Source organism: Anomalospiza imberbis, chromosome 1 (assembly GCF_031753505.1).
Source record: "Anomalospiza imberbis isolate Cuckoo-Finch-1a 21T00152 chromosome 1, ASM3175350v1, whole genome shotgun sequence".
NCBI classification, from domain to species: domain Eukaryota; kingdom Metazoa; phylum Chordata; class Aves; order Passeriformes; family Viduidae; genus Anomalospiza; species Anomalospiza imberbis.
In genome coordinates this window covers 85,968,277-86,112,455 of record NC_089681.1, presented here as the reverse complement: position 1 = coordinate 86,112,455, position 144,179 = coordinate 85,968,277, and the positions used below count along the sequence as shown (strand labels likewise).

Here is a 144,179-nt window from a genome sequence, read left to right as displayed (position 1 = left end):
CTACCCATCTCTGTTTCTGACCTGCTATTGTGATGATTTTTTTCCTGAGTACGGGGAGCCATATAGTGTGGGATGATGCAATTTCTACCCTCATAGCCCTGCTTCCCAGACGGGAGAGCTGAGGACTTTGCTGGTGTGGTGGTAGCAGCTGTTTGTTGGCGATGCCTCACCAATGGCACTGGTAAAGAAAGAGGAGGCTTGGGGCGCTGCTCCTGGGCAAACACCCAGCTGTGCCTGGTTACAGAGGGAGATTTTTGGCTGTGAGAGCAGTGTTCACTGACACAACAGACATTTCATGTCTCCCCATAGGAATAGGCTGTGGTCCACATGGAATTTAATGTCTTTTAGAAGTCTTTATGAGAAGTGCAAAGCTGTGCTGTTTCAGGCTTTTTGAAAGTCAGGTCTTTTATTTGAAAAGGAACCTGCAAAGAACTAAAAAAGAATGAGGTTTGTGATCAGTTTTCGTGCTGTATAATGATCTATTTCTTTCTCTTGTTTTCCCCCTACCCTTTCTTTTCTCTTTTTTATTCCTCCCTGGAAAGGTTAGGAGTTTTCCTAGCTACTGTTCGACAGCTTGTTATTCAGACTGTAAACACTAAATTTCAGTACTTCCCATCACTGGAAGAATCAAGGCACTGAATCATTAACAAGGCAACACTTTGTGCCAAATGTTTGTTTGTGATTAATGGTAAACAGATATTTTTAAAAAGACAAAAAAAAAAAAAAAAAGGATTTAAACATCCTCTTTACTAAAATACTCACCCTGCAATTTTCTTCCACAAAAATGTTTGGACAACTCTATTCATACACATTTCTCTGTTTCTGTCAGAGTACTCCAAAGAATTTGTACCCTTCCTTTGTCACCACTCTGCTTGGATGCTTTCGTAGTGATGGGACGAGACATGTATGTGATGCCAGAGGTGAAGTTCCATGTCTTGTCCAAGTCTTACAAACAACTTATATGTACTGAGTGGAGAGATTCTCTTCCTCCTTGTCCTCCCTACTCCTGCTCTTGCTTTCGGCTGTGCAGTCTCACGCTGTATGCAGCTCCTAAAGCTTTTTACTGAAGCAACTTTGTCTCTATCCTGAAAGAAAACAAGACTGCTTCTTTCTGAGATAAATTGCTGCTGGATTTCTGGATTGTATCAATTCCCAGGAGCTCCTAACAAGCATCACAGCTGGTGGTAGGTACGCAAGACAATGTGTCTAGGAGTGGTGTAGGGACTGTGGGACTTCCATGTTTCAACAGTGGCAGAGAAATGTTGGACGGGCTCAGTCGTCTTGTGCTGGTTCTCCACCAAGATGGAGTCACTCGTCACTTGAGCCACAATAACTCACCATATGTGACCTTTGAGCCTGCCTCCAGAATCAAAGGTGGATGTGCTCACATAGAAATTCTCTCCTGAATGTTCATCTGGGATGAGAGTTCCCACTGTCTCTCAAGCCACATTTCACCAAAATGAGGGCAACCACTCCCTAGTGGACTTCAGGGGAGTCTCAGGGTAAAAAGAGGTGTGGATTTTATCCTTCTAGAAGTTTCTTTATAGTGATTGGTCCATGGTTAGCCTTGAGGTGATGCTAATCAGACGAATATTTGAAGAAGAGAGCTGCCCACATTGGAAGTTGAAAGTTGCATTAGTATATGCAAATTACAAAGGAGTGGAGACTTATAAAATACAATGACAGTGGATCAGCTCCCATTAGTTTTGCCAGGCTGTTAGCCCTTCATCTCCATGGCCCAGCAGTCCCATCTGTGTGTCTTCCAGTTCTCTAGGTACAGGCAAGCAAGGAAACTGAGGTATCTCCTGGGAAACAACACCTTTGTTAGGTTTCTTAGTTGCTGCTACACAAAAAGAAAAAAGCAGAAAGGACTTTAACAGGAAAATAGAGTGGTGCAACAGTCTGAACAGTGTGACCATTACGTTGTTAGATGGGCACTCTTGCCTTTAATAGGTTATCTTTTTCCATTAGAGGACTGTTTAAAGTTTTAAGTGGTGCACACGCTCATAAGGGCTTTTACTGCGTGGGTTCCCATTTTCATGTGGGTTTTGGATGTGTGGGAAAAGCTGATGCACTAAGATCTATTTCCAGTCTTCCCCTTGGGAACTATTGAGGGTCATTTCTTCTTTCTTACATGACTTTTAAGATGCTGACACCCACCCCCACTGCCCCTTCCCCCCCCCCCAAAAAAAAAAAAAAAAGAAAACCAAAACAAACAACAAAACAAAAAAACAACCAGAAATGGTTTCCTGGTTTGTTCCCAGTGGCAAATCTTATAGAGGAATACCAGGGCTAAAAAGGAGAAGCAGAACATAAATTCCAAATGGCTTGGATTCAACTAAACCCACAATCCTCAAAATCTATTTTGACATAAGTTTCAAATAAAGTTAAAGCTCTTGTAGTGTAAAGGAAAAAAAATATTTTTTTGATCATGATTTGGATTAAGACTTAAATAGTTGTGCTGATGTACAATATTTCTAGCAATATGACTGGTTTCCAGATGGGAGGTGGGGAACTATAATAATGAATTATGGGTCTGATGAAAGGTCATTCTTCTTCTGTCACAGAGAATTCAAATCAGTCACTGTATCTCCCTTGCTCTTTCTTCAAATTGGAATGCTGCATAATCAAAAAATGTATTTTCCCTTGTGTTTTGCTGATAAAATAATTTCTAATTTGCTTTGAAATTATAGGTATGAAGAGAAGCTTAGTTGTATAGAGGAAGTACTCGTCACTTTGAAGATCTCATTTGAAAGGCCAATTGAGAATGCCCTGAAATTAAAAATATTTCAGAGAAAAAAGGAGGGAATCACAGAGACACAAGAAAGAAAGGTAAGCATCTTGTCTATTGGACAAATTGCCTTCAGGTAAGAGAAATTATTTCCCCAGAGATAATTTGGTCCTAGAAGTCAAATTGTCACTAAACAAAAAGGCAAATCAAGAGCAGCAAATTGATTTTGCTTCCAGTGTCTTTCTTCTAATTATTCCCTAATTAAAAAGAGAAGAAGGATGTGATAAATCCAACTATTTCTTAGCTCACTGTTGTACTCATCCCTGAAGAACCTCTTCCCTATATGCATTTTATTGGTGAGGAGTGGAATGAAAGCCTCTAGGTTAAATTTTCAGAGATGAACACTTACATTCAGTTTAATTGGAAAAGCAATTGTTACAAATAGTGAATATCTACTGCCTATCTTTAGGGAAAGTTGTATGCTCAACCTCTATGAGAAAAGGGTCACATACAGAAAAATGAGGTGTAAGCCCTCAGGTCTCGTTTTGGACTGAGTGATCCATTCAAGCACATAGAGAAACTCGTGGTGGGGAGGGGAAACTAAAAGTTATATATAAAAAAAATTGAGGAGTTCATGTTGTTCTATTTGACAAATGTTTTTGTCTTTGGTGATCATCTGTTTCCTCTCCCAATATATGGATATGTAGAGACCACATGTTCCTGCTTTTTTAGTCTTGCACAACTTTCTTTGACCACTCCCAGCCACTCAAAGCATTTTGCAAAATACTTCCCTTTTGGCTTCTTGTTTGCCCATATCTGACGCCAGCATTTCTCACCCAGTTCCTTTTCTCTGTTCAACTCTTAAATGAACCTTTGCGCCCTGAGGATTTTTTTCTTTCCATGGAGAATGGATGACGGGTGCACAAAACACATTCAAGCAGTGCTTGCAGGTTTGGAAACAAGAAAAGAAAGGTGCCAGCAGTAGGTGAAAGCGCAAGGTTTGTGCTGTGTAATTTATGTTTAATGCTACAGCAGAATCTACTTTTTGTGCCTGGCTCTTCGAAGATATAACTTCTGTGACATGTTTTGCAGCTCCTCTTGTGCGTGAGAGTAAAGGACATTTTGATTCACTTGAGATCCCTGGAAATGTTAAAAAAAAGGGGAAGAAAATAGTACAAGAAAAGACACTTATTGAACTGCTGAGGTGATACAACCAGGTGTCTTTTCATGTGTATCCTTTATTTTTCTTTCTATCTCATCAAATTTAAACAGCCTAATCCTATGAAGGATTAAAGCTGTGATGTCTCCTTGCCATGTTTCTGTGTTCTGGGCTTTTCTCATGAGTTAACATTTAAGCTCTAATGAGCTTGGAGGTTTAGTGCAAGCACAGGCAGCAACTATTTACACATGAAATGGTTGAAGGTAGGGCCTTTTCCTTGGCAAAGGGATGTTATTCTTCTTTTCAGCCACAATGAAATCCCTTCAGTCAATCATATGGTCCCTTAAAGTACCTGGGAAATAGGATGTGTGATTTGGGTTCACTGAGACCTCATTTGCTCTTTCCGTGTGGGGATAAGTTGAGCTGATGCTGGAGTTAAAATGGACCAGGCATAGTGCTGTTCAGAGTACCAATTCTGCTCTGCAGAAGGAACCTCTGCACCTCTGTGTGGTGGCATGCAGAGCTCAAGGGTTACTTCTTTATGAATGCTGAGGGGCTGGCACATCTGAGGCCTGCTGCTACTCTTGCTGTCAAAAAATGGGTTTTGAGTTCAGTGTGGCAAAAACAGCTTGGAGAGAATAGGAGAGTTATACAGAAAACTAGCAGATTATTTGAGATGTAGAGAACATTATGCAGTGACGTACTTTGGGAGAGAGCAGAAGAAATTCGTGAAAATGGAATAACAACAAGGAGTGCTGCCTCCCCACGATGAGAAAAGAAAGTAAGAACAGCATTGGGTGGAAAAACAATTACATCTGTGTTTTCTGGAGATGCAAAGTTTGCTGCATGACCTGTTGCCTGATTTTACCCAGGCGAGGAAGCTGGCATCTTCCAGTGACATCAGGGTTGGGAAGCTTTATATTATAGCCTTCCTCTTAATACCTGATGGGCTTCATAGTATTTGTTTAGGTCTGGCATAGCTGGCAAAATAAATGTGCAATCTTTGTGTGGAAGATCTGGGACTTTTTTGGCAGCCATGCCAGACAGTGCATCTGATCTCTGGCCCACTGGTTATCCAGATCCTCCTTGGTTCAGCTGTGCTGGGTGCCTGTGTATGGAGCAGTCCTGATGCCCCGGGCTTGCAGCAGGGTGGTGACCATGGCTGTCTGCCTGCTGCCAAGGCCAATGCATCTCACCAGTGATTTGTATCCGAGTGGCTTCCAGGTACCTCATGCCAATAGGAGAAGAAGTCAAGGAATGTGTGTGTTTGTCTGTTGAAGGTTCATGTTTTCTATAAGCACCTTGGCCTCCATCCAAATCATACTGAAATCTGCAGCAATCTTTTGAGTCTGCAAAGATGGACCTGGCCTGTTTACAGTCAATAAAAAAAAACAACAAAGGCAAAATTCTGCATGAGTCTCCCTTGAACTCTAATACTTATTCCCATTTAGAATTTCATTCATTATGTCTCTTCTTGCAGCTATGATAATTTAGCCCATGGTTCCTGCATGGAGCCCTTTGTAATTCAATATTGATTTATTAGTTTCCTACTGTGACTAATACTTCAAAGAAAACATGCAGTGCCTTAACCCATCCTTTGTTCCACACTCTGTTGGGTTTATTCCCCTTGAGATTGTCCTGAGAGTAAAAGGCAGATAGTCATGAGGAGTCTGAACAGTTCTCCATAATGAGATACAGTTGATTACCTCCTGCTCTATATGTTACATGCTCACATAGGAGACTGCTGGAACTGAAATCCTGTCTACCTGCAAGTGCAGAGAACAGACCCTGGTATCTCATGGCCCTTTGTAGAAGCAACTTGCAAGAAGTGTCAGTGAGTTCTAACTGTAATGTACTCACATCTACTGTGGAAAGGACTGGCTCCTGAAACTGGCTTTCAAAGGTCTTTGTCACTCTGATCTGACCTTCCTAGTTACTTGCAAGCACAGTTTGACATTTGGATAATTAAGCACATAATTTATGACTGAAAAGGGAGAGCATTTTTTTCACTGGTATCTGACCCAAGATGTGGAGAGGTCCCACTAATAGGAGTCCTTATATTTCATTTCTGACTTCAGTAAACTCACCCTGAATGAGGTTATAAAGCTTACATTGATAAGTCTTGCTTCTGAGAGATATCTGCTATGGACAGTGCTTACTGGAGTGAAGTGGTGCTGCTGTAGTTGGTGTGGTTCAGGATAGTCTCACAGGGGTCCCTGCTATCCTTCCTTCTACGTGAAGAAAATGTTTATATTAAATATTCATGTGGGCGGAAATATTCTCTTTGTGGTTGGCTCTGTGGTTACACTATAGCAAGATAACCCATGCAGTTCCTGTGAAACCACGCATCTATCTAAAAGGCACAATATCCGCAGGGGTGAATAATTAGGATAGTCTGAACCTGAAATGGCTTGACAGGCCTTATTTTATTGGTCATGACATGACCACACAGCTGGGATGGAGAGGGGTGGGATCATATGAGGATGCAGTAGAAATACAACAGCACAAGCAATCACCTCTGTTGTAATGAGAAGTCAGGTTTCTGGAGAGAGCTTTCTACTTACAGAAAGCCACTTTTTGCTGTATTTCTTCTTTTTACATTCTCTGTAAGTTCAACAAGTGTACACATGCAAAGACAAAATCAGACCCTGCTGTTGCATTGTGGAGACAGAGAAAGCTTTCATGAACGATGAGCTGCCTTGCACACAGCTCAGCCCAGCAGCTGTGGCTGTGCATGCACTTACTATTCTGTGCTGGCACAGCAGTCCATAATTGCTGTCTGGTGCTTGGCTGTGAGTGACAAGGGCAGGACTTCTGTCTCTGAGCACCCTCAGTGGGTGCAAGGGGCTGGCAGCCCTTGTCCTGCTGGAACTGCATGTAGCGTGTTTAAAAAGGATATGTCTACATTACACTTGCCCAGAAAAAGCTTTCTTGCTTATGCTGGGTTGTTTTTTTTGGGTTTTTTTTTTTGGTTTTTTTTTTTTTTTTTGGTGTGTGTGTGTGTTGAACCTTCTTGATGTTACTTTAGATACAGTTGTAGTGCTCCCCCATTGTATAGGTGTGTCTCTGTTGGTGAAGGAGGGGATGAAGGACAAGAGATTGATCTAAACTGGTTGGATACAACCCCCATGGAACTTTGGAAATGTCTGAGTCCCATATTTAGCTATAGAGCTCTGGGTCTTGGGTGCTCTAACGCTGGCTACAGGAGAGATCCACAAGACCAGCCGTGTTGTGTGACTGTAGCTAATGCCTAACACAGAGTCCTCTCAGACTATCTCTATAATGTGCTGCAATCTGCTTGTGAAAAGCAAGTCAGAGGTAGTTCTTCTATTGGAAATGCTCCATGGAGCTTTTAATAGCAGGGCGTGCTTGGGTATGACTTTGTGCTTTTAAAAGCCTAGTTTTTCAAACGTCACATTTACTGAATGAAAGGTGTAGATGTGTTTGTACAGCCAGGCTGTGGGTGCCCACTCTGTGCCCTCAGCTTATCAGCGTTTTTCTCTCACCATTTAAAATACAGTAACTCTGTTTTACCTGAGACCCTATAAACTTCCTTCAAGGGCATCTAGGAAGATTCCCTGATTTTCTTCAGATTAATAACCCCCAGATATCCAATGTTCTGTTTTGGGATACAGCTTTAGGTTGCTGTTATTTTGCATGTTCCAGTGGTGCAACCAGTTCCTCTTTCTGCCTGTTACAGTGAGGATCCAGCCTTGTAACATTTGCCAGCACAGTGTCTGCTTTTTCACTAGGATCACTTCAAGTGAAGGGAAAAATGGGCTGGTTTTGGAGTATAGGGTGTTCTCTGCCACTCTAGTGGCAGGAAAATTCCTGCCTTTCATATGTGATTATTTTTAGTAACCGTTTTGAAATCTTCTCTGTCTTGACTTGTCGGTGCAGAAGGGTTCAAATGGAAAGAAAAGGTGATGAGAATGAACCTTCTTGGCAGTATCCATTAAAGCTATGGCCTGGCCTTCTTGCCGCTCTATGCTTTGATCTATGGTACCTGAGACTTTACTGACCTGCCAAACAAAGATGATCACGTCAGATGAGGATCAGGCTTCAGCTCTTCAAAGGGCCATTTGTTTTACAGGGACACTGAATGTCTAGGCTATTTTACAGCACGCTGGTGGGAAGAAAGCACAATAGTTGCTCTTTTTCTTTTTTTTTTTCTGTTTTTTTTTCATATCTTCGTTTTCTCATCACCCAAAAAACGTGCTACCAGCTGAATGGTATTGAATGGATTTTGGCCTCTAGAACTGAAAACAGTCTCTGTAACTGATGTTTTATTTTAAGACCACAGGAAACTATTTGTCACTATCCATTAATGAGCACTTGGCTAGCTGTTTGCTATCTTAAGAAAAATAGATGATGAAGCAGAAAACTCCACCATCCAGAGTCTATTGTTTTATCCCTCCATCAAACTAACACCAAACTAACTTTCTGCACAAAACCCCATTTTCATTATCTATGCTCACTAGTTTTTGCCATTCTCATTAAAATCTGCCAGAATAAGGAAGAATGAGCTAAATCCACTGTGAGTTCATTCTGTCTGGGAAGTGGGGGAGACTGTTGCTCCTCCCAATGGTGGTCAAGTCAAGGCTGGACCCTCTTCATCCAATGGGGGAAATAATTGCACTGGAACATCAGTAGGTACAGGATGGACTATTCCTCCCACTTTATGTGGGAAGAAGTGGTGGAGAAGACAAAGAAGCCAAGACACTGACCTATGTTCCCAGACTGAACACACAGGCTGCAGAGCAGCAATCTCATCCGCACCCAACAGGCATGTCTGGCTGCAACAGCTATGTAAATAATTTAGCAGTGAGATTTATGGGCTTTTTTCTCACTTAGGTGTCTTAGATTGCATTTAGTCACATTTACCAGGATAATTGCCCTGAACTTGGGTTCTGATGACATGGTAATGTATAAGAGAGGAGCTGACATCTTCAGGTCACTAATTAAAAGGGGAAAACATCTCTTTTTCTCTCAAAGGAAAGTGCAAAAGACTATTTTTCTCTTTTGAAATTTTTTTTTGGGCAAGTTTTCAAAGACACGATGGAATATCTGTCTACAGGTTAGATTGAATTCAATGCTGTTTGGCTGTAAAAGCTCATTGCTTTGCTGATTCTCACAGTAATCAAACCAATGTGTCAGACTTGATAGTTATACTCCGTACAGAAGCGGATAAGCCAATTGTTTTGTCAGGGGGGGAAATACAGCTATCACTTGCAGATAAACTATTTATTTTTAAAAATTGGAAAAAATTCACTTTTGTTTTCTGCTCTGAATATGAAGTATTTCTGTTTTCCACAGCCATTTTCTGACATGCAAATAGCAATTTATTTTTATGTGCGATAAATCCTTCCTGTGCGCTTTCCACTCTGTGAAACAGGGTTGGGGGAAATATGCCTTTTTCCATAAAAACACTAATGACTGAATTAAAGCATGACTCAAGTGGGCACTGTTCTAAGCAATAATATCAAAGTTGTCACAATTGTGTGTGGGATTTAATGTTCCTGGATGATACTTGCATTAAGTCTGCAGATCCATGAGTCAAGGCAACTGTTAAAATCTCTCCAAACCTTAGGTGGGGCCCAAATGACTTATTTTGAGGTGTTAATAGAGTCATTTGAAGACATAACAGAAAACTAACTTTAAAACAGGACCAGCTGGGAGCATAGGTCATGTGGGCTGTTGCCTTGGGCAGCAGCAGCCTGCCAAGGGCACAGCAGAATGGTCATGTCTTCATTGCTTGCTCTGCCTCTGCCAGTGCCTGGGGAAATCAGGTCTGCTGCTGGTGCCAGGGCAGGGATCAGAGTGAGTTTATGCAGACTGGGGCCAGCTGCTTTCAGCAGTCACTGCCCCTGCCTGGTGAGTTCCCTTCTGACAGCAGGAGCTGCCTGTCATGAGCTGCAGCACGATTTAAGGGCATGCTTTTCCCTGGTGAACATGCACTAACTGTGGTGGCTTTTTCAAATCCTGCAAGATTTGTACCCTGTGTGAGCAAGGGTAGAGTATCTGCTATGCCCCTGCTACTAATCTGTGGTGCAGCCTGGCTCCCCATCCTCCTCTGTTCTCTCAGCTGGATTTTGATTGGGTGCCTGGTGTTCCCATGATGGCAAGTGATGATGGAGTTTGGAGCTCTGACAGCTCTGCAGTGAACACAGGGTGGTTATATTTTCCAGAAGAGGATGTTGTTGAACATTTTTTGGGTACATTTCAAAGTAAAAGTAAAGTAAATTTTATTACTGTACATAGAATTTATGTCATGAGAAAAAAATCTTCATTAAAAGTTCAGGCCCCCAGAGACATGAGCCTGACGTTCTGGGGTCAGTGTTGCTTATGGCTGACAGGCTCATTTTAGCTTTGACCCTCTTTGTCCATGCAGATAATGATTATGAACTATTTGGCTCCCCTTTACAAAATGGTTATGTCTTCCATGGTATTCCACAACACTGGAACTGCACAGCAAGCTAGAGTTAGGGAAACCTCTGAATACAGAACCCTCTGCGCAACACAAACATCAGTTCAGAGTGGCTTTCTAAAAGACGTGTTCAACTTTCATAGTTTCATTTCATGACTTCTTTCTTCACTAAGGATTCTTAGTGAAGCAGAAGTATAGTCCCAGCATTGCACTCAGTAGAGAATTAAATGGTTTTCTGGGCAAAAAATGTTATGTTCCAGCTGGAAAGGAGTAATTTTCTGGTAACCCTCACCCAGTGCCTACACATGCTCTTCATGAAGTTGTGTTAGAAGCAATTTTGTATACTGCAGTATTGACTGGTTTCAGGAATAGAATGGAAAGTATTTCCTTTGAGAGTTTGAAAGCCAGAAATCCTTTCACAGTTGGCTGTAGGATGGATACCGTTACTTCTGAAAGCAGCAGCACAGGGCAGTGTGACTGGCTTGAAACAAACATCACAAGCAGTGCTTGCTTAGGTGGAGGTATTCTAAGCAATTCATTCCCCTTTCTTGCATATTCATAGAACTATTTGTCTGGGGGAATATGTTGACCATTTTTAACCCAGATTCCACTAAATAATGTTGTAACAGTCATCTAACACTGACAGAAAGTGGTGGCAGGGTACCAGAGACTGGCAAGTACACAGTTACAAGTTAACTTCTTCTTGTAATTATAAAAGGTAAAAGTTTCTCCTTTGTTGTTCTAAAAGCTAGCATTAAAGTCAGCATGGACCTCATCCATCTTATGCATCTGTTTTAACAGATATTTCTGTAGAGCTGGAAATTGCTAGTTCAGTGTGGCTGACCCAGAGAGCTCTCATCAGTCACCTGATGTGTGGCTGCTGAACTCATGCCTTCTTGAAACCTGTCTCAACAGCTCAGGAAGACACATCAGTGTAAACTGCTATCTGATTTTCTTCTGTGTAATAAACCATGTATGTAGTATAACATCAGCTAAGAGAAAAATCCAGGTCAGTGGAGCTCTGTGGCTGTTTGTGGTGAGATTTCAGAGGCAACTGCTTCCAGTCACTTGTTCCAGTCACTTGTATTTAAGTGCCTGATGTAAGATCTTGCTCAGTTTTCAACTGAAATAAAACTCTCTACTTTTGTGTATGACTGAGCACGACCAACAGGGGGATTAAAGGAAAAAAAGCGAGACTCTTTGGAAAATATATCTATGTAGAATATCTGAAACTTGGCAGAAATGTTTCCAGGCTTTCCAGCTACATGGTTAGCTCCATGTTCAGGACAAAAGCAGTATATCCCATTGTTACTGTATAAAATGTATGTGCATTTACTGGTATTTCAGTAGTGAGTGAGGCAGTATATGTTGTTATCTGTAAGCATTTTGGGTTTATCTCTGGACGTGCTCCAGCACTTCAATGTCTTTCTTGTAGTGAGGGCCCCAAAACTGAGCCCAGGGTTTGAGGCGCGGCCTCACCAGTGCTGAGTACAGAGGGATGATCACTGCTCTGGTCCTGCTGGGGACACTATATCCTGGTCCTTTCCTGGCCACACAGGTCAGGAAGCCAGGATTGGCCTTCTTGCTGACCTTCTTCTGTTAAGCAGCACCCCCAGGTCCTTTTCATTGGGCAGCTTTCCAGCCACTATTCCCCAAGCCTGCAACATGGCATGGGATTCTTGTGACCCACATGCAGGAATGGGAATTTCACCTTGTGGAACCTCATACAACTGACCCCTGCCCATCCACCCACTGAACTTGACCAATCCTAGGAGTGGACTAGATGGTTGTGGCATCAAAGCGGCTTCAGTACCTGATGGTGAACTTTAGGTCAAAGTGCTGGTTGAGAGGAAAATCAAGTCATTTTCAAAATGTATGTTCTTGCTAAATAGATTGCATTATTGCAGGGGTGGATACTCTAAGTAATCCTAAGGCAGTTGTTGCTGTTATCTAAGCCCTGGTACTGCCATGACATTGCCTTATGGCAGCAGGAGCAAACCACTGAATGATGAATATTTAATGGAAAAGTTGACGTATATCTACAGTGAATCATTTGCTACAGAATTGTAAATAAAACAGTGTTTTTAATTCACTGCCTAGGGCTGTTTAAGTATACCATGTATGAGTTATGTCCACAGGGAAAGGAGCTTAGGTTAGAATAGACCTGGCTGAAAATTTGCGGACATATAAATACATATTTTTATTTGATAGTGGTGGGAATTGCCTGAATCAGTTATCAGTATAGGTTTGTGTATGTTTATATGTCTTTTAAGACCAAATGCTAAATGTTTAGATGTGCCTGGTTTAAATTCAGTTGCCTGAACTCCCGGTTTGTCCCCCCATCCTTTTCCTCTGCTGTGTGTGCGTGTTTGCATTAAACCAGTCTCCGTGTAGGTGGTCACACTGTATTTTCTCTCTTAGGACTCGTCACCTTGGTCCAGGTGGATTGTGGTTTTTCATTTACTTTTATTCTTCTTCACATTACTTCATATACATCCTCTGAACCCTGCACTGAATACAGGCCTTGCTCAGGGGACTGGAAGTGCTCTGATCATAGTTTGTAAGCTGTTCATGGACACAAGTAGATTTCTGCTCACAGCGAGCTCTCCACTTATGTGAGGTGTCCTTGTACGTGAGCTACTGAGAAGCAGATGTTACAGCTGCTACTGCCTGATGTGCCCACTGATCTTTGATTCTGTATCTAAGATATGGAGGACCAAGATACTTGTTTTTTTATACTATTTTTTTTTCTCTCCTTGCATTCACATTAAAAGCACAGCTCACACTGGCCTTCAGTGGGAGGTGGGAATTCCTTTGTTATTCATGTACCAAATGTCCCAAATGGACACCTGGAAAATGAAACATGAGCACATTGAGGATGCTGGATTGGAAGGAGTTTTGGGCAACTCTGTGATGTAGAAGAGCTATGCCCAGAGATGGGTAAAATCTTTTTTTTTTTCAGAGTGGCACAGAATTGCCACTACTACAAGCCTAGCTTTTCAAGACAATTTAGGAAACTGCTCCATCTTTCTGTCAAATTTTGTTGGAATTACAGCTGTTCTCCAGGTCAGGTGTTTTGGCTACGCCCTCTTTGATGTTGACCATGGGCACTTTTGAGTATCAGCCTGTCTCTACACTGCTCAATTTTAGGGTGAGGATCTCTGGGCCTGAACAAGAGAAGTTTCTTCACAAAACCTGAAGCATTTCTATAACTTCCCTGTGGACTTCTGTTACAGCTTCAGAGGTCCCCATATACAGGACTTGGCACAGAGGTGTTTTTTTTTTTCCTTTCTGCTGCCACAATTTCCTAATGACCTAACAGGAAGGGATTTAGAGCAACAAGAGGGCCTCTTGCTTTATCCTATGAAGCTTCCAGATTTGTGTGAGTATGCAGGAAAGCAGTCCATGACACCTTTCATTTGGATAGGTTCCTTATCTCTAGGTTTATCATCAAAGGGATGCACCACACATCTCCCAACTTCTCTGATTGTAAGCCCTATCAGACGAGAGCCTGCTTTAACATGCCCCCTTTGTGTCCAAAGCTGAATGTATCCTGTACACTGAAGGAAGCTGGAAACTGTGGGAAAACACTGTGTAACTGAACATTGGATCCTGGAGCATACAATCCATGGGAAAGAATCAGGGTTTTCACAGGCATCTCCTGATTTTTTTGGGGGATAGAATTGACAACACTTTATTTCTTTGAACTGAGGATTATGGACCATGCTCTTGGCCTTTCAAAAGGAAGGGAACTAGCTTCTGCAGCTTGCCTGAAATGGGAGGTTTTTTTCAGATTTTGCTCTCTGTGGTTATGTGATTTCTTAAGACTCACTTTATTGAGCACCTTCTTTGACAAGTAGCCTCATATGTTCAAAGCAAAGTGCTACAAAATAGCACTAGTATGGAGATTAGAATCTAGCAAGACTGGCTGTAGAAAGTGCTGTAGAAAAACAGCAAGAAAATAAGTGTATGTGAGACCAGAAGGACATTTATCCTGCTAGCAAGTCTCAGATGTGCTCACTCAAACTTATTTTGACATACTCTGAGGACCCAGCCTAATGGCAGAGACATTAAACTTTGGCATTAAGGGAGTGGACTGTGTGAGTTGGCTGGAAGGGTACTCAAGAGGTTTTATTATTTTTGCTTATGGTATTTATATTAAAGCAGCTTCATTTTTTTCTAGGAATACATCTTATTTTGTTTCCTTTTGAGACTTCTCTGTTACAAGAAGTTGTTGATTTATAACTATGCAGAAGTAAGCAAACAGTAAATTTCTCAGAAGTGTTTCCATTCTGTTTTTCCAAATGTTGTAGGCATCTAAAAATCTCTTATTGTTCCATGTGACAGGAAAGCAGAGCAGAAGGTCAGCTTGGGGTTTTGGCAAACAGTGCATGTTCATGGGGCCAAAGAGTGAGAATAACTTGGTATCACAGCAGCCAAGGAATAGACACGATTTGTTAGAAGAAGAGGAAGCAGGAGAGACTCAAAAGTCCTCTAGCTTCTTACTTCAAAATAGTTTGGTGGGTGAGAAATTCTCTTAAAATCGAATCCTGCTCCTCTTTCATCAGAAAGGAGAATCCTGGTCTCCAGTGTTCTAGTTGAGTGCTTGGAACTAGTGTAAAACTGTAAGAGACTTGCTACCCCTGAGTCCCACTGACTTGGTGTGAAGCATGCATGTGGAAATTTCCCCTTCTTCATTCTCCTTCTGCTTGAATTCACATGGGAAGTTTGATTCCAGATTTATTTTATTTTCATTTCTCTTGAATTTCAGTCTTTTTGTGGGGAATCCGTCCCAGTGCCATCAACCATCACTTCCTCAGGCCGCTGACACCAGCCTTTGCATCGAAGTTCCTTGCAGAGCTTGCTGAGCCCCGAGGGGGTGGCAGTGAGAGAGGGAGGCAGCCAGACCTGCCTTAGGCAGAACCGCCTTTGAGCTGCTGCTGCTTCAGTGCTCAGCCTGACAAAGAAACAAAATGGAAAATATTCAGGAGGATGAACCAAAAGTGGAAGCATCCCAGAGGCCTTTGGCAGAGGTTTATAGGTGTCAACTTTTGTGTTTCTTAGGTGCATGAGTCACTGTTGTTGTGCTTAAATCCTTAAAATGCCTTTTAAGCATTCACAACAGCATTTTTCCCCTGTTTGTGTGGCTACTTTCAAACACTAATTTTAGGTACACCCAGGCCTTTGCAAATCGATGAGAAGGAAGGTTTGACCCAGAAGCTGTTTAGGCATGTTAGCAAACTCCAAAACATGGTCTAATCTCTCTGGCATGTTTTAAAACCTTAAGGTCATATTTTTTTTTTTAGGTGGCTTTCCATTATAAGAGTGGGTTCTTGTGCAGATGGATCAAAATAGAGGGAGTCTGAGCTTGCAGTTACTTGCAAAGTCAGGCTGACTTTATCCTATGAATTTGCAGTATAAGAAACAACAAACCTAAATAACATGCCATATCTTGACTCCATTTTTCATTACTTCTCCTGTTCTGGGGGAGCTGCTACCTTGTCAAAATAGGATGTGTGCAGAAGAAAATACCAAAAAGAAAATCAAGCAATGAATGAGGTATTCTCATCATACTGAATTTTGTGGTGGAAGATGGGACTGTTGTGGCTATTCCCTGGGACACCATGTACTAGATCACGTCATGGTGTGTAACTTTAAACTTTCTCACTGCCGGTTTTGTTGTGCTAATATTTGGGTGCTCTGCTGAGTTGGCATTGCCGGATGCAGGTTGTTCCTTATCCATTACTGGCAGGAAACATTGCACCAGAAGGGTGGATACAGGCACCCTGGCTGCTGGGCACTTGCAATAGGAGATAATTTCCTGAGTGGCATGAGACAGCATGGTTTGTATATAATGTAAAAAACCCATCTCTTGTGGCATTTTCCTCTGATTGCTGAGTCCACTGCAGAAGAGTAAAAACATATGACACTTAAAAATAGGATATATCCTCAACCATTGCAAACGCCATCTGTTCTCAAAGAAACAACTGGTAGGAAAAAATAACCTTGGGTTGAAACCTTGCATGAAGTTGCCATTTAAAATAAGTGGGGTTGGCTTTGTTATTTTTATTTTTTTGGAGGTGTGGAGAAGGGCTGTTTGATGGCAACTAAAAGAAAACAGATATGTGGAACTGGAGTGTACGTGTTACAGACATGCAGAGAAGTCGTGCCTTAAAGACCTGTTAAAATTGTGGGACCAAGCATCACAGTGACAGTGGAAGGAACTCATGCACTATTTTAAATCAGTTCGTGCAGGTGACTGCAGCAAGGTGTCTGCCCACCACCAGAAGATGGTTTCTAGGGAAAATGTCTACATTCCTAGTCATAAACACATAAGACCTAATTTTCCAATTGGACACAGTTCTCTAGTGAATGGTATGGCTTCCTCACCCATTCAGACTCCATCCAGACTGGTAGTGAGGAGTGAATCAGTAGCTTAGGGAATGCCAACTCCATCCCTCTATGCTGCTCCCCCAAAGCACAATCACAGCCATCACCTCTGGTAACAGGAGCAAAGTTTCTGAGCGTTGGCCATTTCCAGGAGTCAGCCCTGCTTCTTCTGGCCCTCTCAGGCTGTGATTAAATGACTGAAGAGTATTTTTTTTTCACATTGTGGCAATTTGCCGTTACCCATGGAATTTCAGTAACTGGTCGTAAAACCACCTACCCCAAGCCTGATGAAAATCCTGACAGCTCACGAGTGGACTTGGTCACTTATGCTGTTTTGGATACCCTTCTGGGAAGTCAAGTGGAATACCTTTAACATCTACCCATTATTTCTTTTGGTGCTGAAACTGAAGGCAAACAGGAGCAACTCACCTCCTTTACATGGGCTGATGGTTTCAGAACATCTGTGGGCTATATGCAACTGCAGTAGCACATGAAATCAGCAGGCCTCAGTAGCAATATAAAGCCTGTGTCTTGATAGTCTTGTATGGATCAGAAATTTGAAAATGGGATGGCTGCATTTCAGTGCTTCTGCCGCTGCTCTATACTAATGTGAAGAGCAGCTGACTTGTACTTAGGACATATGCCAAGAAACTGTGCATGTGGTAAAGGGAGCACTGCATGGTGTTTGCTCAAACAGAATAGTCATGTTCCAAAGCAGTGTCCTAATCCTGTCAACTTCACTGTTTTTATGAGTTCCAAGTGGGACAATATGGTGAGGTAAGAAAAGGACATTTTAATGAATAGATTTGATAGTGATATTTCTGAATAATTTCTTTTTTTTTTTTGCATCTTACAGCACAGGAATAGCTACAGTGATGTAACGTTTCTATTTAGGATTGTTTTCAAAGTGTGTTTTGAGTTTGGTGTCTGCAGTATTGAAAATTTTACTTTGGAAATGAGTGCACCTAAGGTAAAGGCTGTGTGCATGCATTTTCAGGCTCTGTTTCTCTGAATTTGGACTGCCATGCCTCTGATCCTCTTATCTCTAGTCTGAACATCAGAAGATTTGAAGGGTACTAGCTTGTGCTCAGCTTTTGTGACAAGCAGATGAGGGATGAGACAAATCTACTAAACACATTCTCTGCTTTGCAGGGGAATAAGGCAATTACCTGCTTGCCAGTGTTTGGTCCTAGTAGACCTAACTACTGAGATAAAGACCTTTTGTTACTTAACTCAGGGAATGAGTAATTCTTTTGTGATGTGCTGCCACAGCACATTTCTGTGTTCTGGCCTTAACTGTGCAGCGGCAAAACCTGGCTGCATTGCCCCACAATAGAGCAAAAAACCACTGTGACCTGGAGGGTAAAACTCCATGGAAGCATGAGGAGTGATGTGGCTGGCATAGTTCACAGTGGTGGGAGAGCAAGCTTCTTATTTCATAAATGACAAGACAAAAAACCTCAGTTTTGCAAGAACGTTTTTTTTTTTTTTTTTGTTTTTTTTTTTTTTTTTTTTGGTCAAACTCTTTCATTCTGGAAGAGTGTGACTAATTTACCAGTCCACATACGGGGCAGTAACACCAAGCCCTGCTTGAAACAAAGTATGCTGTTCTTGTAACACAACGCATACCTCATACTCCTAGATTTGAGCCTTGCATGTGGGTCGACTATAGTTAACATTTTAATACTCTAGCAACATTTCAAACACACTCTGCTTTTGTCTACCATATTTTTCATTTCTTGGCATTGATGATCTTGATCCTCCATGTTGGAAGTTCAATGTCTCTCTTAAGCTGAAATAAAATCTTCTGTACTCTGAAATGTTAGATCAGCCTTATTATTAATTTTTTTCCAGCTGTCAAGCTTAATACATTTTTTTTAAAGCATCCTCCTAAAGTTGTGAAAAGTGAATATGTAACAGTGCATATATATTTATTGTACATGTATTTGTTTGTGAGAGACCAGGGCTGTAAATTAAATTTTGTTACCCCCTAAATCTGATGCAAGTTCAGCTCTTCTCACAGCTTTAGATCTACCCGTGACGTTTGTAGCATTGTGCATATTTTTAATGGGCTAAATGAAAACTCTGGTTTGGGGCAATAATAACTTTTGTCCTAAAACATATGAGTTGGCTTGTAGTACATTCCCACCATGGGCTCCTGTGTCTGCATCCTGTCATATTCTCTTCTGTGACTTCCAACTCATGTTTGCTGTTCTGGCTAATATTTAAACAAGTTCATTATATACGGCCATGTTTTAAAAATATGAACTGCATTTTTCAGGCTATGGACCAACATGTTAAAAACCATCTGTGATATCAATTGCTCAACTTATGCTCTCTGAAGAGCCTGCTTTACTTAAGGCAAATGCTCTGCACTTGCAGAAAGTAAAGGTGGTCATTAAGTACCTCAACTCACTTTTGAATATTTCAGCAAAGACTCCATCATTACAGCTTTTATTCTATCTAACACTCTGGGTTCTTTTGTAAATGTGGCAGGGTTAAGTGCTTCTGTCATTCATCCCAGTTATTTGTGAGCCCAGATGTGGAGTTAGGTAACTCACTTCAAACACATGACTTTGAAAAAAGGTGATGAGAGTGGTGAGTGAAAACTAAATGAAATTTCACAGCCTGAGGCTTAGGCAAAATATCCCTTTGGCTGTTCAGGTTAATGTTATTACCAGGGGAGACTTTTTCCTGAAACATTTATTCCAGACGTGTTTCTTTAGCCTTCTGCTCTGCTTGGCTGACTGCTTGCAGTGTATCCTTGCTCTTTTGTACATAAATAAGTTGAATTGCTAGATATAGAATTAGGAATTATCTTGGGCTATTGAAATGGTCTGTAAAGAAGGTAAAAATACTTCTGAGAGAAAAAAAATCATTCCAGGTTGGATTTTTTTAAGCCACACTGGTTTGGCCATGCTGAGTGTTACCTCGAAGTGTAGCTGTGTAAAATGCAGCAAAGCTGACATGAAAGTGAAAGGGAAAATGAATGCTGCACAAAAACTCTGTGTTTACAAAGTCACCTTCTGCACTGCAGGGACACTTTAAAGAGGAACATTAAGAGTGATAAACCTTAGCTGTAGAGCTTTTCTGAATTTTAGTCTTTTTAAACATATTTGGTTTTCAGTACCTTATGCCATATGAGAACAACAAAGGACTCCTCGAAACAGCAAACCAAAATGCTGCCAGCTTGAGGTAAAAATTCTCAAAGACTTTCTCATTTCTTTCTCATTATGTCCTGTTTCTGCCCTCAGCCACTATCAGTGTTGGGAATCTTGATTTTACCAATGAAGCAGATGGGCTTTCTGCAAGTCACTGAGAATTTCTACTTTGTTATTTAGTTCAGAGAAAAAAAAAAACAAAAAAAAAACTCCTCCTCTGTCCTCCCTCGGTCTGGGCTGTTAACTTTTTAGACTAATGCTTGGATGTACTTCTTGGCTAATGGAACCCTACCTTCAGGTTCTTCAGTTGTAGCTTTCATTCTGGTCCCCACCCCCTCCTCAAGAATCTGAGCACTTCAGTCTTCTCTCAAGGATTCCTGATTGGAGCAAAAAGGGAGCAAAAGCAATTGCAACAACAAACCAAACCAAAATACTTTGAACAAGTCTACAGACCACGTAGAAACCCAATGTGTGTCTTCTGCACATGTGCAGACCCACTGCAGAGCCCAGCTCACAATTCTGCCTGGATGTGTCCCTGCCTCTTGGAAGTGACAGACTTACAATACATGCCCCATACTTCTGCCTGGGGAAGCTTTACCCAAGCTTCTGAGTGCATGGCTGTGAACAGTCACCATCACCTATTAAAAATTAATTTTCTTATATTTTAACTGCTATGGTAAGAATGAATGCTTCACCACAGGTGAGGAACCAAGTCTGATCTTAAAAAGATGTAGACTCAGTTCTTTTTTGTACTCACACGCTTTTTTATGCCTTGTTGTGCCATCAGCAACAGGAAAGTTCCTTTGCCCTTGCAAGAATGCTACAATGGGTTTAGACATGCATAAGAATCAGGAACCAAGTATCTCCAAGTGCTAAATGATTTATTAACATATATTTAGTTGACATATGTTTAGTTAAAGGACAGATGACCACTGCATTCCCTGTTTTTCTAATGCATTTTTTGCAGTCAGAGAGTAAAATGTTGAATGAAGCAGAGTGTCTGAGGGCACACCTATATAAATTAGGGCTGACAGCTTCACCTTCTCTGCCCACACTCTTGCATTTACAGAAATTCCCCACTGCTCCAAATCCAGCCAACATGGAGCATGGACAGTGAAAAGTTTGAGTCTGTGCCAGTCTGTGTACATGTACCCTTCAACTTTTCCCAGTTACTCTTGTTGCTTGGGTGTCTCTTGCAAAGATGCTGTCAGCCCCTCAGAGTGACCCATTCTTCCATTGAAGATTTTAGATGTCCAGAATATGTGTCTTCTGTTGTTAGCTGTGGCTTCTTGCAATTCTGGAAATCCCAGTATCATCTTCATGCAAGACAGTTTTGACTATCACACTTTGGGTAAAACATGTTGTATCACACTGCACAAACTGTCGGTCATGCATGCCCTTGGCAGTTCACTGAGCTTTGCTCAGCCATCTGCTTCCACCAGTTTCTTCCTCAGAAGAACAGCTTATCACCTTGGTCAAACAAGATCCCAGGCTCACTCTGTATTTCTAGCTTTTCCTAGAAATACCTGTTTTCATGTCTGATTACTCTGGGATCAGAATTCTCTGAGTAGTTGTTATGCCTTGTCATAGGAGAGATCCATATTTTCTGGCTCAGTCTGGTCCATTACTGTTATACATAGAATACAGAAATTAACAGACTAATGTAAAACAGTTTTGGGACTGGCATGGTCCCCACATTTCAATTTTGTATGGCTGATGTGTATTTTTGTAGATATATCAGTTGAAAATGTTCGTGAAATTTCCCTGTTTCAGTTCTTACTTGCAACATTTATTTATGTTTCATTTGTTTGTTTTTGCTTGTTTGTTTGTATCACCTTAAAAATTCCCTTTTCCTATTGGATTCCCAGGTCACTACATGAGTATGTTGGCATCCATAATAAAATACAGAGACCTCATTAAACCAGCTTTCTTTTTAAAGTAGTTGGGAATGTTGCATTCTGATGGTATAGTTGGTGGCTGACTTAACAAGATAGCAAAGTTTCTTCAGAGTGGAGGTCTGCTGATTAGCTCTCACTTTTTATGACTGTGTGGTCACAGCTAAAATTAAAAATATGACTGTGTGGTCATAGCTGAAATTAAGATGTTAAAGTAAATTATCCTTCTTCACTTTACTGGAGTGTGTGGCCAAGTTAATCAGCAGCATAGACTTGCTGCATGACACACAAAAGGCACATCTTTTTTGTCACCTTTCACAACAGTGACACTGTAGAGGCACAGAACTTTATTGTTGAAAACACTTGCAAATTCATTGCCATTATCACACTAGCTGATCATGTAAAGATGGTCTGAATTGTGAGGTAATATTCTGCTTACTGAGAGAAATGTCTGAACAGAAACACAGACTCCTCTTGTACAGTTGATGAAGTAGCCCAAGGTTCCCAGAAGCAAGTGGGAATCTGAAAGAGCTACCTTACTGAACAGAAAAAAAAAAATGTAGTCCTAGGACTCAACTCATGCTTAGCATTGCTTTACTTAAGCAGCTGTTTCTGTTTTTACTTTTAGGGTATGCTAGTAAAGCAGATTCTGGATTAAGATCATAATTTCTTTTTCTGAGCTAGAAAATTATGTGAACCCCCTTTCTTTCCAGCCTGTAGTCTACATCTTCAGATGGTAATAATGATTTTAATATTTCTGACTGAGAAATGTAGTCATTAATATACTCATGCAGAACTCACAGCAGTGACTGTAAATTACATGGTACTCTGGAAACATAGCGGGAGGCGTTTCCTTCCTTGGACAGTTTATTACAGGGCCTTCATCCCGTGGCATATTACCCATATTTAATTTGCATGCTGAGTAACATTGTGCCAAGTAACAGCGTTCTCCTGGCTGGTGAGAATGCCTGTCTGTGACAGTGAGCTTTCCCTCATCATCTGTGGCTTGTCCTAAGTGATAGCAACAAGATAACAAGCCAGGGCTGAAATTTTCAAATTCCTCCTAGGGATTTGCCTACTGGTTTTAATAGGATTTATGAGGATTAACTCTTCCTCAGCCTTGAAAAGATCTACACTGTTGTCTTTTCTGAGAACAATATAAAAGGTTTCAAGAAGTTCCTTTTGTTTTATCTGTGGCCATTAATTTGGGTGTGAGATGTTATCTCTGGCAGTATGGGATTTTTTATAAATAATCACAGAATCAGATTAAACACTTAGTGGACATCAAAGAAGGAACCCTGTCTGAACTTCCTGGGTTCATTCTGAGGAGAATATGTTTAGCTGGGATGACTGCTTTACTGGGGACCATTCTAGGGATTGTTTCAAATAACAGTAGCAAAGAACTATGACTATTGCTTAATCAGAACAAAAATAAGATACATTTGCCTAATGAAGATATATTCAGGTGGAACCAAGTCATTAAGTGGTGCTTAAATTCTGGAAGCTTCCAAATAAGTATTAAATGAAGATGTAAAGGAACAAATGTAATTTTGAATTGGGTTGGGGTTTTTCTGTGTTGTATTTTTACATCTCTTAAAAACTACTTAGACTAAGGTTTTTCATAGCTTTTCTTTCTTGCAGCTGTTAAAATACAATTATTTACTGTTCATCAAGCCTCAGTTCAGAGGATTTTAGTGTATTGTTATTAGCATCTAAAAGTACAATTTTTTCATGTGCCCCAAGTTCAGGGTTTTCCTCTATGGGCGATTTTTCTGCACATGCTTGCAAAATCTGTGACACAGTAGTGTGTCCTGATGTCAGTCACCCGGTCGAGCAGCAGGTGGAGGAGGTGATGTTTTCAGGTGCTGACCCACGCTCAGCTTGTGGTTTCCGAAAACACGATGCAGCCTTTTGCTAGCACAGTGCTCATCTCTGAGGTGGGTGGGGAAGGACTTCCATGCATATGGAGATAAAGGCACCAGAGTGCTGGGTTGGAGGGGAAAATCCCTCTGAGAAATGGAGGAGTTGGTGGAGTTGCTAAAGGAGTGGGGAGTGAAATTTTTTCCCTCTTTTCCTCTGTATTTTCAAGACCCATCAACATGCCATCCCCATGGGGACTGGGAGGAGGCCTGAATGATAAAGTTGCTCAGCATTAGTCTGATTCACACCTGAACATTGCCTGTGACAAACTACATCTTCCTGCCAATAAATCAACTGCTTTCTATAGCCTTTGAGATAAAGAAAAGCCCAGAAGTTGTGTATGTACAGCACAGGTAAGTGAAGGGCTGCTGGCAGATCACATTCTGTGTGATAAAATGAGATCAAAGACATTAGTGCAAAAAGTCTGACATTGAACAGACCTGTAATGTCTATCAAGTGGGACATTAAGGTGTCAGATAAGTTTTGTCCACAAATATTTTCTCTCTGCTATTTTGGATCAGATGCACTGGTTTAATCACAAATGTGAACTGGAAAATGTTGCTTAGGGGATCATATGTATACTTATAGGAAATGACCCCGAGACTGTTACCTTAGATCAACAGCTTTATTTTAAAGTCACACAAGTACACTCTGTGCTACCCTGAAACATCAGTCTCATTTGGAAAAATTCCTGAAGTAGTCAACCTTTATTTTGCCCTCAGAAGGTATTTGGTTTGCTTTTACAAAGAAAAAGTTGATAGTTTTGACAGATGTATAGGCTTGTTACATCCCTACTTGTATGTCAGTGAAGGTTTGAAAGCACTTACACCTCTTATCTTTCACACAGTCCTGAGATAAGGGAAGATTTCCATCAGGCATCTTCCTGGCTCTCAGATCTAAGGTCAATAGTGTTCCTACTCTCTTCCTGTGACATAATGCTATAAAGCCATTGCAGCTACGAGTGTATAAGTGAGTAGGCTGAGGTCCATGCTTTGCCAATTTTCTCCCCAGCAGCGTAGGGCTGATTTTCCCTTTGGTCTGGGAGGATGCACACTGGGTGATTTTCTCATCCTTGATGCAGTGTGGTGTCTCAGCTGGCAGAGTGACATGTTGTCACAGGGCAGCAAGCCAGGTCTGAGAGTATCCAAGTATCCATCTTGCCTTCCCTGCCTGTACATTCATTTATGCAGGCAGACAAACTGTGTCCAGACTGCTGCACAGTGGGTGGATGTGGGGATTCTCTGGAGGTCATGGAGGAAAGTGGGCATGGCTCTGGCTGTATGCTAAAAATTCAAACTTCTCAGAGCATCATGATTTACATGTGAGGCTAATAAATGAATGAGACCTGGGGAGCAGCTCTATGGAAAGGGACTTGGGGTTGGTCCTGGTGGCCAAACAGCTCAGTCTGAGTGAGCAGTGTGCTGCTGCTGCTGCAGCAAAGCCAGCAGGATGCTGTGCTGCATCAACAAGGGCATCACCAGCAGGGATGGAGAAGTCATTGTCCCTCTCTAATCATTGCTTGTCAGGCTGCACCTGGAATACTGGGTTCAGTTTTGGTCCCCACAATGCAAGAAGGTGTGGACAGGCTAGGGAGGGTCCAGAGAAGGGCCACAAAGGTTATCAAAGGCCTGGGCAGGCTGACACGTAAGGAAAGGCTGAGAGAGAAATGGATTTGTTCAGCCTTGGGAAAAGAGGCTTAGGGAGACCTCATCACCATGTTCTAGTATTTCAAGTGTGGCTACAAAGAAGGTGGATATTCCCATTTGCAAGAAGTCATGTGGAAAATACAAGGGGTACAAATTATTTTCAGGAAGATTCCAATTGGACAAAAGAGGGAAATTTTTCACAATGAGAACAAGCAGCCCTTGGAATTATCTTTCACAGGAAAGCAGTACATTCCCCAGTATTGACCACTTTTAAGATTCAGCTGGAAAAGGTGCTGGGCTGTCTTGCATAGACAATGGTTTTGCCAAAATAGATTGATATTCTATGATTTTATATAATAAATTACTTTCAGCACTGTTGCTCCAGCTACCCTGGGAACAAGCAGTGCCTGGTGTCCTGCATTACTTTTTTTTTTCCACCTTGCAGTCTCCCTGCTGTCCTGAGTTCTACCGACATCAAGAACAATGGGCAGAGCAGAGGTCAGTCTCTCAGCTAATTGTGTTTTAATGCAGCCTGCAGAGAGGATTTTATCTGTTGGAATACCTTAACTGCATCTTAGGCAGGCTCCCTGAAATCCAGAAATTCATCTTGCTTAACGCATGTGGAATGTGGTGCTTAGCTTAGAGGAAGACTCCTCTTTCTCCTCGACTGGGAGCCTCTTTAAAATCTCAGCACACCCACACACTGAAGGTTGGGCTCATTTGATGTGTACCCAAGCTCTCCCTGGGTGGTACAACACGTTGCTGCCTCTGCACAGCTTTCCTTTTAATCTGCTGTGCTGGGGTTTTCAGCAGTGAGACTATTGCAGTCTCTCTGCAATACAGAATCTCTGTAAAAAAACACTTTACACTATTTTTGCCAGTAAAAGGGTGAATTAAAAAAAAGAAAAAGGCATACTGCCTGTCTTTCTAAACAAACATGTGGTTTGGGTCTTGATGTGAATCCATAGTTCTGCTGAGGTATATGTTGATATGCTAGATGTATGAAGAGAGGTATTTTCTCTTATGGAACGTATCCTGTCTTCTAATTCTCTCTATTATGGTAAGCCTCAACTCAAGCCCTGTTCAAACTCCCATTTTGATTAGCCAGCCTTCTTTTCCAAAATGGTACAATGCTGAGTGTAGGCAAATTATTTTATAGCTGTCATAATGGAGGATATTATTAGTGCAGTATTAATGTGAGGATTCCTAGTTAGTGGAGTCAGTACTTTCAGGGCTCAGTTTCAGCCTCATTCATGGGTTAGACTGAAGTTCAGCCAACAACTTAAAGGCCTGAGAAGAGCCTATTAAAATGAAGCCTAAATGACAGAGGTCATAAAAAGAGGGAATTCTGTTCTTCAGTGTATCAGGGTCTCATTCTTTTATTTCCAGGTCTCCTTTGGTTCACACCAGTCACAGACCCAGGTCTCATTCTCAAGGTGTGAAATAACTAGAAGTCAGATATAAATTTCCTCAGTCTGAAACTTTCTTGAAACCAGAGGCATGTGTTAGGTATTCCAAGGTCATTGCTTTAACCTTACACAAGAAACTGATTATATTTGAGGCATATCTGTAATTAAACTGATTGACTATTTAAATATGTTATGACTGGATGAAAATAATGTTTTTCATTCCACTGATACTTCTCTGTTCACTTGCAATGGTGATACTCCTCATGTTGGCAAAGGAGAAAGCAACATCCCTTATGCTCTCCAGGTAAAGAATGGCTTGTTGGACGAAAGTACTCATGAGGGTGACGCATGATAAAGTTCCTTCTGCTGTTCTCTTGTGTCTTGGATGAGATCTTGGAAAATCATAAAATAACTTCTGCTTTAGCAGTCTAGAGGCCTTATGTGAGAAAGCAGGATGATGATTTTTTTTCAGAACTGGCATTTTTCTCTGAAATAGTTTTTGTTGACCAGTTTGGTCAACATAATTTGTGATGAAGAACTTCTTGGTAATCTCTACTGTGAATAGCATGTGTAAAGCGTCCTGGCCATTACTGGAATGCAAGATACAGTTCCAAGGGATGAGAGATGCAAAGGTGGGTTGCCATGCTTTTGCAAGGAGTTGGAAGCAGTTGAAAGTTGAAATGAGCCTTTACTCATTTCAAAGCATACCTTCACAATTCTAGTATTTTCTCTCTGCTGAAGCAAAACAATTACTGTCCTTCTCAAACTCTTGTTCCACCATGGCAGTTTGTCTCCAAGTAATGCAAACCATGGAAGGTCTGGGTGCATCTTCAAGCAGTATCATGCTGCATCACTCCATGGAATAGCTATGATTCACCAAGTTTCAAATCTTTTCAAGATCTTGGTATCATTGAAGATGAAGGTTATAAATCATTTTGAGAACAGCTGTTTTAAAGTAGAGATATTTTCTCTGAGGAGACAAATTTAAAACACATTTATTGCAGTTTTTAAATTTTACATCAGAAATGTCTGAGCATATCCCATTCAACTTCCACTTCTTGTATCAAGTATTTATTATTTTTCCAAAAAGTTGTAGCTAGGTTAGAAAGCACCCCTAGGTTAATTATTAGTTTGATAATAACAGCCTGAAAGTCCAATGCTGACCACTAAGGTGCTTCTTCAAACATCTCTTTTGAAGTGCTGTCTGTAATGGCAATGACATTCATACTTGGAGGTCCACAGGAGGAAAATATGTTCATGTAATAAGTCAAATTGGGGTTCTCTTTCACATATATCTTGTAAATACACATTACAGCAATAGTCACTGGATAAATTTATTGTTGTGATCTGTTAGTAAGAGACTACAGATTATTCATACAAATGGTGCTTGTTAAGGCCAGCTTTGCAGGGCTAGGTCTCTGGCTGACTAAGTGATACTGTATTAATGGAAATAGTTGCCTTTAAAGAAATTACATCTCTTGGACTGTTAGTGAAGAAAATAACAAGCTTCAAGGACAAGGCAAAAAATTCAACCATCACAATGTGCGAGAATGCATTACTTAATATTACAATGTTTCGCTGCTGGAGAAAAATTAGTGTGATGGTTTGCTGGAATACATTAAGAAAAGGTCACCTAGACTTTTGCCAACATCTTCTGATCAACAGTCATTTTTATAAAGTTTCAGACAGGCAGAAACGTTGTTTGGCTCTAAAAGCTGAAAGAAAACAAGTAGGTGTTTGAAATGAGGTGGCTTAGATTTTCTGGAATTCTTTGGAAACACCTATTCTAAAGTGTTAATATTAAAGCAGCATTTGTCAGGTATCCTTGGGCAGCACCCCATTACTGGCTCAATAAATGTATTAGTGGTGGTGTTGTGCCCCCCTGCCCAGAACAGAGGCACCTTTCCACTCTTCAAATCCATTTTGAGTGGTGACTGTGCAGCACTAACCACAGCTGCAGCCAAGCCACAGCAGGCTTCATACCTTAACACCACACGATTCAAAAGGTGCACTGATCCTTTTTCAGAAGCCACTCTACTTACAAGAGCAGATGCAAACCTTATCTTAAAGGTTGAGCTCAGCCAAGTCATGTGTGACAGTTTCTGGAGCTGGCACAGAGGAAAACTCTCGTACCTTCTCACATCCCTCCCCTTAACCTCTCACACTAACTGACTTCTGACCAGCTAGCTCTCCTGGTGACTCTGTTTTCTTCACTTATATTCTTCTAGTTTTGGCACAATTTAGGCATTATCCTAAAATGCTTTTCTTAATATAGTATGTCACTCTTTTCCCTCATGTCAGTCCATACTTTCAGCTCTAAAGTGCCACACGTCAGAGCCCTCTTTACCTCTCTGCTGCAGCTGAAGCTGAGCAGTGTGTGTGCCATGACTTTGATATTCTTGCATATACAGGGTAGAACTTTTGCTTGGCATAGCCCACCTTACATTAAAGAGCCATTTTCAGTAATGGCCTACATTGGGAATCTTACAAAGAATTTTAAAAAGCATTTGACGGGATGAAATGAAAATATTTCACGCTCTTTCACACAACATGTTGGACTGTAGGTGTTGTCCTTTCTATATCTTCAGGTATTTGTATGCAGAATCAGTTAAAAAATTGCCTCTCTCTTAAAAAAATGATAAAAAAATCGAAAAACTCTTAAATACTGTTTTCCTTTGGCATTTTCCCCTGTTCACTCCTCTTTATACATACATATATGTTTGAAAATTAGAAAGAGAAAAATAATCTTTTTTTTTCAATTTACAGGAATGATGCTATTTGAAAGGATCTTAATTAAAATAGGAACTATTAAAAAGGACTATTTCACTTTATTAATTCAAGTTCTGCTTGTGAGAATGTGAAAGGAAATATTTTTATAAACTTGAGTTTTTTGTAAAAGCTTGTTTTTACTGGTTCTAAAGAACTGGGTAACACTAATTTGGCAATATTTCTGGGAAATTGAACAGTTGAAAGGATAAAACTGGTTCTATGTTATCTTTGGGTTTTTACTATTACTTTGCTTAGAGATTAACATATAAAATTCAGTTGCCTTCAGAAGACTTCACAATCATTATAAATTGCTCAAATCTTGTTGTATTAACTTTTTATTTTGGAAGAAAAATCTTATTATGCCAAACTTATCTATATAGTATCTGATCTTATTAGAAAACAAAGCAAAACAGAAATCCAAACCCTGTGTTTCTTAGGAACTGAAACATCAGTTCCATGGGTGATTCCATTATTTCTAATACATTTGTCTGAATTTAAAAAGAGAAACCAAATATTGTTTATTTATCGGAAAAACAAAAATTGCTTTTCAAGTAAAGGGAGAGAAAGTGCTTAGGTGTGATAGTGTCAAATGCCCATTGTTTGTTTCTGTGCTTTTATTAATTCTGTATGCATTTACTTCAAAATTAGAGCCAGATATCGATAACACTAGATGTATGGTAATGGAATGTCCTGAATTAGGCTCTTTAAAATGAAAACTGTGTGCCCACTTCCCCAGTGCACTTCTCTTCAGGATGAGGGTCTATTGAAGCAGCCTGGTTTGGGACTTGATCTCACAGACATCAGGGACAGAAAAAGGATCTTCCACAGACTAATGACACCTGGGAAAAATCTGTGGCTTGTAGCAGAGTGGCGATCAGATAGCCACAGCCCTGGAGATCAGTAAGGAATTTATGACATACACATGGTCTCATAGCATGGTATTTAAAATGACATGTTCATCCTGAAGTGAATGAGAGACTTTCCAGTGGCGTGCTAAAGAAATATTCCCACTATTTCTGCCATAGAGTACCTATGAATCAGCACTTTCTTATTTCTATGTGTCTTTTGAAATTTCTCTGTACAGAACATCCTGTGGTTGGAAAATCGCAGGCATGTCTGTAGCCCTCTGGAGGAGACAGAGTGATTCAAAGGCCCCCAGACTGTGATGGGAAACAGAGAGCCAGACTTCAGGTGTAAACTGGAGAGAACTTTGCCGCCAGCGAGATGTCCTTTGAGGTGGTTGCAGCTAAAAAGAGTTGAAATGAGAAGAGCCAGAGTTTGACTAGAAGCCGAGAAAAGACCAGGTCAGTTACCCTACCGCGTTGCATGTGGGGAATCTGTGATTGGGCACTGTCTCTGCCTGCTCTGAAATAGTGTAATTGAAGGGAGACAGTCTTCAAAGGTATCTTTCCTGAATGGCAGCTCCTAGGGCTCGCTAGGCATGGCTGATGGAGGATTTGGGAAACTACTCCAGCAAAGCGCTGCAACTGGTGAGAGAAATACTCATGTAACAAATCGTAGCATTCAGGGAGGGAGTCCTTGCGAAGGGACAGAAAAAATATGGAGAGGGAGACCAAGCTGTTCAAATGTATGAAAGCAGCAGCTGAATAGAGTTGGACTCCTCATCCAGTCTGTAATGGAGTGTCATGACAGAGACACAAAATCATGGGTCTAAGCTGCTTGGTGACTTGAAGGTGACTTCCAGTTTTGTTATTATTCTTAGTTGGTATTTAGATACACAAAAACCTAAAGAAACCTCCTGTACTTCATGCATTGCTTTCTTGACATGTCTCAGACACAGCTGAGAGCATTTATTTTGCAGGCATTTATGAAATCATGTGAGGAGGAGATGCAGGAAGCAGACATATTCAAAACTAAATGGATAATCGAGCTTGGAATGACAACCATTCAGAAGGGTGGCCAATATGTTCATCATCACCTCCCCATTCTGAAGAGAAAGTCAATGCCAAAATGGTGATATTCCAGTACTCTGCTGATAACAAAAACAAGCAGAGAGAACTGTAGCTATTTAAAGAGAAAATTAAACGTGAGTAAAGAAAAACAATTCCACTTTCTTGGAAATTATCCCCTCTGTCTTCTCATTGCTTTCATCAGAATTGCTCACTCACACCTACCCACAATTTCCTTCTCCCAAAGCCTAAATGAGAAAGCCCTCAATGGGTGATGAAGACATTGGAAAGTTTTAGCCTAACTGCACAAGATATTATGTCAAAATTCTTGTTTGGTATCCCAGCAAGGGCACAGGCTTGATAAATTTCTGGGCTTTTCCTTTAATGTGCACTGACTTTTAGAGCTCATGCATAACTGTGCAGTTCACAAATCTCTAACTGTACCAGAAAAATTTGGTGACCTGAGGTCAAGATTCAGTTGAGTTCTGTCATCATTGAAGCCTGCTTTCAATTCTGGTTTTGGCAGGCTGGCTACCTGGCTTTAATGAAGGTGATTTGTGAGAACTCCAGATCTGAAGACATAAGCAGAAAATTCACAAAGTTGAAGCTAGATCATTTGATGGCAAATCTGAACATTGTAAATATGTGCCAGTAGCTTCCTACACAGGTTTTGGAAATTAGATAGAAATTTCCACTGAAAATTTCAGCTGCTTTGTAATGGTTACTGCTGTGGCTAACCAGGTTTAGAGTGGGTCTGCTGACTGGCTGATGTTGATCTCTTGAGCAATAAATCTTGTAGTAGAAAGAAGTAGAAAGCAGAAGCTTTCTAATGGAATTTCCACCAAAAAAAATTTCATTTGAGACATGCTCATTTATGAAGAACAAACAGCCTACTCCCTGATTCCTTCCATCATATTTGATGGCGCCAAGCATTTTGTGTGGTCAGGGAGACACAGTTCTTCACATCAGGAGGAGAGAGCACCAGGCAAAATTTTCCTCTAAAAGCAGTCATGCAACTTAGAGGCAAAATTCAGCCCTTAAAAAATGATGATCCAAACAAAGTTATTGTTTCAATACTATTGTTACTGGTCTGGTGTTAGTGAAGCAATGTCATTTCTCTGAACAAAATGACTCAGCTCCTTCCAGAAGAAAGAGCTGAGCTCTGGTGCTGACCTCTGCCTGTCCTTGACATACTGGGGTTGTCATGGTCTCTCAAAGGACATAGGGAAAAGCCACAAGAACTTCTAAATAATTTGGCAGTAAGGACAATGCCCTCTTGCCATAAAGTTTCCCTTAGCCTTATATAGAACAAGAGCTATTTGTCTGACAAACAGTTAACTTCTAGTTTAGGAGTCAAAGGCAGGCTCATCTTTCTTAAACTTCTTTTGAAAATAAAGCAATTTATGTTTCCAGTGCAGATATTGTCAGAGAAGGTGTGTTGCTTATGAGACACATTTGGCCCAACTCCTACCCTTGGAGTATGATAATCAGATCTAGATAAATACACACGTACTTTTCTCTTCTGGGAGTGCTGGACCACATCACGCTGAAATGGCAACTGCTGGCAATATATTTAATTTTCATCAAGTATATTTGAATGATCTTCCTTACCTTGGCACAGTATCGATGATCCTTGTCAATCCTTGCAAATGCAGTTTCTCCTTCTGTGGTTTCATGGTTCCTTTATTGCAAATTCACCTGGGCCAGATTCTTACTCATCTTTGTTTTGGGGGAAAAAAAGTCACAGAAATGCCTCTGAGGACTTGTATAAGTGAATGCTCAGGAAAAATATAAGCCAAAATATTTGACCTACTTTAAGAGCTGTAGAAAACTGCATCTCACAGTTGTCCCATGCCTGTGCTACCACTGGTTTATCCAAACTGCAAACGTTGAGGGTTTTTTTTCATTTTCACTGTTTAAATTCTGCCATCCTTCCCTGAATTCCTTCATAGGCTGAGTAGCAAGGTGAAAGTTCTCCCATTCAATACCCTTTTTATTTCAAAATTGCTGACATTACTGACCTTGTGTCTCACTAAATACTCTGCAGCATTTCCATCCTCTTTTGGATACTGTGTTTTTAGGTCTCTCCTGGGCATTACAGTCCTATTGAAGGGCCAGCTGTGTGAGAAGCCACTGAAGAGTGCCCGTGACCTCGTAACTCCTGAATCCTCTGTTTTTTCAATAATGGCTCCAATTAAGGTATAAAACAGCATGTGACATGTGCAGAACAGACTTGTGAAATAGGTGGTATCCATGAGGTCAAGAAAGTGTCTGTCTCTCTTTGGGTGCTCTACTCAGAGTTCCCAGAGCTCTTAAGGCACCCTGAGCACCATCACGTGGGTATTTCTTGGGAGAGTTCTTGAAAGAGAAGCCAGCACATGGCCACTGAATGTTAGTGATCAGCCTTGCATTTTTATGTAGTCCTTATGGGATGAGTATTGATGCTGGAGTACTTTTGTCCTGTGGCTTTGTGTGCATGCAAACAGGCTCAGTCACTCAGGGAGTGCATGGGCTGTGCTTGGTGTAGGACCATACACATTATTTGGGCTGTGCCACTTATACCACTCACAAGCTACGTGGATTTTGCGAGACCAAAACTCAGTAGAAGTGATTGAGAATTATTTTAGACAGATTTAGAAAATATGTTGGGACTGTTTTCATTTGCTCATGAAGACATATGCTTTAGTTATAAGTTCTTATAATTAGAAGACTTAGAATTATAAAGCAACCCCAAAATCCCAGAAAAATTTAAATAACCTCATGTCACTAAATGCAAGCCTCAGAACTTTCCAGGGCTTTGACTAAGTTCATACTTCTTCCTAGAAAAAGTGAATATTCCCCATATCCTTTATCTAAGAGCTCTTATTTCAGTGTTTGCAGGATGGGAGATGAACACTATGAAAAAGTCACGTCTCCTGGGTTCTAGGGTAGGCAACTCACTCAGAGCAACAAGAAGAGGTTGATTTATGGCCTGCTGCTAATTGGAGTTACCCATAGAATTGGGATGTGTTATCCTGTACATCGCAGAGAGACAGATGACTAGACAGAGCACAGGGGAAGATGAGGGAGAGATTAATTTGGTAAAATTCTCTATGATTTACTGTGTGGTGATCCCAGCCATCCCAATGGACATCACTTTCACACAGTAGCTAGAGTCCTGCAATATGCAATGAGAAGGTTCCTGCAAATCTGCAAGGGACTGTTACTGGCCATTTTCCTCTCTGTTTTACAAACATTTGCCCGAGAAAAGGAAGTAAAGCTTTAGTAAGTGGAAAAAAAAAAAAGCTTTATTAGGGCTTTTATTTGTGGCAAAATATTTTAAGAAAACATATTTGGTACAAATGGTGTTCCATATCTCCCTGGGTTATTTCCTTTCTTCTTTTGTCAGTTGACTTTATTATCTTCCTGGGTTTTTAATCATTAGAATAGTTGTGGTTGTTGTAAGGGAAGGGTCTTATGATTAATATATTATTCTGGCAAAGATCAGATCAATATTTTGTGCTCTCTTTTTAAAACTTAATTTAATATAGGCTGCTTCTTTTCCAGGGTTGGTAACTTCCTCCACAACTTTTCTGTCTACAGGTCTTTTACACTCACGTAAATTTTTCTCTCCCAACTTTTGATTTAATATTGATGTTGTGACTTGGAAGGAGAGCTCTTTCCAAGAGGAGGGGGCAAGATGAGGTGTCCAGACTTTGTTCTTTCTGCAGCTTTTTTTGGACTGTATCAGCTCTTGTGAATTACGTGAACTCAGGCTTGAGTCCAGCTTGTCAAGAAAGCTGTAACCTTCCTGCACCTCCTCATCACGTCCAAGAATACTCAGGAGAAGACACAAATAGGGAAACAGAGTAAAAAATTTTTGAACTCTACTTCTCCTCCTGATTTTTATCTCCTTTTTCTGGCTTTGTCATATGAGGACCTTTCACATGGATTGTGTGCTTTGCTGCACCTTGGTGTAGCAGGAAGATGTGGACAGCTCTCAGACGTAGGCTGCTGCTCATGTTGTGCCTTGCTCTCCTTAAATCTCTGAAGAGCAGCCCAAATACACCTGTGGAATGTCTGTGGCTTCAACCATATGAGAACTCTTGTTGTGTACACAAGGTGATGAGATTTTAAATAAATGAACTAAGTATGGGTAGCAGTTGTTATGTCATAGATTCTGAGGACCGTAAAGGTAAGAGCAAGATGCAGGAGTTAACAGTTGTAAAAATGTTGTAAAAGAGCACATGGGTTTGTGTGCTAAAAGGAACTGCAAATCTACACATCTGCTGATATTTCAAATATCCATTTAAAGATATAAACTGTAATGGACCCTGATCCTTGATTGTCACTGACTTCCCTTGAAACAGGTTTGAGCTTATGATGGAGAGATAAATTGCAAACGTATCAGTTCCTTAGGTTTTGTTTTTGTTTGTTTGGGGTTTTTTGGTTGTTTGGGTTTTTTTTTTTCCCTCCATAGATTGACTCTCTCTCCCACTTCTGGGAACGTTAGGACCTCACTAAGAGCTGTTCCTCTTTTAAGTCTTCTAGTGAACACAGGGGTTGCTGACTGGAAATCCTCATCTCTGTCTGTCCCTCCCAGTGGACCACAGGCAGCACTCCAGTAGGAAACACCTCAGTCTTCTAGGTCAAGTGGGATCCCATCACTCCCGTGCACGTGGTCAGGCTCTGCCTTTTGCTTTGCTGTTGCCTTCCACAGCACATCAATGATGTGCACAAGGTGCCTTTCGGTTGTTCACTTTATGAGTGATTTTAGTAACAAACACATATACTAACTCAGCCTGGCCTTGGTTCATTATTTCAGTACTTTCCCTGCCAGCATGAATGGTTTGACCACACATTTCGGTGTTCTGCCATACAGACTATTTTTCATGTTTGCTCAGTGGGATTGCACTTGTTCATTTGTTTGGGGGTTGTTATTATTATTTTAAAAAGTGTTTTGGATGATGTTTGCCTGTGCAAATTGTCAAGGGGAATTAAGAGACCTGAAATAACTTGTAACTCTATTATGAGGATATATCCTAGAATGAAAAAATGCCCATTCTGATAGATTTGTGAAACTAGAGAAGAGATTGAACTTTTTGTGTTTAAGTAGAACTCACTGTCAGCAACAATACACAGCCTCTGACTTGACTTTGTGTTGCTTATGTTGGACTCAGAAGGAAGGTCATAAAGGAAAAATGAGACCAGAGATGTGGCCAGTAAAATCTTCAAGATTCCTGTTTCATGCCTGGTAAGAATAGAACTCCTAATGACAATAAGCAGAGAGAGAAGAATCAAAGCAAGGAGGAAGGTACATGTGAGACTGCTAGGGAGAAGCAGACCTGAGAAAAAATGAATTGGTTGATTTACAAAGGAAAGAATTTTTTCACTAAACAAAGATACTGTATAATTTTCTTTAGTCATTTTGAAGATTGGGATACAGAAATTGAGGAACAGTCTAGAGTTATCTCTTTTTATCAATGTTATATTTTTGTAAGTATATGCAGAGATTTCTTTCTTATAATAGGCATTCTGTATTACTTGGAAAATTCTCAAGAAAAGGATCCCTGCATAAAGAAAACACTTTCCACACTCAAGGTTTACTTGGCAAAGAGAGAGAATGAACTGGTGCTGTAATGAGTTCCCTGTTCTGAAAAAAAGAGGAAGGGCATGGTGAACAAAGAAAGAAATGTTCATAAATCCAATGTGTCCTTGAGGAGAACAAGGCTTCTAAGGCTTAGAAGATAAAGCAGCAAGCTCTGAGACTCACGGGGGCAGAAATTAATGGCAAACAGGAAAAGAATTAAAAGGCTTCAATCATTAGCAGTTTCAAAGGAACAGTTCCCTTTGTTTTCCTTGCCTGAAATGAAGGTTGATGTGGATCCTGGAGAACTAGACTTAACCTTGATGCAGAGTCTGAAAAGAAGTTTGAAAGAAACATTTGTGGCTGTTGACCCAAATGATAACCTAACACTGAGCATGGTGTTGCACAGAACTGATGTCAGCCCCACAGAACAGTGTTGATTATGCCCTTAAGATCTTCACAACCTCCTGGGAGTACCAGAAAACACCATCCCCACCCCTCAACTCGAAAGTGATAATGGGACAGAGAGGACATCTGGGCTTCCATGGGAGTGAAGCTCTCAATCAGTCAGTCAGTCTCTTGTTTTCAGATCTTTATTGTTTGTGCTCTAAGGTTTGCAGTGCTGAACTGTAGCCATGTGAATGTTGAGCTTGCTGTCTGATCTACTCTGTGTAAGGTGATGCATTCTCCCCCTCTCAGCTGTACCTGAATACAGTGGGATGAACGCCCCTCTGGAGCTGTCTCTCTCCATTTACTGCAGAGAAAGCATAAACAACTGAGCTGATTTAGGTTATATCAAACTCCTGACTGTCTATGGTGAGAGGAGAAGAATCTAACCCGAGCCAGCTGCAGATAGGTTTGAATATGTCAAAGAAAGCAAAACCAGAGTGAGGGCAACAGTGAAGGTGGGTGAGAAGAAGCCAAGTGGAAATTAAGATGACAAATCTTTACTGCAGGGTCTGTAATGTAAGATGTGATCTGCAGGTATGACTGAGTTAGTGGCACTTGCTGTGGTACCATTGACTGCTGAAGCCTGGCTGTCCTGTAGGACACAGAGATCCAACTGGATCAAGCAAGGGGATAGCAGGGGATTATGTGAAAGGCCACCACCCTGGCATCACTGGATGTCGTGAGCTCCAGGATGGGTTTCTGTGAGAAAGGAGTGTTGTGGGCAAAGAGGAGACAGAGGCCTGTGCTGACCAAGAGGGTGGACAGATGACAGAGTGAGGAAGTCATGGAAAGAAAAGGGTCCAGCCTTTCTGAAGAAGCTTTTTTTCCAGTATGGAAATTTAGGCATGTCCAGCTGAGGGGAACAAAGTTTATATCATATAAGGCTGCAAAAGTGACTTCACGAGTGAGAAAGACAATATATCAGTGATAACTTCAGAATGATTGTGCTGTTCAGATCTGGGTCATTAGGCTGAGGACCAAAGAGCTCAGCAGCCTTGGTAGACAGCAGGAGGTTTCTGGGCTGTGACTTCCTACTTTCCTCATAAAGATTGCAATATGAAGGGAGGACAGAAGTTCTCTCTGGGAGAAGCAAAATTTGGCTAACCAAGTACCTTGATGCCCTAGTAATTACTGATTTTTTTTTTTTTTTTTTTTTTTTGCCTGTAATCTCTTCAGACACCACCTAAAACATGTGCTGCCATTTCATTCACTTTTTTCCTGTGGAGGTGGAAGCTGTGCCAAACCTGTTGAAGAATTCATGCACTCCAGAGATTTTTTTATCAATCATATTTCTGACTATATCTACTTCTGCAGCCATCCTGCAAACTGAGATGTGTCTTTATTTCTCAAGCAGAGAGAACTTTGGACCACTGTGGTCTCTTCTAACATTGCCTGTTCTGTGAGATGAGGTAGCCACAAGATTTTCAGAGTTCACACCATATTGAAACAGGCCAGTGTCAGGCTATGCTGGGAATGCCTAGCAGTCTCCTGTCTAATCTGGAAACAGCCTCTCAGTATATCTGATTACTCTGGTCCTAAGCTATTGCCTTGGACCACAATGGAGATGGCTGGAGATCCAACATCATTTGTATTGACGTGAGGGGGGAAAGTAGATGAGGTTGATTTGGGCACATTCAGTGTTCCCTGAATGCTAATGAAAAGAGAAACATGTTTTGCAGCATTACAAGTCAAGCACCCTGAGGATTTCAAAATAGTGTCCTTTTTTATAACAATAATAAATTTGTCAGTTATGTGGGGAAACATTGTGAAAAATGAATATCTTTTACTGCATTCAGAACTGCTGTTCCAAATCCAGTGAGATAATGGCCAATAAAACTTTGAGCTGGGAGGCTGAGTTCTGCATTGCTAAAGCTTCATTATTTGTGGTTTTAGAAAATGTACACATGTGCCAGAGTGTCTCATTGTTCTTTTGCTGTTTTATTATTTTGTCACTATGAAGTGGCTCTAATTTCAGCTGTGAAATGCAAGTTTAGCTTATATTGATCCTGCTGTCTTTGTATAGGTCCTTAGCAACTTTGCAGGATGTTGTTAAGACCAGTTAGGTTTTATTTGCAGCTGAACCATACTATACTCTGTTCCCTATCAAAACAGATTTCATCCCAGTCCAAATGTACTTGATTAATCTTTTTCTTTCTTTTTTTTTTCTTCCTTTGCATTGTAGAGGGCTGTAATTGAGACCCCCCCAGATTTTCTGAATACTTAGAGGGAGTAAAGAGCCAATCTATTTGGGCATTCCAAGGCAGAGAATGTGACTGCATTGTTAGAACTGTTTTGTTAAATGGCAGGCTCTGAGGTGGGGCCATAGCGCTCTCTTGTCTTTATAGTATCCGGATTCTCCATTAGGTGTTAGGCTGATACTCTCCATTAGGTTCCCTGTTGCAGCTTCTAGGATAATATAGGCTTTCTTTATATCTTTGACAAATCCAGTAACCCCTTGTTTGAAAAATATTTATACTTGGTCAGGCTGGAAATACAGTTAGGACCTCTTCTGTAACCAGGTTCAGTTTTCAGCACTCATTGAAAGTACTTCATTTCATGAGAAGTTAACATCTGAATCCAAGTACATCACGTTGCCAGTCCACTTTTTGGTTCTTTAGGTATTATATATCCAATTCACAGCAATGACCCTCCATGTGTAGTGTCTGGGGTTTTTTTCCTAACTGTGGTGTACAGTTTAGAAAATGATACATAAGCTAGTACCCATTAGCAGATTCTTGGAGTGATGGCATTACAGACACAATGACTTCAAAAAGCTTGAAAATACTGAAGCCTTTAGGATGAGATATATGAGTTTATTTTGTAGTGACCAATGCTATGCTAGGAAAAACGAACACCTTATGCTGGAAAAAAAACAAGACAGGAGCACATGCTTGCATAAAAAGCCTACCCAGACAAATTGCAGAGTATTTTCAAACAGAGAAATGATGTGGTACCTAAGAACTGGTTTAGTGTAAACCAGGCGAGGGTGTTGGCAACACCAGGGATCCTATGAGACTGTGAGGACTGTGTGTTAGTGGAGCATTATCGGTATCTCTCATCTGATCAAAACTGAACTTTTTGATGAAATGTGGCAATTGTTTTCTCAGCATAGATGGACAAATCATTGATCAAATTATTCTTTTGAACAGCTTTGAGCCTTTGCAAGGGAGATTGGGCACAAAGCACAGTACGACCATACCAATTTCAAAAATTATTCTGGATGGAGAAGGGCAGGAAAATTCGTCATGGTCTGCCTCCCACCATGCTCTCCTCCAAAGGACAAGTGTGTGGGAGAGCAGCAGAGTATTTTGTCGATCCCCTCTTACAAAGGAAAGCTCAGTGTTGACAGTACATCTGCTAGAGGATCAGAAAATGGAAATTGTTACTTTCCACTACCTCTCTTCTATCTCTGACACCTTGTCTGTTATTCATGGTTTTGACACAGTGCTATCACATGTATCTGTCTGGGACTGTGTAATAGAAGTGCTGTACCAAAAGAGTGCAGAGAAATTTGCTGTTCCCCCTACCAGGTTACAGCACACATGTACCACTGGAAAAACTCTTTCTGAAGTCATTTGATCAGATTATGATTTTGGTCATATGCACTTGGAGAAATGTCTTCAGTACTGTCCCTTGGATTGTGTACAGGTGATGAGGGGGATCAAATCCTTCATTTTATCTAAGGAGGGAGTCAAAGGCAACTAAAATGCCTTTGTTGCCTTTAAAGTCAAGGCGGAAGGAGGGATGACTACTTTTGTTTTGGTTTATTTTAGAGGCAGACATTAAGGTTTTGAATCTGTTTTATCTTGCCATCAGAAGCAGTCAGGCTTATCAGAGTTAATTTTAGAGAACTAAAATATAAGCCAAAAGCACTTAAAACCAGTACCAACTTTCATCCTTTTCAAGTGAGTGTGTTTGTAAATAATACAGTATTATGAAACAGACTTCTAATTGTGTGTTACTATTTCCCCTGTAAGGATGCCATTCAGGGAGCAGCATTCCACTAAATATTCAGAGATCAGCTTCAAAATGCAGAGAGAAGTCACGGTGGTTCCCTGACATCCACATGGTTTTGATGACCCAATGGTCTTCTTCCTCTTTAACTGAGGAGCTCCTCCTTTGCTCTTCTGCTCCTTCTCCCACTGCTGGCCAGCAGGCTGCAAACCAAGTGTCCCCTTCCAGTGCCGTCTGTGTTTGCTGAAACTCTGGTAGCTGCTCTCAGGCCAGGTGCTCTGCTCTTATGCGTGTACACTTTTCTGGGGACAAACACTGGCACTTGAAGGGCTTCAGTTGCCTGCTACCATGGCTTGCCACACTGCACAGCCCTGCTTAGGAAACAGGATCTGTAAAGGAGTGCCACTGAAGTCCTCTCTGATGTTTTTTGGCAAAGAGGCAAAGAGGAACACTCAGTTTGAGTATGGGAGGTTTAAAGCTTCTCTGCTGGTGTCCAAAGTCTCCCCTGGAGCAGCTGAATGGGAGCCTTATGGATGGGTGGATGGGTTTGGGTCTGCACCAAATCACAGGACTGAGTGGTAGAAAGATGGGAGGTACCAGCTCAGGGCACACACCCTCTGTATCTCACTTTGGATATAGAGTGGATGTATACCGTTTGGATTCTTTTCTGATGGAAGGTGAAATATTCATCCCCTCTTCTTTCTTCTTTATGGAATTTTTTTGCCCACTGCTAATTTAAATCTCAGGCATAAAAGAGATCTTTGTGTTCAAACAAAAACATAAAGCTTCACTCTAGAGGCAATTAAAAATGAACAGACAAAATATTATAATATGCTGAACAATATGCAAATGCTTTTTAACTTTTTCCACAAAAATACATCTGCAGATCTCTATGCCATGGCAGAAATTAGTCTAGAGGGATTTGATCCAGAAAACAGAACAATATACTTACTTTTGATCTTTATTGAAGCAGTGAGTGAATGGAAATACAAAAAAAAAAAAAAAAAAAAAAAAAAAAAGAGGAAAACAGCACAGAAGGTAGAAATTGTGGAGAATACACCAGGAATTTCTGGAACATTTTATGCTTCAAAAATATGCACATGTGTGTTGTGAACTGCTCCATAATTTTTATGGAATCTGCCTCAAAAAGTCTTTCAGAAATGTTAGGGAGCCAAGGCTCTCATTCTTTTAGACTAGATTCTGACAGTGGAGCAAACCCAACAGGAAGGTCCCCAGAAGCCTTTTGTAGATAAAGTGGGCACACCATGTAGAACACTGATATTGCAGATATCCACGACACGGGTATCACTCACAGTCTCCAGGAATGGATCAAATGTCCAAAAACTCTCTGCAGCTGGAAATAGCAATGACAAATTTTTGCTGGAGCAAATGTTGCCTTTACCTCAGATACTGCAACTAACTTGATAGAAATGTAGTCATCTGCCCAGAGCAAATTTGTCCTGCCGAGGAGTCTGTTGGTGGAGAAAGCCAGAGTCTGTGACAGTGAAACCCTGGTGAGAGACTCTCTGTTACCTCTCTACTCACAATATTGAATTTGCTAGTTTTTATGTCATATACAGCTGATGGTATAATAGAAAGACAAAGCCGATGGTTCTCCATCTGTCATCAGAAAGTTGTCTATCTGGCCTAAGGGATGTTTCTCAAAGATTCCTACTTTTCTTATAGTCAAACTACACTACAGAGAAAGGATTAATAAAAATAGAAACAGACTGGAAGCTGGAGGGGTGGCATTGTGATGAGGTAACTTTTTCTTGAATTTGTGCAATTAAGTTGTGTTAAGTATGATCAGACTCTGTCATGGAAAATTAGTCCCAAAGATGACCTTAAGAGATCATTAAACCATATTTCCTTCTGAATGCAAGTGCAGATTTATCAATATCATCCCTGACAGATGTGTGTCTAACTCCTCCTTAAAGATACCCAGAGATGGAGGCTTGAAGCTGAGGCCTCAAAACTTAAATAATCTTTAGCCAGCTATAGCAATGAGCAGCTGTGATTACTGGAATTAGGCTTGTATTCTAAGGAGCTGAAAAAATCAGTCATAATTTAAATATCTGAGTGTGTAGCCTAAGTAGCCAAACCAGGTAATTAAAAATGAATCTTTGTAGACAGGTGAGACAGTAAATATCCTGGTCTTGCTGCCTTTTTCAGTTTGATTGTGTGGGTTTTATCCATTTATTTAAAAATTCAGTGCTTTCTCTGTCTTTTATAATACAGCTTTGATTGAAGATACGTAAATATCTTAATATCTTTTGGTAGGGAGGAGCACATTGTTTTGTTTTAACTGGTAATTATTTTCTACCTTCACTTCACATGGGGTGGAGGTGAGTAGGTGGTGGGTGGCAAGGCAGTAACTAACCAGTTAAGACTTTCCAGCTTCTTACCTGGCTTGACACGGGTTTGCAAAAACTGCTGCTGAGAATCCTTATTTAGTACTTACTTGGGTTTATCAGGTTTAAATGTCTGGATAACTGCTTTTGTCTCTTTTGTGCTTACTATGGCCTCCTTTCTCTCCAAAATTGCTGAGGGATGTATGGGGAAAATTGTCTGTGAACTGAAGTCTTGACTTCAGAATTAGGTCATGAGTAATTGTCTGAGAGTTTAGTCCTTAAAACTAAACTGTCAGCAAGAATCATTGAAATCGCTAGGAAATACATTGTTAAAAAATCAGCTTGGATTTACCTGCACAGCAAAGGAGGTTGCTGTTTGTACTTTTAGCAAGGCTGGAATTTAGATATTAGTTAGGCTTGTTTTGTTGCACAGACTTAATTCTGGCACATACAATCATCTCTGATATTTTGCTCCAGAGCCAATGTAGTTAAGGATACAATGTTTTGAACTGAGTGCATACTTTACAGATATGAATCCTTTTTCTAAAATGGGAAAAAAAGAGAAGTATATTGTGACTGACAGCTCAATGTCAGCTTTGCATCTAAGCAAAACGCTGGTCTATGTGAAAGGCAGGAAGTGAATTGCAGAGCTTCAGAAATAGCACAGAAACCTGCATTCTGCTTGCAAATACACTGTTCAGTGCTTCCACAGGGGCTGTAGCTCTGTCCCCTGCAAAAAAAGGCAGCAATCCTGCTGTGGAATAACATGTAGAAAGCTATGTTGTAATACACGCTCACAATAAGGCTGCCTTACCGCATGTAGGAAATCTTCTAATTGCTTGGAGGATGTGGTGGAAAGTTGCCTTCATTCAAGGGCTTTGTGAGAAAATGAAGCTGTGTGGCAGAGCAGGACTTTGGAGGTTCAGTCTGGTCCTGTGAAACTGCAGTTAGGCCAGGTGTGGTGCATGCTAAGGGAAAGTGAGCCAGGATCCAGCACCTTTGAGTCAGTATGGAAAGCAAGACCTGGCATTTATAGCTAATGAAAAGTGTCAAAGTAGCTCTAAGCAGGCTGAGCTCCATCCAACAGTCTGCTTTATTTTGGTTCTTTTTTCTCTTACAGCGGGACTGGGTTTAAATAACACTGGGTCTATGTAATGAAATCTCTTAAAATTACCTAGAAAGGAGATTTAGTTGACCTGTGTGCTTATTCCCAGCTCCCAGAGCTGTTTTCTTCCTAGAATTCTTTCATTCCTAAGGCACAGTGTGGGCAAGAATACACGTGTACACGATACGCATGCCTGCAGATTACTCAGGTACTGGTGGCATCACAGTGTGAGATGGCATTAAACGGGCCAAGGTGAAAGCAGATCAGCTCTTGCTTCCTGCCCTTTCTATGCCAGCACATGATTAATATCCCAAGGTGTAGTGTGTCTTGGTGAGGGAATTGTTAAGGAGCAGTGTCGTGCTGGCTGCAGCTATGGGAGACCCAGATGAGCACAAGCACAGCGTCACTGTTCAGCCACTCCAGAGGATCCACAGTGTCCCCAAAGTATTGTGCAGGTGCAGTCTGACCACAGGTGTGTTATCTGTGTCCAATGCATTGCCTCAGGATGATCAGTGGGAAGGCAGACTCCAAGTGCTCAGGGTGGTGATGGTGGGGAAATACTAAAGCAGTGGTAGAAAGCTGTCTCCTAATTCCACTAGTGCAGCACTGGTTGTTTTTTTGCACCTCTGACATAATCTGCTGCATCAACAGGCTGCTGAATCTACCAGAGTCTATCCAGGGAGTGTTAAGATCACAGAGGATTGAGCTGCTTTTTTGGAAGGCACAAGTCTCTAGCACTCACTGAAAAATTGTGGATGAAATTCTAAAAGTCTGGAAATTTCTAGAGGAGCAGTGAGAAACAAAAGACATGGGCATAATCATGCTGGGGTATTCTGTCATATTTAGTGCAGTTCATAGTAAATGTGTGTGTGTAAATATGTATTCATCTCTTTGTTAAATGGTTTCTCTGCTTATGATTCTAGGAGTTCTTCATATTAAAATTAAGAGACTATCACATCACCTATATTTGCAATCCCATTGTAGAAGAAAAGTATTGTGGTATTTTCTATTTAGTGCATTTCAGGAACAAACATCTGAATCTGGTTTATTCAGATACACCAAACATATTTAGTTGCAATGATGGAAGTTATATAATCTTTTGGAATGTCACTTTTTATTTGCCTGAATGGAAAATAAACAGCCCCTTGTTTTTCCCCACCTCAAAAAACTAATAATCTGGGAATTGCTTTAAGTACTGGAGAACACCCACCAGAGGTACAAAACTTAGAAACAGAATTGTCAAACTTCTCAAATGATTAATCCTGGATTTTAAACAACAAACAAAAATTCATCCCAAATGATAATTTTCAGGAAACCACAACTAAATGGGAGGACAGCTTCCCATTGGCCCAGTTGAGTTTATTTTCATCTGTAATTCATGGCATCCTTTTCCATGGTTAGTCTCATGGGATAATTCAATGATAAGCATTTCACTCCCTGTGAAACAGGTTATGGAAAAGCAATGCAATGAAAGTGTTGTGACTTTCAGAACACATCCATTCCCAGGCCTCTCAGGTTTCCTATTTGGAATGAAGGGAAGGACACAAGCATCGGACACTTGAGGGCTAGACCTCCATCTCAGCTCGTGTGCTCTACACCACTGCCATGCAGCAGCAGAGCTCTAGGTTGGGTGGGGTGGTGCTACCACCCTTGCTTTGGTAGAGCCCTGCAGGGATATGCCTGCAGTCCATGCTACAGATAGGAATAACATCACTGTTTCCATCAGGTTTGTGCTCCTTTCCTCACTGTGTGTCATGGTTTTCTCTGCCAACAGCTTCATTGATCAAGGCATAAATGAAGGTAGGGAGCTGAAATTTGCTGTCCTCTCAGCACTGAGAGGATTGCTGGCTCTGCAACCTTTTAAAGGAAGGAAAAACGTGAAATCGCTTTACTCCCCTTCTGCGGAGAAGTCATTAACCTCAGTAACAGGGAAGGTGGTAGATTTTTAAACCCCATGCCTGGGGAAGTAAGACAAGCAACTGCTCTTAATGTCAGCATTGATATGTCTGAGTAAGTTAGTCCCTTTCTGAAAACATAACATAATGAGCAGAGGTTCTGACTGTGAAGTTTTAGCCCAAGTGGGTGGAGGATAACAAGGCTTACAAAAGAAAGGCCAAACTCAGGCCTGTTTATGATAAAGGAATATCTACATGCTTATATTTATCAATGTGAATTTCAAGGAATATATATATATATACATTTATATATATAGACACATATACATATATATATATATATATATACATATATATATATGTAATATTCAGTGTGAAAAATAAAAGGCTCTTCACAAATGTTTTGGTATTGTGCCTTAAAAAAATTACACTTTCCACTGCCAGTCATGACTTTAAGTCAGATTATGGCTAAAAATATTAAGGGAAGGATCACCACAGCAACAATCACATTGCTCCCCTTCTGCAGAGGAAATGGAAAAACACTCAAACTTTGCCAAACTGAATAAATTACCCAGATTATCAGAACTGTAAGGAAAGCATATGTAAGCAACTCTGTGTGTTTTTGTGTCTGGGAGTGTGTGCAAATGTGTTAACTGGGTTGCAACTCATTAAATACTTAAGTCAAAGGGGACAACTCTGAAAATATGCTCAAGAGACAAAAAATTAGTGTGGTTGTACCTTAATTGCCCAGCAGATACTATGTGAAGGGTAGTGCTGACTGCAACACTGGGCTGGGCTGGTGGCCTGGAGATGGGATGGAGCACATTGAAGCACATTGCACCAACCTGAAGCTGAGAAAGGGCTGCTTTGCTCACAGAGATTCACCCTTACTCCAGTCTCATAGCTGTTTGTACTTATTTGGCATAGTTTGCTCCACCAAAGTAAAACATGTCATTAGCCAAGGGGGGAAGAACAGGGTGGAAGGGTGAGGGGGCAGGAGCAATATTGTCACTGCTTGAAGTGAAGCACATTATGCAGGAGTCTGCACTGGAAGCCTCCTCTTACCAGGCTGCCCACACTGTCAGTGAAGATAGGACGGCTTTTTTAGAGGCAGTCCAAGGACGTGACTTAGAACAGTTGAAATGATGTCAAGTGCTTTAGTGAATTCATATTGCATTAAAGACTCTAAAATCATCTTATGGAAGCCTAGAGCACACAACTTTTGAGCACTGGAGAAAAAGGCACAGAGTGCAAAGGCTGTGTGTTCCCAATTCTCTTGCCATTAGTATGAGCACTTGTTTAGATGTTTGTAGGTCCAGAATTAAACCCTGGATTGCTGTCTGTCCAAGGGGCAGCTATCACTTTCTGGCTTGGATTTCTAGCTCAAAAGGATCCTCAGTTATTTTTGGGATCACATATTTTAAATAAATGGTGCTTGACTGGTCTGTGTCTTTAGCCTTTTCTACTTTCCAGATTCACAGATGTTTTGCAAAGGAGGTGTGTGTGCTCCTGCTGAACAAATTTAAACCTACTGATAACAGACTTGCTTTTCTTTACTCTTTTTTTTTATGTATGCCAGTGCAGCTTGGGCTTGGCCAGATGACCTAATTGATGCCAGTGATATCCTGGCCCCATTCAAGGTATCTACTGAATGATGGGTTCAGTATATGTTGTATCTATAGTCTGTTGATACAGACTGAATTCCAGTAATGACCCGTACCTGATGGTAACATGGCTGGAAAATGGCTGCTGTCAGAAGTATATGGGGGTCTCTCCTGACTTGCAGGACAATCTCCTCATGGCCCTTGTGTGCCAGTGCCAGAGAGGCACATGAGCAAGCAGGAGGTTTCAGTTTGATCAGGCTGGCAGAAAACTCCTGCTATTACTTCCAGTTTGTAAAGAACAGTTTATGGTGAATTTGGTTGCTTTGCAGTATTCTGGTTTTTTGTTTTTTGAAGTGCGAATTTTAAAATTTTCTTGCCAACACATTTGAAGAACCCTATGGGCCCTTGCTCTCTTTTCTGTCTTTTGATAGCTGCCACCTTGCTGTGCCCATTGTGGCTCCAAGGCTGGCAGCCTGCTTAACCACAGGGCCTTGCCACATGGCATGGGTTTCTGCTGGTTGATGGTGACACTGAGCCATTGCAGTGGGGAAAAGCTAACAGTGGTAGCTGGCATTAATGAATCCTACATCACCCAGGATCAAGGACAGGAATCCCAGAGCTCAGAGGGTTTTCATGGAGGTCTGGTGCAATTTTGATAGGTGAGTGAGTTGAGGAGATGAAAGCACATCTGGATGGGCTAAGGAATGCATAAGCCCTGGAATTCTAATACTTAATTCAATGCTTGTGCATTAGTTGGTTTGTTTTTGTTGGTGTTTTTTTTTTCCCCATCTCTTTTTAAGATTTGCTTGTTTTTCTGGGTAAGGAAAGATGAGTGGTACATATGGTTAGATGTATGTCCGCTATGATTCTGTTGTTGTGTGTGGAACCTTTAAAAATAAAGTGCTCCCCAGGCTGTAGTCTAGAAGTGAATGCTATGCATCAATGCAAGATAGCCCTTACAGTGAGTTACATTCTTGTTTGTTTCCCCTGTAGATGTTATTTCTCTCCTTGCTGGTTTGATTTAATTTGAAACAAAAACTATTCTGGTTGTAGGCAGTTTTGATCTAGGCATTCAGGAAATGGAACAGGATTAGATCTACGGAAAAGAAACCTGCAAAAATCCTACCAGAACAACATGTTGCTTCCCACACCATCCTGTCATAGTCGGGTCTGATCAGGATGTCTACTCTGTACCACCCTGACCTACCTTTTAGAAAGACAGATTCTGAACTGAATGATAATGGACACAGATTTTCTTTCCCCTTCAAAATTACTGTCTCCAAACTGTGGCCTGTATGTTATAACCAACACTCCAGTCTAGAAAGCTGAAGTGATTCCCATCTGCAAAACTTGTATCTGAGTTCCTGATAATGAGATAATATGTGAGAAGCCACCAATTTCTTCCATCCAGATTTATGGGATGAAAGCCTCAAATACGAAGGATTTATCCAAAGCAGCTCTGGGTTTTGCCTGCATCATAGTTTGGGAATAACAGACTCGGTAGCCTCTAAGCTGAACTTTGGCCTTATGGAGTGCCTTTCTGGGGACTAGTTCATTCTGTTTGTTGTACCTTCCTGTCAAATGTGATGGGAAATCAATGATGAACAGGAGGTCCCTAATCTCCATGGATACTTGTCTCTGCATGGTGTCAAAATCCAAGTTGGCTGTTAATTTTCTCATATTTTGCATATGACTAATTTACTTAGGAAGGGAGGGAAAGGAAGGAGGTTATTTGAGACTGAAGTAAAAAATGAGAGAAAGAAAATTTGGCAGTGGTTCTCAACTGTAGCTGCTGGGAGGCCTCCAGAAGCCTGTCCCATACCTGCATACCCCCAAGCTTGTTGTCAGCTCTCACGCTTTGTTCTGTGCTCAGAGCAGGGTCTCGAAGGAACACAGCTGCTGCAGCTGCTCGTAGACGAAAAGGTGACCTTTTGAGTAGCTGAGGCATGATGCATTATTTAGTGCATTCCTGGCTAAAATGGAAATGAAATATTTTCGTTAGCAAAAAAGACTTGTTTGTCCTTTCACTTGGATGCATCCTTTTTGCATCACACAATAGTGTGGCATGCACATCACTCCTTGAGGTTTCTTCTGGGCAAAGATTTTGGTAAGACTTTGAAAAAACACTTTTTACTAGAAGGAACCTACTAGCCAAATATAATAGGCTTCAGTTTAGAGGTACCAAGTTTGCAAAAACCCAAATTTTATTTAAATAATGAGTGAAAGCTTCCTGGTGAGGTGTATATCTTTAGACTATCAGCTGATACTGGTAAGTACCATAACCAGCTGTTACTTCAACATGAAGTGTTTTGCTTCTTCCAATTAATCAAGAGTCTCTTGGAAGTTGCCATAACAGGGCATTCATTACAGGGATGTTTAATGAGTAGAATATTTGTCATTTGCATAGAGAGAGGCTTCAGCAGTGATCCCAGTGATCTGTGACAGCCAGGTACTTAGGCACTCTGTGTCTATTGGGTGAAGGAGGGGAGGCAGATGGAACCAATTTTTCACGATGTCTGACATTAAATTTCCTACATGGTCTTCCAAACAGAGATTCAAAGGCTGGAACTTACATTTCCCGCTGACTGTGAATGAATACTGCAGTATATTCAGCTACAAGTCCATCTGCTCTTAAACTTTTTTTTTTTTTAATCTATCTGTGTTTTTCCTTTGAAGTTTCCAGCACCATTTATGAAGGCTCAAAAGGGGTATTATTCATATGTTTCAGATGAAGAAAGCTGAACTGTCAGTGTAACAACTGACTTGACAATAGCCAGTATTCTCCAAGGCATCAGCATTTAAGAGGACCTGTGAAATGATCCTGTGCTTGCCAGGAAATTTCACTGATCTCATCAAGCCCCAAAAGTCAGGAAGGAGAAAAAGTCTGCACAAATGAAGAAGTGCCCAGCCGATCATGCTATCTTGTTGAAAACCCCAGTGGTAAAAAATTATTCAAAAAATGACAGGTTCTGTGGGATTATTTTTAGCAGTAAAAGAGTAGGTGGTGTAAGATAAGTGAAGAGGGATTCCATAAATAACTGCATTTCAATTACCTGTTTGGCATCATCTTAATTGTTACAACAAACAGCACAAAATGACAAAAAATGAACACCTTTATACTCAGAAGATAAACTGCTTTTAAAAAGAAAGGAATGAAACCTAGGTCTATCATTTTTTGAATCCCAGTTAACTAAATGGACGTGACTGAAGAAGCAGAGACACCTGAGCAGCTTTGAAGACATTTCTCTGGCATATTCACTGACTCTGAGGCCTTATTTCCAACCACAGTGTCTGTTCATCTTAGTGCAGCACCCTTCAAACCAACCTTCCCCAAAGGATTCAGCAGACATGGTCTGAGAAAAGAGCTAAGCACAAGCTGGTAAGCACTCACTGCAGGGAGTTCTAACTGCTGTGGGATTTAGTCAAACAGTAAAGTACAAGCTTCTACTATGACTCATCTGGTGTAAAACTAGTGCTAAGTATTGTACATAATTAAGACAGCATTATTACAGTGAGATGGCACTTCTTTTTTTGGTATGGTTAAAGTCGTGAAAAGGGGTAATGTTTTCAGCCTTCAGAGCTGTGAAGATGAGGAGTTCTGATAGGAGTTCATTCTAAAAGATATCATGGCTACAGTGAGTTTAGATCATAATTTGCGTTATTGCTGAAGCTTTACATGCATATTACTGTTGCCTTTGTGAAAAGCTGTGGTATTTGTGAGAATAAACACGACCTTAGAGTCATGTTCATTAGATAACACTTGCAACACTGGCCTCTCTACACATGCCAAGGGTTTTCATAATTTTTAAACCCACAAATCAAGTATTTTATTCTGAGCCACACTTTTAAAAGAGGTCTTAATGATTTTTCAAGTAAAAGACACAAGAAGTTATATTTGCCATTAAATGCAACAGAAAATGTAGTGTCAATGAGCTAGAGATTCAACATTTGAGCACTGTCAGCAGGTACAGAAGTATTAGTAAGACATTGTCCCTACCAATGGGAAAAGTTGAACAAGTAGGTTATTCCAATTTGCTTTCTTGTCCCAAATTTTTCCTTCAGAGGTTCACAAATCAACTTTGCTTTTAGTGAAAGCATGATCTTGGTAAAAATGTACTGTGGTATTATGCAAAGAAATTCAGCTTATTGGTCATTCTAAACCCATTTGTTCAAGTTACTTGATTCTCATTATTCTTTACTAGAAACTCCTATGGTGTTATGATATTCTTTCTGTTCATTGATTATCTGTCTAACTTGCAAGATAGTGATATGGACCATTTTAAGGGACAGGACTTTAAAAGAACCCATTTCCACCTGTATATTCCAATGGATGCCTTTGTAGTATGTTTATGCTCTTACTGGAAAATCTATTGGCTACTTCTTCAACCTAACTTTACCACCACTTTTATAGTTTCCTAACATGCTTTTTATACTGTGTTTCATGCACATCTCTAAGGAATTTGTGTAAGTTGCAGGAACTACAGAGCCTCAGGAGGAATCCCAGGCAAACAATGCACTTGGGAGAAGACATCTCAACAATAGCCAGTGAGGTCTTTCTTTTTGTATGTGTTGAAAAATCTATAATATTTTACAAGTCTGAAGATTCTGAATTCCAAGGGTCTTTCTGAAAAAAATGATCATTTAGCATAAAAGATGAATCAATTCCTGTTTTGTTTGCACTGCCGCTTTCCGGATGAATTTCCAATCTATTAGTGAAGCAGCAAGTGTTCCCCCAGCAACCAACCATTGATGTTTTGAAAGCAAATCAAAAGCAGTGTAAGACTGTCGAAGAAAAGGGCTTGAAAGGAAAAGAATGAAAGATCATACCATTCCTATGGTAGCTGCAAAAGTTTGTGAAGATTACAGCTGAGAGAGGGATGGGCCAGAGACCAGAGAGAGACCAAGGACAAGGTATCTGCCTGCAGAGTTTTGTCCTAACATGTCTTCTTGCAGGCTCACAGCCTATACAGCACAACTAAAACTCTGTAGGGTTGATCTGTTAGGGGCACACCACCAGAGGTGGAATTGTGTGAGAGGATGGATAAGCCTCAAAAGGAGAGAGCACCTGTTAACCATGGTTTTTACCTTGGATTTTTTTCAGCCTTCACAGGATTTATAGAGAGTCTGGACATGTAAGAGAAATACTGCGCATGCCTGTTCTTTGTAACATAAGGTTTTCACTTCAGCTGAGGGGCCAGGGACCTTGCTGTGGGTGCATGCTGGAGTTGCACTCCTGATGCACTCCCAGCTGCTCTGACTTTAAACTTTATTATAACCATGAGCTTTCTACAAGCCCAAAGGGAAAAGTATTTGTATTCCACTGTGCATGTTGATAGTAATTTTGTGGATGCAGCACAACACTGTAGAAAGAGACAGGTATATGGAGCATTTAGAAGGCAATAATTTCTTCCAACTTTTTATTTATTTATTATTTTTAGCCACACTCCAAAAGTTTTAGTGGGAATAGCAAAGAAAAGAACTTGCAGACTTCACAAAAATCAAAGCCTGCAGCTTGTGCTGGATGGGTTTATTTGGCACACATCTGTGATTATGAAATGAATTTTGAATTGCTTTTGAACTTCATCCAGATAATAATTCGTTCTTTTGATTTCCCTTTTCCTTCCAGAACATCCGCCATTAACAAACCAACTAGTTGCAATGTTTTACAATCCACATTTGAACCCATTTCTCAAAAGATTGCACATTTCCTTGAATAAACAATTACTCAGCTCATTTGCACAGAGATAAGGTCAGTCTTGGGAATGAAAAATGAATCAACACCCCTCTCTGGCAATCATCTTTGAAATGGTCAAAAAGCAATTGCAGTAGGAACATGTCAAACTGCAACTTAATGTTGCAGCAATACAACATCAACAGGCAGCTTAAGTGTTTCTGTACAAACAGATATTGTACAGCTTTGGTTTGGTTGAGTTGAGCCGATTACAGGGTTTAGGCCTGAAGATGGAATTACACTACTGAAGTTAAGATGTGCTTAAGTGTTTTGTTGTGTTTGGCCTACAGGCTACATCTGTGCTTGTATTAAGAAGAAAAGCTGTTCTACAAGACACTCAGGCATTTTAAAATGTATTTTTGTTCTGAACTGGTACAGAAAGTTTTATCTTTTAATGAAATTTAGGAGATCTTTAATTCCAGAAATCTTGTAATTGAGTGTACTTGAAACATTGTGTGTCAGTAATGTTGAAATTATTTGAGACATTAAGATTGAAATATTGCATGTCCACATATGTTAATTAATTAATTAGAAGCAACTGTTAACTAAGCATGCCGGGATTGCCTGGGTTGTGTATTACCACCCCCTGGATACAGAAAAGAACTGTGGTCTGGTCTGGCTTCTTGGCTGAGATGCAATGTTCCATGAACATGTTTCTCAGCTGAGCAGTAAAACAAGTATATTCATCTGTGCACAAAGTAGACCTAGACCTGCTAAACCCCCTCAGTCCAACTGGATTTAGGTAGGGACATTTCAAGTGTCTTGTATCAGGTCTTTGCTGCAAGTGCTTCAGAAATGCAAGGCACAGACCCTTTACTTTTGCTTGTAGGTGGTTTGGGTTTTCCTTGTCTTTTTGGTTTTGCCTTTGATGTATCCAAGATGATTCCATACTGTCCAGGAGTCATGGTAGTTTGGGCACAGCACCATCATTTTCATGTGATGCTGTACATGATAACTGAGCCCCTCTGGAGCTAAGGGCTGCAGCTCTGCAGTAGCCAGCCAGGGTGCAGAACTAGGCTGCAGCTACTTAAAGTCAAGCTGGGTCTTTGCAGGAACTTTAATGTTACCTTCAAGCCTGTTCTGCCATGGACATCCCAATACCTGAGGACTGTAGCCTGGCTTTAATCTTAAAAGCTAAAATTTGCAAATCAAAGCTAAGCGTGTTTTGGTAACTTCTCACTAACTATCTTCCCATAAGCAATTGTAATTTTCTTGAAAAAGTTTCAGTAATGTGGAATCAGCCTTCACTATAAGGAGACTCATGCACTAGGAAAAATTCAAGCAGCTCTGTAAGTGTATAGCAAGAATGATAGACGAAGTCTTAGCAGACTGAATATATTGCTTGTTCTGCCTGTGTCTAGATATAGTGGTTGCTCAAAAGGGAGTAGATATCTGGAAATAGTCTATGAATGGGAATCATACTCTGTTCCTCTCTGTTTCCCCTGCTCTTCAAGTTACAATCTCTTATCTCAGCCTCATTGTTTGACAGATCAAGTAGAGTTGATCCCCAAGCCAAGGGCTTATTTGGGTAGGTGGGCTTAAGAAGACTGAAACAATTGCTTTAGAGAGGAAATTTTCTGTGGTCAAGGTATATGTCACCTGTGGTGAAATTTATTCAGACAAATGTTTCATCTAAAATGGCCTTTCCTGCTTAAGTCTCTAGGTATTTATGGCTTTGCTTGGATGTCCTGCCCTTTTCTTTTGGGGTTGAAATAAATATCTGAGGTTCACAATTTTTGTGTCCCTATCAACCTCTGGCTCAGCTGGCTAGCAGAGAGGTCGTCTAATCCCATTTTTGAGAGATGTTCTTTCATCTTTTAAGGCCTCAACACCAGTAAAATATAAATTTAGCTGGAGACTGTGAATATTTATCCTTATGACAGACCCCTCTGCCCTTGCTTGGCTCCTCTCTTACTCTTCCTGTAAGAAACTAGGGCAGTTTCTAGTATCCAGCCAACAGAATTCTTTGGATTTGGATGTGAGTAAGAAAAGGAGTGGGAACCTGGATTCTATGTTCCTAATAGTATTTTTTTTTCTGCAGTTACTACATGGTATCGTTATATTTCTGTTTGAAGAAACAGAACAGCTTCACAAATGAGTATAAAAAAAGATGTATGTGTTTTCCTGAGCTTCTATGTACTTTACTGTAATCTGACACTTACTGTAAGAAATACATATTATATAATTGGCAGTGGCAGACACATATTCTGATAGAAAAAAAAATATTGGATGATACACCGTGTATCACTGATAGTGACTTGCAGCAATATTTCCATAAAAGTAAAGGAAAATTTAGCACTTGAAAGTCAGGCCTCAAAACCAAAATAAAATGTTTTTCTGTTTCTGTACCTAGCCTAGGATATATCTCCCCTCACTGCAGACATCAGCAGTGTAGACACATATGGCAAAACCCATCACCCCAAGCTCCCTTTGCAGTCAATACAGGGAGCAGGCACTTTTAGGCCATGATTCATCTGACCTATTTACATGTCTGCTGTAGGAGGAGATGAATCACTGCCTAGACTAGATCTGTGCGGAGGATAAAGGGAGCCTAAGATGGCCAGCACAGATGTACATGCTTGTAAAGATCTACAGTTTGAATTTAAGCTTTCAGTTTGTAATAACAATTTTCCAGAGAAGAGTAAAATTTCCTAAGCCATGTTTTTCTAGCAGAATATGTGTATGAATACATACATCTATGGTATTTTTCTTCCTGCAACGGAAACATTTGCAACAATATCTTTTGAACACTGGCCCTATATCCCCTTTCAAATGTTCTACCATCTGAAGAGCTGCCATTTTATCTCTCTCTGCCTCTGCCCCTCTTTCACACACAGAGACATGTACACATGCCGTATTTCAGAGCTGGGCCTTCTGAGATTTCAGCATTAACTTAAAATATATTCCTCTGTGTGTGGTAACCAGAGCTGCTGTTATACACAGACAGATATATTAACTGGGTTTGTTTGTTTAAAAAATCCAAAGCAAAATATGCAAACAAAAACACCAAATTAAGATTTCTGAAATTTCCTTCTGTTTAAAAAGAATATTTTTATTAATTTATTTTTTTTACTTCTAGGATCTGCTCTTCTCTGTCTGCAGCCTTGGTGAGGCAGAGCATCATAGGAAGAGGAACATGAATTCCTGGGAGACAAGTACTCATGCAGAGGAAGGGGAAAGACAAGACTTGATCATCTAAGAAAGAGTGCAGGCTCCTAAGTAAAGCTGTGAGATGACAGGAGTTGTGTTATTATGTATTATTATGTATAGAAGGCCAGAGTTGAGAGTCTGGTTTCTTGAGGGTGATGTCCTGGCAGGTATTCCTGTGCACATGCTGTAGTATAATCCAGTGCATCTGTACATCCATCTATGCTGCAAACAGCATGGGAGTGATATATTTTAAAAGGAAGAAGAAATGAAACCACCCTGTTGGAGAGCTTTACAATGCTCAGCTGCTCCCGAGGAGTGCTTGGTGTAGCTACAGCAGGCAAAACATCCCTCCCATCTAGTCACTGGCTCACAGCACAGCAACCCATTTATGTAAGCACCTGGCTGATCAGTTTGCCTGTGACAGATCTTGGCATACCCTCTCCTCTGGCTGTAAAGCTTTACTGACTTGTGTGTTTTTTCTCCCACAAACTCTTGTCTGGCATGGGAGGACTTGGAACACAGCAACTGTGGCTCTGGCAACAACAGGAAAGTACATTTTAGATAACCCTTTATGGTGCAAGCTTTGCAGCCATTTAAGGGCTTTTCTGTGGGGTTGGAGAAGAAGGGCCGTCCATCATCCAATGTCTATTGCTGTGGGAAGGGTGCCTGTGACTGCAAAAGTCTTTGGCAAAGGCCACAAGCATCTGAAGGCTGCTCTGAGAAATGGATATGGGCTCACAGTTCCCCACAGGGTGCTGTGCAGAAGTGAGCACTCTTCCACCGGTCATCCCAGTGCATCATTCATTAAACATAACACCCTACAGGAAAATCAAGGCTTTGTGTTTCCAATACCCTCTCCTGCATCAGCCCTGACATCAGTAGTTTGGAACCACGGAAGTTAAATTAAGGCCAGTGCAGTCTAATAGGCAAGGGATAGCAAATGCTAAGAAGTCAAGGTAATGAGAAAATACCTGCCATCTGGAGCTGTCATAAGCATGAATTTACATCTCTCCCCACAAAATAAATAAATAACAGCCTGCAAAACATTACTCTCCCTGGATGCAAAGTCCCACTCCTGCCACTGCCACCAAAAATTTTGGCCTCCCCACTTTCTATGTGGTCGGTGGCTTCTGCTGTAAGCCCCAGGGTCATGTGCCTGGGCACAGGGAGACATCTGCAAGCGCTGCCTGCTCAGGCGCGATGGCTGGAGCGCAGGGATCTGCTCTGCTGCATCCGCTCGCTCCAGCCCTCGCTCTGACGGAAAGTTTTCCTCCTGGCTCTGACAGCACTGCAGCCACTTGGGGAAGCACATGACTTCCTTGGGAGACGGTGTTTCTTATTTGTGTTGCAGGCCTCCAGCAGGCATGGCACCGAGGCAATATTTATATCAGTTTTTGTAACATCGTTGCAGCAGCTGCAATTTTGGGAACTGAAGTGCTGGCTGGAAGTGGGAGAGAGAGGCACAAAGCACAACATGCCACATAGAAATGTGGATGCAAGGGGAAAAAGAAAAAAAAAAAAAAAAGGACAGAAAAGAAAATTGGCAACCAGCCTCCTCCCCCAGAAAGCTCATTGTGTTCTCTGGTGCCAGGGGTGCTGTTTGCCCTCCAGATGGTTACTGCAGGGCCCATCTGTGTAAAAGTGAGTCAATGGCAATTGCAGCTCAGGATGTGTGTGATGGGATCAGATCTGTCCCCTCAGGGTGCTTGCATTCCTGGGGGAGCAGGACAGGGGAAGGGGAGCCCTCCAGCCAGGTGGCTTTCTGTGCTACAAGCCAAACAGTGTTCAGCAGTCTTCTCATACTCTTCAGCTGTGAGAAAGCATAGGGCAACACTTGTGTGCAGGTAACCAGGCTGCCCCCAAAACTGCTGCAGCCCCATGCTGTGCCTTGGCAATCAGCCCTAGCAAGCTCCTTATCCCACCTACAATGCCATGCTGGTGCAGTCATGCTGCTCCCAGGTGCCCAGCTTGGATCTCTGACCCACACTCTGCATGTGTCCTGACCTCTGTGGAACTACCTTGCTGTGGCTGTGAAATCCCCAGGGAGGTGGGATAGGGGATAGTCTTCCACATTATTTACTTGCTGCTTTCCATGACAGTTATGTCACCCATTACTCTCCTTTTCTGCCCCCGGCTTGATTTCAGTGGAGTTTAGCCAGTGGAGGTTTGAGGAGTCTCTGGTGCTAGGGGGCTGGAAGTCACAGCTGCCTGAAAGACAGCAGGGTTGACTTCACTGTGTCTCCTTGTTCCTTCATCTGCCCTGCAGAGGCAAGTAGGTGCCCCTGGTGGGTGCCATGTGTGCAAGAGGGGCTCTCCACTGCCCATGCATGTTCTCAGTAGGTGGTTTCTACCTCTGTGGCCAAACAGCAGCAGCTGGCAGAACATAGGCCTGAATTCTTCCCCGTCCATTGCTTTTTCTCCATGTGACTCCACAGGCCAGTGGAGTTATGTCTGACAGAGGAGGTGCCACACAGTCGCCAGTTACCTTAGAGCTTGATGAAACTGAAGAAAGTTGATATGATGCTAAAAAGCTCCCACAAGGTGCAGCCCCAGACCTGTCAGGTGACGCACATTTCATCATGGGCAAGAGCTGAAAGTCATTTGACCCAAATATAGCTGTGTGGTGCAAAACGCCTTCATTGTCCTGGACAGCACAAGGTCTCTAGAAAAAGCTGGGCTGCCAATGACCTCTGCAGTTCATGTGTCCTGCAGTCCTCTGAAAGGACTATTGTGAGGACCAAGCAGGGGAACCATTACTGTGTCTGCCTGGGAGTACTCCTGAAAACCAGCACCTGAAGCTGCATCACAGGCTCCCTGAGGCAGAGACACCACCAAAGACTGGTGACATGGTAAGCATACCTTCTTGGACTATGTGCCTCAGAAAATCCCCGCCAGTCTCCCATTTAATATGCTTTTGTACCATTAGCACTCCTACTTGTCTCAAAAAGAACTGAAACTTCAATGACCAAGTTGTTTCCTTAGCACAAATACCCTGAAATGCTCCTGGTGAGCACAGTTGGGGTAAGAAAGGCAGGGAGGGGAGGGAAGAGGAAAAAACATGCCAGCTGCGGTGGCAGATCCTCCGAGGTGGCATTGGGAGGGCTTGGCAGCCCTTTCAGCATTGTCCTATTGCAACAGGAAGGAGGAGGATATACAGAGGTTACTTAAAAGCCCCCAACATTTTCCCTGCTTCTATTGCACTGCAGAAATTCTGCAAGGGAGAAGAAAAAAAAAAGACTATCTGAAAAGAAGGTATGCTTGATAACTAAAAAAGCTTCATTTTAGAGATTACTTCTATTAAATAATTGCTACATTTTAAATTGCTGTTTTCAGGGGCTTTGGAAAGAAGTCAGAAGAGACTGAGTTTTCTTCTCAGTCATTAATATTTTCTTAGAAGGGTTGCATGGCTTTTTTCACTGCTATATGCTTACACTGAAATAGATGTGAAAGCAGTTTTGAGTAGCTCAAAAAGAAGTCTCTGATCAGCCTACATCTAAGATTTCCCTTAAGGACATTAGAGGGAGAGAAATAAGTGGATAAGTGCTTTTTTCTTTTCCTTTTTTCCCCTTTACCCCCCTCTCGCTTCCCCCCTCCCCCTCTTTTTCTCAAAAGTGGATTGTCTGGGTGCAGGGTACTGGATGCCCTGTAGATATTTGGGTGTTTGTGTGCATAGGGACAAAAATACAGTTCTCCACTTATCCACAGACTGTTGTAGGCTGTAATATTTGGCTTGATTGCAGTATGACTTATAATGTCATTTTTATTAGGGAGAGGTAGTGTGTGATGCACTTTCTGAAAATATAATTTGCTATTTTGGATTCAATAATGCTTTTATGGACAATGCGAGAGTGAAAGATTTTCCAGTTCTTTTACCTGAAACTTCCTAATGTTTTTAGTGCCCTGCTTCTCCTAGGCAAATACTTCTGTGTTAGACTTCCCTCTCCTTCTCCCACCCCCTCCTTCTTCTCTTATTCATGTGTTTTGATGAACACAAAATGCCTTCCAATCCTTAGAGAGCTGTACTTATCATTAGACTGATGTTTTCTGCCTCTCAGGTTTTATTTATGTAAGTCTAAAAATGTGTAGCTCACTGGCACCCCACATTGCTTTTGGCTTCTCCCATCTTGCACGTGCCATGTTAGCTCATGTTTGCTTTTTCCTTGCACTCTTTCTTTCATGCTATTACAACTTTTTTAGCACAGGATGTCTGAAACAACAAACACCAATGTGGAGAATAAACAACTTTTGAATGGGAGAAGAGCCATCCCACCAAACTACTCCAATGATGAAGAAAATGAGGTTCCTGAGATGGAAGCTTTTGGATTGATACCTAGAGGATTTAATCCTAGAGGTACAGTGTACAATTATACTGTAAATCTATTTTTATATCGTCCATACTCTTAGCACAGGTCTGTGAACTAAATCCAAACCACTTTTTCCTTACATCTTTCCAATTAATTCAGTTTTTCTTGCTGTTCATGGGAAAACTTACTGAAACCACCTGTGTGTATGGAAGTGTTAGCATGGGTTATGGGTATGGAAAGTGAGGAGTAAAGAAACTGAGTGACCAGTTATCAGCTTGAACTGTGGGACTGGTTAAAAAAGGCAAGAATGGGTTTTTTCCAGTTTGATCACAATCACAGAGTCACTTTAAGAACCTACTGGCTTCAGCCACGGCTGTGGCAGCATTGGAGTGAAGGGCCAGAAGGAGTCTGTTCTCTTAATGGCTTGTCTCATTTATATGGCCCTAAACTGCCTGTGAAACTGCTGCAAAATGTTATCTGGCAGGGAAAACTTTTGCTATATATGTTCAGCTCACTCACAAAAAATAACATGAGATGAAAGGGAATACCCATATGATTATTTATTCTCCTGTGAAAAATGTTTCTATCATGTGGCTGGGAAAACAAAACAATATCATGGCAGAGGATAGACAAATCAAAGTATGTTCTCAGTGTCAGCTCTTTGGAGTCAACCAGGAATAAAAAATATGCAAGATCTGGTTTAAAAGAAAACAGGATTAGATTCCAAATGACTCATTAATGAAATTATGTTAAATTTTTTGCGTATTTGAATTGGACAAGCAGAACTTGTTGAATGTGGCAGTTCAGGGAAGCTGGATGTAATACTACTCAGTGCTCATAGGGGACTTTTCATCCAGAGTTGAAGGAGTGCTTAATAAATGTGGACAAGAATTAATTACTGAATTTCACACATAGGGAAACAGGCAAAGAGATTTTAAGTGACAAGTTGCAGAGCATTATTTCTGTAATTCTAATAATGTGCCTTAACCACATTCCCCTCTTCACACGCCCCTCCCTACCCCCATCCTAATACACACACATTTCTTTTCAAAGCATTTATTTAAAAAAAAAAGCCTGAGCAAACCAACTGGCATGTTAAGACTGCAGAAATTTTGCTTGAACCTATTCTGACAATAGGGGCAACCTATTCTGTGGCTCTGGGGCAAGTGTGTGTGCTTAAATTGTCAAATGCAATGCAGTGCAGGTCCCAGCTAGACACGGTTTCGAACCCAACACACTCACAGAAACTGGAGATGTATTACTGTGGGATACCTTAGAAGGAATGCAGCCTGTAGCTAAAGCCTACCAGTATCAAGGGAAAGATTCCTGTTGCTTTTTGATGTGCTTCACATCAGGCTCTGAATGAAGTGTGGTGCATGTGGGAGGCAGCCTCCTGCTTTTCAGAAACGCAGTGGAAACTTAGGAATGTTGGGTCAAGTGAGTTGAGGCAGGAGCCCAACATGTCCTTAAGGTGATGCTGTTGTTGAGAAGAATATCACTTGTCCAAAGCAAGAGTTTGTGTGGCCATTGGGTAAACCTGGCTATGGGACTGGTATGGCTGAAAAATAAATCTGTGCATAACAGCAAAACTCTTTGTACAGCTGGATCACCTCTGCTGTGCAATTCTCTCCAACGCTTGTAGCAAAAATATGCAAGGGGTGACCTGAAGGATCACCTGAAGGGTCTGTAGCAGCGTTTCTGTTTTGGTGCACATCAGCTGTGATCTAAGCCTGTGGTACCAGCTGATACAAGCATGGTCTCTGGACGTTACTGTTTGGGGCAGGTTGCTTAAGTCACCTGTCAGAGCACTTTAAAGGTTTATTGCCCCATGGAGCTTGACCTGACATTCAGGAGCTGAACTTGCCCTGGAGCACTCTCACTGTTTTGCTTGAGGGATAAAATGATTGTCCATGGGCAGAGCAGGAGCAACACAGTGTGATGAGGCTCTAGAGTGTGAGCACATCCTGGCAGAGAGCTGCTTATGACACCTTCCCCTTCTCCTGCAAACCCTGACACTTCTGGGCTGTCCAGATTTTTCTGTAGTGGTTCCCGGATTTTGTTGCCATAACACACTGAAAAAAAGCATGCAAATGCTTTTATCTCTGCTGTTACAACGGAGGTGTTTTCTAGCCTTTGGGCACCTGATATAAACATCTAAACACCTGTGTCTTCACCTGTGTCAGATAGTAGTCAACACAGAGCAATCCAGTGAGTGGAGGTGAGGGCACAGGCTGTCCAGAGAGTCACTGGATGTCAGTTCCATGGTGATCTGTACCCTTCTCTCAGCCCCACTGACTGCAGCAACCAGCCAACAGCTGGCCATAATAAATTGCTACATACCAGGCTCACATCATTTAGATGCCTAAATTTAACTGAATTCTGCCCTTGATCTGTGCAGTGTAGGAGTCTACAGCTGAGCTAGTCACCCTCGTTTCCCTTGACAGCCACCAGAGAGAAACAGGCATTTTTAGGGTGTGATTCACTTGACCTATTTTAGCTACTACTCTCGGATGAGGTAAGACCCTGTGCTTGCCTAGCTCTCTGCTGACACCCACTTCGAGTCCGCTGAATCACAGCCGGGGCGAGCGCGGCGGCTGCGGGGCCGGCTGCGTCCCCAGCCCGGTCAGTGCTGGCGCTGCGGGAGAAGATGCTCGTGACGGGGACGGAGCACTCCTTCAGCAAGAAGCCTGTGTCTCCGGGAACATCCCTGTGCCGTGTCCTCCCCGCGGCTCGTCCCGGCCAGCTCATCTCACCACAGTGTGTCGTCGTGAGTGGGCTCGGTGGGAGGACACAGCCTTGTCATCCCACTCTCCCTTGCAGAGTCCCGTGAGTCGCCAGGCACTTGTGCTTCCCCTGCTAGCGGAGTGATGGTCGCTTTCTTTGAAAATTTATGCTATTTTGTAATAATTCAAAGCCCTTCCTGTCTGGTTGTCTGAGGAAACCTGATGTTTGAAGACTATTCTTTTTATTTGAAAAACTGCTCAACCTTGTGCCCATTTATTGCCCTGCAAGCTTAACATTACACAAGCTTTAAGAAAGCATCACACTGTTGCCGCTTGTGCAGCAAACCTGCTTGCACTGAACAACAGACCAGGCTACAGGCAAACCCTCAAGTGGACATGACTTCAGAGGAGGTCTCGACTTGCCACCTCACAGCTGAGCATCGCCTGGAGCTTTCCTTTGGATCACACCCTGGTGCTGCTCTTAGCACATCCCATTACCCTGCTCATGTTTTGCTCTTCGTAATTACCATTACTGTAATTAGCACAGGCTCAGCCATGGGTTATCTTCATCTGGCAAGCTTAACGTACATTTTAACACTGAGCCCAAAACTGAAATGTGTTTTTTGCAGATGTGTATGGCTGTGTTCTGACAGGAGCCATGTAAAGTCCTGTGATAAAATGAAGCAAATGTTGAACTGAAAGCCCAGAGTGGATTAGCTTAGCAATTCCTTGAAGGGGCTAGCATGCAGAGGAAGGGTGGGGTCACTTTTGCCTTTTATTGCAAAACAAGAGATGAAAACAAAACAAACCCTCAGCTCTTTTTTTATGCCTCCTTGGAATGAGGGAGAAGCTGAGCCAGTTTCTTATTGATAGCTTCACTCCTCACAGAACCCCCAAAATACACAGCTTTTACATGTAGTGTTTTCAGCCCAGATAGGTTTGAAAGATATAAGGGGAGAGATTCTCCCCTGTCCCTGCTTCATCCCTATACAGAAAATTCTTGCCTGGTGTAATTCAATTGTGAGTTTAGTCAGCATTTTTGAAGGAGCATTGGTAAGTTTTGAAAGGAGGGAGGTGAAAACATGCCCTACTTCACAGAGGGGCAATGAAAATGATTTCTGAGCAAAATGTTTCATACAGACATCTCTATAACTTCAGCTAGTGCTAATGTCAGGGGGTTTTTACAGAAGTTACTCCAGGAGCCTGGTGAATTGAGCAGAGAATAACAATGGGACTCTAAGCCTGACTCAGGATTGAACAGAGTATTCTAGCCTTTTTGCAGATTAGGGTTAGCAGGAGGCAGATGGTTTTGGGCTCAGTTCTGCAGGGTTTTTCCATGAAAGGTTCCTTATCATGCTGTGTCCTCAGGCACATTACTTTCCTTCTGTTTCCTAAAGGACACGGATAGGGATCTGAGGAATGGTGCAAGCAGGAGTGGGACCTACTTGCAATGCCATTACTCCCCTGTTTCTCATGAGCTGTTACCCAGAGCCCAGGCTGGAGCAGAAGGACCATGCTGACCATGCTTCCCATCCAGGGATGGTGCTGCCTGCAGGGCTATGCTGCCTGTCCAGAACTGACAAATTAAACAATTGTGCTGAGCTTCTGTGAAAGGGGCCACATTCAGCCTTCAATGCCTTGAATGTCCGACTCATTTACTGAGCACATCATTCTTGCCCACAGTGTGCTTAGTAGAAGGCCAAATTAGCCACCATCACAAATACACACAGCTGCACCAGCTGCTGTAAATGTGCAGCTCTTTTTGCCAGGCATGAGTTTGGCTCTGTCACTCTAAGTATAAAATGCAGGAATTAGCTTGCTTCTAACTGTCAGCACCTGGAAAGACAAGCTGAGAGCTGCAAATCTAGCTTTACTCTGCTGTCTCTCTCCTGGTGGTGAGTAGTAGTGGTCCTGCTCCTCCTGGCAGAGGTTTCACAATCATGTGCCTAAGCATGCAGGTGAAAGAACAATGTCCAGTTCATTTTCATGTGGTTTCTCATAGTGTGAGAAGACTCCCATTGTGCAGATTCATGGTGTGGTACTGTCATGTAGCTTATGGTGACTGCAAATGCCTGTGGCTATCCCAGTGCCACCCCACACTGGTCATTTACTGAACAAACTACTTATAGTTTGCTATAACCCTTTAGACAGCCTGAATTTGAAGGGAGCAAAGCTTTGTCTGTGCATGTTATAGATACCTACTGCTGCTTGCCTGTAACTGTGCTGTAATTATATGCTGTAATGTTATATTTAGTTTTCATAAGAAGACACTAATAGCAGTGGAGGTGTACTGAGAAGCTGAGACCAGACACATGCAGTACACCCAAACCTTATCTAATACAGACAATTCAAGCTCTCAGCTGAATGCAAGATCATTAACTGCCTCTCAGGTTCTCCAGCTCTCAGTACTGGTAGCATTTTGCAAACAATGTATTTACGTGTCACAAAGCCCCTGTGAATTTGCATTTTACAAATGGGGGGCTGCAAGAAGGGAGACACGAAGCCCCAGCCATCAAAGTCCCACTGATTGCTCCGGTAAACTTGTGACAGCAAGGACCAGACTTGCAGAAAGCTGATGCCAATGGAAAGATGGGTCCGGACTCTCCTTGGGGTCATTCACCTTCCAACACCTAGCAACCTACTCTTTCTGTGGTTGCTCTCACCATGCACTAGAAGCCTTTTAGCCTCTGTGAAAATGGCAGGTGGACAGAGAAGTGTCTGCCCATAAATCTCTTCTCAGCAGGGAGCATGTAAGCCCCAGACAGATCCAGCATGTTCCTGTTGCATGATGCTCCTTCCCTGGAGAAGGGGAGGACAGGGCCTCTAATGATGTTGATACCAATACTGACATTTCAGCACACTGACTTATTCCTCCTCTCCTCGTTTATGTGTCTCTGCAGATTACCTGAGTGTTGTGGATATTTATATGTTCAAGGAGCCTCATGAGATCAACAAGCAGGAGCACCACACTGACAAGTACTACAACCCCAAACTGATAGTGCGTCGGGGACAGGCTTTCCAAATCCAGATTGAGTTCAACCGACCCTACAAGCCAGAGTCAGACAAATTCTGGCTGGAGTTTTTGATGGGTAAGTGCCTGGCAAAGGCTGCGTCTCATCAGCAAAGTGATAGTCTCTCATAAACAGGAAAACAGCAGAACTTAATGGATGGGTTTTTTCCTGTTATGATTGATAAACCACAAAAACAGGCTTAACCATAGGCAAGGAAGTGTGTTTATAAACAGGGTTTGAATCCTTTCTTGGAAAATCAGCAGAATTTCATGTGAGAGGAAAAGGAGCAAAATCTGGGGGTTTCTGTTTCATAAGAGGCTGTACTTCTTTGAGCTTTCAAAGTTATGTCTGGTTAATGCTGTATAGCAATGTGAAGGTGGGACAGGAAACCCCTTTTGTTAGTGTTTAGGAGATATAGGGAGGAGGAGTCTGTTGTTTGAGGTAGGAGAGGTGACTGTATGCACTGAAATAGCAAAATATTAATTGCATAAAGAGGGGAAGTTACACTGGGTGGAAGAATCTTGCAACTTTTCAGCCTGCATTTACAAATAACTTAGTAATAAGAGATAAAATTCAGTGACTGTAATTTTGGACCAGAAACAGAATCATAGAATCACTAAGGTTATAAAAGACCTCTAAGACCATTGAGGTCATAGACCTGTTAGCCTAGCACTGCCATGTTTACCACCAAACTATGTACCCAAGTAGTGGTGGTGATTCCACCGCTTCCCTGGGCAGCCTGTTCCAGTGCATGGCTACACTTTCAGTGAAGAGATTTTTCCCAATATCCAATCTAAACGTCCCCTGGTACAACTTGAGACTATTTCCTCTTGTTCTATTGCTTGTCACATGTGAGAAGGGACCACCCCCCTCCTTGCTACATCCTCCTTTCAGGCAGTTGTAGAGAGTGAGCTTCTTTTTCTGCAGGCTAAACACCCCCAGCTCCCTCAGCCACTCCTCATTGGACTTTTGTTCCAGACCCTTCCCCAGCTCTGTTGCTCTTCTTTGGACACGCTCCAGCACCTCAATGTCTTTGTTGTAGTGTGTGGTCCAGAACTGAACACAGGATTTGAGGTGTGGCTTCACCAGTGCCGAGAGACTTACTCAGGACCATATCAGAGACTTTCTTGATTTATTGCCAAAATAGAAAGAGAGCTTTTTTCCTCTCACTGAGAAGTCTTCTTCAGAGACCCAGGTCCTTAGGTACCTGTTGACTCACTGAAGGAATGGGACTAGAGAAAGGCATAACCTCACTAGAAAAGGAGAGAAGCTAAAGGGTTTCCTGCTATGCTCCAAGGATGGCCCCACCAGATTCTGGTCCCTACAACACAGCTCTGGGAAACACCCAGCTTCATCTAGATTGAACTGGGAGTTTCTGTGTTAAGACATCAATGTTCCCCTTATAAAGTCTTTAAACTAGGTTATAATTGATGTTTTAATTTACTTTCCTGTGAGATGCAGATCTGAAATTTGTAACGCTGAGTCTTTTCCATCATTGAATTATTATGATGTGGCCATTTATTAGATTTGTTGCCTTCTAAAGCTAGATGGGCGTTTATCTCTTAAACATATGTGCAGTGAAAATGTTACTGTCTGCACATTTTTTTTCCATGGTTCTCTTCTTTCTAATTTAAATTAGGGTTGGGAGGCATGTTATGACAGTCCAGTGAATGATTGGCTGAACAGCCACAAATGCCTTTAAAAATTTAATATGCATAAATATCATTAGTTCTTTTGGGATTTAATTAAATTCAAGATTGTTCCCTTAATCTTTATATGTTTAAAACAAACAGCTGTATCAAGAAGACGTGGAAAATGGAACATTTGTTTTTTACTGCACTCTGTGCAGTTTGCATTTGTTTTTATCAGGTATCCTATGTTGGAAGAAGAAAATTAACACTTTTGACATTGCACAATCCGCTTAAGAGAACACATTCACTTATTTTTCTGTTGCTCTTTCCTAACACATCCATCCATGGTTTGTACCTTGAATCTCTAAGTATGGATAAAGATACTCTCATCTTCAGCCATGGTAGGAATGGGGTTATTACAGCCTCAGCCAGGGGAGTCTCTGCAATAAATACAGCTCCGAATGATTCCTTTGGAGTTAGCCCCGAGTGTGTGGTGGAATTCCCCTCCCTCTTCTTCACTATTGCTGTCCTTCCTGTGACATGGGATGGGTGTCCATGCGTGGTGGCTGACAACTGGCTGCAGATACAAGATAGTGTTCAATGCCATTGCCTCCCCTGTTTTTTCTTTGCTTCTGTGAGCACCACTGCCCTCCTGTTGCAAGGACTTTAGCTCACAGAGATTCAACTGGGAGATGTTCAAGCTCCTCCTCTGGGATCTAGTCAACACTCAGCACTCTGCAAATGTTTCTCTTTGTGAACATGTGGTGAAAATGCAGTATATTTGTTCTCAGAGGCTAGCAACGGGGAGCAAAATAAAAACAGTCCGCAGCAGAAAAGGAAAATTGAGAAATTTTATGCTTGACTCTTGCCACTTCTCCTTTTAGTATTGAGTCCAATGTTTAATGCTGAGAAGAGAAAGAAAATTTCTCTTAGGAAAGACAACTGGCTGCTGAATGTCTCAGTGCTGTGCTCTCAAACCTTTTGTCAGAGGGAGCTGTGGCCATTTTAATCCATTTTTTTTTTCAGTTTATCTTCCTGAAGAGCTGGCTCTCACCTCTCATACCGCCTGATCAGCAGAACCCAGACAAAAAGTTCTTGCCCAGGCTGCCTGTGAGCAAGGCAGAGAGGCAGGCACCTCCAAGCAGAGTTTAACCCTGCTGTCTTAAAGTGGGATGAGCTCTCTTCTGGATTTTTTTTCTTCCTCTCTTGACTCTCTCTCACAGCCCAGACTCTGGCTTTAAGAACACCGAAGGCAGGGAAGGTGAATCCTGCCCTTTGGTACTGTCAGGCAGAAGCGATCCCTAGGGAGTGGCTCAGACAATAGTCCTGCAGCAGAGGCAGCTTGAGCTCAGAGAAACTTTTTGTTCTGAAAGGAGTATACCTCCTAGGAATGTGCTGAATTTGGGAGATTAAAGTGATGGACACACAGAAATATTGGCAGGCTGTTGTGAGATGACCTTTCCAAGGAGCACTCTGTGTGCCTGAGCAGTATATTTCAAATGGTGCAGCAGAACTATTGAATAGAATAACCTCGATTGGAGGGACATCTGGAGGTCTCATCTCTAGCCCTTGGTCAAAGCAGGTCCAGCTTCTCCAGCATCTCTGGGTCTTTCCCCATGAGCAGGTTTTTTGTATCTCCAAGAGTGTGGATGTTTCCCCAAACAATGTGGACCAGGCCGTCCTGAACTGCAGAATAGTTGGAGTGGTTCAAGGTTCTATTCTCATAAGGTACAAAGTTACTCTGTAGGGATGGGTGGCCTTTGCTCCCAGGGAATTCAGTTGGAGCTGGGAAAACAGCCCTTTTGCAGGGCTGTGCCTGCAGTGGAGGCTGTTTGTACAACAGTGTCTACAAAGCTATTCAGAAGTTATTAGTTCCCAGCTCTGAGAAAGTTCCCCAAGTTGACATTAATCCATCACAGAATTTTTATCCATTAAAGACTAATTTTGATCCTGAAAAATGTGACAATTGTAATGGATTGGTCCTGTGGGTGTGCACAGAACTATTCTATTTCCGTTATTCCCTAAAATTTACTTTCTCTTTTTTTTTCACTCCTATTTTTTCTTCTTTTGCATCATTAAAAAGATGATTAATGAAGCAAGTAAAGCAAGTAGAGACGGCCTAATCCTTCTAATTGATAATGAATCAAGGGTACCTGGGACAAATACTTCTTCTGTCATGTGAAACCAGATCTGAAACACTCAGAGAAACACTCAGAGAACAATTTTTAAATACAATCCTTTTTAATCCACAGTCCACTTCAATGCCATTTTCACAGAATCCATGGGTTAAATTGTATAAACAAATATATATATGTATGTGTGTAAATATGTATATATATTTGTGTGTATATATATGTATATATATATGTGTGTGTGTGTGTGTATGTATATATGTATATATATGGGAATATATAAATAGTTCACCCCAATCTCTTGAAAGTCACTTTTACAAACATTCTTCTATGATAGTTCCTCATGACTAAAGTCGTTCATGCTTTAACAGACTGTTTTCTGTAGAGTCATCCCTCATGAAATTGACTAAAATGCTAATATATGAATTATTATAATTCAGTTTTGCACATAATCCTTTATTAAATTAGGACCATAGTTGCCTGCCAAAGTATGGAACACAATGAATGTGCCAAAAAATCCACATGGAAAAGTATCCACTTATAAGGAGTAATTAGATGTAACTCCAGTTCTTGTGCTGGACCTCAGCCCTGCCACAGTACCTATAGTTGAGAGCTGCTCTGTCACCACAAATTTCCTTCATTTCTGCCTACTTCCTGGCTTTTACAAGAGAAAAGGTGAGCATCACCCCTTGGGTGATACTTGTTTTATTGGTCTGGGATTGTGATGAAAAAGCCACAAGAGAACTGCAGATGCTGTGCTTACATCTAGTTCCCCACAGCGGGATTAATTCCACTTTGTTTGGAGCCTCAGCGAACCCAGAGGAGCCGATGGACTCCCTCACCCATCTTGATCTGTCCTGACTCCTGCCTTTGTGGTAATGGGGATATTTTGTGTTTCTCTTTGTTTTCCACAATGCAAAGCTTAGCCTGGCTGAGCATAGCTCCCACACCTGAGACAGCCAGTTTGGTGTGGGTGCTGCAAAGTTTCCACTGGCACTGCTGTACTGGCAGGGATTTCTCTGAAAAGCAGATGAATGATGAGATGGGCTTATACAGCCTTCAATCTTGCTTTTTGTAGTAAGTTTCCAGTATGTGGCTGTAAATCCTTGAGGGGTTGATGAGTTTATATAGTGCATCCTGACTCTAATGATGTATTTCCCCACATCCTCATAAATTGCTGTCTATTTGTGTTTTCCTTAAATGGCTTCATAAATCCATATATATTGGTCTAGCCCTAAATGTTATTATGAACGTTTTATTCATTGATGCACTTCTGGAATGATCGTAAATTCCAGTCCCCCAGGCTACTATCACCTTTCCACACGTGTGCATGTGTGGAGACCCACGCACCTGTCCATATGCTCTCCTCAGGCTTCTATAAATCATTGGCTTCTGGCCTGAGATCAGAGGAGACATTTACTGCTCCTTTTCCCACAATCTTCCCAAGCCAGTTCCAGAGGGATAGTTATAAACACATCAAAGAAGCTAAGAACATAAAGATGTTAGAGCTGATCCCGTATGGCTTATTTAGGTGATACCAAATTCCCACTTATAGTCAGAGGGATATCTGAGTTCAACTAAATAACCAGAGGCCCAGTTCAGGATATGCACACCAGAATCAATGGAGCTCTTCATTCTGTCCTACAGTGTCCACTGCCTTTCCCTGTTTTCACAGCAGAGTTGGGCCAGGAAAGATTACAGGATTATTGAGGTTTTGATGATTTTGTTAGGCAGTAATTCTGCCTTAGTGGGAAGTATTGCTACCCCAGCTGTCACCTGTCCTCCTCAGCAGCTCTGGGGCAGGACAGGTTGTAGCCAACAGAGGTGCTAGAACATGAGATCCTATCCCCAGCCCCTCTGTTCCAGAGGTGCTTCCATGAGATCCCATCCCCAGCCTAGGGATGGGATGTTGAGCTGAATTCTTACTCTGGGTAAAAAGTTGCTCTTTGGAAAACTTTGGATCTTCATGTTTTAGGAGATTCCTTGGCACTATCAAGAGATCTAAGCGGTCTAGAGGACACACTGTGTTGGTAGGTAACTCAGCAAGTGTGAGTTTATTAGATCCTTGTTTCACAAAGAAGTACAAAAAATTGAGCAGAGATATAAAAACACTTGATGGTCTAAACTTGGAGACTCATTTTGTGACGGAAAAAATAATTGATTAGCAGCAGAACATATTTCCTAGAGATTGAAGAGATTGACTCCCAGCAGACAAGAGACCTGTTTGCCAGCTCTTAGCAAAAAACAAACCTCTCAAATTTCTGAACAAAGGCATTGGGGTATTCTTTTCCTCCCCTCTGGAATTCCCAGCTGGGCCCCAGAGGAGTAGAGAGGAGGGAGTCCCTTGAGGTGGTTTATGAATGCAGAATTTCATGCAAAGCAATCTTTATTAGGCTGACTTTTGCACTGCTCCAGCAGCATTAAGTGGCACATAAAATCTGGCTGTATTTTTTAGTTGTTTTACTAGCTAAGGTGCATGGCTCTGATGTGTGTTTTACAATTGTAAAGTTCTAGAAACATTCACTGCTGGGACAGAGTGGCCAGATGTTAAGGATTCATAACTGGACCCATGAGCAAAACTTCTTTCAAGATATTTGCATTTACTACATTTTCAAGTTTGTGTATAGCACTTCTGAAGGCAATGGAATTTGAGGGTGGTAGGAACCTAGATGAGATGTTAGAGATTTAGAGACTACTGCTTTTAACCAAAAATTGTTTATTCTTCTTGCTTCTTTTGATTGTTTGGAGTTTTATTGTAGCACTTCTCTAGTTTCTTTCTAATAAGTTTTACTCTGTTTCGTGTCATAAATCCCATGTGCTAGCACCTATCTCCAAGGCTGCTTGCTATCAAAAGGCTTACCTCTGCTGTACTGGTGACTTCCAGCTCAAACTTATTTATCAATATATCACAGTTATTATACTTCTGTGGATGGTGTTGAAATAGATTTTTTATCCTTTATATGAAAGAGTGTCTCTAGATAAAACAAATGAACTTACAGGAAGATTGTTAATTACTGTGTGTAATATATATTCCAAAGGGAGACAGATCATTTGACTCCTTGAAAAGCCAGTCTTCCAAGGAGGGTTCCTAAAAAGAAAAAGGCTACTGAGATACAGCTTTGTTCACCTCCTTCTCTTCTGAGGTATCCCACTTCCATCAGGAAGGAAATGTCCTGTGAAGCTCACTAGATCTCTAATCTCTGTGCTACCAAACTTTCCCTTCTCACTGCTGGAAGTAAAGCTCAGTTGTGTGGGACCTATCCAAGACCAGCTGCTGGTCCCTCCAGTGTCTGTGCCAACAGCACAGCACTAATTCAGCCCTGGCATTTATGAGCTGTTTAATGCACACACACACACACAGAGCAGTGTGCATGTCCACTGGGGATCAAGGGGATAACTAAACTACATGTAGTCAGGAGCTTCTAGGGACAGGATAGAGAAGGAGCCGGAGGAGAATAGAGCCAAGCAAGCCCTGGTTCCTGTTAGTCACTTGTAAAGAACAGTGGCAGAATTGGATAACTGGAGGAGGACCGCTCATGTTTTGACAGCTGAACTCACTGTACCTATCTCTCACCCTCTCTCTGTTGCTGTAGATCCCTCTCTGGTGCGGCAGCTTTACCCAGAATGTAACACAGCTTGCACCGTGGCTGATGGGCCCAGAGCTGACATGCTAGGGAGGAAAGGCATATGTTGAAAAGAACTGACTTTGAACGCATGTGTGTGGCCACAGTTCTGTGGCTTAGATGGCTCATTATTTTGCTGCTACATAAATAAATTTTGGCAAACTTTAACAAATGCTTCACTTTGCTCTTTGCCCCTGTAAAGTGTCTATGTGTGACAGGGGACATCCCATACATGCCCACATCCACACACCCTGCAGTTATAGTGCCTTTTGCCATGTAGATCTTGACTTATGTTTTTTTAATTTATCTTATGAACTACTTTAATAGCGACAGCACCTACTTTGCTCCTCTTTTCCTGGGTGCCTGGAAGCCCGAAGAAGTGTAGAGTTGAGCTGAGCTGCAGCTGAAGTAAGAAGGAGCTTTAGGACCCCAGCTTGGTTAGCTACAGAAACCAGGGTGGAATAAGAAAGGATAAGAAAGAAATATCAAAGGGTTGCACACCTGTGCACTGTGCATCAGGGGAAATTGATTTGTTTGTGCCATTAAACGTTCTGTACAAGGGAGGTTTCTGTAAAAATTAATGTCTTCTGGCAGTGTTGTGGTTCAGGGCCTAGAACTGAAATGCAGAGGGTTGGAGGCCTGAGAAAGGGGGTCACTGAGAGTTCCCTCCTGTCCCCTCCCCCTTCAAAGGCAGCATAGTCAGTAGCTTCTATTCAGTACATGATATCTTTGAAGGAGCCTATAAAAAAAAATCACCCAGTGCAGGAATCTCCAGACTTTCTTAGTTCACAGGCTGGATCTTCCCATTTCCATGTGCTGTTAGAGTGAGCAGACAGGGACATCCCAACAGTGTGATGTCACGCAATGACTTTGCCACAGAGCAATTGGCTGTGAAATGTCCTCATGTGAGGGCCTGGGCCTCCTACACCCAAAGCAAACGTGAACACTGGGGAGTGAGGCAACCACAAAGAACTGGCTGTGGAGCATGGTTCAGGCTGCCAACTCGTCGTGCAAATCAGAGCTGGAGAGATCCTGAGCCAGCTAATGCTACTGGCAGAATGTCAGCACCCTCCCGTCAGCATAAAAAGGGTTTATCTTGTCTACATGTCCCAGTCCTGACATGCACTCAAACTGCCTCCTGTGTCTCTCTGGGTTGGGTTAGCACCAGAGACCCTTCAGAGAGTGCACTGCCAGACATTCATAGGCTTTTGGTAATGAGTCTTTGGATAGTATTGAATCTTCTTCCTTAGAGACTCAGCCAGAGAATGAAATCACCACTGCATGTTGCTCCTTCTGAGAAAGGGCCAACATTGCAGATATCTCAACTATGAGCCAAAGCTGGCTCTACCTTTCCACTGCAGCCAGAAATGTGTGCTCAAGATGTAGATAAAAGTCAAAATGCCAAGCCATCCTGATAGGACTTCCCTACAGAGTTGATAAACATAGTACTGAGCCTATGTAAGAATTATTTGGCCAGCAACCTTAGCATGCAATGCCAAAGTTAATCAGCTTTATAGCGCTCTAGTATCAAGACAACAGATGTGTGTGTATGAAAGTAGTGTGGCTGATGCTGTCAGGTGTCTAGATGTGTGTTTACAATTCAGCTCCACAAGCTCCTGACAGAAGTAACAATTCCCTTACTCTTTCATTTACAGCCCTTATTCTTCCATTTGCATTTTGTTTGGTTTGGTTTGGTTTTGTTCTATTTCAGAAGATTAGGGAACCTGTTTCCTCTTCCAAGAAAACATTGGAAATTGCTCACTGTGCTCTTGAAGGCTCTGCCCAACTTCCCAAATTTCCTTGTGGGTTCAGGATTTATGTAACCATTAGGAAGCACCAAATCATGATTGTCTGTCAGGAGGAAACAATGTTCTCTTGTATTTACTCTTCATACCACCCGCAAAGTATCCTGACTTCTAGGATATCCTTCCCTGGCAAATCTGCTATGTCTGCAGGGATGCAGAGCATCCTTGGTGCCCCAGAGCATCTTCTCATGAGTAAGCAACCGAATGCAGAGACCTCTTACTCTGTAGGACCAGCTGTGTGGGGCTCTGAGCTGAAAGAACCTTGCATACTCCTGCAACAGCACCTACAGCTGCTGCCCTGTCGAGCAAAAGGTATATTAGGGTGTCTTGTGGCTTTCCTTGTTTGGAAGGGAAAATGGGGTTTTGAGTTTTCAGAAAAAGTGAGAATACCAGAGGCTTGGTTCTTTGCCAAACCTGCTTATGAAGTGCCAATAGCAGTGGACCCATAAGGATATCTTGAAAAGTTTTTGTGGCTTCTTTGAGATCCTATCTGGTTCCTGTAGGCAGATTTTTTGGGAAATGATTCTGCAGTCTCCCATGTATGTACACGTGGCATACACAGACATGGTGGTGCAAAGTCACTGCCAGAGCACAGCTTCTCCTGTCCCCAGTAGGCTCCTACACTGACATGCAGCTTCCAGCAAAGACAAGGATGTCAGTTCCTAGCCATGTTAAAATAGTAATCTCTTCCCCCTCCCACCTTTCTGAAGGAGGTACAGGAGGTATTTTTAAAAGTAGCACTTGTTAACGGTTTTCAAGGATATCAGTTCAACTGCTTGGTTTGCTCTGCTGCTTTGTTTGCGTGGACTGCTTTTTTTAGAACAAGATTATGTCAAAACTAGAAGCAAAATATCAACTGTAGAGGCAAGCTGGGTCATACACAGTTGCACTACAAAGAACAAGAATGCGTTCAGCTCCCAGATCTGTTACCTCTATATGTTCTTCTCTCTACACTGGCTTTCTTTTGATGGTTTATATTTGAAGTGTCCAGTGCTCTATCTTCTAGTGTTTTCTATTGATTTCATTCTATTATTCTAGTCCTTTATTCTTCTGTAGGTGTTTTCCTTCTATTGTGTTCCTCACTGATCTGAATGAGTTTCATGGGTTACAGCATCCCTGGCCTGCAGGGCAAAGTGGGTTATTTATGTGCATTGAATATCTGCAAAATGAAAATTCATGTTCTCAGAATAATCTCTTGGATGAAGCACAGTAGCCCCAGATTTCTCAGAAACACAAATGTCGTGGCAGCTTGCAAGTTTCAGATTTAAAGCTGGAGTTGTCCTTTCCCAAAATGTAGCAGTCTTCAGATCTGCGATTATCTCTATATCGGCAGTATAAAAATAAGCAAGCAAGAAAATGAGTTTAATTCTGAAGTTCTTAAATAGTAGGAATAAAAAATATAGAAGTCTGTCCCTCCGTCTGCCATCATTGCTTTTCATTACCCTATTTTTGAATGAGAAAGACTGACTTTCAGCCTAAAATATGAAATGAAGAGTAGATTTGAGAATGAGATAAGGAACTCATCCTTCTCACAAGCATCTCTTCTGTCTATGCTTCTGGTTGGCTTCCAGATTTAGTTTGGCTCTACCTCAGTCTCAAGGGGTGGAGCCTCGCACAATTTTGAATGCTGGCACTGTACGTGTTTACATGTAGCCTATCCGTCTAGCTGCTTTTAGAACTGGCAGAGTAAAATAAGCTCCTCTGGGGTGTGATTTGTCTTACTGTGAGGCAGACTCTCACGTGAGGTACTTTGGAGGCATGTCATACTTTGGGACCCATTTCTGGCAGAGAAAGTTTGGTGATTCAGCCCCAGTGTGGTGGTTTATATTCTGGGCATCCAGAATTGGTTCCCACCACGTCCCTGAGGAGTGGATGCTTGGGGGGAACCAAGCACTGAGTATCTGCATGTGGACTCATTTGTGTTTCTTCCATCTGTGTGGACTTCATGAAAGACCGCTTGGCCTCTGCTTGGCAGTGCAGTAGTGCAGAGAAGAACAGGGTTCTGCTATGCTAATGAGCCCCAAAGCTGATGTCCGTGCCCCAGAGCGCACTTGTGTGCTAGCGACAAAGGTGGTGGGTGCATCTGAACTGGAGAAGGGACTCTTACCTAAACTCCTAAACTTACCAACAGTCTAGCTGGTGTTGTTGACACCAGGGTAAGGAGCAAGCTGGAGTGCAGCTTGCTGCACTAGGATAAACAATGGTGAAAGGCCTGGACAGCCCCTTCTCATGCTGGTGGGGGCTATCTATGCTCCTGGCAGTGCTCAGGCCAGTGAGACTGGAGCCTGCTGGAGTGAAGTGGGTGGGGGTATGGGGGCAGGCTGCCTGTGGGTAGCTGTTGCAGGTATTTGTGTGGCTGTGCTGTCAAGTTACCAGGCCCTGTGAGGGGCAATGAGAGAGTAGGTTATTTTTGCCCACTAAAACCTGCCACCTCCACTGAAAATAAAAGGACAGGAGACTGATAGAAAATTAAAAAAACTGTCAAAACAAGGTGAACCTCTTCACTTCTCTCTCCAGGTCGCTACCCACAGCAAAACAAAGGCACCTACATCCCAATCCTAGTAGGCAATGTGCTAAAACCTGGCCAGTGGGGAGCCAAGATTATCCACAGGGAAAACAACTCCATTCGGCTGTCCATCATGTCCTCTGCCACCTGCATCATTGGGAAGTTTCGCTTGTATGTTGCTGTCTTGACTCCCTTCGGCATCCTTCGGACACGCAGGAATTCAGCGACCGACACTTACATCTTGTTCAATCCCTGGTGCCAGCGTAAGTACCTGGTCAAAAGCTTACACTTTGTGCTGCTGGGCTCATCAGGTTTTAGGTGGGTTGGTCCAGGAACGGGAGCATGGTGCCAAGGAGGTTGGAGACATGTCAGTTTGGATCTGGAAAATTTACAGTAACTCTGCCAAAAGTCAAGTCTTTCAGGCTGGGGAATAGCCCTGTGTGAGCAGGGTTCCATCCTGGAAACCAATGCCTTTGTTTTGTCTAAACTCTGCAGTTGTATGAGGCCAAGCCTGTATTTGCCAGCTCAGGCTCCATTTCTCATAGTAAACATACCCCAAGGCTTTACTCTGACTTGAGTAGGCAGCACTGAGAATGTCCAGTGTGCCTGTGTGTGCCTTAAACAAGTCAGCGTGAGCATATTTTTCCCAGAATTTGGTGTGGGGCAGAATGTGATGGCCTCACATACTCAGTTGTCTTACATCGCTACATTTGGGATTGAACATCTGAAGTCAAAATATTGCAGGAATTCTATGGGAGATGCTGTTCCTGCACCGGTTGAGTGGAGTCAGCTTGCTGTGGCATCACTGGTGGGGCCTTCCTGCTGCTACATGACATTTGCCCTTATAACTTCCCCTTTAATGGTGACTAATTACCAATGGTGCCCTCTCTGAGGAACAAAACATTTCGCAAATGAGCCTTTTTTTTTATAATACAGTGAGTTGAAGAACAATTTTTTTTCTTCTTTTTTTTTTTTTTCTTTTAAATCTCCCAGGATCCTTGGAAGAAATCAGGCTTTATGCCATCAGGGTTGTATTTTACCCAATGAACTCTGTGTGTGGCTTTCAGGAGATGGCAAGGAGGACCAGAGAGGTTTGACTCAGCCTTCTGACAGGCTGTAGCACTGTCTCTGCCTCCGACACTTGCAAGGCTCCAAATCACATATATTGCAGTATATTTAGGTCACCAGCTAACTTCAATATTGTCCTGCTACTCTTCCTTCATCTTTCCATTTTTTACCATGGTATTTGCATCAAATAATCCTGTGCCAAAGAAGGGCCCTCCTACCAAGTGACAAGTAAGTTTAGCATTATTAGTAGAGCCCATTATTCAGCTGCACTGCTGTCAGTACATGGAATGATTTGTGCTGGGTTCATTACTTGCCCCTAGTCCAAGGGAATATTAGCAATGATTAGCTTATGCATTATTTAAGAAGATATAGATTAATGCTGAATAAAGAGGAGTTAGTTAAGTGGGAATAGGAGGGAAGGGCATGGCCGAATGCCCTGCCACACTGTGAGATACTTCTGAAAGCAGTGTAAGGTACCTCAGAGCAGTGTGCTAACAGCTTATTCTGGAGGGTGGGCAACAGAAAGAGAAGAAACACTGCCAAAGCTATGATCCACTGTGAGCAGACAAAATTTCTCAAGGTTCATTTTGGCATCGTCAGACTCACAGCTTCAGCCACGGAAGGTAGAAAGCTCTACCTAAAGGTAGAGCACTACTTGGTTTTAGTCCTGGATGTTGTAGCAGCCAGTACAGTGACGCTGCAGTGGCTCAACACATCTTTGGAAAGGGATAAACCCCAGGGAAAAACTTCTTAAATTGCCTCAGTTTGCCTCCTGATTAGCAGACAACCAGCCAGGGATGCATGCAGTCCTAATGTGGAGACAAGATGTGATGTGGGGGGGTTGCCTACCCCACTGTGGTGTGACTGGTACTACACAGGCTGATGTGAGGTGTTAGAGGGAAAAAGGGAAAATTGATCCCTACTTCACACCTCCTTGCCCAGCAACTCTACCTGCAGACTGATCTACCATTATTCATGATATATGGACACTTTGCTCTCCTCCCTCACACCTGAGCTGAATGAGTCCAAAAAACAGCAAGATTAAAACCACAACTTGGGAGTAAACCCATAGGGAGCAAGACATGCAGCAGTTGCCTCCAGTGTCAGGCATTAGCAAGGCTGATGGAAAAAGTCTGCCTTCGGAAAGCAAAAAAGACTTTCTGGGCAGCAAAGGCATGTTGTGTGACACCAGATCCAGGGCAGGCAACTTGGGGACCACATCTTCCTCTGCAGCTTACGTTTTCAGATGTGTCTCAATGGCTTCAGGCCCTGTCCCTTGCTGACTACTGTAGCTTTCATTTCCTGCTTGTTTCATTTGGATTTGGATATATCCTCATTTCTTGTTCCTCTTTTACTCCTAGGTAGTTTGGGCTAATTGGCTCCTATACCTGTCTTTCCCTCCTCTCCTTTTGTTAGAAAATCATGGACTGTTTCTTTATGCTTTATCCCCTGTCAGGAAAAAAATTTTCAGTGGAATGACAAAAGGGTAGAAAAACTGAGACAGTTAAAGTGCAGAGAAAACAATAGTTTGAAAACCTTCTAGACTTGTTTGCTGTTTTAATAGCTAAGCAGAAAAGACTGAGTGAAAAGCCTCATTAAAAAGAGAGAAGACTGATACCAGGAATGAATGGGGATTGTTATAGCAGGGAGCAGAGTATCGGCGCTAGAGCCTGGTGCAGCTTTCCGACTCATCATCTCGGAGGAGCATCAATATGTCAGTATGAGATTTTCTTTAAGACAGAGGCATTTGTGCCCTTTCTTATTACTCCTTTTCTCACTATAGTTCCATTTTGACATATTTTCCCAGGCAGGGTTGTTGGTTTGTTTGGTTTTTTTTCCCTGCTGCTTCAGAAGAAGTTTGAATACTTTACCAGTCAAGCTACAGAGTACTTTGCTTCCAGAATCATCATATGCTTTTATATGTTTTAATCCCTTTAACTACATTTAGGACTGATAACCAAGAATACTTTAAAGACATGGGGCCTGATTCTCCAAAATTGTATACACCAGCCCCAAACATGTGGGAATTCACCTAACTAGTGGATTGAGATTTCAGTTACTCAGGTGAAATTTTCATTACTTAATAAGCAAGGTAAAGTCTGTTAGGAGAGGCAGCATCCTTTCTACAGCCAGACGACACAGTTGGATAAAACAGATGTGCTTTTGGGCATGCAGAGCCCTCTTCAGTTCTGGAACAGAAGATACAAATGGCAAGTAGTTAAGGATAACTTCTTGGAATTTAACTAAACTCTTGGCAATATCAGACTACATGAAAGCAGAGAAGAACTCCTTTGATCTGGATACTGTGAGCTCTTTCAAGGAGCTGTGAGCTCTTTCCAAGCAGGTGCTGAGTTCCTGCAACTTTCTGCTAGGGAACATTAAGTACTTATCAGGAAAAGCCCTTGTGCTGACTTCTGTGACTCTCTCACAGGTGGAGGTGCATGGTGTAGCTGAGTAAGTTGCAGACCCTGTGGGCTGAGGTGTGCATTTCGCTCACCCAAGCCTGATGCAAAGTGGATTACTTTTAAGCAATTGAATATATTGCAACTTTATTGAGTCAGCTGCATATTTCTTCTGCTTAAATGTTCTAATACAGTTTGAGGATTAGTAATATGTGGTTGACTCTGGACTCATCTCACGTGTTACCAGTCATCCAAATTTGGCCCAATAACATTTTTTTACTTTTTTGGGTAAATCTTAAATTTGATTGCTTGTGTCATAGATTCCACATGGGCAAAATTCACATAGAGCTTCATCCTTCTGCTACATTAATGTAGGCAGGTACTAGCACTATTCAAGGCAGCATACTGATCTTGATTCTGGGTGAAGTGTTTTTTGTAGATAACTGCATTTACCTCTTGCAGCTTGGGGTTTGTCACAGCACTGTCCTCTTCCCAACATGAGCCCTGCAGGCTTTGTGGTTCCTGTGAGGCCCAGGAACTTATTGGGTTCCTGTGGGAGCACATTGAAGGGAGGCTAGGAGCTCAGGGCAAGCCTGCTGCTTCCACTTCCACCTGTCTGCTGGTGCTGCTGTGCTCAGCTGTCACTGTCTGCATGAAGAAATGGCTTTTCCAGCACCACAAGGTCACAGTGCTGGGCTTGGGGTCCCTCCATGCTGGGTAGAGTTTTCTTACGTTCATTCACTTTCCCAAACAGAAAGGGTTACTCTGCACTCCTCATGTCTTTAGCAGGGGATTCCTCACCAGCAATGCTGTCTTCCCGTGAAGTGTATTTTCACCTTCCCCAACTTCAAGCAGAGTAGCACAGAAGCTAATTTGCTTCTTTGTAGCATTGCTGGTGTTTTAGTAAATTCCCAGGATAAAAGAAGTGAGTAAAGAAATCTCTGAACTGCTAGAGAAAAAGAACAAACAAAGCCAGCACATTTCTGTGGACTTCTTCCGTTTGTCAGATGTGAGCCTCCACTTGCACAAAATAATTAGGAGTTGCATTATGTAGAGCATGCTTAGCATCAAAGTAGACACAAATGCCTCATATTTTCTTCTAAACAGTCTCAAGGGCAGTGAAAGCTGTCAAAAATCAAAGCAGCTGACTTCCCTATAAAACACAAAAGACCTTTTTACCTTATCAAAAACACAAATATTTAAAATAATCGACAGAGAAGTTAATCAATTTTAATCTGATTTAGCAAAGATCATGCAGTCTCAAAATAACATAAGTATCTCAATTGATACCAGCAAGATCAATGTTGATATTTTTAATCCCCAAAAGAAAACAACAGCTGTCAAGAAGGCATATGCACACACTTCACTGAATGTGTAACTGCATAGAAGAAGGTGTGAATTCTATAAATGAACTCTATGTACTATTTGTATGGACAGACTTTAATAAAATCCAGAGGTCAGTGAGAGAATGCAGATAATCGTTCAATGAGCAAATCAGGCAAATCCAACCTAATGAAACAGAGCCTACAAGATCTGTAACACCTGCCATATTTTTAGTGGGATGTTGTACAGAACTTGTTGGACCACAAAAAAGTCATGTAATATACAGTTTCATAATTTTGAGAGTCCCTGCTTGCAGAAATGGCTGCACCCTTTTCATCCACTGTCAAGTTTGAACACTCCCTTTCAGCTTGTAGCCTCTGAACATAGTAAACCCATGATCATCCACTTTGTACCTGGGTGCAGGTTGAGACTGACTAGGTCATGGGTAGTGAAAAGCTTACAAACTTCTTAATGGTCCAGCCTTTAGAAGCAAGGTGAACACCACCCTGCCAAATAACAAGAGTGGGTCTCAGACCTGTCTACTTTAGGTAAAACTCCATGAAACCTGCTGTTCCTCTGCTTGCTCCAAGTTGTACTTAGTCATCAGGGCCTGTACGGCAACTGCCATAAAGCATAACAGGAAGCACTGATCTCCTGAAATGCAATACAGGATCCTTGTATTTAACCCCTGCTTCTCTATCACCCTTTGCATACCAATGTGGAGGTCATTATGTTACATATCTAGGCATAATCCATTATGTATATATATGGACATAGAAATAGAAAAATATCTTGAGGGAAAACAAAACTTTCAGAAGGATCAGGTGTGTATATTTGCAAAGCCCTTCACCTACTGAGGCCAATGTGAGCCTTGCCACAGATTTTTTTTTGTTTGTTTGTTGTTTTTTTTTGTGGGCTCAGGTTTTAGCTTATTTTTGGCCAGATTTCAGCTTCATGGAGAAACGAAGAAGCTCTTGGGGATGAGGTTTACAAGAAAGTGCAAATCTCAACAAAACACAACAAATCAAAAGGCTTTTAAAAGTTAAATTATCCTCTAGTAATTTGTAGTGCGGTGCTGAAGAACTCTACTATGACAGTAGTGAGTGTAGTTTTGTACTTGATCACATCAAACTGTTGGAAATTCCCTTTAATTTGCTATCTGGAACCACAATATGAATTTCCTCAAATTAATGAATTCCCATGCTATTAATTGTTAACATGTATCTTTTAGTCTCAAAATACAAGCATTGGCACAGGAAATAAATCTTCAACTATTCTAGCTTCACAGCCTGCTTCATACTTACCTGTGAACATCTGAATGGTTTCATGTCATTCAGAGTCCCTTATGAATATTAATGAGTTATTTACATATGTAAATCATGTTTGCAAGTCAAGCATCCATACATATGCTCTTGATTTTTGATATAAGTCCAGTCTAGAATCTACCCTTTGTATAAGTTTTGATAAAGACCTCATCCAATTACTTCCTGTTCTCGCTTAGACACTTGAATTTCTCCTCCTGTTACCTAGTCAGTCAAGCTATGTGGGGAAGGGATACTCCACTCAATAACTAATGCACAGAGAAGGCAATCAAACCTTTCTCTTAATACATTATAAAAACTGGATTCCATTTTTTTAATGCACTACAGATTTTTCTGTAGATCTCTTGACCTGAGCTGTTTTCCATTAACATTAATAGGTTTGAAATTGTTCTTTGATCTTTTTGTACAGACACAGAATTGCATCATGGTGCTCCAACTTTTAAATTAATTGTACACACTAATAATAAAATTCTTGATAAGATGTGACATTTTAATCCTACTTTACAGATCCTGAGAAAACTGGTAGGAGTTGCCAGCATTTTTCCATCTTGCATTTTTTAAGTTGTGTATCTTATTCTTAACTAGGATGACTACCTCCTTATCCCTGTACTCTGTTGAAGCAAGTAATGCTTCTTTAGATGCAAAAGGGGTACTTTTCATCAAAGATGAATGTATTATATGCTAAGATGTTTTATCTGTCCAATGTGAAAATTAAGCACTTGTACTAATATTTATTTTTGGTAAACTAATGCAGTGGATGCTGTGTACCTTGATGACAAGAAAGAAAGGGAGGAGTATGTCCTGAATGATGTTGGTATTGTATTCCATGGAAACGTTGAAGATGTAAAATCAAGAAGCTGGAGTTACGGGCAGGTGAGCTGTTTAGATCTTCTCTGGATGCTCCCAGTAGGACTGCAAATGAGTTTAATTGACACCAGACCGTGGTTGAGACTGTGGGCTCAGGAATGCATTATTGGTTTCTCCTTCAGAAAGATAAGGGGTATCATTTTAAAATTGTATGAAGTGGCTATATGCCTAATCCAGAAAAGCAATACTATAATAGCTGATATTTAAAGACCTTGTTTCAGGGGCATATTTCAGATACTAAGAGGCTGCCTGTTGGAAGTTATAATCATTAGCTGAGGTTTCCACAGGGCAGAGGTATTTCTGCTGCTGCATTATTGCTGCTTCAGGATCAAATCAATTTATGAAAAGTAGAGTTGTTTGTTTGGCTTTTTTTCAGTTTTGACAACAGGTTGTATTGCTTTTTGACTTTTCTTTTTAGCTTTAGCAACTTGGTGGAAATCTGTTCTTCTTGGGAGTCAGATAGTCACAAGTTTCCTATGAAAAACTAGTATTTAATTCCAAAATTTTTAATTCTGGGAGAATCTCTCCCTTTTCTGCCTGGACTTGATAACATCAGTCTCCAGTGGTCTCTTGCAGTCTGAGGGAGACAACCTCCACTAAGCTGAAGTGGGGTATTAGTGTGCCTTCAATAACATAGAATCAGAGAATAATTTGTGTTTGAAGGCATTATTAAAGATCATCTGTTTCCACCACCCCACGATGGACATGAACACCTTCCATTAGACCAGGTGCTCATATTCCTGTTCAGCCTGGCCTGGAACACGTCCAGGGATGGACCATCCACAGCTTCTCTGGGCAACCTGTTCCAACAGTTTATCACCATCACTGTAAAAAACTACTCCTTTATATGTAATCTAAACAAACCCTCTTTTAGTTTAAAACCACTACCCCTTGTCTCAGACTTTTTGCTTACCTATTTTACCTCAACCTTCTTGTAAGAACTACCCAGCCTAAAAATCCCTGTGGGATGGAAGAATTAATTTATTGTGTTCGAATGGGAAAAAGGCATTGCCAAGCAGAACTGAAATGCTAGCAAAGGTATAACCCTAGCTGTCACTCAGAGGGGGTCCAATAGACAGATACTGGACACGGTGAATTTATCTCATCTCCTGGATTTTCACAACAGCACAACTAAGAAGGTATTTCAGAAGGTATTTCCTTGCTACTGTGGTGATGGATCCATTCAGTTTTTGTGACACCTCCCTGGCACAGCCTTGCAGAAGGGTCCTTACATCTTGCTTTCTCTCCCTCAGCTAAATACCACCTCAAAGCTTGAGCAGGACGAATTGCCAATGTGCTTGCCCTGGAGAGCTCTTTGAAATTACACCTCTCTTTTTTCCTAATTTAAGGGTACAATTTCATCTTTTTTTTTCTGTGGCAGGACTGCATTAGGGAGTTCCTGCCTCTGTGCCATTCCTTTGCTTGTGTCAGTGCCGTTGTTTGCAGGCTCTGATTGGTTTCCTGACTGTGACAAAAATAACCTGTAAATAATGAGCGGGGAAGAAAGAAATTCCATAAACTGCTGGTGCCTCTAATATAAGAGATGTGGAACCAGATCCTGAGGCCAAAGCTGGTCTTGCATGTAAGCTGACCAAAAATGCCCCCTCCTGGCCCTTCTTTCCCCCTGCAAGCACTTGTGAAGCCATGCAGTGACTAAGACTGGAGAGCTGATCTAGCTGAATAAGCATGTCCTTGATTTTTATTTTTCCCCTGGGTAATTTCTTGGGCTTGCTCTGTTCCTAGATTTGGGATTCACTCTATGACACATGTAAGGGGGAGGGAGAGAGGGGAATAAGCAGCTGGAGGTGGAAGATGCTGCTTAAACGGGATGCTGGATTTATGTCCTAAGATGCTACATTTATGGCCTATGGTGACTTGGCCTGAAGTGTTTATATTCTGGGAATCTGGCATCTTCCTAACACAAATACCAGCCTTCCTTGAGAAACTCCATCATTTATTTGGTTTTGCTAAGAAGTAGTTCGGCCTGGGAGATTAGGGCCATTCCATAGTCCTTTTTCATGTACTTTGGAAATGGGAGTTCCTGCGTTGGCTGAAATCAGAGGACCTGATTTTCACCCCGTGCTGTAGTGCACCTTTTGCTATTGGTTGCCCACGTGAAAGCTGAGTATGGCAGATGCATCTCAACAGGCCCAAGCCAAGAGCTTTAATGGAATTAGTAATTTTGTAGGGGTTTAACGGACATGTCAGTCTTCAAAGGAACAGAAAAATATTCTTCTAGTTCCCTTACTTTCAGTGAAATGGAGGACAGAATGTTCCTGTACTTACTCTGTCCATTTCCAACCATTAAAGACACATTTTTAGCAATCCTGGATGTTAAGAACAAGAGCATTGCTATGAGTGAGTAAAAGTACTAGCAGAATGGCCTATATTATGAATATATCATACTTTATGCTTTTTATATTTATGATATATAGCCCTTTACCACATGTAAGTAAAAAGCACAAGGCCACACAGAGTTATAGAGGTGAAAGGCATATAGTCATATACAAAAATGCAGATAGACTCGTGCATGGTAATGTTCTTAAGCTAAAAAATACTTAGTACAATCACAGCTGGAAACTTCAGCGGAGGTTGTAAATTGAAAAGGAGCATAGAGTTCAAAACTGGTTGGAGATGGTTCTCAGTCTGCTGTCTGTAATGAGAAGCATCAACACGAGAGGAGAAAAGGCAAGAAACACGGACAGAGGAAGAGAAAACAACAGAACAGTTGAAACATGGCTGCAACGAATGAGGATGGAGGTGCTCCTTGTAACATAACTGTGATCCCTCCTAAGAAACTGTAAAAGGCAGTCACTCAGAAAATTCCATGGAGGATCCAGGGGAAATTTGGCTTTGGAAGAAATCTAGGCACATAAGAATTCTCTGAAAAATATCAGAAGTTGGATGTTATATCGCTCATTTAATGTTGACTTTTAGTTTTGTGAGAAAAATAAAATAAAACAGGTGGGCATAGAGTTCTGTTGCCATCATGGCTTCTCTTGTGTCCACACACTGATCTGCTTGAGCTTGGAAACCCACTGTGCTGTGTAATTCTACAGCACATGCGTTTGGTCAGGTCAGACCACAGGTGACCTGAGATCACATCTGCCTGCAACTGACTGTGAGAAACACAGCCTTAGGTCAACCAGTGCAATAAGTGATACAGCCTCTCTTACTTTTGTGTAAATGGAAGATCATCTATTAAAAACAGTTTAGCATGCAGGTGGATGCCCAGGACAGCTACGTGTGCTGATCTGTAACAAAAGGCATATCTGTGTGCACTTCACCTGTGGGTTTTCTCATGCCTTATTTTCCACCTGCATTTTTTCCCAGGTGGTTTTACCAAAGTTCCTTGCTCCTGAAATAGGTTTATTTTCATTTCAGCTTCAATGAAACAGACAGGGACTGTGCCTGGATCAGGTTCACTCACCTGTCCTAGCTGCCCTGCCTACTACTTCTCTGGTTCCTCTGATATTTCAGAGATGTTCAGCCTTATAACTGCTGTTTTTCTATTCCACTTCCTTCTAGATAAGATTTTCTTGCCAAGAGTGAGGTCAGAAAACTGATTTAGTTTGATTAATTATTTTTTAAATCCCTTAATAGTCAAGAAGGGCAAAACTGGCCTTAGCATTAAGGCTACTCTGCATCCTACACTACTGCAAGAGTGGAAGCCAGCTAGCCCTTTCAGCTTGTCCTCTCTTCCCTGTTCATCCAGTTATTTCACAAGCATTCATGTCACTTTTTAAATGCTGAGGTGGAAGGCAAAAACCCCGATAGCTATTTATTTCCTCTTTATTTTTTTCTGTATATGCTGGCAAGATTGACAATGTCTCATAAACTGTAGATGAGAAAAGTTTAATTTGCAGGGTAAACCTCTTACTGATCTAACCCAGGTCTGATTAATTGAAATGCAGATAGCAGATTTTGATCCTGGTAAAAAACTGTTGGGCCAGACTAGAAGAAAAGTGAATTTGAACCAGGAAGACAGCTGGGAGGGCCCAGAGTTTACATTTTCTGTTGTGAGGATTCTCCTTGGGAAAGAGGCTCTCCACAGCACAGTCATTCATCTGACATTATTTGCGTCACGTCCCAGTGGAGTGGACTGGGATGTGCAATTATTCAGCTTCCCAGTAATGACAAAATACTAGTAGTGGGTCTCTGAGAAACACCGATCCCTGTTTCCTTATTCCCAAACACCATTAATTCAGTTTTGCTCAGACTATAAAGTGATCATTAGTGAACGCCTGCTCCAGAAAAAGTAATTCAGTGCAAGTGTAATAATAAGAGTAAGGGTAATAATAAGAGAGGTATGCTGCCTTGGAGGATGTTTGCTGAAAAGGATCTATATGGCAGTGGTACCCTCAAGGCAAAAGCAAAGGACTCCCATTGGCCAGGAAATGGCTGAAGATGGTGAAACATGATGGTGCTTCCCCTTTCTTGGCTTATGCCAGAGCTTAGTGTCTAGGATGTCACTTCTATCCTTCCCATCTTCCCTGATGTATCAGCAGCAGTCTTTAATCTTTGGGGCTTCCTTTTCAGCTCTCTGACCTCACTCTTCATTCTCCTCTCCCCAGACTGCCAAAGCAGCAGTTTGATCTGGGTTCTTCTCACTTTCTTCAGGAGGCAAAGTTCAGGATGGCCTTATCTGCCAAGGAGCCTTAAGTAGAGAGTTAGGAAATCAATCCAGCTCTAGTAGCAGCTTGAGAGCAAAAATCCTATTAGCATGAATCATATCTTTCAGGATGCAAGCATAGAACATAAAACCTAACACCATGAAGTTTCTGTCACAGCCTTGAATGTTAATATAAGTTTGTGTATCTAGAAGGTATTTGTTTTATTATTGTGCATTTCCCTGTCTGCTACCATTTTCCAGGGGACAGAGGTATTTTCCTCTGCTATGCAGTTTCTTCTAAGGAAAATGAAATACATAGCAGGGCAAGTTCTGTGACAAATGGTTTCTGGTCTATTTAGACACCTCTGCCCTCAATTCATTCTTGTGCTTGTTCATGCTAGATTGAAAAAAATGTACCTTTTCACTCTATTTTTGAAGAAGACTGCTTTAGGTCACTTGGTATTTTTGATGTCTAAATTTTTTAGACCAGGATTAATCTATATAATAAGCTTTTTGCTTGTCAGTTTTAAACAGATTTTAAAAATAACTTTGAAATACAAATGTCTTCAAATTACCACTGGCAAACCATTTATTGTTCAAGTTCCCAGCAAGGCACCGGCTGTGTTGGAGAAGCCCTGGAATTAGTAGGTCTGGAATCTGTGAAGGACATAAAGGCCTTCGCAAGTAGATGAGATTCTTGTAGTTATTATTATATACTCTCCTATTATATACTTGTTAGCTCTTAAAATTTCATGTCCTGTCAGAATGTCTGTGTTGTCATTTCAACCTTCTGGAAACTGGACTGAGATTGAATTGAAAATTACACTCTTTTCCCTCACAGACTCTCACATTTTTATTTTTTTCCCACACATGTGTGATTATTCCAGAAGAAATTTTCTATTGTTAAACACAGAGCTTTGATGTGACCAGCTAATTTTGAAACTCATCAGCAATTACAACAACAGGGAAAATAGCTTTGTCTGTTCTTTCCAGAATAAAAAGTCAGTCAATTTTTCCCCTGTGTCCTTTTTTATTTTCTTTTATCTAGTTTGAAGAAAACGTTCTGGATGCTTGCCTGTTCCTGATGGACAAGGCAGAACTGGAGCTCTCTGGTCGTGGAAACCCAATCAAAATCTGCCGTGTTGCCTCAGCAGTGGTATGGAATGGATGCCTAATATGTGTCAGAAGGGAGTCATAAATCAAAGCCAGGCTGATTTAACTGGCCCTCTTGCCCTGACATGCTCTCTGCAATACACAACAGATCAGTTGTCCATTCTGACAATTGTCCATTCTGGGGTCTGACATTTTATTTCTCTCCACTAGAGTTCAAGCAACTGCAGTTGGCTTATTGCCTTTTCCTGAGAATTGTGCCTCACTGGTGGGAAAGTCACTTTTAGACATTGCACTCCAGGCATCAGTGTTTCATATGTGACAGTGTGCTCATTTTCCAGTAGCTAATATAACTGAGAAAGCTATTTCTGCTATGGATAATATAGTGTCATGATGGGTGGAATTTTGGATGGGGATCTGAGGGACTTTATGTGGTCTCCAGCGCTAACCTCAGTGAGGTCTTAGAACACTGCAATGGTGCGTGCTGTTGTGTCTGATCCAAGCCCCAAATGACCTAATCAGGCTGAGAACAGTTATATAAGTGGGCTGCTTTGGCCCCAAAGGAAAACACTGTGGAAACTGTCCTCTTTAACATGAGGTCCACAAAACATACCCCAGTCAGAATGAAAGTACCTAAAATAACTGAGAAGACTATCCAGACCTCTCTTCTTTCCAGTTGCCAGGCACCAGGAATCATGCTATCAGTGCAAGAGCACTCCCATCCCTAATATTTAAGATGCTAGACTCATCCAGGTTGTGGAAGACAGAGGCTAAGTCCTCTCTTTTTCCTTATTAGAGGTCTGAACTGATGCTTTCTGCTTCCCAGAATAATACTCTAGTCATTGAACTAGAGTAATTAGATGTTCTCTTGAGCCAGCTACTAAAATATACTGTCCACAAAATATGGCTGCTGGAGATAGATGATTCTTTAACCCATTTGTTATAGCATTTGCCCAGGCTTTAAGAAAATGAGCTCTTTGTCCTAGGAGACATTGAAGTGGAAGCTCCAGCCTCTCAATCTTGGATGTTAAATAGAATAGCTTCAGCAAGAAGTATTGAGAGCACCTCTACTTCTCTTTGTCTTTTAACATTTTAGTTAGTTCTTTCACCCCAGACATTAGAAATACAACTTTGGACCTTTGGATGGAAGAAAGAATCAAATGTGGTTTCCTCATCTCTGAACTAGTAGATAAAAAAGTTTCTCATGTAAGGACTGTGGAAGCCCTCAGGACAGAATTGGACAAAGTTTCTGAATCCAAATAGGGCTTGGATATTAGTTAGGTTTTGAGCCACTCAACATTTTAGAGAAATGGAGGAGTTCACCATTGGAAATCCAGGACTCAATAGACTTTAGGGCTAATCTGCAGAATTGGGCCATAACTGGGTAGGGGGTTTGGTCATTGAAATCTAGACCTGAGTAAAAAGTGGGCAAGAGGTGCTGAAATCCCACCTGTGTTACTTAACCTCATTCTTGCTGAAGTTGAAATGTGGTAGAGTTGAGCTTGTCTGAAGACATGTTTCCCCCGCCCCCCCCCATGCTAGAATCCTTCTGAGGCTTTCTGGCATGGCAGAGCAGGTAGAGTCCCTCTCTTCTTCCTCTCATTACAGTCAGAGTAGAGAGTGAAGATCAACATGCTGTCCTGTCTTCAAAGTGATTTTTTTCTTGGCAGGTTTCCTGCACCGGTGACATAGGCACAACCCCTTAACCCGTTGGTTATGACTCTGAATACTTATCTCAGTTCAGTCCTAGAGTTCACAGGAAGTCGATTTTCTAATTATAAAAGAGTAGTTAATGCAGCCAAAAGCTTTTAAATGAGAATTGTGATTTATTTGGCTGGCGTGTAGCTGTTCCACATTAGCATAATTGAAAGATACAGCGTGAATGAGCTTTTTGCACAGCCTCAACTGGTTTGGTTCAAATTGCAGCTAAGAGATATATTGCTCATTAATACCTATCAGTATAGCCATTAGTCAGCAAAACTCTTTGCTTTGTATAATCTTACCAGAGGAAAACTTACACAGCAAATTCCTTCTTGTTTTCATGTGGGCCAGACCAAAGGAATTAGTTTCTACTTTGAAAATAACAGTAGACTGGTTCTCCTCTCAATCTGTTGTAAATCAGGAGTGATTTTATTAAAACCTTTGGGCTGATATGGACAGAAAAAAAGATGATGGAAAGAATACAGCTTAATATTTCTGAGACTTGCTTACCAGTATATAACTAATTGTGTTTGTTAAGAATACACAACAATAAGCATGTTTAATGTTAATAAAACTTATTAACTAGCAACATGGATACTCAGTGTGGTGATTTAATTTCAGATTTATTTTTAAGTGTTTGACCTTCATTCAGAATTGTTCAGTGATAGAGAATCCATGGCCCTTAACAAGATCGTCCTATTTATCCCCCTACCTTCATAATGAAACACTTCTCTCTTACTTTCTAGCCTAAACTTGGCATATTCACTCTCTCTCATCCTATTGATTTGCTGAATTAAAGAGCTTTTTGTTATTCAATCTCTAACATCTCTATGCTCATTTCCTTTCATTTTAGATTAACTCCAGGGATGACAACGGTGTGATTGCTGGATCCTGGAACAATGTGTACGATTATGGTGTGGCACCTTCAGCCTGGACAGGAAGTGTGGACATTCTCTTGGAGTACTACAGTTCTAAGCAACCTGTCCGATATGGCCAGTGCTGGGTTTTTGCTGGTGTCTTCAACACATGTAGGTATCAGTGAGAAAAGCTCCAAGCTGCTGTGTGGTTCCTGATTAACAGAGTTTTTAGGTAAAACTATCTAAAATATCTAGCTACTTACTCCAGGAGTAAATAGTAGAGATACTTAAAAATGCATGGCTAAAATAGAAGTTCTTTAAATAAACCCCTAGTGTGTCCTTCAGGTCAGCTGCTCTTCCACACAAATCTGTTAACTATTTATTGGTTCAGTGAAATGTATTCAGTGACTCAATAGGGTAAGTTTGTGTGAAAGAAGGGTGAATCCTTCAGCACAGCTCGCATTTCTGTCGAGAATTCTTAGACAGAGTACTTGTTGTCTAGACCTAAAAGATTAAATTACTACCCAATATGGGATATGTGATAGTCTTTCTGCTCCAGAAAGGCCAAATCTTACCTAATGAGTATTACTCCTAGGAAAATTGAAGTCCACTGTCCCTGCATCTGTTAACTGACCACTGTTAACATTTTATATGGAGCTCATGAGCCAAAAGAATGGAGAAAATAAATGATGGCGTAGTTTTATGAATTGTCTAGCACTATAAGCTTAAGTCTAAACACATTTGGTCAAACCAGAGTTCTAGTGTTGTGGTAAACAGAATATTGCAGGTCATAAATACCGGTGGGGAAAGCAGTGTTGGATTGGTCCCATATTTTGACTGTCTAGCACTTTGTAACAACATCATCTGCTAATGCACAGAAACACACTTTGTGGCCACCTATGGAGTTGCTCCAGCAGGTCCATGTCCTTCCTATGCAGGGGACCCCAGAGCTCGAGGCAGCTCTTGGGGTGGGGTCTCAGCAGAGCAAAGGGACAGAATTCCCTCCCTTGGCCTGCTGGCCACACTGCTTTTGATGCAGCCCAGGATACAATTTAGTTTCCGGGCTGCAAGTGCACACTGCCTGGTTATGTTGAGCCTCACACAATGAGTTTGAAAAAGTTCATGCAAATGTTTCTTATGTTTGCAATTCCTTGCAGTGGATTCCATGGGCCTCTTTGTCTTCTCTGCCCATTGCCTTATCTGGATTTCCCTAGATCACAGACACACACCCACACCAGTTCTCCCACCTTCCCCCCACACTTGCCCTGAATCACCACTATGCAATAATTTGCCTGCAGGCCACTGTGAAACTGGGGCGATGCAGCAGAGCGCAGAGCCTGCTGTGTTAAAGGGAGAGGGCATATTTATCTGGGGCAAAACTTGACTTGGTTTGCTGACTAAGTTAGTCAAGTCAGAGACCTGGCACTTTGCACTGCAAGTATAAAGTTTGTTGAGCATTATGAAACACAGATATTGTCCAGTATTGGCTGATCTGATGATAGCCACTGACACATCCAGCTGCTGACCACTGCACAGGGGACAGCGAAGGTCCAAACAATCACATGCAACTATCAGGGTTGTTTCGATGTGTTTTTGAGTCTCTCTCATCCGTCAGTGTTTTATCATTGTGACCAGTCCAGCTTTCCAAGGTCACTATATTGTACACTCCAGATACTCATCTGTTAAAAATGCTAAAACATTCCAAAAAATGGTCATTAATCTTGAAATTGTCAGACAAATTATTTCCAATGAGCCCTGATAGCCCATGTGCTGGAAGCCTGGGAGGGTACTTGAATTAAGTTTAATCAATAGATACATATGGTATTGGATGCATCCAGGTAATTTTTCATCCAGGAACTTGAAATGAATGTGCAGTGTTACACTTTATTGGGAGTCACAGTAGTGACAGTAATGAATATACAAAACCCAGCAGTAGCAGCAGGGCTGTTCAGCTCTGCAGCATTGGAACTATTTTTAAATAGGATTTTCAATAAAAATCTTTTACCCCCCCAACAAAACAAAAAAAAACCAAACAAAAAAAACCCACACAAAAACCCTGACAAAAATCCACCCCAAACTAAAAACCACTGCCACCATGAACACCAAAAACCAACCAAAAATGAAAAAAAAACCTAACAAAAATAATTTTTGAAAACCCGAAAACAAGCAAACAAACAAAACCCAAAAAACCAAAAACCCAAAACAAACGCCATCAACCACTAAAAACACTCATCCTCTGTTTTCTGCAGAACCATGTTGGCTCCTAAATTGAAAGCAAGGGACCTTTTCTGGCTGAGACAGAGTATGTCATCTGGAGTAGCTGAGATGATGTGTCACCCCACAAACCCGTTCCCCTAGCCCAGGGATGTGCTCCATGCCTATTTACTTGCCAGGGTACACAACAAACACAGAAGCCTATTGATGCACTGTTGCAGACTATGGACATAGCTGTAGCATTTCCACAGTTTTTCCACTCTTAAATTTACTACTTGTCAAATGGTAAGAAGGGTCATCAGAGCTATTTTGTGATGGTGTGAGAGTTAGGGCTTGAGGCATTTTTTCTTATCCTCCTTTTAAGGTCTTAATAAAAGAAGGGACTATTAACTACAAAATGCTGTTATTTGGCAGGCAATATGAATTATGTAATGCACTTTATTCAGATTCTCAAACCCTGTCATTTCAGTTGCAAATAATGCAGCTTTTCTCCATTGTTAACAATAATTTTCTACTTTATTCTTTGTGTTCTCCAGATCCAGTCTGACAACGGACATCAAACAGGAAAATTCCAAATAAAAACTCCTTAAAAGGAGATACTTTCTATTAATTTTCTTTTTAGCATAGTCTCATAATTCTCTCGAGTTACTGATAGTAAGAGACCTAAAATATTGTGTATCTCTTGCAAGCTCGAACTTCTTTTTCTTTGTATCACATTTGGTCATGCAGCTGACCTGTTGCACCCAGATTTGACCTGAAATTCTGCCATGTGGTCACTATGCAAAGCTGCTTTGGAACTATTGGTAATCAGCTGCTTTGGTTATATCCCTTGTACCGGTATTTGTCGTTAATGCTCATAATTTTGAGACCAAATCAAATATTTAGCATGTGCAATATAAATCATATAGGAGGAATTGTTTGGGTTGATTTGACTGAGTTTTCCTGTTTTGTTCTAGTTATTAATATTTCTGTCCTCTCATCCTGTCATCCATGAATGCCATCTCCATATTTGTCCTTCTCATCACACTTCTGTCTTTGCCACAGTTCTGAGATGCTTGGGGATACCTGCAAGACTCATTACCAACTATTCTTCTGCCCATGACAACAATGCCAATTTACGGATGGACTTCTTTCTGGATGACGAAGGAAAAGTGGACACCAGACTTACAAAAGATTCTATCTGGTAAGTCCTCCTGGCAAATGTCTTTAATGTATCAATGATAAAAGTAGTAAAAAAACATGATGGCAATGCCTGTATTGTGTTTATTTCTCTGTGCATTGAAGAACACTGCTGGCTTATGTGAGGTAGGCTGACTAATATGAAGCCTTGTGGTGTTAACAGACAAGCCCTGGGGGATCCTGCTATTAATGTTCCCATAGAGTGTTCATTTAAGCACTCTGGAGAGCTGGAATGGGGTTATGCTCTTTAGGGACTAGTTTTTCTAAAAATGGAAGGAGGTAGGATGAGCACTTCCATCCTTCTAGAGCCAGGTTCTAAGGGGTACCTCAATATCTATGGAAAAACAGTCTTTTTGATCTGCTTGGGCCCAGTTTCCCATATTTGTAGACTGGTTTTACATTGTATGCACACAGTCATTGTGGCAAAGAGGTGCTTTCCAAAATAAACCCAGTTCAGCTGAAAAAGAAACAAGACAACGTATCATAAAAGATACTGAAATGCTATCACCAGATTTATAAAAAGGAAACTCCCTAGGGCAAAGAGAAGTTTACACATTCTTTTTGAGAAGGCAGTCCTCTAACTGGCTCTTCAAACTCTTACTGTCTTCTGTCTGACAGGAGAATTGTAGCATATATTGATTATATGCTCTGTGTGGGATATTGGCCCTCAAGCCTCTCCTCCTCAGAGTGAAGAAATGAATGTGACCTCTATATTCCTATATTCAGGAGATACTTGTCCTATTCAATGTTAATATACCTGACTTGTGTCGATGATACCTTCAACTCATTAGAATAGCAGATCATGAGCATGTTTCATTAATGACTTAATCTCTGGAAGTCTTTGTATTAAAACTGCAATAAAACCACTGTGGTGGAGGAAATGACTGAGCCTGTTGCTGTGACATCTTTTATGTGATTTCCATAATCAAGAGGAAATCTAAGGAAAGCAGGTTCATTTACTTGTGTCACAGCAAGACAGAGTAGTTGAGACTAGAAGAGACCCTTGGAAGTCACCCAACCCTCCTGCTCAAAGCACCATCAGCTAGAGCAGGTTGCTCAGGTCTGTGTCCAGCTGGTCTTTGAGTATCTCCAAGGATAGGCACCCCACAACTTCTCTGGGAAACTTGTGCCAGTGCTCAACCATTTTCACAGTAAGAAAAGTGTTTCCTGATCTTCACACAGATTTTTCTGTGTTTCAGTATGTGCTTATTGCTTCTTGTCCTGTCCTTGAGCTACTGAGAAGAGTCTGGCTCTGTCTTCTTTCCCTCAATTCCCCAGCCAGGAATTTATACACATGATAAGATCCTACTCGGCCTTCCCATCTTCAGACTGAACAGTCCCAGCTGCCTTAGTTTCTCCTTGTGTACAGTGTTGTATCAGCTATTCCTTCCAGTTTTCTTCATCAGCAAATTTGATTACAGCGAGTCTCGTCATCCAGGTAATAATGAAGCTGTTAAACAGTGTCAGACCCCTGGGGTACACAACTAATGACTGAGCTCCAGCTGGGGTGATCACTACTGATCACAATCCTCTGATCTGAGCAATTCAACCAGTTATCAATATATCTTGCTGTCCATTTGTCTAGTCTACGCTTCAAAGGTTTGTCTGTGAGAATGTTCTGGGAGATGACACTAAAGTCAAAAGGACCAACCCCCATGCAGTGGTCTCCCCTTTGTCCTTTCAGTCACTCATTTCATCAGAAAAGGCTCTCAGGTTTATCAGGCACAGCTGGCTGCTTGTAAATCCATAGTGACTACTGCCAATCACCTAGTCCTTAATAAGTTTGGAAATGTTTTCCAGAAGAACTTGCTCTATAACCTTCCTAAAGATCAAAGGGAAGCTGACAAGTCTCTCTCTTCCTGGATACTCCTCTCTCTTGAAGAACAGAGCAATATTTAATTTCCTCCAATCTGCAGGAACTTCCTCAAATTACCATGATATTTTGAAGATAGATATGAGTGGTCTTACAGTGACATTACCAAGCTCCCTCAGCATTTTTCATGAGATTACTTTTCATGAGATTACTTTTCATGAGATTACTTCATTTTTTCCATCAGATCCATTGGACTTGTGTGTGTTCAGTTTGTTTCACTGTTCTCTATCTTGTTACTTGTCTAGTTTTCATTGTTCCAAACCTCCACACTGGTCTCGTGGGCTATGATTCCTGAAGGCAAATCTTAGCAGTAAAAACAAAGGTAAAGAAATCACTGAATGCCTTCAACTTTGTCACCAGGTTGCCTGCTGTGTTCAACACCAGAGCCACATTCTATAAGCTTCCTTTTGACATTGATTTGCTTGCATTTCTTGCTGCTCTTCATGTCCCTTGACATACTTTGTTTGCTCTGTTCTGGCTTTCCTATACCTGTGCCTGGATGCTCAGAGAGTGGCTCTGTTTTCCTCCTGGTCACCTATCCCCTCTCCCTGCCTCTTTCTTAAACACCTCTTTTTTTATGTTGGAGTTTAATTGGGACCACCTTGTGGACTTGTGCCACTTTGGATTGGTTTCTTGCACACAAGGATGTACCATTCTTAAGTCTGGAGAAGGTGATTCTTGAAAAACATCCAGCTCTTGTGCATCCATCTTCTACTCAGAACTGCCTCCCATGGGATTCTTCCAAGAAGGACCTTAAACATGTTAAAGCCTGCTCTCCTGAAATCCAGAGCCATGGTCCTGCTATTTGCCTTGTTGCCGCCTGTTAGTATCCTTGGGCAGTTTTGCTTGCTGTCTGTGAGACAGAAGGACCTCAGCATGTCTCATGCTGGTCCTTTTATGGCTCAGAGAGCTGTAAAGGAGAAGTCTTCTGAAATCTCTGCCTATAAAAGATGTAAAACAAGAGACAGTGACTGGGAGACTCAGTGTACAATCCATACACATCCAGTAATGGATCATTGCTATGCTTTACAATTTTCACTGTCTCATCCCTTCTCTCCTTCTCCTAACCTGATCTATGAAATACATCCCACCAACTTTTGACACTTCCTTTTACTTCCCTACCTCTATTTTTCCCAGCTGTTTCCCAAGACTTCTTAATTTAATCTCTTTTCTCCTGCATTCTTTTGGGACAGGATCAGATCATCCAAAATCATCCTAGTCCAAATGAAATCCACATGCAATTTTACACTAGCATTTCATCCTTCCATCCTACATTGCTTTTCCTTGGCTTGATAATTTTTTTAACTTCCTTGTTCATCCTTTTATCCTCCCAGTGCATTTATTAGTACATGTTGCACATAACCCTTTGGGCATGACTTAATATATGCACCTTTTTTCATTTCTCCTCTGTGTCCTTTCTTTTCATTACTCTGTAACACTCCTTGGTAGCCCACATGCTGACTTCTAATGACTTGTGTCTTAACCCTGATTTTATTTTTAATGCCTCTTTTATTTCTTTTTTTAAGAGAACAAGCTCAAGGTATTTATAATGATTTTTAAAAATGCATTTCTCACTATTATTTATAATCTCTTGCAAAGTGGAAGCAAAGCTCTTTTTCTTTATTAATATATCATTTCTATTGTACTTGTACTGCTGGAGCTGATCTGTCTTCAAGTCTTAAATACTGTCAGACTGCAGGGATACTTGGAGCCAGGATTTTTAGTCCAATCAATCTCAGAGTGTGGGGCTCCCTCTGAATGTTTTCTGACATTTATTTATTTTTATTAAAGATTGTCTTCTCCCTCAGGATAGAAAACAGCACCACCACCAACAAAACACATATACAAAATTACACAGACTTTGCAAAAAGTTATTTTTATAAATCTGGCCAGATTTGGGGCCATCAGTACTGTCTGTTCTCCTTGTCTTTCTTAATGATGATATAAAGACACTAAAGAATATTTCTCTTGGATGGGAATCAAGACTCACTCCTACTGTGAGGTCCAAGCAGATCAACATCAGTATCTCTGCGGAAATTTGCTTGATGTCACCCAACCCCATGGGAGTTCATCCAAGTCCAGGCCTGTGGAGAAAGACTTTCTGAGACCTCTGCTCTCCCATTTAGTTCCAGATCACTTTGCTCTAATTTCTCAACAATATTATCAGTGCCTCACCCTAGCAGTCCCTCTCGACCTCAATGCCTGAACTTGTTAGCTCATAAAAGGGCATCAGCTGCTTCCAGCATCTGCCTGTCCCATAAGCAATATGAGCTACTGCTCTTGAATTGTCTTCCAGGCATAAAACCCGCCTGGTCATCTTTTATTAATTTCCCCAATGCTTTTCCCCATTCCCCACGCTTTGTTTAGTCTATCCGTAATTATCTCTGTAAATATTTAATGGTCACTACATTGATCTCTATTGCCTTTCTTGCTTTCTTTAATGTCTCAGGCTTGCTGTACAATACAAGAATTATAGAATTAGTTCAACAAATTATGGCCATGGAATCAGCTCCTCAGCTCTGCACACTTCTATAGGAAGGTTGCTACTACCTTTGGAAAGGCAAATGTTTCCCTTATCTTCCTTTTCTTAATGCTTACTGCTCTACAAGCAGTCTTCCTGTACATTCAGATTCGATATCCTTATGTGTATTTGTTATTTGCATGGCAGCAGACCTAAAAAAATTGCCATCCTGTTGTGTCCAGCACTACACCAATAGAAATCAGAAAGAAAGGTCCTGTCCCTAAGACAAAGAGAGAAAAAAAATAGAAAAACTGTGTTACCTAATTAAATATCTGAAGTAGATCTGCTGTTTTCCACACTGTTACCCCAATCCCAGCCTTGTTTTTATCATCCTTTCCATTTGCCTGCTCTTCAGGTTCTTCTTTCATAGAATGCAAATCCAGTGACACATTCGACTTTGATTCAAGGTGAACCAGTGCAGGCTTCAGGGCAGAGATTGTCTTTCTCATATGCTGGCATAACAATTTGCAAATACTCACCTTCCATGAAGTGTGTCCCCATTCCCAGGTAGCCCTCAGCAAAGTTCTGTGAGCATGATTCAGCACTGACTACTCTCAGCAGCATAAAAAATTCTCTGAGTGTGCGTCATTTTCCTTGAATAATTCCTTTTTCTGTAGTGCTGCTTCGTTAACTCTCCTAACTGACAAGTTTTACCCTGATCCAAGCTTTCATTTCCACTTTGAAATGTCTTGTTAGACAAGCTTCAGATCCTTCTGACTCTGCTCCATAGCTGGTTTTCACCTATTATTAATGAAATGGTCAGAGTTTAACAATCCCTATTTTGGTTGCTAATATCATTGCATGTACTAGAGACTATATCAGCAGCTACACAGATGTAAGTTTATTCAGGTCTGCTGTAGGATATGTATAATTTGCAAGCAAAATTGCCCCTTTCTATACTCTTTCCTTCTTTTATTTTTTGCAGTAGTGAAATTCAAACACTTTGCTGGCTTTACTGAGAGACCCTCTTTCCAGATAATCTTTTTTTCTTGCTTATGCTCTCCCTGGAGCATTGGTAGCATTGCTGGAAGTTACAACATCTATCCATTTTTCTGCTTATCTTTGAAACACCCAGGGCAGACTGTGATGGTGTTGTGCTGTTTTTTTTAATTCTCCTGAGCATCCAGCCAGGTGAGAGTGTTTTAACCCTGAGCATCTAGATGAAGTACTCTCAGAATTTTATAATTCAGGTCATTGTCCTGGGCCCTAAAGATGCAAGTTGGCCCACAGTGGTTGTAGGTAGGTTTTATGTATGTTTTAGGAGCTCTGACATCATGCATTGGCATGACACATGGGAAAAAACTTATAAGGAATCCACAGTGAAGATAGTTTTAGAAAGGCTGTGCAGGGTCTTTTTCTCAATCATCATGGAAGGCAGCAAAATATGTTTGTTTTGAGCCATGAAAACAAAACTATACACTGTACATTGCAGAGTCAATCCCGAACCTCTTAATAAATTATGCCAAAGCTTCAGTCTGAATAATTATAAAGCAGACAATCTTTCATTGGCTTGAAGAGTCAAAGTTTGCTTTAGCAGGCAGATTGAAATGGAGGTGTCTGGCTGGAAAAGGATTCTAGTTTGTGTAGTTTTTCATATACCCCCAAAAATCTCCAAACACTCATATTTTCTGAGACATTTGTACTCAGACCACATTAGAAGAATCAAAAAACCTTCTTCAACTTTCAGTCAAGAAACTACAATGAAGGATTGTGGCTTTCAGAGTTTAACAGATAGGTACCAAACTTATAGACCTAAAAATCTGTTCTCTTAAAAGACTCAACATTTTTATCCCTGAATTGGCAAAAATGTTATTGAAGCAATGCCAGGACATAAATACACAGGATTTGTTTTGGTCTGTGTGCTTCTTTCCGAGAATTTAATATACTGGTCCCATCTCTTGTCTAAGGAATTACCATTGCTGGAACGAAGCTTGGATGACCAGACCTGACCTTCCTGTTGGTTTTGGAGGATGGCAGGTTGTGGATGGGACACCTCAAGAAACCAGTGATGGTAATATTGTTTGAAGTCCTCATTAGTTCATTGGGATCTCTGTTTTAAACAGTGAGCTGACAATAGCTGAGCCAGTGGCACCTAGCACCATTAGGCCAGTGCAAACTTTTTTAGCCAAATAACCACTCTTGCCTCAGGGCCTTCTCCTGATTTGTTTTGAATTCTAAAATAAATCTGTCCTTATTATAATACTGCTCATGATGCCTTGGGACACAAAATCCTGCATGAGAAAGGCCCTGCTTGGTACTGAAGAGAGGTGATCCGGTTGCCAAAGCTGGCTTCTCACATTTTAGAATACCTATATAGGCGCCTGATCAGATTAATTCCCCTTTACTTTATGCAGCCTTAACTGAACTACATGCGCAGATAGTAGGCAGGAGAGAAAAAAAAGTCACTGGTCTTTCTTTCCAGTCCTTAATTTCCCAGCCCTTAAAATACAGTCTTCTCAAATTTGTAGCAAGGTCTTTCTCAGCCTGTGGTGTACCTGAGTCCTCTCAAAATTACCTCTTTTAACCAAAACCAGCTGTAACTGTATTTTAAGTGCTTGAGACTTACTGTGGTTGCTATAGTGCCATTAAAGGTACTGAACTACCAGGTTGTTCCAGACCCGAGTCTGTGTTATCTACAGTGCTGGTAACAAAATTAAGCTTTTCGCTTCTTGGTCAGGAGTTCCTGTAGATTAGAAGATTTCGTCAAACCCTAAGAATTCTCTTTCTTTGAGAAAATATAATATTTTTACATGTTTTTAATTTATTTAGTCTCTCACTTTGTCTCTCTTCTCCCTGTAGGTATGTACAGGTGTGGTCCAGCCTCAGTTCAAGCCATTAAACATGGTCACGTTTGTTTCCAGTTTGATGCTCCTTTTGTCTATGCTGAGGTACATATGTGAAAATTTTTACTGCGGTGAGTGATATCAGTGAGACCATAGTGAGACAGAAGATAGGGCTCCACTTCAATTTATGGATTGAGAAGTTACTTCATGTATACTTCATGTCACAGAGCAATTTCCTCATTATGTTTTGACATGCCAGCAGGTGTGATATGTCTCTAATGAATGACAGAGATTTGTCTAATCTCTGCTCCCCAGTGTAATAATAAGAAAAAGCTGCTCTGACTTAATTGAAACTTCAGGCTGTGGTAATTTTTCCTTCCAAGATTCAGGTATGCTGAATGGGTCACTAGCTCTAGCTGCTCATTCTCTTTGCTCACCACATTCCTTTTGGCTGCTGTGGGTCATGGAGATCTCACATGGTTGATTTGACTGACAGATCTGAGAGGGAAATATCTCAATAAGGAGATAGATGGCCTGGTCTGGAGTTTTAACCTCTTACATCACCAGAGGAGGCATTCCCAGAATTGCAATGCTGCAGGACAAGTTTCCTTCTAATTGAATTGTAAATGGCTTAGGACAGAAAAGAATGAAGATATTTTAGCTATTAAGCATTCTCCTCTCTATTTCTAATGCTTTTTGGTACAAGAAATGTGTAGTAGTGCTCCTCAAATTTGAATGATCTCTCTGTATCCTTGTAAAGTTTACACACTCTGTCATTCTGGAGCTGTGAATAATAAAGTGCATCTCAGCATATGACTAATTTTAAACATGAAATGTAGATGTGAGTAATTAGTGGGACTTAAATCAATGTGTCATTATCTGGGGGGAGATAGGCTGACTCCTCTTCCTCTCTCTGCTTTCATATATCTCAATCTTCTTTAATTTAATTTCCTAGGTGAATAGTGACATTTTTTACACAAGAATGGAGAAAAACGGAACCCAAGTGGTAGAAAACATTGACACAACCCGTATTGGGCAGTTGATTGTGACGAAGGAAGTTGGAGGTGATGGAATGGTGGACATTACTGAGGAGTACAAGTTCCGAGAAGGTAACCTGAAATGAGCTGGAACCATATGGATGTAGACTTATCTCAGTCAGATCCTGGATGATGACTTGGAAACCTCTGTCACTGAGGGAGCTTCATGAAAAGCTGCCAAAGTGCTCTCTGGAATTCTTTATTTGTAACTCCATCCCAGAAACACTGTAGGTGCCTTGATCATACGGCACAAGCAAAGCATAAACTTTGCTACTCTGAAATGCTTTAGACTAAGTAAGTTGTAGTGAAAATAAAGGCTAGTCAGGGAGAAACTCAAAGCATTCAGAACAATTCAAGGCTTTCTGTACAGATGTTTAGACGTTTCTTATTTAGGCCAGTTGTTCACACAGAGTAAATCAGTGTAGCTGTATTGATAAGAATTCAGCTACATCAGTTTGTCTGATATGGCTTTAACACCAACACCCTTGGTAGCTGTGAAGTTCTCCCACTGCTAACGTTACTCCAGGAGGGTTCACTGTCCTCATCTATTTATTTCAGCTACTACAAACTATGGAAGACACACCCTTATGATCAGTAGGTGGGCTAACGCTGCACTCCTGTTTCTTTTCTAAATCTGGTTTTCATTCATTCCTAGGCTCAGATGAGGAGAGGTTGGCTCTTGAGACTGCTGTGATGTATGGTGTTAAAAAGCAAAGTATCCAAGATACCACATACCAGCCACAGACAGATGTTGACATGGACTTCCAAGCACAAAAGGCAGTCCTTGGCAATGACTTTAAAGTCACTATAACTTTCAGGAACAAGAGTCGTAACTCCTACACTGCAACTACCTACTTTTCGGGCAACATAGTGTTTTATACAGGAGTCACAAAAAGTGAATTCAAGAAACACTCTTTCAGTGCAAAACTGGAACCCTCTTCATGTAAGTCTTGCATGGTTGTTTTCTGTGCTCTTAACTGTCACCAGTGTTTCCACCCATGGAACCACAGCTCCTATCAGGCCACAAAAAATCCTCTGCTTTCTTTCTCACTTTGAACATCATCTGAAACTGCACATTTTATTTGGAGCTCATTATTCTGCAAAAAGTAGAAGTCCACTGATAAAGATCTACTTGTGAAGGTTAATAAAACTTCTACCTACAGCCTGTAACAAAGCCCTGAGAGCTACTTGCTGATCCTTTCTAGCTCTGTGGATCATTTGCAGGGGGCCTGGAAATGGGCATTGGGTTGTTCCAATACTTGCTATCAAAACACAGCATGAAGGTTTGTAGTGACTTACATCAGTTACTAAATATCTGATCTGAAATACTGCAAAACTTTTTGAGACTTGAATAGGTACAGTAAAAAAAATCAGTTTCAATAGTCTTGGTCTAAATTCTGTGCTGCTTCTTTGATGAGGGAAAATTCAGTCATCTTGTAGGAGAAGTGTATGCTACATTTTCTGGCTGTGATTTGTGCATGGTTCCAGGACTTATTTATGTCTGCTCTTCTATCAAAGGTCTGTGTAGGGCATTACTACCTAAAATACAGCTTCTGCAGTGCTTTGAGGATCACCTGGTTCCTCTCTGCAAGAAAATAAATTAATAGATGTTTAAACATCACAGAGCATCATAATTCATTTTTTCTAATTTAAGTAAATGCTAAGAAAAAACACTTCTTGAAATAGTGCTGGAAACTCTGAATTGAGCGATGGTGAGTGAATGTAGACTGGGGAGAGGCACCTGAAAGAACAGAACATGGATTTTTATGTATGTGTACCAAGAGCATGTCCCCATCACTACTTCTGACCAATGAGACATTTTTAAAGCTATTCCCACTTATCAAGGTGGGAATTTGCTTATATCTGAGCTACAGTCATCAATTTGTGGGGCACTCTGTTCTGCAACAGGACAAAATCTCCTCACAAATTACACCATTTCTGAAGGTGATACATTAAATTTAAGCATGAATTCTTTCACCTTTTCCTTGGAAAGTAGTACATGTAGAATCAGGAATAGTGTCTGAGCAGGTGGGCAGTGTGAAGGAGGTAGTGTGATTATCTGCAAGTGCATGAGAACAATCTGTCAGGAATGTAATAGGAGAGTACCTTCCAAGGCACCCAAGCAGGATTTTTAGGCTTTGTTCAGGGTGAAAAGTGTGTGTGTGCGTGTATATATATATATATATATATATATATATATATATGTGTGTGTGTGTGTGTGTGTGTGTGTGTATGTAACAAAAAATTACAATGATAAACAGATTTATTAATGGTATTCTTCCAGCCCAAAATACTGAAAGCATGAGGCAAGCTAAGTTTTCAAACAGGAAACGAATGAATTATTTTCAGAATAATGATTAAAGGAATTGTGTGGGTTGAAAACATCTTTGAGGATTTGAATAGCTTAAACCTTCCAGTGCTTTCAAAGGTGCTCTTGGATCTACTGAGTTATATTTAGTTTTCTCTATTTTTTTAAAAAACTATAAGGAAACTCAGTGTTGTGTCTCCCTTGGCTTTCCCAGATGCAGTAAGTGGTACTGACAATTTATCAGCACAACCAGTGCTAAGACAATGGAAGTATATTCTTCTTTTTTTCCTGTAGTGATTAAATTTAAACAGAAAAGTTTCTTTTCTTCCATTGCAAAGTAAATTTCTCCTGGTTTGTAACTAATTTATTTACTGATTTACTTCTCAGATGAGAAATACCTTGCCTGATTTATAATTTACAGTTAAGAGTATTATGGGAAATTATTTTACACAAGATAAAGAGTGAGAAGGAGGGAGCAGGGGCACATCAAGTAATTTTAAGGCTGGCCTAGTAAATCCAGGTCAGGTGGCCACCAAGGGAATAGCTTTGAAACCAAATCAAAGAACAGGTTTTGATGTGAGCGGATCAAAAGAGCGAAAAGGGGTGAATGTCATTTACCCAACTGAGTTCAATTATCTCAGTGTTACCAGTGTATGTCACAAATGCAATACAAATAACAGATAACAGTAATCATCATAGGTAACAGATGGGAGATCTTGATGTGTTTACTAGTGTTATAATGAATGTTTATAGAGAGAAGAGCTCCAGGTCTATATATTTTGCCTGGTCAGTTAGTTAGCTGGTCTGATTCTCTCCATCACATTTTCACACCATTGTTGGCCTGGGAATTGCAGTTCAATATAGTTAAAACTAATGATTCCCTCCTTCTCAACTGTCTAGCCTACAGGGACTTGTTCCTTCTGATAATTATTGTCAGAGAGCACATGAAAGCTCTCTGGAGGGCATGCTGGTGACAGGAGGACCTTCTTGCTAATGTTTGCAGGCAAGTCCAGTGTAGAACAAAGGCAGATAACCAGCCATGTCCTGGAGAGCAGGTGATCTCCTAGATAACCTGCATGGGCTCACACCCCCCAGTTACTGCTCTGGCGGCATCCCTGTGCCAAGAAGAGAGGCAAAGAAAGAACAAGGGTAAAATTAAAAAGCAAACATTTACAGGAATGACACGCAAAAGCCAGTTTGGACCTTTGTGTCTTTGTTCCAGCCTTCCTTCTCATTTATTTTGTGGTAGCTCCTAGAAGCCTTCAACAGTGACCTGGCCCATGCTGAGGGTACTGGGCAGAGGCTGTGCACAAACCCAGCCCTTGCCCCTGGAAGCTCACAGCCTAAATGGAAAGAAGGAAAAATTAGAGGGGAAATGGTGTAGTAAAGAAATTAAGTTAGTTTGAGGGGAAAAAAAAATCAAACCCATTCTTTAGCTCGAAAGCCACCTTTTCTCCAAGGCACTCATGTAATTGGCACTGGCCACGATGAGAGGAGCAGTTAGTGATCAGATTGCTTCAGATGCCTTTTTTCTTTCCTGTGTCTCCCCTCAGCCAGCTCTTTCGACATTGTGATCAAATCGAGTGAGTACATGAGTGACCTGCTGGAGCAAGCCTCCTTTCATTTCTTTGTGACTGCGCGGATCAATGAAACAGGGAAGATTCTGGCCGTGCAGAAAGCGATAATGCTGGAAATTCCCACCCTGCGGATCAAGGTAGCTCAAGGTGGAAGGGCTGTGTTCTCTACAAGGGTGTTGCATTGACTTGTGGGGCAGAGGAGTGTGTGTGTTTATGCACATTATAGCATCTAACATGGACCTTACAGAGCAGTGGCTTGCTGGAGTGTGTGAGGGTGTATAGGTACATTATGTAGTGTATTGAGTGTCCCTACATTGAAGAGAGAGGCTTATAGCAGCACTGGTAGTGAAGAGCTGAAATAATCTCAATGGAGGAGAGAGGGGAAAAGATCTGAGAAAGCTGAAGAAACTCAGAGGGTAAGAGAGATTACTCACTCAGTCACTCAAGTTCTTTAACTTCTTCAAAAGTCTATTATGTTTAAAGCAACACAGCACAGGGGCCTCTTGCTGAAGAATGAAAAACACTGCTATTGAAGTGATTTTCCTGGGAGAGCTTCCACAAGTATTGTGTAAAGTTTCTCGAAACTTGAAAGGGCAGCACTGATTCGGGACAATGTCTTGGGACTTCAGTGTTTTGATGCTACTCTGAATGTACTGCCAGTGGTGTTCCCCGAAAGTTGGAGCATTTCTGCAGAGAGTGGCGTGGTACCTATGAAAATGGAGAAGAGTAATGCTTGTGATACTACAAGGAGCCTATGTTGTATGGCAAAGATAAGGCATTTTTACATAACTGAGATTAACTTAGCAAGCCATTTTAACTGGGATTTAAACTTCTGAATTCATCACCGAGCATCCAAATAAATGGCATTGTTTTCAAAAGCACCAAGCCTTCGTCTGCTTTGAATGATGAAATTTGGATCTGCTTTTTTCCTAAGACTAGAAAAAAATCAGAATACATGTTTAGGAAGCTTTATATAAGCATTAATACAGCTCCATAAAATTCAGGACCTTGAAAGAAATCTAAGTTTATACAACTTTTCCCCTCTATACATTTATATTTATTTGAACTAGTGCTCAGGTTTCCATATAATAATTAATGTAGCAACTGCAACCTTATGCAAAAAAAGCTTTTTTAGAAACGTGGATCAAGACTACATCAAAGTTTGCCAAAAAATCTACTCTGTTTCATGGTCATTAGAAATACCATGATGTTCTGATCAGATAATTGTATTTCAAACAAAATATTTTTGGTTTACTAAGCATTCCACAGAGGAGGTAAACAAGACAAGTAAACTCTACTTCAAATACCTGTGTTCAATAACCAAATTTTAAAGGTAAAGAATTCTTTCAATTCAATACTTAAACAGAATATCTACATAATCTCAGATTTTCAACTTCAAAATAGTTTATCCTCCTTGCTGTTCTGAAGAAAGGATTTTTAGAATAGGCTGTTGTCCAAAACCCATGTTTTTGAGTAAAACTAAGTTTTTCTCTTTTCTGTTCCTTTGTGATGTATGAAAATACACTGAAATTTTAAAAGCTGGATTTTTTTAAGGGGATGTGTGTGTGTGCGCGTGCATGTGTGTGAGCATATATTGATAGAAGAAATTTTGATTTATTGCTTTTTAATGAAATTTATGATCGTTTATCCATTTAGTTTTCTTGTCAAGTTTGTTCAGTGGATGTGATTGGCAGACCAAATTTCTTGATGTGAGAGTGAAAGAGAAGAATGAAAAAATGTTATCTCCCATTATGTCTTCAGATGAACCTTTGATCTTTCTCTGTTGATCTAAGGAGATTCTCAGACTCAATAGCTGAGGAAATGACACCATATTCTAACCCTGAGATGAGGTTACAAAAATAAGACCAGCAAATACATATCATGGTCTCAGCTGCAAGTGTGGGACTTTGGGATGATTTTGAATCACACCCAGTGATCTTAAATGGTCAATTGAAATTAACAGGTTATAGGATCTCTAATTGAGCCAAGACTTATGAAAATGCCCGTGATGTCCTTTTGCACATTCATATGGCCAAATGCCGTTGAGAGCTTAGTTGTGTCTCCTCCTTTACTCCAGTCATTTTACTGTTTTTTTGGCACAGAGTAATCTCTTAGACCAGAGTCTATGCAGCTTTTTGCAAATGTCATACCTCCTTAAAACACCACTTTAAATTTATTGACAAGATACTTGATTTTCTTAGTTACTTTTCTCAAGGCCCTTTGAATCAGTTGATGGACCATGAAGTGGGCTGGAACGTCTGCCAGCCATAAGCTGAAAACCCATGCCCAAGAAAAACAAGTACACATATTCTGCAAGAAATGCTGAATTTCCAGGGCGATAAAGAATCCCAAATCCCCATGCATGTAGCTGTTGTTTAAAAACACATTTGTTTGGAGGTTTACTATTTTCCAGTGCAAAATGTACTGCTCTTTTGGTTACATAGGGTTTGGAGGAACACTGGCCTTGAGGCCTCCATAGAGCACATGTGCAAGGTTAGAAACCCTTCAGAGCACAAAAAGAGAATGCAAAAGCAAGGGGAAGATGGGCATGACAATTTTGAGAGTGTAACCACATAGCCTGGTGTTTCTAATTTAGGGTAAGACCTGCCCTTCTCTTCTGGAGCTTATGTCCTGAGCAGATCCCTTCAGTGCTGGTGGGGAGACTGAGAAGGGGCACAGAGTCTAGGAGAGAGGCCCCATCAGCTGGACTCACCCTCAGTTGGGCCCTCAGCTCCAGAACTGTACATGCAGATTTCTGGTTTTCTATGGAAATGAGGGCCAGCCTATTGATTTGCCATGTGGTTTGAGGGAAAATTACAATGGGTGGAAAAATGTGCCATCCAACAATTTTCTTCTCACTAGGCTTTCTTTGCCTCATGGTATTTTGCTGTATGCTCTGTTCTTTCGCCTTGCCAGTACTGTGTATCTGTTATCAGTTTCTGGTGCATTGTCCTTTCCTTGTCTTGCAGACCAAAGGTGAACTGGTAGCTGGTAAAGAAACGTCTGTGATTGTGGAATTCACCAATCCTCTGAAACAAACCCTGGAGAACGTCATGCTCCGCCTTGAGGGACCTGGTCTGCTGAGAACAATAAAAAAGCAGTTCGGGTAGGGAAGAAAGCACAACCAGCCGGGAGTTTGTCCCCTGCTTGCTCACAGTGGGAAGCTCACAAGAGACACTTAATTAATGCTGTGCTGAGTAATTTAATTCAAACACTCTCTCTGTACTTTAAAATCCAATACATTGGGGACCTGTAGGTCTCAGTAGTCAGTAGAAGTTGGGCTATCCAGACTGTGAGAGAATTTCATCTGCTCAGTACTAGGGTTGGAGGAATTGGTAGTGTTTGTGGATAGTTGCTAGTGCAGCCCAAGTTTACTTTTTCACCATATTGCATTATTTTTAGCACTTGACAATAGCACCTACAAGCCGCTATCACAGAGAAGAAGATTTATCTTGCACTTGAAGTGTTTACTGCCGCTCACTCAGCATGTGCAAATCGAGTCCTGTGCTGTTTTTCAGAAAGGGCTTTTCTCTGCTCATGTTAATCATGATTATACAAGACATTCAGGTACCTCAGATGATCTTTTCAAGCTCATGTCAAGACACAAAATGTGTGTTGTTTGCAGAGCCTGCTGGCATAGCTGCAGCGTGTGTGTGAGGGCACAGCTGCTCTCAGTAGCTCCACTGCACAGGGGTGCCCAGGCACACAGGCATGTTCCCAGCACAGGGCGCTCCCAGATCTGAGGAAAAGGAAAGCCACCTTCATTATTCTCAGAGTCACACCTTACACTGACACCATGATACCTGTGTGCTAGGCAAGTTGTAAATCCTCTTTCTGTTTGAGTTCAGTGTTATGAGCTTAGCATGAACCAAGGGTATATAACAGAGAAACTTGGAAAATTTTGAGGCTATGGGCATCTATCTATCTGGGCTTAGTATCTATCATTACCTGAGCTGATGGTCCCTAGGTGTGTTTAAAAGGAGTTTGAGAAATTGCCTGTGCTTCAGCAGCTGCATAAATTGTCATCATCCTCTGCAGCCAGCAGGGGAGGTCTGATCCTGACAGCACCTGGGACAGGGATAAAAAGATCAAAACCAATCTCCAGAGTAGACCTGACAGAAAAATAACTGTGAAAGGGCAACATACTGTGTTTGCTTTGTGCACATGGTATGTCATAGGTGCTGCTGATCATGACTCAGCATGGTCCACAAGAGTTACACAAGTCATGACAACAGCCCTCATTGCTGCCCAGCTGTGCCAGCCTCCCCTGTTGTTCCGCATCCTTTTCAATCCAAAAGCTGCTGTGGACTGCCCTCACCTTCAAGGATGCAGAAATTATCAGGTACTTCAAAGGCACAAGAGTTAGGGGAGAAAAATGACTCATGAAACACGTCATTTTCCTCAGAGTCACCATGTTTTCCCCTTTTCACTAATGCCCTTGGCGACATTGAAAATGGAAATGGATCAGCTTAGTCATTTTAGGATTTTACTTCTCTGAGATGGATGTGTGATGGAGGTGATACACATGGAGGACAGAGCAAGGGGCAGTTGTAGTTTATTTAAATAATAATCACATTTGTCTCCATGCATTCAAAGTGATAAATGGGTCCAGTGTGGTGATGGCTCAGCATATTATGCAGAATCATTCATCACTGAGTTCTCACCCAGGAAAATCAGATCAGGGTGGCTTACTCCATTTGAAAAGAGAATTAAACACATTCTAGACTTTCCCCACCCTTTCAACACTTCCCTATTTATCAGGGACTGTTACATATGGGATGGAGCTTTTACAGTTCTGTGTGGGGATAAGGTTTTTGGCCTCTGTGTACTTTTTAGGTAGTTTTTCTGTATCACTTGAGTGGCTCCAAAAAACTGGTTGTGTGTGACCTAGCTGATACAACATTATTCTGGCAAAGTAGTGGCTGGGGGGCTTCAGTCTTTGCCATTCATAAAGTCTATATATAGATAAAGATATTGATATTTAGCTATTAGCCTCAGACAGATGAGGAGCATGAGTTATTGAAAAGCCTTTGGCAGCAGCAGTTCTTACTCAGGGCATAGTCTTTGCATGACAAATGAGAATTAACCAGGCAGTGATGGATAGTGCTAAAACAATTATAGCCAAGCATACTTTCACACTAGCAGGTAAGTAATTTTGGGTGTTTCTATACATCAGAGCTAAACTAGTATTAGCATCTGTAGTGAGAAGCAACTTGTTTTAGAAACAGGACAGTAGAGAGACAGGAAAAGGCAGGTTTGGTTTCCCAGCACATCTGTTTTGTTCCTGCACGTGCACACACACAAATATATGTACTGAGATGATAGCGCTATAAAACAAAGATGGCAGTGCTACCCTCTCTTACTGGAGCGTTGTGAAGCTGTGGCCCAAAAACCTTCATCCTTAGAGAATCTGGACCCCAACTGCTCAAGAAGTGTAGTCTGCACAGCAGACTTGTATCATTACTTCTTCACTTTCCATTCAGATAATCCCTTGCAGATAATTCCCATAAACTCGAAAAGGTATTTCACTTTCTTCAGCAATTGAAGTCATTGGTTTATCACGATTCCGTTTTAGTGGGCATCTGGTGGATGCAAGCAGACCAGCTATGGGGAGCAGAATCTCTCTCATTAATAACGAAGATAAAAAGAGGGAAAACAGTTGCTGGAAGCAGTCTGCACATGCTCACATCAAAAATATAATCTTTCTCTGGTTTTTTTTGGGTTTTTTTTTTTTTTTTTTTTTTTTCTAAAAGTGGGTACATGCCCCAAGGTACCTATCTGTGTATGCAAAAAGGAGCTGAAATAGCTTATTTTACCAGACTTGCACTGAAACAAATACACAGGTGGGAGGATTCCAGGCTAGCTAATTTAGAGTTAATTAAGGTTTCTTGTCTTGTGGCAGCTTGTGCTAAGCCTGAGCAGATATTTCTGTCCTGACCCTGGCTTATGACATGGCACCTGAGAACCAAATCCTACCAGATGAGAATTTGAAACAATAACTGAAGTATAGGCTTGCTTTGCTCTCATTTTGTTCAGTTGTTTTCAGGACACTGTAGCCATATGAGATAAGAACAGTGAACTTAGAACCCTCTTATTTAATGCTGAGGAAAAAAAAATTCATTTTCATAAATAGCTCCCCACTATATTGCCTTGTCCATTGCTTCCTTTGGAGCAGTTTTATCCCAGCACCCACCAAACACAATCAATCAGTCAATAAATATCAGCCCTTAAAATCTGCACGCAGAACCTTGTGAAAGCACTGAGAAACACAGAAACCCAATACCCGAGGCTGTCCATGCATCTTAATTGAAGCAAAAAAAATTGAAAATCAAGAACAGTGCAGAATGCCGTTGTTTTATATATGAGTTATCAAGAGTCATACATAATGTAAAAGAGTAACCAACAACAGCAGGACTCCCAAGAATACTTTGGCTTATTTGTATGGACATGAAGAAGTCATCTGAAGGAGTCACTGAGGAGATCTGCTGATGCTACACCCTGTGGCAGGGTGATTCAGGGTAGGAGTGACGGAGGGGTTCAACATCTCATAGGGTTTGCAGGGGAATGACCTGAACACTTGGACTTATTTAACCATTTAAGGAATCACCACCAGGTTATAGACTATAATAAACAGGAAAAATGGAATTATAAAGTAGAAAAAATATATGTTAGATATTAAGAAGGTTATTCGGAAAGTGATCATGAGAGAAGACAGAAGAAAATGGATTCATTTTGGAAATTTAAAATTAGCCTGAAGGAAAGGCTAGAAAAGGCTTTAACAGGGTCAGTTCTGAGAGGAATAGAAGATGGAGAGGGTAATTTATATGATGTTTATGAAAAAGAGTGAAACATAAAAGATTTGAGACATGTTATACTATCTACCTTCAGTTTCTCCCGTTTTGTGTCAGGTTGAGAGCACTGGATGACTGACTGCAATATTGAAAATTTTCTTTTTTTTTATTCAGGAGAATCCCGATGAATTCTACTTTGACCTGGGAAGTAAAATTTACCCCAATGCGACCAGGTTTACGGAAGCTGATTGCAAGCCTGAATTCTGATGCTTTGAGGCATGTGTATGGTGAGCTGAATGTCCAGGTTCAGAAACCATGAACCAAGGTGCTGCCTTCTTCTCTCATTCAGCTATATTTAAAAATATCATGGTAAGGGGTGGCTAAAGAAGAGGTATAAATCTGCTTATTGTTATTTTGGTCATCCTTCTGCTGAAAAAAATTGATAAAGCAAACTAATTGGTATGACTGGAGAGAGCATTAAAAAAGCACCTGGATGCTGAATAATTAAAAATTAGCTATATGTAATTAAAGGCAATTCTAGGTCATATTATTCCTGTAGCTCACTTGTATTTATGGTCTTTTGCATTAGTGCTGCAAGGGAATTTGGAAAGCTCCATTCGCCAGAGTAATCTGAACTTTAGTTTTAATTAAGGCCTGGTATTTCACTGAAAAGGGAAGGAAAAAAATAAAGAACCCAGTGTTATAAATTCTTAGACTGAATTACACAATGTTATGGTAGGTCGTTCAGGCTGCAATAGAAACAGGTATTTCTAGATAAAAGGGTCTGCTTTATGCTACAAATTATTAATAATATTCTGGTTCGTGGAGAGCTCACTTTGCTGGAAGCATCTCTCAGGATGTTTTATCTCCAGAATATTCTCAGCCCCTTGTTTTGTCTTGCAGCTTCCCTGTGCTTTTTCTCCTACTCTCTCATGTGTGCAGCCACTCACGCAGATTCACTTCTTACCCTCATCAGACCCCATATGCAGTTGGTATGCTGTTCCTCTACTTTGCTGGGCGAAAATCCAGAGTTTTTCTGCCTCTACTCAGAGTTTATCCCACAAAACCTGCACTTGCTGGTCATATCTCTTGTGTAAGATGTGTTCTCTCTCCACCCTTCTCTGCCTTTTTTTCTCTCCTGAACCCACCCTGTAGAGCCATCTCCCACATGAGTGTGTCAGGAGTGTTCACTGTCCCAGAGCAGTCCAGGCTGGCAAATGGGGTGAAGGAAAGAGGAGTAGAGCAGGGAGCCTGAGGGTCTTCTCCTGCCAGTCCCACAAGCCTAGCCAGTGTCCTGCACTGGAGCTGGGGGTGACTTTAAACTAAAAATATGGGTATGAGTTTAGATTAAATCGTGCCTGAAAGTTCCCAAGAATCATGGCTAAAACATAATGAAGATCTGGTACATAAGTAACCCTGGGAATACTGAGGGACAGAAACTCCTGGGAAAGGAATAAAGATGTATCCTCAGAGTCAGAAACTTACACAAGCCACAACAACTCCTTCCTTCTGGTCACGGTGTGTGTGTAAGAGCAGATCAGGTATTAACAGCACAGGGGAGCCTGTTGAGCTTCCAAAGTTAAAAGGAACATCTTTCTCATTAAACCCTGGGGCTTTTCTGGATGGCCATATCATCTGGTGGTCTCAATGAAAAGCAAGGGACATGCCTTCCTTCCCTTCTGCTCCTCTTGTTGCTGCACATTGCCTGCAGTACCTCCTGCAAGACCTGTAAGCAGCTGTTAAAATCTTGGGAGAGGAGAAATGCAGCTGCTCTTTTTACTAAAGTGTGAGAAACAAAGCAAAAATTCATACCACCTCATATAGTCTGGAAGTAACCCAGGATCCAGGAAAAACAGATTTCTGGGGGCTTTTACTTCAGGAATGGACACACCCTTATTTTATACAGCTTATGTGACCACATCAGAAACTTGGCCATGTCAAAGTCTTGTGGGGTGGAAAACACTGAACAATGTGTTGTCAATGCAAGGTGACAATCTCTGTTAGGTAATTAAGCAGTCTTACCAAGCTCTACATCTTCTAACAAAATTATCTATTTTGTGCTCTTGCATATAAACCTGCTTTCTATTCCAGGCATTTTATAAATACAGTGTAATAAGAATACAAAATAAAGTGTGTCTGATTGCACTTGCATGTTGTGTTCTGTATTTTGATCAATTACTTCTACATAGGAGCACTGTAGACACCAGTTGCTGTGTCTTCATTGTAAAAATTTAAAAATGCACTTCTGAGCCATGTGTCTTTCTTGGTGCTAAGGAGAAAATCTTACATTTATTTAAATGAAAAAAATAATATTACAGGCTATTTTTAACTGTTTTCCTTTGGTTTTCCTTCTGTTTCAACAACTGGCTACCTAATGAATTGGAGAAGGTGATGATTTCCAGAGAACAATAGGGCCAGGAAAAAAATCCCTGGAATTTGTTTTAACTTGTCAGAGACTATTTAAGGCACCAGTTTGCCCCTAATGAAACCTTACTTATGTTCCATTTTTAAGGAGTGCTTCTCTCAGCTAAATATTTCAAGTCATTTTACTAACACACATTCAGCTGAATGACCTTTGCCAGGAGACAGGAAGAATTATTATTTATAGTTTATAGAGGAGTATATTGAAGCAAAGTGATGGCTAGGAACAGAGACCAGGAATGTCAGCAGCCCTTGGCACCACCAGCCTGCTCACTGAGCACCGAGATGCTCACAAAAATCTGAGGAAAAACTGGGGATGGCCTCTAGGATTTCAGCCACTCACCAGCCCATGAATGGGCTGTCACATGGAACATGGATGAAACCTGACAGGAGGAGCAGGGAGTGCTGTGATTGCACTTTATGTACACATAGGTTGTGATCAATAAATAATGAGGACAGATTGGCAACCTCAGATTGGAAGAAGCTCTGAACCTGAAAAGAGTTATAGAGTTCAAACTTCAGCTGAGGATCATCTTTGAGTGGGCTGAACTTGGGTCCTCCAAACAACCATCACAGCTCAGAGATGCACTGAGGAAGAAACAGTCCAAAAACAAAGAGACAGAACTGAGACTTCCACAGCTCTCACAGTCCAGCAACTCAGAGATGCTAAATGCAAACAAGTCACTCCCGAGGCAAACCTCATTTGTTACCAACTTGTTACATCCAAGCTGTGGGGCAGGTTGCTCTAATAGCCATCCATTTGTCACATTCCAGATCTTGCTATGATCAAAAGGAAACACATCTTACAGGTAGGCCTGGGAAGAATATATTATTAGTCTTGTTAAATATAATTTAATCAGAGAATTATTAGTAGTTGAAATAACTAGGATGGTATTATATACTTGTATCTTTAATACAATGATACTAACATTTATAGTCCAAATTATATTAGGTAAAACTGGTACACATAAACTTTATAGCATACTCCGCTTTCTTTACTTTTTAATACACCTCTACACTGCCCCTCTGATCTCTCCAATCTGGGTGGGGTCATGTGTAACAGCAAGTCACCAGTGTCCCAGGTCCTCCACCAAGCAGAGTCTGATATTAGTGGGGAGATTTTATCTTCACTGAGGTAAGCACAGCAAAAAATTTTTTCCTTGTCACCCTATGATGCATCAGAGGTGATTTTTACAGACTTCTTGTACACTCCACAACTTGGTTTTTTTTTTTTTTTTTATTGATTCAGCTCCACAGTAGATCCCAATTTGCTACATGATGCATTTTACTTGTGTTGAGTACTCATTGTTTGGTCTCCTTTGATACATCTAGAATTTTTCTTACCTACTTCCTAATGTTGTGCAGTTTGACAACCACTTATTAACTACTAGTGAGCTGTTTGTAGCCTGAGGCCTCCCATATCATCCTACACCTGCACTGTCAAGGCCCCTATTGCCATCCCATCCTAGAGAACATTTATGGTGCATTTTATTTAGAGGTCATATGTAGTTTATTCTACCAGGAATAATACCTGCACTTACTGTCTACTAGTTACATAAGGACATACAACAACAAGAATTTCACCATGCAATTGAATAAAGCACAGCAAAAACCAAGAAAAATGCAGTAGTAGATACCAGGGCATTAGATAATTGCTCTTACAGGTAAAAATCTTGACAAGCCCCGGTGCCTGTGCTGCTAGGTTATCACCAAGCTGTGACCTTTCTCAAGCAATGGCAGCATCTGATTTGTGCACCAAAAGGAGAGAATGTGACTGAGCATTGACTTTTCTAGTGACTGGTACTACCAGTGATAATTGGTTTGAACTGAAACTAATCAATAAACACTGCCAAATCAGTGACACACCTGGCCCACTGTCCCTTACTGCTGCTGGGCATTTTCCTTCCTGCTATGCCATTTTCTCAGCATATTGCTTTCATATTTGTCCTTGTTTTTCCCAAGGAGAAGGCTGTGGCTGTTGGTGCTAACTTCTGAATTTGAGTGATGACACAACAGAGGAAGACAATGAAAGACAGCCAAATGAGAGGAGGTGGGAAAACCAGAATTAATATCCCCATTGTGAAAGAGGAAAATCTAAAGTATACTGTGTCAATGGAAGGAGAGGAATTGTCTTGTATACTGGAGCCAGAATGATAGCTGGATGAGTAAGGGAGAGATGAGTGTACCCTATGAGGAAATCCAAGCTGGGCTTAGCCTATTCCATAGGTGACCTCAAACAGGGTTGTGCCTGTCTGGTCAATGCAGGATTAGTCTGGGAATAAAAGGGACCCCTTGCAAACACTCACGCAGCTCCTGCTCAGGTTTTAGCTACCACAGAGCAGAGCATACCCTGATGTATGCTGGAAGCACCACTCAAAGCCACAACAACACACAGGCAGGACATGATTAAAGGGGAGGGGAGGAGGTCATTATGCAGCTGCCATCCCCTGCAGCTTGCCATCCCCTGCAGCCATAATCTTGGCGTATTGGTTGTGTAACCATTTCCTCAGAATCCACTAACTTATGGAAATGGTGTAGATCAAGCTTCCAAGCTGGAAGTTATAAATACATCAGCTTACCCAAAAATCTTCTGAAGTGGATCCAACAGCAGGCAGACTGCTGAGATATTTTTGCCTCCAGGTGTGAAACAGGGGACACCCACAAAGTGATGGGGGAGGAAGAATGAGCACTCTCACTGTCTACTAGGTAACTATTTTGTTCATTGCGGTGTGAGTGGTGAGTTATGAATAAGAGAACTTCAAGTTGGAAACATCATGAATTAAGTGATGAGTCAGTGGATTGCCGTGTTAGACTGGCTTCTGCACAGTTTGAAGCATCTGTTTTCTTTCCTAGTGTGTTCATAGAATAGAGTTTAATTTACATATTAATTTTAATACATTTTCCTGTAATTTCAAGGAATTTCAATCCAAATGCATCATGACAACCCTAATGGAAGGAGTGCCAAACATCTGGTCTAGTGAAAACTGTAGCAGCAATGAGTGGTGTTGCAGATCCAAGTATTTTGCTTATGAAACAGGAATATCCTGGTTGGGCACAAATGCAATGTAGAATCTCTGTTTAGTAGCTTTGGTGGCTCTTTCTTTTGTGATCTTTGAGAATTTCCTTAGATTTTGGTAACTACCAAGGCAATTCCAAGTGTGCTATCAACAGATATATTCAAACATCTTGTATTTACTTTGAACCTCATTCTCCCACTGACCTCCTTTGACATCCTGTATCTCTGGTACTGGGAGAATCAGAGAGACCTTCTTCCCTCTCCAGCATGTGACCTATAGTTTCATAGACTTCTGAACTGCATTTCACCCACATCACATCTTCTTCAGATTTAGGAGTCCTACCTCAGTCATTTTGTGCATGTAAACTCTTCCATGCTTGTAACCAGTCTTGTTTCTCTCCTTTGAACTTCTCCCAACATTATGTCACTTTGAGTACCATTTAAACACAGCAGTTTTAAGCATCTGCCTTTTGAAATGACACTGCTAATGAGTGAGTGGCCTACCTTTGCAGGGAGAATGTGGGTCTCTTGGGACCCAGATTCATTAAGTTAAACCTGCACTCAACTGTGGCTAAAACAGATTCAAAACCTGCCCTTGTTGCATGATCTGTACCATAAAGGTTGAACACATTTTGTGCATTCACATGCATTTTTTCATTAAATACCTCTATTCTGTCATAGAAGTGTGACTGCCTTTGAAAAGACCACAGGTCATCTTTCTACAGCAGTGCATGAACAGTAAGTAGGGCATTAACATTTGAAAACCAACTGATCTCTTTCATCACTATGCAGATTCATAGGATTATGAGATGTGCTTAAATGTTATCTGCATGCTGCCCTTCTTCAAAGAAAATATGTCTCAGAATCTCTGTGGCTATATGGTGCTCTTCAGGTTGTTTTATCTGATTACAAAATTCCTCTGCTTGGAAATAACCTGCAGAATAATAGTGAAATGCTGCTGTGAACTTCAGACATCTGCACAGAAAAAAACTCAGAGACTAAGGGGTAAATCCAGTGAGTTGTGACTCAACTTTAACATTCTTCAGTTATATTTGCATTAGTAAGTTTTACAGGAACAGATCTTTAGAGTGAAGCCGCTGGCACTGAGTTCCCAATAGCCACACTGTATTTTGGAGGGTTTATATTAGACTTGCCATCTCTGGTCTGAATGGCTGTGAGTCCTTGGAGAGCCTTTTGTTGCACTCTTCAATTCAATCACTCTTCACTCTTCAATCAACTCAGATAAAACTTAGCTGATACAATGTGTGCTCTTAGATCACTGTGACATGAACTAAAACACTGTAAACCATTTTTTCAAAAACATGTCACTGGTCAGAAGATGTGAGGGATGGTCAAGAGCTCAACATCTGTGACAGCTGCATGGCAAAGATCTGCCTGGGCCATGCAATCTGAGAGCATCGAAGCATTCACTCTTTCTCTGTGTAGGTGTACTGGTACAAAAGTTCTCACATCACTGCTGCTCACTCCAACAGACGTACAAAAAATGCACCTTCAGAAGTAATGGTAGGAATGTTTGGTAGTCCAGCTTTAAGGAAAAAATTCTCAGGTCTCCCACAGGTGACATCTTCTAACAGTGGGAATTGGTGGTGCTCTCTCCAGAGTGGCACACTAACACTGTGTGATCCCTAGAAGTATCTTTATGCTGATCTAGCTGTACCTGTGCTTGTACCAAGATGCATGCTTTGGGAACTGTTAACCAAATGTAACCAAATGCTGTGTACTTCACTAGTGATGCACACTGCCTCCAAATCCCCTTTGCAGCTGGAAAAGTTTGCTTTGCTGTTTGCTTAAAAGTTTGTTGGGTTCATTGTCCTTTATAGAACAAACAAGGTGAGCTAATTTAGGCACTGTTATAAAGATGATGTTCCAAATCCTCTGCTGCCTAAACAGTTTCATTTGTAGGAAGACATTTTCCTTTACTAAGATAAGCTTTGCACAGGGCCATTATAAACCCCACTGCAACATACTGATGAATTATTTTCTGCTTTTCAACTGGTTTAAGTTAGGTAGCCACAGTTTTTGCAGTATAAAACAATACTTTGTGCTCCAATCAGCTAGTTCTGGAAGAGCTTTTAAGTAATAAAACCTATTCCCAAAGCTCTGTTGACCTCATCAGCATTACTGGTGCCCAAGAAAAAAAATACCTTTGCGTTCAGAGACTCAGCAATGGGGAAGTGTCATCATCAAACTGCAAATTAACTTGCATCCAACTGTGGTTACAATTGAAAGTGTGAGATTAGGCAAATGGGAAAAGCAACCATTTTGAGGAAAAGGCAAAAAAAAAGCAGACTTTAGACAGGGGGTATAAGAATTGAGGAAAGTAAAAGAACATCTACATGTGATTTTTACATATTTAGAAATTGAGTAGCAGGAAACAAATACACCTAGGGACAATTTTGAGGAAGAGAGGCAGAAGAGGCTATATCTAGAGCAACACAGATATGCCAGCAGGAAAACTGATTATGCCACTCTCTTTCTGAATCTGTAATTCCTGTCACCAAGTGTATCTTGGTTCCTTTACATCACTGCTTAAACAAACGGGGCAAATATGTCTCTTCCTGCAGCACAAAAGGGACTTTATGTCTCAGATCCCTTCTTGGGTGCTTTTCATCCACAGCAATTTGTTCAGCCTATAGGTCTCTTTTGCACAAAACCTGTACCTAGAAAATTGGTGCTTAGAAGCAAAGCACAGACTAAAACAATTATGATGGTGGACCACAGATGCAGGCTAAAGGTTTCCAAGATTTTAGCATCACATTACCCCTGATTCTGTCTGCTTTGTCCACAGCTGGTAGCTCTGGCTGGACAGGTCCCAGCATGTAAAAACACTCTGGGAATTTTTTCTTTCTAGGCATGTGCCTTACCCTGCTAGTGCTGGGTCAATGTAGAAGACATTAGCAGATGACAAAGCCAAGTGCTCAGAAACAAGAATACATGATGGATACTAAGTCAGTCCCTTTGCAGGGTGGTCATCACCACTGTATAGACCAATTACGCACTTTTTTCAACAGGAATAGTCTCTCCCTTGGCCAGGATGGATGGTGAGGTTGGGCAGGAAAGACTGTGATCTGAGAGCAGCCCCTGCCTGTTGGATCCTGGTGTCATTCCTGCAGGACTGGGGGAAAATGTAGTGGATAAGGGAAGGGATCAATGGGAGAATAAGATGAAGGCCATCACTATTTCAGCTGTGTGTGCCTTCCCTGGCAATGCATTCCTCTGGTGATGGGCTGGTGGGTCTCTTTGGGATGAGCAATCAGCTCTCTGTGGCTCTGGGAGATGGATTGCTGGCACGGGGCTCCTGGGTACAGAGGTAGCCAACCCATTGGTGTGGGAGAGGCTAAGGAGGGTCACACGCCATTAAATGTGGCAGGGAGTGTAACTTCAAAAATCAGCTGTTAATTGAGCATCTCAGTTTTCTGGACAACTTTGGGTTTCCCATCACCCTGTATGTTACAGAAAGATGCAATCATGGTATGCAACAGAATGCCCGTGAAGAAAGAGAAAATCTGCTTTCTGAGTAGGGCTTGAAGAGCCAGTGGGTGGGAAGAGCAGGACAAGCTTGGGTCAAAATGCTCCTTGACCCCTTACCCCAGTCCTTTCTCTGCTTCCTTGGCCTTGCTGAATTTGGGGCAGAAACTTGAGACACATCACAGAGCCCACAAAGGCAGGGGATGTCATAAAGCTGAAGGGGAGAAGGCAAAATTCCTGGCCAAGATTCAGGGTATCTGTGGTCGTTGCACTGGTGGCGGGATCCCCCCTTTTGAAACATCTGTGGCAACAGATGCTTGGGGCAGGATGTCTGTGCTAGCAACTTGAGAGTGGGAGCATCCCTGCTGCTTTCGGTGGGCCTAGAGTAGCTGAAGTGATGGGCCACTGCAGCAACCAAATTTACAATGACATAATTGTCCAGTTCTTATATATATTTTTTTTTTTTTTAGTGATTTGTTGTATTAATTGATGTTGCATGTCTGGGCAGTTGAACGCTTTTATCTTCCAGTAGAATCAGGGCTTTCAGGAAAATCATAAGCCCCACACTGAGCCTACTAGCTCAGAGCTTTGGTGCACCATAAACCAGGGTGATGGAGTTGAAGGCTGGAATTAAAGGCTGATGTGGCTGGGAGGTAGAGATAAGTTTGGTAACTGCCTATACCAGCAGATACCAGAAATCCATTCTGCTCCCCTTTGCTTGGCCCCATCGCAGTCTGTGGTGAGAGGAGAGTTTTGACTTTGTTCTTCACCTCTCCATCCCTTGAAAAGAAAATAATACACATGAGGAAACACCAAATAATAAAAGATAATGGTAGTTTTCCTCTTCCATTTTTATTTTTTGTGCTTCATTACTTTTGAGCTGTATTGTTGATGTCTGGCTGGATTACAGTAGATCCATTTACTATTGCAATCCACCCTAATAGGTACCTAATAAAGGGCATGGATAATGAAGTCAGGTCCAGGAGCTCTTCCTAGAGTACACCAGAAAAGATAAAAAAATAACACAGAGAAGAGCAGGTAAATCTTCCTCAGAAATCTGGTTGATGTTTCTCTTCTTGTCACATATTGACTTCAGGAGATTTCCTAAAATTAACTGGAGAATCAAGGGGAATAATGGGAATAAAGTCAAAGAACCCGAATAAGGACCATAGCTCCATACTATAGGAATTAACTGAACCCATTCCTGAAGCCAGAGAAAGGGGAAAACATTTCTGAGGTCAGTCATTTGCCAAGGGAGACAATTATGTCAACCAGATAGAGCTGGATGGTGATTCAGGACTAAGTATCTCTGCACTTGATTTTTGGGCAGCCTTGTGCAAGTCTGTTCTCCATTTTTTGTCCTGTTTTATAGCTGGGACAGGAAGAATAAACAAGCTTCAAATTAAAAACTGTGTGATGATCAAAAATTCTTTTTTTTTTTTCCCAAAGACTTGACATGGGCTATGGATTTAAAAAAAATACACATAAATCAGAAACATGGTATTATCACTCCAGGTTATTATAAATCCTGTATGTAATGTAGAAGTGGACAGAGGAGTTAAAGTTATTCCACATGTAACCTCTCCAGCAACAATCATCCCAGATGGTTGCTTCCAGTGTGGGTTGATTTGAAGGGAGATACAGGGCTGTTGTTCAAAGGTAATGAGTAAAAAGTGCACTGCTTCTGCTGACTTCAGTGAAAGCACATGGTCCCTCCCAGGAAGAGTAATTTCTTACCAGAACACATACAAGACCATAGATAATGTGCCGGCTTTTAAAGGAATCAATATTAACTGTGTTTTGTTGTGTTGCAAAGGCAGGTTAAAGTAATATCTAAAGCAGCTGCTGTGTCAAGGTCGGACCGGCTTACATCAGGTCGTGGTTTGACTTTGTGCTTTTTATTGACTAAAACATAGTATTTGATTGCAACAGCGAGATCTACTTTTAATTAGCCTAAGCTGGATGCTTGTATCATGGGTCTTTGATAAATTTACTTTGATACTAGTGCAAATGCTGAACACATCATTGCTGTGTCATCTTTGACTCAGAAATTTCTCTTGAGAAGAACATCAGTTGAGCATTTCTGTGTGTCAAGCACAGTAAATCAACATCCCCATACTCCAGCCAGGTTTTCTCATTTCATCAGAGACTAGCATTTTTACTACTGCATCAGCCTTGAAAACACTTTTCACCTGTTTCCTCTCTCAACACTTCTGTAAGTCATCTTAAGCATCTCACTACACTGGAGGTTGATCCAGAATGGCTCAGAGTGATGTGGAACAACAGAGTAAGACAGTTTTTGGCACACTAAAAGTACATACAGTGATGTTTTGATTACTCTCACTCAAAATTAGCCACAGTTCTACCTCCCTAAAAACTTGTTTCATTCTATTGCCATAGTCTTGATGGTTTGTTACTACCTCTGAGTCAGTCACTTCAGTTGATAATGATTCTAAAGTATTGCCTGCAGTTTTCCCTTTAAACTGATCCACTGATTTTTTAAATATTAGCACATATACAGGTTGTTGATGTGAAAATTAATCAACTCTCTGGTAAAGTACATTACCTAGCCTATAGCCTGAATGTTTAACTGGTCCCCTGGAGTTTGATGGGAAGATCTGTAATAGTTTTGAGGTCTGAGCCTAGCTCTGTTTGACTCAGTAGCCTTGAGTACATTATTGAGATCCCAAACAACTCAAAAACCAGGCACTGAGGTGTAAAGGCAAGAGCACCAGAAACCCAAGGGCCAGTGCTTCCCTCTTGCCACCTTTTCATTGCAAAACTCTTTCCCTGCAGTTCTTTTATCTTAGAAGTTCTTCCAAGTCATTTCATTTAAATGCTTGGGCACCATCAACCAGAATGCCTTCCAGGTCTCCACACATGCATTACACACATGCACACGCATGCTCACCTTCAGGCATCTTCAAAGCACTCACTTATCCAAGTATGTTGAACCCTGACCCTTTGGAATGTATCAAGTTGGTAAGAAAGTGGCTTACATTTTTTGTTTTTAATGCCTATTCATGAATGTATAAAGGGCTTTCCAAGAGCTGCTGTGAAGAAATAACCTAATGTGTCACATGGCAATAATCAGGCTAAGGGTTCATAGAAGCAATCACAGGATCGGACCACTTTCTACAGGTTTAATATTTTTCTGATAACTCCAGTCTATACCATGGCCTTTGCTGATCATTCTTTCTCTTTCTCTGCAGTGCACTTGTCACAGAAGTCCCTGCCCAATCTCTCCATGTGGGCCCAGGGGTACACTTAAGTACTCCTTGCATGAGAATTATCATCTGGGATGGAGCCCTTTGGGTTTGGTGCTCATGAGCTGAATTCCCTGTGCTAGCAAACATATTATGCAGAATTCTTGCCTGTGCTTTAAAGACCTGCTTACATCTTAAAAATAACTTTTTAGAAAACAATTCTCCTTTATCTTTTCCCCTAAGCCAACTCACTCATGTCCTGAGTTATATATATCTTTTTTCCTTATGCATTCCTAATAATGGCAGTAGTATTTTACTTGGAAAAGCTTCTTGCTTGTCAACAATTCCTCCTCTCCTGCAGCTAATTTCCTCATTGGGATCACAATTCTCTGCAATATCTTCATTGATTTCTTCTGCAACTGTTAATAAAACTTAGTTCTTTATACATAATTATCTGTAAATGTAAACTGGCAGGACTTTAGAAAGTGACTAGAGATCTCTACAAGTTCATGCTGCAAGAAAGCTTGTTTTCCTAGAGAATATTCCTCTGCCTTCTGAAAATAAGTTTTGCCCTCTAAAGTGGTTCAGGCTGCATGCCCATAATGAAGCTACCAAGTACACACCACTCACTGGCCTATGAGCCTGTGTGGAGCTTCATGTCCAAGTTGGCACACACTAGAAACACCTGCAGCATCTCAACCAAGGCTGTGCCCCCAGTCCCTTCTGCTGCTTTCACGACTGCTGCATGAACCTTTGCAAGGCTGCCACCCCAGCCTGCCCTCCCAGGCATACATACACCTTCTCATCCTCCCATACAAAGCCTTCAACACTCAACTTTCATCTGGTGAACCTGCTAGCAAGGTTCCCAAACAGATGGCAAGTCTCGCGCATGAGACAAATTTCTATTTCTAGCCCCATTTTGCAGAACACAAGAGCTCTGGAAGAGGCTTGCTCACAGCCTCGCAGTGAAATCATGGAGCTGTGAGAAGCAGACGGATTCTCGGACCTCCCCAAATGCCATCCTCCAGCCCTGAGGCCAGGGTGGGGTCTGCCCTCTTGACAACAGCTCCGCTGCTCTTTCAACCAATGCTGGCCAGCCACCCCAGGAGCTCAGGCCGGCAAGCAAGCCAGCAGTCATGCCTTTAAAAACTGAGTGGCCACAGCTCATGAGAGATTAATTTTCAGGCTATGTCTGACCTTCAGCCATAGGTTTCAAATCCCTGCATTAAATTGCAAATGTGTATAAAAGGAACAAAAGGTGACCAAAGAGTACAAATGCACATTGTCCAAAGTGGAGAGCTGATCTCCAATTTTTTGGTTGGTTTTTTTTTGTTTTAATCTGGGTATCTGACATACTTAGAGGGTCTCACGTGAGGGGAAGTGGTCTCCTTCCCTCTCAGAGAGGGAAAGTTTGCAGACACTGCAGACAGTGACAGCTTTACACTATCTCCAGTGCCTGGAAAGTTGTTTTGCTTGTGAAGGGCAGCCAGGCTGAAAAACAGTGAGAGGAGGTCCTTGATTCAAGGTATCACTGAGCCCCTCAAAGGAAAGGTGGGTGTCCTTACCCTCTCTGTACAACATAAGTGGAGTGAAGAAAAGGGAATTGCCACACAAGGGCTGGGAGAGACAACTTCCAGTTCTTCAGGCAGAGAGAACAGCAATGAAGATCTGGAAAGTAGAGTGCATTTAGAGTTGCAGGTGCAAGAAGCTGTTGGGAGAGCTTAGAACTGAGGAGTTAAAAATCTCCTGGGTAAGCAAGAAACACAGGCTGTTGATGACTTTTGTCGATCCACTGGTCAGACACTCTGGGTGTGGCGACTCTGTGTGCAGAGAAAAACACCTGTATTATGGTGGCTTTGAACAGGTGTCTTGTGGGAGTGGATCCTTCACAAACAAGTTTTTGTAGGCTGTTTTAATAAATCAAGAAAGAAAGCATATTCTGACCAGCAATTCCTTGTTATTATTTCAGCTAACTGCGAACTCTGCTACTATTTTGGCTCAGCCACCTGCTCACAAAGCTTAGTTTGTTGCTAAGTGTCAAAATACCCTAAATCAGAACTGGTGTCTCAGCTAGCAAGCAAGCAGCAGTAACACTAATGAGTCTGCAACTTGATTTACATACAGGATCTCAGTGCCTCCTACTATAAGAGCAGCAATGATAGAGACTAGGAGGTCTGCATGAGCTTAAACAGAAAAATCTATCACAATTATGATCGCTTTTGGGAAAAAACCCCACACATTCAGGGGATTTAGAACATTTTAATATCCTATATCCTCCTCCTGAATTACAGAAACTTTGTATTCATGCTGACTTAAGAAGTCAGTATTTTCCAGACATGTCCCAGGAATAGCTTTTAGACATTTTAGGGCTTTTTGTTTTTCTGATTTTGACTAGGAATAAGTATTTTTATGCATAACACAGCAAAGGTAATTTTGAAGTATTTGACTCTAGAAGCATTATGGTCAGCAGGTTGGAATCTGGCTATCAGGATGTTTGGATTATGGCAGCACACCAATTTGTTCTTCTTTGTTTGCTCTGCTTGGCTCTGGCTGTACTCTAGTCAACAAGGATTGGTTGCAAATCTCATTAACATTGCTGGAAAGTGTTCATATGTGCAAGGGATGAGACTCCAAACACCCGAATATTCATCAGCAATGACTCAGAGACCAGAAGACATTAACTCATAACAACACAAGTGCAGTGCGGGGCTGATGCTCCCAGACACAAGAAGTCGGGGATGGCTGGGGGAATTCATTACACAAACTAGCTACAGTGGGCCAGCACCGTTGAGAGTTGAGCAGTGGGACCAGCAGGGAGCATGGAACATCCACAGACTCACCTGGGGTTCCTTTCCTTGATGACAGTTACATGCACAGTAAATGCTGGCATTCAATTTTGACCTTCACTCTTTGAAAGCACAGAGGGAAAACTGTGGGGGGGGAGGGGAAATGGTGGATAATAATTTTTCCTTTTCTTTTCCTTGTTAAACCAACAGGCTTTACCCAGCAGGCTGCCAAACAGTACAGGCCTGCTTTTCCTCCTCTTCCTCCACCGCAGCAGGAACCACCAATACCTCAAACTGTGCCATGGTGGGAGATCTGCTGGGCAAATCTGCTGCTCAGCAGCAGGGAGGTTGCAGGCATTTGCAACCAATGGGCCAAATTCAGAGATGTCATCAGAGCTGCTGGAAACCAGTAGGATTAGGGCAGAAGGGTCAGAGGGTCTCAGCTTGGGAAGGAGGAATAACAGATCAGATAAGAGTGATTTGCAGCACCCAGAGACAACTTACTGGCACTCTAGCAGAGGTAAAACAATATCTCATAGGGACACTTGAGGCTTCAGTTGTAAAGCTGCACCTGGCTCAGCAAAGCATGAGAGCACTTGATGATTTCTACACATTAAGTAATCACATGCATAGAAACATGATGAAGCACATTCAACCTGACAGGGGTATGTTGAAAAAAACAAGGCCTCCTAGGAGAAAAACTTGTTATCTCAGATAATGGAGAGGAGAGGAGAGGAGAGGAGAGGAGAGGAGAGGAGAGGAGAGGAGAGGAGAGGAGAGGAGAGGAGAGGAGAGGAGAGGAGAGGAGAGGAGAGGAGAGGAGAGGAGAGGAGAGGAGAGGAGAGGAGAGGAGAGGAGAGGAGAGGAGAGGAGAGGAGAGGAGAGGAGAGGAGAGGAGAGGAGAGGAGAGGAGAGGAGAGGAGAGGAGAGGAGAGGAGAGGAGAGGAGAGGAGAGGAGAGGCAAACAACTAGCCAAACAAACAAGAAACAAACAAAAATCAAAGCCAAATCATAAATGAGGAAGGAAAAGAAGGGAGGAGGAGGAGATAAATGTAATAGAGTCACTCCCCTGCATAAGAAGCCCAGGAGACTTAGCTCCACTAAACACTATTGATCAATATATGTAGACATTCAAGGAGAAATCCTTTCCCACTTCTGTTGTGGACTTCAATGATGCCACAATTTAATGTGTTCTGTTGCAAAATGAAGTGCATGAAAATTCAATGTATAAAATCCATCACAAAAGAATAGGCCAAGACTAAGGAGGGCCTATTCTTCATCTGTATATAAAACTGGACGCTATGCACTGCAAAAACACATTTACAAGAACATTTTTGGTGTGGTGCATGGGAAGATAGCTTCATAATAAGCCATCAGTGAAATAAAGAAGATGAATAATGCCAGCTCTCTGGCCATAAAAAGCGTTACTGTAAGAGCAAGAAACTAAATAAAATACATGTACTACCTCCTTTCTCCAGCACCACTTGATGTACCATACAAAGGTATTTAAAACAGCTCTAATTGGATAGAGTATAGCTTGAAACTGTCCTGAAAGGACATAATTACAATAATCAATGCAATAATGGTCAATAAGACCTTGCATTATGCCTAGACCTGCACCTTGACTCAAAGGGATTTCTCTCTAAAACAGAGCCCTAAAATCCAGGTTGTTTTGCATTCTGAGGCTATGTTTGACAAGCATATGAAGCAGCAGCTGCTCCATCATTGCTCCATTTCAGATGTCAAAGTCTGACCCTGTCAAACCCACTCACAGCTTCACATGTTCTGGTGAGGAGCTAGAGAAATGCATGGAGTTATTCACCAGAGCACTGTTCATTCAGAACGAAGTCATCTGTGCTACCCACATCCATTAGCCAGAATCTGAAATATCACAAAGAAAAGCAACTGCCTAAAATTTTCATGAACTGAGGTATTGGTCCTTGAGACATGAATGGAAAGAGAATTGGAAGTGTGCTTGTGATGATGAGTCATAGGTTTAAAGGGATATTGCAGGTAAATATTTTTTTGAGCCTTCTTCTTTCTATTACCAGCACTTATCTCACTACACCTGTGAGAATCTGCAGGGCTGCATCTTTGCCTGGCAAATTCCAGCTGAACACCCCAAGCCACCATTTCGTGCTCAAAGCTTAAATGGTCACACCAGGACTGAGACCACAGCGTGACCTTTAACGTAAAGGATGTTGCAGCACCAGTCAGGAGGTGTTCAGCTTTTCTGGACACACCATGAACCAGGTGGTGGCAGAAAGGCATCCACCCACCAAAAGTTTCTCCAAAGACTGGAGAACATTATGGCCCATGAAGGGTCCATTTTCAGAAAGAGCTTCTACACTGAAGCACAGGGCAGCCCTTCAAACACTCTGCTCATGAGCTTATAGCAAAAAAAGGAATGTTTCAACAATGGTCTGAAGGAGACAATTACAAGTAAAACCACCTAGGTTTCCAGAAGATTCTGTATGAAGACATTCAGAGGAATTCGTGCAATCATCTAATCGTCTACCCGCCAGTGATGGAGGCTGCGCAAAGTAGCCAAATTGCCCTGTTTCCTGCTCACCCTTGTGCTAGACTATCTACATGGAGAGGACAAAACCTACATTTTGGAAGTGTTGGCTGCAGAGAGAGATCTTTAGATGTCCCAGTCAGTCAGCTGGTCCTCACAGCTTGGAGCTACACCTCTTGCTTCAGGTAATGAGGACTTCAAAAGAGATTTTTTTTTTTTTTCTCACAGAGAGAGGATCTCAGTGAGAGGGGCTCACAAATCCAGCCAGGTGTAGAAGGTAAAGAAGAGTCTGCCATGAGAAAAGAGAGGGCACAGAGAAAGGAAAACTATTAGAAAGGGCTGGAGTTGGAAGTGATGGAAAGAGAAAGAAGAATCTCAAGGGTAGGCAGTAGCAAAGGTGTTGCTAGTTGTGGTGCATAGTGATATGGAAGGTTGTAGAGACAGAGGACGTTGCTGATGTATGCACAGAGAGTATGTGCTTCTTGTCCCTTGTGAGGATCACAGTGAGTTGTCAGGGCCCCTGCTGCCTTGGAACAGTATGGGTGAAGGACCTGGATTGCCTCAGGTGGAATACTGGCTTCCTCCTACCTGGTGTCAAGTGTGTCATCAGGGTAGGCAGTGCTGAGATACACCAAGGGGACCTTGTGCATGACGGCCAAGGTGTGCAAATAAATTTCCTGCATACATCAGTGGTGTCCCACAGGCGATGGAGTGGTCAGAATACCACTGGAGAGGATAATGTGTCCCACTGGTGGTCCCAGCACAACTGGGGTATGTCATGCATTCTGCATGCTGCAGTGGCCACTTGAAATACCTTAAACAGCCTAAATTTGTGCTTGGGCAGCAGTGCTTGGTTTTACAGCTCTCTGCAAAGTTCACCCGCCCTTGGATCTGGAAGATGGCCTAAATACACATAATTATTTCCCAAAGTGGAGACCACAAGTACCTCTGAAGGCAACCTTTCATGTCCAGAAATCAGTGGGTCACTGACAGGACAGATGCCTGTACAGATGCAAGGTGCTCTGGGTACTAGAGGGATCTTGTGTCTCTATTATTGTCATTTGGCCAAAGGAGGGGATTATCCCATTCTGCTCCATGCTGGTGCAGCCTCACCTCAAGTCTGTGTGCAGTTTTGGGAAACACAATATCAGAAAGACACTGGGCTATTAGAGAGCACCCAGAGGAGGGCTACAAAGATGGAGAAGGGCCTTGAGGGGAAGCCATATGAGAAGGGGCTGAGTTCACTTGGTCTGTTCAGCCTGGCAAAGAGGAGATTGAGAGGAGACCTGAGGGGCAGACACTGATCGCTTCTCTGTGGTGGCCAGTGACAGGACCCGAGGGAATGGCCTGAAGTTCTGTCAGGGGAGGTTTAGGTTGGATATCAGGAAAAGCTTCTTCACTCAGAGGATAGTTGGGCATTGGAACAGGCTCCCCAGGGAAGTGATCACAGCACCAAACCTGACAGAGATCAAGGAACACATGAACAATGCTCTCAAACACATGGTGTGACTCTTGAGGCTGTCCTGAGCAGGGACAGGAGTTGGACTTTGATGATCTTAGTGGTCCCTTCCTCCTTAGGGTATTATATCATTCTGATTCTCTGATCTTTTCAGAGGTGATGCAGCACGGGGCAGGTGCATCCTAAGCAGGTGTATCCTGTGATGTGCAGTGTGGATGCCCTTGGGACAGACAGCTCACAATGGGTGAGGACTCAGCAGAGCTGTGTCTGTGGGCAGCCCTGTATAGAGCAAACCCAAGATGTTACATTGAGCCTAAAGTCATTTAGTTAACCATTCCCTGCCTGCCAACAACCATGCATTATCTTCCATCCTCTATTGAAACAGCTGGGGCTGGGGTCACCTTCCAGGAAGCATGTTTTGTTCAATATCCAGCATGGCCATATTATGGTCCACGACTTCTTGATGGGAGATGAGTGGAATTGCAAAGCTCCATCACTGAATGGTAACTCAGCATAGATTAAGGAGCAGGGGGCAAGGGATAAGCATTTGAAAATATTGCTGTCACCGGCCTCCTCTCTTCCTCGTGTTCTCTTTTCACTCTAGCTCTCTAAGAAAAACCTTGATCTAAAAATAACATCATAGAGAAGCCTTTTGCATTGACATGTGAAACAATCTTTGCCTAAGAGCTGCAAGATACCATCATCTTGTGGAGCTTGTCAGGTCAGCTCTGTGACTGAAGTTTATTAGCAGGGCTGACAAGGTTGTGCCTGTCTGTCTGTGCCAGCAGCAAATCACAAGGTTCTGAATTCAGAGTCTCTAACAGCAGTCCTGGTTCCTTGTTTTTGTATGTAGGACTGATTGAGGGCACTGTAAACCTGTAAGTGAGCAGTCCAAAGACCTGAGTTAGAGTTTGGGGGGTCAGTCTTGGTGGGGAACAGCTTTGTAAGTGTGTGCACTGCCCATGATTCCCCTGGTTTGCTGAGATAGAAGCTCCAAAAAAAGAAGGAGCATGTGAGGTAATACACAAGAGAAGTAGGTTACCCATGACTTACTGGTATTCTTTAGCTCTCTTGCCTCTAGAGAATGGCACTCTTGGAAATACACAGCTGTCATGCAGACCTTATCAGATAAAAGTCAGTTTGCCTGGAAAAAAAAAAAAAAGCTTTATTTACTGAATTCTGATGATTTCTACCAGATGACTCATTGTCACACTTCTTTTCTCTCTTCTCAGAGAACTAGAATCGTGTAACAAGTTACTTTCATCCATTATGGCTTGTTGATAAGATGAAAGGACAAACTTTAAACTTTAAGATTTTTCTTATCCTCTAAGAGCATCATTCTTATCTTATGAGCACCAATAAAGTTTTCTCTGTGGTCAGATGGTTGGCATGATCTGAGGAGTGCCATTTAGTATTAGTGACCTCAGACCTCAAATTTGCATATTTTATAAAATTTGGTTCTGGGGTTTCTTTGAATTGGTTCTGGGGGCCTCAAGTTTGGGGGATGAAGGTTGTTTGAAGTCCCTGGCTCTGCTTGCTGGATTGTAGCCAAGGACATTTGCATAAATATAATTCCTTGGCCATGATATTTAAAAAAATCACAGAAATTACAGTTTTCCCCATTGTTTCCCAGAGTCTGATCTAGCTCTCTAGGAAGCTGGCAAGAGAATTATTCAGTTTTAATTAGAATTGGATAAAGACTTAAAATACAATGGACCAACTATTTATTTTGCATGGAGTCGACAGAGTACAACTGGCTTCAATAAAGATGTGCCAGTTTACAGCATGTGACAAACTGACAACATACAGTTCCTTAACAGCTAAAAAATGCACTAGCTTTACAGTCACAGGCTGATGTCAGGATTTGTGTGTCAAAACATTTGGATTTGAGCCATTGGAGGAAACAGGTAGGGTGAATAATGAAAACCAAGTGAATATTTTTTCTTGATAGTAGTTCCACCTCTGTTATTCTTTTATGTTAAGTGTCAAAATCCCAAATTTTTGCAGATGAGATATTTTGGTATGTGCTAGGCTGAAAGAAACTCAGTCCAGTAAAGACCTTCTAGTTAAGCATACAACCCAGCTTTCAGACCAGAAGCAATAATATTTGGTAGATTATGAAACCTAGGCAGACAAATAGACCAAGCCCTTAATTACACATCCTGGAGAATTTCTAGATCCTGTTAAATTGATTTATTCTATATTTATGAAATGAGAAAAAAGGTCCACATGTGGGAGGCTCAATTTGTATAGCAATAAGATGGAAAATTAAGACAAGAGCACTACTTTATTACATATATCTTTTTTCCTTACAAAAAAGAAAAAAGGTAATTCGTTAAATTAATTACTTTAATTATACAAACCCATTATAATAGCTTTTGATCATGTTAAATAATGACACAACACTTATGAGGTAAAGTTCACCTAAGAAATGTCATCACAGTAGGTATTTGGGCTCAAAGGGGTGGCTGCAGTTAGCACACAGCAGGATTTTATGTAAGTAGAATTAGGATAAAGAAAATTGATTTTTAACCAACCATGAGGACCACAAAAAGGAAAATTACCATGCTCCTTAAGGGAACAGAAGTGCAGCCACCCCCATGGAAGAGAATTAGACTTCATTTCTCAATGAAGCTGAATTTCAGCAAGATTCAGTAATCAAACTGCTTGCTTTAGCAGTCAGGATATTTGCAGCCAAATGATTGTTTCTTCCTGCTTAATTGATAGCAACGCACATTTGCATTCAGTGCTTGTCTAAGTCACAGCCACACCATGGCGTTTTCTGCTTAGAGGCCAAGGGCTGGAGAGGAATCTGAGCACTGGACAGAAGCCGGAGTTCAAACCCCACCACCTCCACTCGTGCTGGACTGCAGAGCCTGGCCCTCCAAGAACCCCTGCTTGTCACTAGCTATTCCTGTCAAATTAAGGGAAATTTTGAAATAGAACCCCTTTGAGGTTATGTGTTTCACAGGCAGCTTCTTTGTATTAAGTTGTGCCGGTAGATGTTGAAGCAAACATTTGCCTTGGTCTCTGAGACAGTTTGATCATTTTTATTAGTGCCTGGAAAAGCTTTCACAGGGAGTGTAACACTGCCACACGACAGCTGTCTGTCAACAGGGTGTTTTGAGGAGTTACAAGGAAGGAGGTGTTGGAGGCATGTGAGATTGCTTGAGATTCTCCCTGAATTTACAGCTTTTTCTGAGTGGTTCAAAGGCAATTTCTGTGATGCTCCATTTCTCCAGGCCTTAGGAATTAAAAATAGAGCAGGTCATTTGCTCTGGCCTGAGCCCCACCACCACCAGCACCAAACCTGTGAGCTGTCACCAGCGGGTTTCTTTGGGAATACAAAGAAGTTGGTCCCAAATGGGACAGTGGGTGCAATGCTCTGGGGCTGACTGGCACCCCAAGCTCCTGGTGCAAAGCAGAGCTGCTGCTTCAAACCTTCCTTGAACCACACAACAGAGCTGATCATCTCACTGCTGACCACAGAGCAGGAGCAACAAGTCTGTGGGAGAGGAGGGAGGAGAGGTGAAACAAGAAAGGCTGGGAAAAGAAGAGAATCTGAGCAGACAGAAAGAGAAGAGGAAGGAAAGGAATAAGGAAGGATGGCATTTCAGTGGGCTGGTAAGGAGGAGAATAAATGTATCTGGGAAGGATTGCATTTGCTCATTCCTTTCTAAATTAAGACTTGTAAACGAAAGTAAAGAAAGTAATTGGGAAAACAAGAAGCAGGTGCAAAGCAGGATGCACTGCGTGGCTGGTAATGAGGAAGAGGATTTTTCTTCATCACGCAGAGGAAATGCCAGGATAACAAGGGGAGCAGATGCTGCTTCCTGGCAGCTTGAGCGAGAGGTAACATCAAGAAAGTCAGGAGGGGACAAGACTTGTCACTTTTCATGATTTTTTAGTCCCCATAATGGCCTTTTTTTATCAGATTACAAGATTATGTGAACTGGAGAAAAGAGTGAAAATGGATGTCTTGCTGCGTATATATGAAGGACAAAGTGCAGCAGCCAAGTGGAGGGACTCAGATGGGTCCCAAATGGAGACAGAAACAAACCAGTGTGGAGATAAATGCCAAAAGTTCTCCCATAGCTTATGTACAAGCAAAATTCCTCTTCACCTCATCAAAATCCCTTGAAAATTTGAAGCACTGGAAAACTATTTTCGGTAAGATTAACAAGAAAGCTAGTCCCCAGGTGGAAGTCTACATAGAAACAGAATATAGAAAGCTGTTTTAAGGGATTTTTTCCTTTAAAAATTGAAATTTGTTGCAAGATTATATGAAGAAATTTTTTGTTTTGTTATTCCTTTAGAAATTCCCTGAGCTGTGTGACTGGACTTGAGCTCCCCTAGGTCTTCCTGCCCCATGTTCACACCTAACAAAGCAGTGATTGATGTATGTTACCATAAGAAGGCTGCTCTTTGGCTCCTGAGGGAACAGAGGATTAGGTATTAGCCAAGCTGCTATTGCAAAACCCCACCACGATACCTACTGGACCCATGGCTGGGATAGCCATCAGCTGGTCTTGTCAGTGAGGGCTAATTTGTAGCTTCAAATTTAGACTGTGAGGATTTCCTGTTGGGCCAGCTGCATGAGCTTCCACACAGGCTCAAGCCAGCTGCACATACAGATGTGGCAACTACTTCTGTGTGCAAGTTATCCAAACCTTTTTTTGTGGCAAAACTTACATAGAAAATCTTGCCATGGATCTGCCTGTGTTCTCTCCCTCTGAGCTACTTTGTGATACTGCTAATCAAAGATCAGATAATACACTCCTGGGCTTGCCAAAATCTGGGGCTTGACATGGGTCAGAAACTTTGAATGTATGGATTGATTCCACTAACAAGATGAAGCCACAATACCTCTTGGATGGGCATAATTTATTTCAAGGTCACTGGAAGGTACAGTGGCCTTCTCCAAGATGCAAACATCACCACCCTGGCTGCATCTTCCAGGAGTCATCAAGCCATTACTTCTTCAGGTTGGCTACACCACCTGTGGAAGTGGCTAGAACACGATGATTCCTGAAGTCACTCTCTCCCTCCTACATAATTTTCATTCACTGCCTGATTTCTCTTCTTTTTGAGCTTGTTAGCTAATAACTAGCTAAGTCAAAGTCACCTTTTGGCATGTGTGATCCAAAAAATATCCTAGCAGTAATATTCAGAACAGTGAAACATAATTAGAAGCTTGCCAGTTGCTGAAGCAGCTGTGATGAATCTGTGTTTCTCCAGACAGTTTGCTAAAAAAAAAAAAAAAAAAAAAATCAGTGTGGAAGACAGCAATCTTTGTGATGGGATTTGCTGTGGTTTTTTTTCTCACTTTGTATGTGGTTTGCATGTTGTGTCTCTAAAAGAGTAACCAGAATGAACAGCCGTAGGTCAGGAAGGATTCCAAACTTTTCCTTTCCTACAATGCTGGACACTGCAAGATCAATCCTAAATTCACCAACAATATAAGAAAATGTAAAACTTTCCCTCTAATTAGTAAGGAAGCAGAAGAAATGGTGTTCATACAATAAAATTTACTGTCTTGTATTTCAAGCGCCTTAACCACTCACCCCTCTCCTTTTGTGTCTTAAATAAGAAACCAAAAAAAATTCTTTAATGGTGGTTGTTACTACAAAAACAAGCCAAAAATCACTCGCTATAAACCCATTATTTAAAGTTGATTGTTTAATTATGCAGCAGTAAATCCAAGATTTTACATGAGATGCAAATCTGATTCCTTCTTTAGCCCAAGACACTCCTTTATCATTAACTCATATGCATCAAAAGACAAAATTTAGCCTGGCATAGCTCTTCTTTTATGATCTTACATGTAAATATTATTTTTATATCCCTTGAGGCCATTTAGATATTCTGAAGAAATTAGAGAAAAAGATTGAGCAATTCTCAACTTGAGTGATTAAATCAGCTTAATAGAAACCCAGGATCAAGGAAGAGCATTTCCTTCCTAACTCTCTGAGCTCCTGGTGGGCTCAGCTCTAGGGCAGGAGTGAGCCACTAACCACATCCTTAATCACAGCTCCTGAGAGATGACTTGTGTGTTTTCTGCTGTATTGTATAGGGTATGGCTCCCAGTTACAAAAGTCCAGACTAGTTTTACCCTAAGTTTATGAGACTAATTCAGATCACACTAATTTAGATCTCACTTCAAAAATAAAAAAGATGCACCCCATGTGTGCCATGACTTCACATGATTTTCTTCCCTTTAAGAAAAAAAAGCATGCTAACAATTCAGCTGGTACAAATTTCACTTAGTGTCTGAAATAACCAGAATGTATTTCAAAATAAATTCTTTACTTCTGCTGTAATTTTCCCCAGACCTGAAGAATAATGAACGGTTTTATGTCCCCCACCAGCTCTGTGGTTCCTCAGTGGAATTCTTCCCTCCAGCTTTCCAAGTTCAGTCACTTTCTCAAGATGCAATTTCAAGCTAATAATACTAATAGTTCTGTGCCTAGCATTCCTCTACAGTCAAGGACCTGGAACAGGATTCACAGGGGAGTTGTTTGTTTTGGGTTTGTTGAGGGCTTTTTTGCTTCTTGTGACAGGTGCCATCATAGACTCAGAATTTTCTTAAGTTAGTAAAACTGCTTCTGGAGTTTGCTACAATGCTGTCTTTTAAGTCTGTGCACTGATGATCTGCACCCTTATACACTTTGTGGAGCTCATTACATTAATTGTTTGACCTTTCCTATAATGAAGTGAACATCCTGCTGCTCTCTCTACTATCCTTCCCATGTGACCCTTCCAGATCTATAGCAGGATTCTGCTGGGCAAAAAACTGGCTGACAGGCTGGGCACAAAAGTTTATAGTGAATGGGGTGATATCAGGCCAGCAGTTGGTCACTAGTGGGGTTCTGCACAGCTCTATTTAGGGCCTGCGCTCTTCAACATCTTCATAAATGACTTGGACATAGAATCAAAGGTATACTAAGTAAGTTTGCTGATGATACTAAATTGAGAAGACCTGTTGACTCCCTTAAAGGCAGAGTGGCCCCTCAGAGAGACCTTGACAAATCAGAGACATGGGCAATCACCAGCTCTAAGAAGTTCAATAAGGGAAGGTGACAGATTCTGCACCTGAGAGAGGACAACCCTGGATGTACAGACAGACTGGGGAATGAGAGGCTGGAAAGCAGCCCCAGGGAAAGGGCCCTGGGGGTCCTGGTCAGTGGCAAGTTGAACATGAGTCAGCAGTGCCCTGGCAGCCAGGAGGGGCAAGCCTGTCCTGGGGGGCATCAGGCACAGCATGGCCAGCTGGGCAAGGGAGGGCATTGTCCTGCTCTGCTCTGAGCTGGGGCGGCCTCACCTCAAGTGCTGGGGGCAGTTTTGGGTGCCACAATAAAGAAGGACATAAAGCTGTTAGAGAGCATCCCAAGGAGGGCCATGAGGATGGTGAAGGGCCTTGAGGGGAAGCTGTGTGAGGAACAACTGAGGTCACTTGGTCTGTTCAGCCTAGAGAAGAAGAGATTGAGGGGAGACCTCATTGCAGTTACAACTTCCACGTGATGGGAAGAGGAGGGGCAGGCACTGAGCTCTTCTCTCTGGTGACCAATGATAGGACCCAAGGGAATGTCCTGAAGTTGTGTCAGGGAAGGTTTAGGTCGGGATATTAGAATCCTTAATAGGTGTGGGTGGTGGGGCACTGGAACAGGCTCCCCAGGAAAATGGTCACAGCCCCAAGCCTGACAGAATTTTAAAAGTATTTGGACAACACTTTCAGGCACAGTGTGTGATTCTTGGGCTGTCCTGATCAGGGCAAGCAGTTGGACTTTGATGATCTTTGTGGGTTCCTTCTAACTCAGGATCATAGAATCATTTCATGGAATGGATTGGGCAGGAAGGGACCTTAAAGATCACCTCCTTACAACCTTCCTGCCATGGGCAGGGGTACCTTCCACTATGTAGCTAAGGAAGGCTGCTCAAAGCCCCATCCAGCCTGGGCTTGAACACTTCCAGGGTATGGGGCAGCCGTAACTACTGTGTGCAGCCTGTTCCAGTGCCTCACCACCATCACAGTAAATAATTTCTTCCAAATATCTCATGTAAACCTACCCTCTTTCAGTTTGAAGTCTTTATCTCTTGTCCTGTGACTACTTGACCTGGTAAAAAGTCCCTCTCCAGCTCTCTTGCAGACCCCACCTGAGGTACTGCAAGGTGCTGTAAGGTCTTCACTGGGCCTTCTCCAGGGTGAACAAAATCAGCCCTCTCAGCCTGTTTTCATAGGAGAGGTGCTGCAGCCTCTGAGCACCTTCCCAGCCCTCCTATGGTCCCACTCCAGCAGGTCCATGTCTGTAGAATGAGGGCCTCAGAGCTGGATGCAGCACTCCATGTGGGGTCTCACCAGAGGAGAGCAGAGGATCCCAGGATCCCAGAATCCCCTCCCAGGATATGATTGTCTTTCTGGATTGCAAGTGTGCATTGTCAGGTCATGTCAATCTTCTTATTCACCAACATATCCAAGTCCTTCTCTTATTAAGAGCTGCTCTGAATGCATTCTGTCAGTGCTTGGAAGTGGCCTGACCCCAGTGCAGGGCCTCACACCAGGGATATTATCTGATTAAATAATTCTATGAGCTATCAGGGGAGCTTTTCACCAAATGCAGCCCAGGACGGAGAGAGATACAACATGGATCCCTGGTAATGGTAGCAGATGCCCTGTTCTGTCCCATTCACATGTGAAAGGACATGAGGGACCTCTGACAGGCAGCAGCTGCTGCCATAAAGAAGTATAATACAGTGAGTGAAGCTGAAGATGGCTCCTTAAAA

General features: G+C 41.6%; 1 protein-coding gene and 1 long non-coding RNA gene across 5 annotated transcripts; one reads left to right on the top strand and one right to left on the bottom strand.

Moving 5' to 3' along the window:
• Positions 1–59,508: 59,508 nt before the first annotated feature.
• Positions 59,509–118,648, top strand: F13A1 (coagulation factor XIII A chain). Of its 4 annotated transcripts, none has more exons than XM_068199007.1 (15): positions 59,509–60,072; positions 61,421–61,574; positions 67,151–67,339; positions 78,970–79,221; positions 85,828–85,946; positions 91,601–91,708; positions 94,217–94,391; positions 97,479–97,617; positions 103,915–104,018; positions 104,807–104,895; positions 105,746–105,899; positions 106,483–106,770; positions 109,689–109,849; positions 112,682–112,818; positions 116,678–118,648. In XM_068199007.1, exons 1-15 carry the CDS (start codon positions 60,070–60,072, stop codon positions 116,820–116,822), a joined length of 2,217 nt encoding a protein of 738 aa, XP_068055108.1. In that variant the 5' UTR covers positions 59,509–60,069; the 3' UTR covers positions 116,823–118,648. The 4 variants fall into 4 exon arrangements, with proteins under 4 accessions (XP_068055108.1, XP_068055098.1, XP_068055118.1 ...); XM_068198997.1 differs by lacking the exon at positions 59,509–60,072 and adding an exon at positions 60,249–60,475 and having other exon boundaries at positions 61,426–61,574; XM_068199017.1 differs by lacking the exon at positions 59,509–60,072 and adding an exon at positions 60,250–60,475.
• On the bottom strand, positions 112,825–120,393 carry LOC137478929 (uncharacterized). Its single transcript, XR_011001883.1, has 4 exons — positions 120,273–120,393; positions 119,623–119,739; positions 113,661–113,780; positions 112,825–113,451 (listed from the first exon to the last, which is right to left on the bottom strand). It is a non-coding gene; the product is annotated as an uncharacterized lncRNA (long non-coding RNA).
• Between the last annotated feature and the right edge of the window lie 23,786 nt (positions 120,394–144,179).

What these genes read in the sequence shown, in the direction of transcription:
- F13A1 (XM_068198997.1), top strand. Translation starts at nt 60,282, where the DNA reads ATGCCAGCTGCGGTGGCAGATCCTCCGAGGTGGCATTGGGAGGGCTTG. An exon ending in GTTCAATCCCTGGTGCCAGC is followed by an intron (nt 79,222 to 85,827) that starts GTAAGTACCTGG and finishes AAACTAATGCAG; the next exon opens with TGGATGCTGTGTACCTTGAT. An exon ending in GGAGTACAAGTTCCGAGAAG is followed by an intron (nt 105,900 to 106,482) that starts GTAACCTGAAAT and finishes ATTCATTCCTAG; the next exon opens with GCTCAGATGAGGAGAGGTTG.